Source organism: Alosa sapidissima, chromosome 18 (assembly GCF_018492685.1).
Source record: "Alosa sapidissima isolate fAloSap1 chromosome 18, fAloSap1.pri, whole genome shotgun sequence".
Taxonomy (NCBI): Eukaryota; Metazoa; Chordata; class Actinopteri; order Clupeiformes; family Clupeidae; genus Alosa; species Alosa sapidissima.
This window is the reverse complement of record NC_055974.1, coordinates 19053372-19184849: the sequence shown is the minus strand read 5'-3', so window position 1 is coordinate 19184849 and position 131478 is coordinate 19053372. Positions and strand designations below refer to the sequence as shown.

The following is a 131478-nucleotide window of genomic DNA, read 5'->3' as shown; positions in this document are numbered from 1 at the left end:
GATTGATAAGATAGATAGATAGATAGATACTTTATTGATCCCCAGGGGAAATGCAAGGTCTCAGCAGCATACAGACAACACAAACACATTCTTTAACAGCAGAAAGAGTAATTAAAGTATATAATATAAAAACACAACTAAGCAGTAAGGACAGTAGAAGATAAAGAATATGCTAAATATACTAAATACAAATTATACTAACTAACACTTAAATACCATATATAAAAATATACTAAAATACAAATGACAAAAATACAAATTATACTAACTGTAGATCATTTGGTTAAATGATTATGCAGTTTGTTTATTAAGAGCCACCGTACTATGTGTTATGAGTAGGCCTGGTCAAACTAGATTCCTTTTAAGGATCCGGGTTATTCTGAGTCACTCACTAAACTGATCCAGGTTGAACGAGTCACTTGAGTCAGTATTGCTAAATCGCAAAGAAATTCAGTCCTACGTTCAAGCAGTGCAGTGGGGTGCTTCATTTCGTTAAGTGCCTTCTCATGTTGGATGTGGATCCTCCATGATTTGAAACCAGGTTTTTGCAGTACTTGCATTTAGCCTTTAGAGTTTTGCTCTCCTGGTCAAAGTGCATCCACACATTGTTCATCTTTTTGGTGCTCATGTTCAGAAACTTTGATCTTATTGACAGAGAGGGTAGCCTATATTATAATAATTATTTGTTGTTGTTTTGTTAACAATAGAAAAGTTTGCCTAGGTCTAATGCTACTCTGCTACAATGTTTATTACCACTACTATATACTAATAGTAGGCTACTAGGAATCTATTCTAATAAGTATTATAGGCTGCTAATACTAGGCAACTAATATTATTATTAATCATAGCTATACTGTTAGGTAGCCTAATATAATATAATATAATATTATATAATATAAAATAGCCTAATATAATAGCATCAAAACCTCCACCCACTCACGGGAAAGAAAGCAGTTTGAGCCAGACTGTTTATTTATTGTCTTAACCTAGCCTAAGCAATTGACTTTCAATGTAGACATAGAAACGTAGAAATGCCCTGCAGTGAATAAATTATTATTGTTATTATTATCATTATTATTATTATTATTATTATTATTATTATTATTATTATTATTACTACTACTATTACTACTACTACTATTCTCATTAGGCCTATTATTATGACACGAGTAGAAACTAGGCTACTCGCTCGTCTACAGATCCACTCATGACAATGTAGCCGGCTGATTCGACTGACTCGCACTCATAACAACATAACGTAACCGGTCCGCCCGGCTGATCCAAATGACCTAGGTAGGCTAGCCTACTCAAGCAACTCCATACAGAGCTTGCAATGTTTCGGACTGTCTTTGCGACCTAATTGCTTTTTATAGTAGGCTATGCGTGCAGAACATATGTTATTTCAGAAGTGAAAGCATGGCTTTTGTTGTGGATTTGCTTTTTACCTTGACGAGGAGTTACTCGCTCCTCTAAAGATCCACTCATGACAACGTAGCTGGCTGATTCGGCTGACTCGCACTCATAACAACATAACGTAACCGGCCCGCCCGGCTGATCCAACTGACTCAGGTAGGCTAGCCTACCAAGCAACTCCATACAGAGCTTGCAATGTTTCGGACTGTCTTTGCGACCTAATTGCTTTTTATAGTAGGCTATGCGTGCAGAACATATGTTATTTCAGAAGTGAAAGCATGGCTTTTGTTGTGGATTTGTTTTTCACCTCGAGAGGAGTTACTCACTGCTCTAAAGATCCACTCATGACAACGTAGCCGGCTGATTCGGCTGACTCGCACTCATAACAACATAACGTAACCGGCCCGCCCGGCTGATCCAACTGACTCAGGTAGGCTAGCCTACTCAAGCAACTCCATACAGAGCTTGCAATGTTTCGAACTGTCTTTGCGACCTAATTGCTTTTTATAGTAGGCTATGCGTGCAGAACATATGTTATTTCAGAAGTGAAAGCATGGCTTTTGTTGTGGATTTGTTTTTCACCTTGACGAGGAGTTATTCGCTGCTCTAAAGATCCACTTATGACAACGTAGCCGGCTGATTCGGCTGACTCGCACTCATAACAACGTAACCGGCCCGCCCAGCTGATTCGACTGACCCGGGTAGATACTCAAGCAGCTCCATGAGCGTGCAGTTCGGACTGTCTGCACGACCTAATTGCATTTTAATATGCTACATCTATACACCAAATCTAATTATGTCTAGGCTACATGCAGAACATTGAATGTTATTTCAGAAGAGAAAGAATTGCTTTTGTTGTGGAATTGCTTTTCACCTCGAGGAGGAGCTACTCGCTCTCGCAGATCCACTCATGACAACGTAGCCGGCTGATTCAACTGACTCGTACTCAACGTAGCCTAACCGGCCGGCTGATCCGACTAACCCGGATTGCTACTCAGCCGCTCCAATCTGAGTCCCATGGTCTGCGAGTCTGCAATGTTTCGGGCTCTGCGGGAAGTCTCGGACTGCCTGCTCACTCAGTCGCTTGAGTTGATTTGTGGAGTTGTGGTTGCCTACGAAATTGTTACATTTTTGGCAGCTACGATGGCTAGGGCTAGGAGGCTAGCTAATGTTGCAAGAGTTTTGTGTGTGGCGCTGTTTATCGTTTTAGATTGAATTGTAGTAGGACTCAACTGATCCGAGTTAATGATACTAGAGACTCGCGACTCATGGGTTAATTTAAAGACACGGGTGAAAGATCCGAGTGAGTCACGACTCAAACACCTTTAGTTATGAGCCAATCAGAATGCCCGGTGACCTGGTTAACTCTACCTCTGTATGTAGGGATGGGTTAGTTATCTTTCACGTGAATTAAATGCAGTCTCTTACACACGGTGTGATCATTGACTGATAGGCCACAATACAAACATTCTACATGGTGTCAGAAGCGAGTACGGACTTCTCACCAGTGAGTGTTATTTTCTATCGTCGTTGAACAACCTTTGCTTTGAACCGTGCCAGCATAGCCATCGCCAGTTTAGGCCGCAACGGTGCTTTCTTTTACCCGACGTGATGGCGGATGGATTTCGCAGACCCGACCCTCTCGTTTTTGATGGAAATATCGCCGAGAATTGGCGTATTTTTGAGCGGGAGTATGACATTTTTATTGCTGCTGCACATTCGAACAAGCCAGCAAGGACCCAAGCTTATATCCTTCTCAACATTGCTGGCCCAGACGCCATCGAACGAGAGCGTTCTTTTGTCTACGCTGCTGAAGTGCGCGTGCCAGGAGAAGGTGGAATCATTACCCCAGCTGAATCTCGAGAAGACCCCGCATTATTTGAAGAAAAAGTTTAGTGAAATCTGCGATCCTCAAAACAACAGGACTATGGAAAGACACAAGTTTCATACCAGAGGTCAGAAACAAGGTGAGAACATCGAATCATTCATAAGTGACTTAAGGATTAAGGCTAAATGCTGCCACTTTAGAGCTCTGACAGACGAGCTAATCTGTGACCGCATCGTGTGTGGAGTTACCAGTGACACTCTGAGAAAAGCTCTGTTAAGAAATAGCGAGCTAACTCTTACCAAAGCCATTTCAACCTGTCGGATACACGAGATGACCGAGGAAAGTAGCAAGACGTTAGCATCACAAAGTACTGCTGCCAGTGTGAATGCGATTAAGTTAGATTCAAATAGAAAGCAGTGGCCAAAGCCCCAGCCCCCCTCACAAACTATCACGAGGTGCAATAATTGTGGAGGCAGCCATGCAGCTAAGCGGGAAAAGTGTCCAGCATTCGGACAACAGTGTCACGGTTGCCAAAAGTTTAACCACTACAAAAGTTGCTGCAAGTCTAAACCGGGCAGCCAAAATAGGCAACATCCTAGACAGAAATCTGGCAGGCAGACTGTTAATGAGATCGAAATAGAGGAACAGACATGTGAAGATGGAACGTTTTACGTGGATGGTGTCGAAGTTGACCGTCATGTTGACTGGTTGAATCTAAAAGCCATTGAAAAGGATGAAGGATTTGTCACAATGCACATAAACGGGAAACCCACTGAGATGAAAGTGGACACAGGAGCAAAATGCAATGTGATGTCACTGGACACTTTCAGAGGACTTAATAGTGGCGAACAACTTGTAAAGCAGAAGAAAGCAGCTAGCCTTGTTGCTTATGGAGGCACCAGAATTGAGACCAGTGGCATCGTCACACTGCCGTGCTGCTTAAAGGAGCAGAACCACCCATTGCCGTTTTTCATTGTAGACAGAGCAGTGCAACCACTGCAGTGTTTCCCCTACAATGTATTTAACAGCGGCGCAGCGCCGCCGCTGGATTTTCAGCGCCGCTGCAACATAATATCACGAGATTCACTTAACACACTGTAAAAGCACAATGGCCAACGTCATCTCGAAATTGTTTTCTGAAAGTCTTGAGTAAGTTAAGTGCATCAAATCCGCACTTAGCCTCTCATTATTCAGGACATATATGCGGCATGATGTGTCAGGTGATTACAAGCCCAAAGACAAGTCTGCAGCCCATATGGCTAGCCTACGTTCTGAACACGGTTACATTGTTTAGCTATCCGACTGATGGGGTGTTGCTCCGCCACAGTGTAGCCTATGGTGTCATCGTTCACTTGTAGGTTACACAATAAATAGCCTACTTATAGGCCTGGTGACAATAAAAAATGATATTAGTTATATTTCATCACGAAGCTGTTTGTATGCCGTGAATTCGCTTGAATTCGCTTGCCATATGTTAAGCTTGAGCAATTCCTCTGATCCAAAGCCTGCTTTGACACATTGACACTAATGTGAAACATGCATCCTCCTCTCCTAGCCTACATCAAATAAAAGAAACCAATTCATGATTACCGAAATGAATTTAACATGGGGTGAAAAAAGTTTGTTGCGATTTAGCCTACTGTTGTGATGCGGTTCTTTCTGCTGATTGGATTTACCCCCCGTGTCGTCAACTCTGAGAACTCTTGCTCCGGCTGACAATTTTATCCAGAGAGCTGATTTCCCAAAAATGAGCCTCCATCAACATTCAACGACAAATTATTAAAACGTAAGTAATGCAATAGAGTAAACCAATGTGCTACAAGGTGTATGGTCTTAACGTTAATTGTAGCCTAGACTTGTAACGTTAGCGTAGGGCTATATGTAATGTTTGCATGGGAAAGCTAGGCGAACACAGTCTAGGCCTGTTTAAACTGTCTGATAGTTAAAGGAAATATGAGCATATGTTGGCATATACGTATAGCCTAAATTCTGTCCACTTAGCTATAATAGGCTATCACAAACAGACCTTTTCTACGTTTACGGCATTAGACATATAGGAGCCTATATTCTCTTATCAGAAAGACATGTTCTCATAACTTCAGCGTTCTCTTGACGGTGAGACGAACGGTCGCACTTCAATCAAGTAGCCTAGGTCTTTTTCGAGTTAATTGTGAGTGAGTTGTATGGTAACTGTGGGAGTGATGTAGAAGAAAAGTGAGTATTTACTTTTTTATACGTGGGTTTGTTGTTTTGGGACTGAGAATTAGACTACAAGGAGAGCATCTGGCTACGTGCATGCGTGTCAGCATTAATGGCCCCCCCACAATTCAATTCAATTCAAAGCCCAGAAAAATTAAGTGCTCGCAGATTGGGTGTGGCCTTTGCCATTAAGACAAATTTAAATAAATTGTAAATAATCTTTTAATTATTAATGGTCATTAAATGGTTGTGCCATTTAATTTTTCTTCTATCATTTTTAACCAATAATGTAAAAGAAAGCTGAAAATGTCCACAAAAGAAACACGAAGGTATGATATAAAAAAAAAAAAAAAAATGCGCAACAACCCCCCCCCCCCCACCCCCACCAAGTAATAGCACCGCTGCTGGAAAAATTTCTAGGGGAAACACTGCACTGTTAGGATTTCGTGCATGTATGGACATGGGGGTTGTGAAAATGAGTCCAGACGTCCACCAGATCAGCGTGGAGAGAAACACAGACTTTAGCTCACAGACATTTATACAGTACAAAGACCTGCTCAGCGACTAGTTAGGAGAACTTCCAGTTACATATTCCATGACTTTGGATCCCAGCATACAGCCTGTGGTCCGCCCGGCCCACCGTATCCCTGTTGCAATGCAAGAAAGAGTTAAAGTTGAACTTGAACGCATGCAAAGCATAGGTGTCATAACTCCAGTCACAGAACCAACCGACTGGGTGTCGTCTATGGTAGCAGCACACAAGAAGGATAAGCGAGAAATCAGACTATGCATCAATCCCAAAGACCTCAACACCGCACTGAAAAGACCCCATCACCCAATGCGCAGTGTCGAAGAGGTGGCAGCGCAAATGTCTGGAGCAACGGTGTTCTCTGTCCTGGACGCAAAGAATTCCTTTTGGCAGATACGTCTCGACAAGAAATCGTCATTGCTGACCACATTCAGCACTCAGTTTGGACGCTACAGATTTCTAAGGATGCCTTTCGGCATAAATTCCGCAAGTGAAGTATTTCAGCGCTCCATGGAACAACTGTTTGCGGGTTATCTCTGCTCAGTCATTGTCGACAACATCATCATAGGAGGCCGCGGAGTGGCTGAACATGACGCCAACCTGAGAAAGGTGCTCGAAAGGGCACGGGAAGTCAACCTCACGTTAAACCCAAGCAAGTGTAAATTTCGCCTGGACCAGGTGACATACGTAGGCCACATCTTCACAAGCGAAGGTCTAAAAGCAGACCCGTCCAAAACTGCAGCAATCAATGACATGCCAGTCCCCACAGATGTGACCGCACTACAATGCTTCCTAGGCATGGTCAATTACCTTAGCAAGTACATCCCAAATCTCAGCGACATCGCAGCGCCCCTGAGGAAACTCACCTGCAAAGAGACCGCATGGTGCTGGTTTCAACAGCATCAGGAGGCTTTCGAGCGCCTCAAATCATGCCTGTCAAGCCCGCCAGTACTGGCATACTACAATGTCAAAGACCCAGTTACCCTGACTTGTGACGCGTCATGTTATGGACTAGGAGGAGCATGTTTACAGAACGGCAGACCAGTAGCCTTTGCGTCGCGTGCTCTCACGGATACTGAGACACGATACGCTCAAATAGAAAAGGAGCTTCTGGCGTTTGTGTTTGCCTGCACAAAATTCAAAGACTATGTCTACGGAAAGCCCACAAGAAACTGTAGAAACTGACCACCAACCTTTAGTGACCATCATAAAAAAGCCCATCCATGCCGCTCCAGCCCGCCTTCAGAGAATGTTGCTTCGCCTGCAGAGCTACGACATCAGCCTAGTCTACAAAAAGGGCAAATACATGTACCTGGCAGACACCCTCTCAAGAGCTCCCAGCTCACAAGCACCACAGAACCCTGTTGAAAACGGTGACTATGAAGTCATGAGCGTGAGCTACATCTCCTCAGCACGCCTGGAGGAACTCTGTAGACACACAGCAGAGGATGAGTCGTTACAAAGTCTTACCACAATCATTCGACGCGGATGGCCCGCCAGAGAAAGCCAGCTGCAGCCTGCCATTAGCCATTTTTTTCCATACAGAGACGAGCTGACAGTGGAGGATGGTATCATCATGAATTGCCATAAAGCAGTTATCCCCCAATCCCTGCACAAGGAGTACATCAACATTGTACACAAAGGCCACCCAGGTATTGAGGCAACCAAGCGTAGAGCCAGAGGTGTAATCTTCTGGCCTGCAATGTCAGAGAACATCACGGAAGAGGTGCTCTCATGTGCAGTTTGTAATAGCACAAAGTCGCATCAGCGGAAAGAGCCCCTCCAGCTCCACCCTGTTCCAGATCTGCCATGGTCCACAGTGGCCGCAGACATTCTTGATTGGCATGGCAAGCATTATCAAGTTCTTGTGGATTCGTATTCCGGCTGGTTCGAAGTCGACCTCCTCCGAGACTTGACCTCACCAGCCGTCATATCCAAATTAAAAAGGCACTTTTCGGTACATGGCACACCGCACACACTCATCACTGATAATGCTAGACAATACACTAGTCAGCACTTCAAGGATTTTGCAAAGCAATGGGATTTTATTCATACCACGAGCAGCCCAGAGTTTCCCCAGTCAAACGGACTCGCTGAAAGAGCAGTCCGCAGTGCCAAGCAACTCATGGAGAAATCGCACAGGGATGGGTCTGATGTATTCCTCAATATGCTGAACCTCAGAAACATTCCCCGTGACCCAACGTTAGGCTCTCCTGCTGAGCGCCTTATGTCTCGCCAAACCCGTGCTGCCATTCCAGTGAGCACTAAACTGCTGGAGGCTACCACGAGGAACGCCAAGCAAGTCACCGCCCAGCTCCTCAACAAAAGGCTAACCCTGAAGCGTTACTATGACAAGTCGAGTCACCCACTACAGCCGCTGGCAGAGGGACAAGTGGTTCGCATGCAGACAGCAAAAGGCTACGACAAACTTGTGTAGCCCAGTGCATAAAGGGTTAACTTCTAAAAGCCAGCTGGCCAATGAGAGCGCGGCCCCTGCGTCTCCACAGAAAAAAAAGACACGAACCAACACGAACTAACACCAACGAGAATAATCTATCAATAAGAACTCAATAAGAAGAGAAAAGGTAATTATTTGATCCAATAATAAGTTAGAACATGGTGTAATATGATAAACATGATGAGTAATGAAATTAATATGATATAGAAACCTGAACGAGAACATAAACCTGACCGGAGGGAAAACGATTGACAGGACTAACGTTAAATCGAATGGATTGAAGGTACATATTTAACTGAAATATCTACAAGATTAGAACAAGACTAAATACATAAATAGTAATGTAGACATAATTATGATCATAGACATCCAGAAGACAAAACTTCAAACAGAACTGCAACTTTCTGAACTGCCTGTACTGCATCGAATGCTGGCTTCGGTGAGTTCGTTTTTTCCGTTAAAAGTTTATGCTAAGCTAGGTTTGCTACTAGAGCTACTGCTGGTGCAGCACCATAAAAGCCTAACGCTAGCTTGAACTCCGGTAATGTTTAATAAACCTTTTAACATAGACCAGTTTCATATAATTTATTTATTGATTTAATTTATTTGATGTGACTATTTATTGGATGTTTTGTACTCTGAGACCTGGATACATGATTGTTTCTGGCCTGTATATTTACAGGTCAGGTTTTTTTATAGTGGATAAAAGATCTGAATTGATGGCGAGCCTCCCAGAATCCCGAATCTGAACTTCCCTTCACCTTTCATTTCCCTTCACACCACTGTGGTAGGACTGTAAGACTGACCCAGACTGACCTTTTGACTATTCCCTGACTTAACCTCCTGATAACTTCTGAATGAACTGAATTAATTGATTGTGACACATTGATCGTTGATATTGATAATACATTTTGTTGAATTGATACACATACATACTATAATACACTGAATATTTATTGTATATATTTTTATTTTCTTGTACCATTGAAAGATCACATTGAATATTTTAGAACTTAGGTAAGATAAGGGTGCACCCGAATATATAACCGTATATAGAACATCTGATATTGTTATTTATTGCACTGCACTTTGTATTCTATTTATTTCAATCTATTCATTGTACTTATTGTTATTTATACCATTTTATTCATTCACTCCTTTTACTTATTAAATGTCATCATTATTCTAACATAAACTTTAGCTTGTTGCATCCTTCTACCTCCAGTAGTCTTATCTAGAAACTTCTGATTCTGGTCCAAGTAACTAGACATAACCTAGAATATAGTAAATTGAGCCGAGTGCTACACTTGGAATGGTGAAGGAGATGAGTAAGGAACCACGGTCCTACATAGTTCAAGCAGATGGGAAGACTTACAGGAGAAATCGCCGTCACATACTACCTGTGGCTGAGCCGCCATCACCACAGCTCCTTGATGACCCGGACCCTCAGAACACCAGCCACCCTATAGTGGACAGTCCTCCTTCACTTCCAAGTTTTCTTCTGTGTGTAATTTCATCCCAGTTATCCAGCGTGTTCAGTGTTGTGACATTTGATGGACTTAAACACCCATGGTAATTAGTAGGCCATGAAGAGGCCTAAATGTTAAATTGAAATTTTAGGCATTCCGTTATTTACCGTACTTGTTCACCTTATTTGTTTGATTTAAATTGCAAAGATATGTTTACCAATGTTATTTTGTTTAATGGTGCTAAAGACTAAAAGGAAGGGATGTAGATCATTTGGTTAAATGATTATGCAGTTTGTTTATTAAGAGCCACTGTACTATGTGTTATGAGCCAATCAGAATGCCCGGTGACCTGGTTAACTCTACCTCTGTATGTAGGGATGGGTTAGTTATCTTTCACGTGAATTAAATGCAGTCTCTTACACACGGTGTGATCATTGACTGATAGGCCACCATACAAACATTCTACACTAACTAACACTTAATCAAAATTCTAAAAACAGTATCCACATAGTGGTGATTAATCAATCAGAGGCGCTTGCAATGACTGAGGAAGGGACTGAGCCTATGATTCTCTGTGCAGAGTAAGGTAAGGTGCTCTGTGTGAGTGAATGTCATGGTGATGGTGCAAATGAGTAAGTCCAACAGTGTAACAGTGGTGGTCTAAGACCAGAACCAGAAGTACCAGAAAGAGAAAGATGAGAGATATAATATGGATGCTTTGGATAAAAGCGTCTGCTAAATGTAAATGTATGATGACTGGGCAAATTGTCCCTCGGGGACAAAGTTATCCATTTATTCCAAGATGACAAAGTTCAGCAGAGCACCATTACAAGCAGCACAATGTTTACAGAATCAATCACACACAAAATACTAGCAACAAATAAGCACACATAAGCCCTATTCGGATGGGATTAGTTTTACGTGGGAACGTGGGGTGATGTAATCGACCCCCTGTAAAAAAAGTATGTAAATATTCCGTCATAGGCCATGTTGCATGTTTGAATGCAATATCAGTAGCAGACGTCCCAAGTCTCCCGGAAGCTGAGGGAGTCTCCCGCATATTGATAGCGGCTCCCTGACGCCCGCAAATTAGATAAAATCTCCCGGAATCTAGAGTGAGCGATCAGGAGCGCGCATGCGAGACCGCGTGTGCATCTGATGTAGCGCGCACACGACAAGAGAGAGAGAGAGAGAGCTGGTGGTGCGTGTGTGCCTGAGCGCATCCAATACAGAGATCATCCTGATTGGGGGGGGGGGGGGGGGGGGGGTGGTCGGTCCAGTGGTGGGCCGGTCCAGGACAAAATTGCCAGGGCCGAATTTTGTTCCCAGTCCGACCCTGCCCCTGTGCAAGACTGGTCATTACAATATTGCTAAAATAACACATTTAGTGGTGGTCTAAGACCAGAACCAGAAGTACCAGAAAGAGAAAGATGAGAGATATAATATGGATGCTTTGGATAAAAGCGTCTGCTAAATGTAAATGTATGATGACTGGGCAAATTGTCCCTCGGGGACAAAGTTATCCATTTATTCCAAGATGACAAAGTTCAGCAGAGCACCATTACAAGCAGCACAATGTTTACAGAATCAATCACACACAAAATACTAGCAACAAATAAGCACACATAAGCCCTATTCGGATGGGATTAGTTTTACGTGGGAACGTGGGGTGATGTAATCGACCCCCTGTAAAAAAAGTATGTAGATATTCCGTCATAGGCCATGTTGCATGTTTGAATGCAATATCAGTAGCAGACGTCCAAGTCTCCCGGAAGCTGAGGGAGTCTCCCGCATATTGATAGCGGCTCCCTGACGCCCGCAAATTAGATAAAATCTCCCGGAATCTAGAGTGAGCGATCAGGAGCGCGCATGCGAGACCGCGTGTGCATCTGATGTAGCGTGCACACGACAAGAGAGAGAGAGAGAGAGAGCTGGTGGTGCGTGTGTGCCTGAGCGCATCCAAGACAGAGATCATCCTGATTGGCCTGTTTTGCTAAATCAACCAATCAGTTTTCAGTGTAGGCGGGCTTTTATCTCTTTTCTCCCGAACTTAATTAATCAGTTCCCATTTCAAAGTGGAGGCTACCCTTGTCTCATAAGAGTAAAAAATAATGATAGGCCTAGTCTTGCACGCTGCACTGTTTGTAACAGTGACTTTAGCATTGCCCATGGCGGGTTAAATAGCCTATTCCCAATAATAAACCCTGGGTCACTAAAGAACTTAAAGCTATCCTGAACAAAAAGAAACGACTGTTCTACACTGGATCTATGTTGGAGAAAAAACAAGTCAACAGAGAGGTGAAGCAGGCCATCAAAAAAGCTAAAGCAGCGTATAAAAGCAAGATCGAAGAGAAATGGGGTGGATGATGCCAAAATCTGCATATTGAATGCCATCCATGAACATGTAGAAAGCCCAAATTCTTTTGCCTGGCTCCTATTTGCAGATTTCTCATCTGCCTTTAACACCATTCAACCTCACATGCTGGCTAAAAAATTTATGGACTATTTCAACCTGGATCATCAGCTAATTCTGTGGATTACAGACTTTCTGACCCAAAGAACACAGACGGTGCTGGTCAACAAGAGGTTCTCTGACATCAGATACACGTCCACTGGCTCACCCCAAGGTTGTGTCCTCTCACCACTACTTTTCATCTTGTACACAGATGACTGTAGAAGCCGCCATGCTGATCGTCACCTAGTGAAGTTTGCTGACGATACTGTTCTCCCTTCCCTGCTACATGGTTCTGTCCAAGATCACGGGCCTGTCCTCAGTGAGTTTGTGGAATGGTGTGATAGCTCATTTTTGGAGCTAAATGTTACAAAGACCAAGGAGATGTTCATTGACTTCATTAAGCATGGAGGAAGCAGGACTGCAACTACAATCCATGGGGAACCAGTGGAAGTTGTACATGAATATAAATACCTGGGCACTATCATTGATGACAAACTGCGTTTTGACTCTAATACAGAGGTGATTATGAAAAAATGTCAACAGAGGCAGTATTTATTGAGGAAGCTTTACTCCTTTGGAGTGAACAGGAAGATTCTTAGCATTTTTACACCTCCTTTATTGAAAGTATACTGACCTTTTCATCCATGTGCTGGTTTCACTCCCTCTCAGTCAAAAATAAGAAACACCTCCAGAGCATTGTGAACACATGTTCTAAAATCATTGGCCACCCTCTTCAGTCTCTGACATCACTGCACGACAAGGCAACATTAAGGAAAGCCAACTGCATCCTAGAAGACACTACCCATGTCCTACACAGGGTTTTTGAATGGCTGCCCTCTGGCAGGCGTCTGCGCTGTCCTCTGGCTAGGACTAATAGGAGGATGGCCACCTTTACTTTTGAGGCTATTCGCCTTTTAAACTTGAATCCAAGCCCCCTCCTCCTCCATCTCCTGGGACTAACCCCCCCTTACACTCCTGTCTGTCCTATTCTTTTTTTGTCTAAGAATTTTGTCTAAGTTTTTTTAATTGAATTGATTTGAATTGAAATGATTGCAAAAGACATGTTGAGGTGACAAGTGTCAATTCATGTGCATATTATTCAGGCCTATAGCCTACTAGATGGCTAGTTGCCAAGGCTACATAAAAAGACCAAACTACCAAAATCTACATATTTTATTTTCACAATTTCTATCTAGGCCTTCCTTATTTGGTGTACTGACTAGACATTATTGAACATATTAATCTGTATTAAAGTAGGCTAAAGTGTTTTTTTTTTTTTTGGGGGGGGGGACTTTTTGCAGGTTGGGATGTCTGAGTAAGCAACGTAGGACACACATGGTGACAGGGAGGTGACGGCAGTGTGTATATCGAGTTACCCGTCCTACTTCTGGTAGAATACAGAGGTTTTTTAGAGTGTAACTCCAGCGAAAATTGACCCCAGGGTCTGCATTAAAACACATCAAATAAGCAGTGTAGACAGTATTTTTCATTGATCAACCACTACAGAGCTTGTCCTGGTATACACTATAGCCCCAAATCGCAAACAGTGGATTAGCGAAGGGTGGTATGCTAACAACCAAAAGACAACAGATTAATCAAAGGCGGTAGAAAATAATAAAAGTTTTTCATTTCTTTTTAAAACCAGCAACTGTTGGAGCAGATCTTATCTCCAAAGGGAGTTGGTTCCAGCAGTGGAATAAGTGTATAATAGACATAAACAGGGTGATAACACACAAAAAGCTACAACCAATTCAATGTTATCACCTATTTTCTAACTCTAGGGTGGTATACCTTGCTAAAAATCCCTATGAGACCCTCAGATGGTACTGACAGACCCCCCTCAAGGACTATATGTAACCTTTTCACTGAAATGTGAATTCTACTGCAACAAATTCTGAAATAATAATAGATAATAAAATATTAAAAAGTCAAGCCAATGCCACAGGCCCTCACTCACCCAATCTATGTGCAGTTGGTAAATGATGATGAGGCACTCAGAAGAAGCTATTTCTTGTGATGTAATATCCTTAAGTGAAGTGAGAGGTCTGAGAAGTCTGATCATGATGTTTCATTTATATAAGGTGACAAGGAAACATGGTGGTTTTTGAGTTGCCCATGTGAGCAACCTCAGATTATCATTCACAAACATGTTTCTCACATTCCTTGGACCTTACATATTATGTTTAGTTATAAGAAATTGCTGGGTTATGGATATAATCAGGCAGCATCATGCACAAAGTAAAGGCCTCTGAGAATTTTGGTATGAAAGCAAGCCACTATGCTAGATGCCTCAAGGTGACCCTGATAGTTCATGATGGTGGCACTATGGGAAATGGTGCGGTCATATAGTTTTGACATATTTACAGAATCAGAGGAAAAAAAGAATGGTAACATTGCGAGGAATTGGTAACATGGGCGAGGAAAAACTCTTATTAACGTAGTAACTATTCATTCATTCACTTCCTTTTTTCTAGCTCGTGTAGCAGAATGAAGTGGTGCAGTGCCCACTTTTCATTCAAGCACAGGTGGCGGCATCGTGAGTGGCTCTCGGTAGCCAGATATGGGCCAATCAGTACAACAGTGCCTCTATTTCAATTCAAGGACCCTCATTGTGTTATGCCAGACGTCAAAGGCCCGCCCCTTTTTACCGCCCTGACAATTACCATCACCGCAGGTATGATCACGCTTCCTGTGCTATTTTACTGGTAAAGTCTTTTTATATTGTTACTCACACTTAGTGCTTTGTCGTAGAGTCTCCCCCTCCCTGTGCGGCATTGGCCTCCCGCTGGCTGGATGTGCGTCCAGTGCAGTCCCCGGGTATGTTATATCCATTTGTACGAAGTGAAGTACTCAAGTAGTTCCCGTTTTAAGTGAGTATTTTGTGTGTTCCAGGGATCACTATGTAGCAGGGGAGCGGCTGTCAATTGGCTACATTGATAAGAACTCTGCTGCTTTGCCTACGTAATTTTTAGCCTACGACTTCTTCATGTGCCCATCTAATCAGCACCACTGGTCCCGCGGTTAACGTGGCCTGCAGCTAGCTTGTCGTAGCCTACGCTAGTGGGACTACGCATAGAGGCCTTGGACTAGAAAGCCACTGGAACTCATTCGGGTGCTGTAGCGCTCGTTAGGAAGGAATGGGTGCTTGACGAACGGACCCCATTTTATTGATTGTTTTTCTCTGTTCTGCGTTGCATCCTGTTATTGTCTGTGTTGTTTGTAGCCTACGTTTGTCTGTCTGTTTCTTTGTTTCTTATACACTTGACTGGAGGCCGTTTCCCCTAGTGCTGTGTATCGCCAAAGTGTTGACCTTTGTTTTGTGATTTGTCTTTCTGTTTGCACTAATCTTTGTTAATTTGTTTTGTCCTCACTAAGGGGAGGCTGTGAAGCTGCGGATCCTTAGTGTGACTGTGTTTGTTTTATTGGTTGTTGTTTGATTTACTTTGTTACACTTTATGTGAGCTGTCTGTAATCCTTGTCCGTCCCCTCTGTTTAGGTGCTGAGAGCCGAAAGTGGAAGCAGTTTCTGGTGGTGATGGGTTCCCATCTTTGTGTGCTGTGACATTTGTCTCTCACTGAGTGTATCATTGCCGCGTGTGTGCGTGTGTGTGTGTGTGTGACCAAGCACGTGTGATTGGGTGCCTCCTTAGGATACTCATTATTATCCACTGCCCTCCCACCGGTAAGCCTCAGCCCTCTTCCTGTTTTATGTGTATGTGAATTTACAGTGTAAAAATAAATAATTGTTTTTATGGAACCATGTCTCTGTCAGTTCTACGAACCTGAGTGCCTTACTGGGTTAAGGATATTAATCTCTGAATTATATCTTTGGGTGAAAGTCCCATCGTGGCGTAGTCAGCTATTGTGTAAAATCTCTACCACTTGCCACACTCGCAAAATCGCGGTTGTTCTGTTTACACATTAAAACCATATTACACTTCGAATTTCGCCTCCAAATTGTAGTAACTACATCTACGAAGTCTAAGGAAGATAACCATGTAGTCTGTTCAAAGATAAGATACATTTTGACAGAACTACAGACCTCGTAAAAGTAGTACCTAAAATGACTCCATTCACTTCATTGCAAAATCGCGGTTGGTCTGTTTACACATTAAAACCATACTAACAATTTACATTTCGACTCCACATCGCTGTAACACCATACCAAGGGTCTTAAGAAGTGAGTCAATTTGGCTGATCACGTTAACGCATTTCCAGGGCTTGTCAGCTCAAAAAAAGCAGTGGCTATTGCTAACGCATTCATTTTCAATGCCTAGCATGTTAGCTAACATTAATAGGTTGCATATGACAACAGCAAATAGCTAAAGTTTACGTTAGCCTAACTTACTTATTGTTGACGTTGACCCGACACGTTCATAAGTTAGACCATAGACTGATAAGGACGTCCATCAAACTGAAAGGGTTCGTTCTTCGATGTCTTCAAATTCGTTCGAATTCCGTGTGTATCCTGTGTATCTTTCGTGCTGCTATCCTGTTGCCTCTTCCCTGCTGTTCCGGCAACAAGGTTTCACGCGAGATTTACGCCACATCCCAGAGAGTTGTGTTTTCCCAAGATGGCGCCCGTCTGTATATGTGAACGAGACGTGAACGGTACTGTTTTTCTTTTCAATAAACTGCCTGTAGACTTACACAGTTCTCAATGCTTCGGTTTACATGTAGATACCCTCATTATGCTACGGTGTAAGTGTGTTGCTATCTGGAGCCTTATTTTTAAATCTGGATTTATTTTTACTCTAATCACAGCACAGCACCCAGAATGCATTGCAACACACCATCATGAAGGGACTCATCGTTAGGTCGGCTTTAAATAGCATACAGAACCTATAGTAGTTTAACGTTGTCTGTAAGCTCCACAGATCGTGGCAAGACAATTGAATTGATTGTGGACTTCTTGTCGGGCAATGATGAGTAACTTAACTTGAATGGTACTGGTGCGTTGATGTGCTTAATGAATGTGTGTTTCTCAATGTTATAATCTATACAACTGTACACATGACTAGGTTTGAATGGAGCTAGCTGGGCATAGAACTGGCCTGAATGGATTGGTAAAATACTTTATTTATTTATTTTTTTAATGACCTATATAAACATGGTTTGGCTTTAAAAAAAAAAGCCAAATGCTGTTTAGCGCTGTCTCATCTTTTTTTACATGACCTTTACAACTGGTGCTGGCATATATATATATTTTATATATATATATTTTTTTTTAATGACCTGTATCAACATGGATTGGCTTTAAAAAAAGATTCGCGCTCTGCCATCTTTTTTTACATTACCTTTAGAACTGGTGATGGCAAGGCATTGAACTGGGCTTCATTCGAGGATTCCAACGGTACCTCATATTTGAAAATCGGACATACGGGTCAAAAGTTACATGCACACACCTTCATATACACAGACAGCCCAGCCCAGCCCATTAGAGCTCTGCCAGATGGCTCAGAACTCTGCCAGGTGCAAGCTTAAACAATTAGAGCTGTGATGTCACAATCGGAATTAGAATCCTTGAACATTCCGTCATTCATTTCAATGGGGCCCAAAAACGACGAAAAACGGGAATACCGCGAAAACGACAAGGGCCAGCGACACGAAAGTGACAAGCAAGTTACACCGGTTCGGGCCTGAATTTTTGGAGTTCGAACTGCGTCGATAGCTCAAACGGTCTAGGAGCAGTAGTTCGTCCAAAAAGTGGGTGAACAGGAATAATAAATAAAGAAAACTTAAAGGTCCAGTATGTAGGAAATAATGGAAAATAAACTGTAACCATTCCAAAAATGATCACCATATGTTGTCAGAGAGTAAGGAAACACGATGAATTGAAGTAATGGCTTATTTGACAACATTACTCTAACCCGTAAAACCCCGTAAAACCCATGAAAAAAAATGAGTTACGGGGCGGAATGTCTTGGAATTTTCGTTTATGTTTTGAACGATTCATTCTAGAATAGCGTATTAATAATGGGCTAGCGCGTCCTCCTATTTGGGTTGCCAAATTAGCAAAGGCCAACTGTCAACAGCTGTCAGTTGTAGTCATGAACGCCTACGAGAGGCAGGCAAATTTCCAAAATTTAAACAAGAAACAAATTAAGTGGACATCGGAGGAGCTTCCTGAGATGGTCAAACGAAGAATATCAAGTCTGACGCAGAGCTGGCCATATTTCTCCACAACAGGTAGCCTAGGCTAAACTTCATCTGCATCGCTAACTTCAGCTAAATATGTTACGTTGGTTAGAGAGGTATTTTTTTGTTTTCACTGTTTCCGTAATGCAGGGGTCTCAAACACCCGGCCCGCGACGTATGTCAAATAATGTAATCCGGCCCTTGAGACTATTTTTAATTGTGACAAACAATGATACTGATTAAAATAGACGATAGTTCCAAGTACGGTGACAAATCTCATTTGTACTCTGCTCCACTATGTGCTAGACATCCAGAGCTTTATTCAAACCCAAAATCGCTGCGCAAAGTTTTCAGGAAATACTTGTATTACACGCGAGAAACACAAAGACGTGCATTTGTAATGACGCGGAAGCGATGCAGGTCATAGTGTTGCATAAATTGAAGCAGAAATTAAGCAGAAATAGGCCTACAGTACATCAAATGTTGAAAAACGTTTACTTGTGATGATGTCTTAGGTAGGCTATGCTATTCACCTATTCTAAATCTGAAGGAGAATATCCTTTTGGAGATTATGATCGATCGATCGTCTATTGAATGGAGGTGCTGGGTGCTGTCTGCGTGTATACGACGGTGTCCACTAAGCATACCATGCTTATTTCGACCCTCTGCCCAACATAGCTTGGTTGCAGTCAGGGTCGGACTGGGAACAAAATTCGGCCCTGGCAATTTTCTCCTGGACCGGCCCACTACTGGACCCCCCCCCCCCCCCCCCCGCCACACACACACACACAAGCCCACCGATACCAAAATCCCCCCCTGATTCCCCCCCATAAATAACAAACACACAGTATCATGCTGAAGCAACACTTAATAAACTGAACCCAAACATTTAGATTTGGACCTATAGGTTATTATATAATCAGTATCATAATTTCTGTCAACTATGACAATCTCCATGCATGTTCAGTAGCCTATATTTTTCATTTAGTCAAGCAGTGACATGTGGTTTAATCAGTGTTGGGCAAGTTACTTCAAAATCGTAATATATTATGTATTACTTATTACTGCCATTTCAAAGTAATTCATTACATTATAATATTACTGTATCTGAATTGTAAGGCATTACACTACTATTGTATTACTTCTAAGTTACTTTTACCAACATATCTGGAAATATGGATTTGGAATTCTAAATGCAGTTTATTATGCTCAATGCAGCTCATTGCACTTCTAATGGAGGGTGATGTGGTACAACATAAGGACTGAGCTAGGCTTAAGGCTACAGTAGAATGCAATAGGTGCAGGTATGGCTCATGATGCAATACAAGGAAAAATCATAGCCAGAATTGTGTTTAAAGAAGACAAAAGGTCAAAGTCTGGTCAATTGTGATAGAAATGCTGTAACTTTAGGCTTAGGCCTACTCATTAAAATCAACAGAGAGCCCACTACCTGTATATTGTAACCCAAAACTTAAAGACATGTCAAGATAGGCTACACAGTGCAGCTACTGGCCATTTTGGTGCCCTAACTGGTGAAATAAAGTATTAACCTAAGTATGTCATCATATGGCCAACTATAAAGATGTAATCTGCCTGTTCCCAGGGATGGGTAGTATTTCTGAAACATGTAATATGTGTTTCAAATGCAAAATAGTATTTTGTCATTCGTATTTTATTGGGTTGAAGGAAATGGCTCTGTATTTTGTATCAAAATACTTTATTGGTGTGTATTTTTGTATTTTAAAAATACTGCAAAATACTAAATGTGAAAAACACAAAAAAAGTAGATACTACACACAGGTGTAATGAATAATTGGTTATTAGGCAACAATGGTTTATGTTTATCGCAATCAGCTAATGTGAGAACAGCTGTGTTCAACAACACTTACAGCTTTTCAGTGACGGCTATTGCTGAAGCATCAGGCCTGGTCTGAAGCACTGGTGTGAAGTGGTACGCAAGTAAAGATGAGCAAGTTGACCTGTGCAAGTTCACATAAGGACACTGATAAAGGCAACCATGTCCCACTGTCTCCATGCCAATCTTTAACAGAAAAATGTCAGATATCTCAACCACAATGACATCAATAGATGGTAAGGTGTTGAGTGTGTTTGAATTCCCTTCCTTAGCATTCTTTTCTGCATTCCACAGTGGGGAGAAGTTCACCTTGTTTAATTAAATAACAATTCTATTTCCTTATTAGCTGCATCCTTGAGGTTGGAGATATTAAGGCACGTCAAGTCTCTCACATACTGGAACTTCAAGATACATAGCCGTATGATTTTCTTATTCAGTTCTGCACTGGACTTGAATTACGAATTTTGGCACAGATACACAATTATGATTTTGGCCTATTGATTATAGTTAATTGAAAGCTCTGTCAGTCATTTGGATAAGCATCAGCTAGATGACTAAATGTAAATGTAAATTCTTGAATTATTCTTAATTTTGATCACACTACATGAACTTGCATATGGTATACGACAGGGGCCAAATTGTATTGTTTTTTACTATTTTTTATACTATTTTTTACTAAACCGCACTACAGTAGCCTACATGGTGCAGTAAATGGAAGCTCTTCGTAGCGCGTGCAACTTACGTCTATAAAAACGATATATTTATGGAATAAAATTAGACACCTCTGATTGCTGTCTACGGTTAAACTGCGATGATGTGAACACCAGCCAGCGGAGGGCACTTATATAGCCTAGGCTACCACGCATGGACTCGTAGGCTATATTTCCCCACAAACCAAGCAGCTGCTTGGACAAATCCACTTCAGGGGTGGGGCAGGGGGGCGCGATCGTAACACACACTGAACCTGTCATGAAGAGGCAAAAATTATTGACCTGTCACCCCCCAATCCAAATGGATGCAACTGCATTCATAGGCTAAGCCTAGGTCTACATGACGGGCTGCAAATAGGCTAAATAACTTAAAAACAAACAAACAAAAAAAAACCCGGAGGTCACCGGCCCACATGTGGACCGGCCCACCGGGCATTTGCCCGGTTGTACAGATTACCAGTCCGAGCCTGGTTGCAGTGGTAATCGTGATGATAGTGTCCGTAATGGACGTGGTACAGACAGCAGGGCTAGTAGAAATAGGGCTCTAAACTACAAAGTCACCCGCAATATGATGCAAACTTCTGATTACCCGCGATAGGAACAGATTTGACCGGAATACTTTATTGTAGGCCTTGTGGTTTAGAAACCATATACATCTTAGGTGTTGGTATACATCTTAGGTGTTTTCCTGTTAATTTGTTATGTGGGTAATATGAAAAAAGGAAAGTAAACCTGCTCAAATATGTTCATCCAGTATTTAGAAAGGTGCATAATTTGAGGTGCTTGCCATCCAGTGGCAAATTAGATGGGTAAATTTACCCCCTTCATAAACTTTTGTTTTACTCAAAGATTTTTACATTTACAGTAGGACTTTATCTCTGACCACTTTCAAGCCATGGCCTTTTGAAATTTTGATATAAAAATCCAATAGTGTTGCTTTCTTAACCCTGACGCCTATAGTTTGCCAGGTTTAAAAAAGTTATGAGAGGAAAATATTTTTATTTGGTGTGAAACACACACATAACTGTTTTTATGCTTTTCATTGGTTTTATAATTTGTATTAATATTTATTTTATCATTATTTTATTTATAAGCTAAGGTTGCTAGCACAGGTGTCTAAAACTAGATAAAAACACTTGCACTTTCTGTTTGCAGTTGTGTGTGGTATTTGAAAAAAAGAACATTGCATTTTCAGAAATAGCCGGCCCTCCAATCATTTGAGTTTGAGACCCCTGCCGTATTGTGTAGCTGGGTCATGGTTGGAGAAACGTTAAAGCAGCTGCAGGTCAACTAACGTTAGCTAAGTCTTCATTACATCTGGCAACCCAGAAGAGGCTCGCGTCTGGTAGTCTTGAGAACGTTCACCAGTGTTTTGATTTTGGCCTGCAGAAAGTTCGGTAACAATCCTACAAATCGCACCTTTAAGAAGAACAATAGTGGGCTTGCTGGATCAAACCCACTAATAATAATAATAAGAAAACTTAAGAAGAACAATAGTGGGCTTGCTGGATCAAACCCACTAATAATAATAAGAAGAAGAAGAAAACTTAAGAAGAACAATAGTGGGCTTGCTGGATCAAACCCACTAATAAGAAAACTTAAGAAGAACAATAGTGGGCTTGCTGGATCAAACCCACTAATAATAATAAGAAAACTTAAGAAGAACAATAGTGGGCTTGCTCCGCAAGCCCTTGCTGGATCAAACCCACTAATAATAAGAAAATTTTAGAAGAACAATAGTGGGCTTGCTGGATCAAACCCACTAATAATAATAATAAGAAGAAAACTTAAGAAGAACAATAGTGGGCTTGCTGGATCAAACCCACTAATAAGTAAATTTAAGATGAACAATAGTGGGCTTGCTGGATCAAACCCACTAATAAATAAGAAAACTTAAGAAGAACAATAGTGGGCTTGCTGGATCAAACCCACTAATAAGAAAACTTAAGAAGAACAATAGTGGGCTTGCTGGATCAAACCCACTAATAATAAGAAAACTTAAGAAGAACAATAGTGGGCTTGCTTTTCTGTGAACACCCAGCCCTGTGCACCCTGAACACCCTGTGAACACCCGGCCCTTTCAGCAATGACCTTATATGGCTTATCCTCCTTGTAGAGGGAGTCAATAATTGTCTTTAGGACAACTATCAATGTTAATTTTGGCTAGTCTTTGCAGGAGAATGTGTAGCTTCATGGAATTAAAAGCTGTGCTAAAATCTACAAATAGGACTCTAGCACACCTCTTAGATATTGCAAACTGCAGTGGATCTAACAAGCTGGTCACTTGAGAGGTCAGAATATCCACCAGAGCTCTCTCCATTGTTTTACACAATATGGAGGTGATGGCTATAGGTCGGAAATCTTCAGGCTGAGTCGCACCTGGCTTTTTTGGTATGGGCCTTATTAGAGAAAATTTCCAGGACGTGGGTACACCTGACAACTAGGAGGGCGTTAAATAGCCTTGAGAAAACACCTTTTAATTGTGGGGCACAGTCTTTCAGTAAGCAAGCTTTCAGGCCATCTGGGCCAGTGGCTTTATTCGGTTTCAGTTATGTCAGCAGTCTTTCCCATGATTGTGGTTGTGTTTACTGACTATGACATTGAAGGCTCAGGAAACATTTTTATTCTAATATTTTGAGAAACTGATTTTTGATTTTCATGAGCTGTAAGCCGTAATCATTGACAGTAAAACAAAAAATGGCTTGAAATACAGCGGGAGTAATAAGTATTGAACATGTCAACATTTTGTTCAGTAAGTATACTTCCAATGAGGCTATTTGCATGAAACTTTCACCAGACATTAGTATTAACTCGGATAATCCACCCATATAAAAAATCCAAACATTAAAGTCCATAGGTAGAGTTATGTGTAATGAAGTGGAATGACACAGGAAAAAAGTATTGAACACGCCTGCTGAAATTTCTTAAATACTTTGTGGAAAAGCCTTTATTCGTAATGACAGCATCAAGGCATTTCCTGTATGACGAAACTAATCAGTCACAGTATTCTGGTGTGATTTTGGCCCATTCTTTTAAACAGATAGTCCTTTAATATTGAAGATTCCAGGGGTCCATCTTGTGAATCCTGATCTTTAGTTAACTTCTAAAACTATTCAGTTGGATTGAAGTCAGAACCTTGATTTGCTTTCTCTGAAACCAATTTTCATTTTCGTTTGCTGAATGGTTTGGATCATTGTCCTGCTGGAAGGTCTAGCCATGTCTTCATCATCCTGATGGATGTAAAGATTCTCCCAGAACAAAATGACTCCATTCATCATTCCTTCAACTGTATGAAGTCTGCCAGTACCATGAGATAAAAAACAGCCCACACCATGATGCCACCACCTCCAAACCTCACTGTTGGTAGGGTATTTTTAGGGTGATGCACAGTCCATATAATGGCTCCAATACTGCTTGCTGGATGATTCTGAAGTTTTGAAGTGCATCTGTAACCAGTTCCATTGATATGTTTGGCAACAATAAGGTTGCAAAGGTCTTGGGAGAGCTCTTTGCTTTTACCCATCCTGAAATGTTTCTTTTGTGACACCTTGGTAACAAAAAACCTTTTTATAGCCCACCCGTATGTACTAACCCAGCTTATCAATTTGCACAGATAGGAGGGATAATTTCTCTATCTACTTAAAGATTCCAGTTTGTTCCTTGCCATTCCTTGCCTTTGTGTACTGCTTTTTCTTAGCATGTTCAATACATTTTTCCCTGTGCCATTCCACTTTTTTACTCATAACTCTACTTTTAGACATTAATGTTTGGATTTTTATATATGTGTGGATTACCTAAGTTAATACTAATGTCCGGTGAAAATGCTAGGCCCACATATATTGTTTTCTGACTGCCAATGCTGTTTATTGTCCATTTGTAAAGTTTAGGCAAAATAGGAAGTAACGTTATGGGCCCTATTTTGACAATCAGAAACGCAGCGCATAGGGTATTCTTATCACAACGCAAAGTTTATTCCTATCTTACACTCAAATTTTTCACCATGCACTTCTCTTTTATTAAACAATGCGCTCAGGTGTGTGGCAATTAACGACCTAAGGTGTGGTCTGGCACATTATCTAAAAATCGCTATCTTACACCATCTAAAAAGTATGAAAACCTGGTCTAATAGCTAAGGCGCATATGAAGCACAGCTGAAGACGCACTGTCACGAGATGTAAGCAGCAACTCCTCTGCAGGATAAATGTCCTTAGGTTTTTTATTCAATCATTCAAACATTATTGGGGTAAGTGTTGCTTTTTTCAGACTATGTTTTCAATGGTAACCCATTGTCAGTCAATAGTGAAAGTAATTAACTGTTTTGTCATTGACTATATAAGTATAGTATAAGTATATATACTCTTTTGATCCCGTGAGGGAAATTTGGTCTCTGCACTTATCCCAATCCGTGAATTTGTGAAACACACACAGCACACAGTGAAGTGATGCACACACTAACCCGGAGCAGTGAGCTGCCTGCTACAGGGGCGCTCGGGAAGCAGTGAGGGGCACTTCAGCCGTGGATGTGGGCATAGGAGATCAGTGCTCAACCACTTTCCCCACTCACATTTTTCCTACTGGTCGGGGATCGAAATAAAAATGTGCAAATTAAGCACACATAAAAAGAAAGAAAGAAAGAAATGAATGCACACATTTCAGTCATTTTAACAATTATGCAGTACTCCTTTGAAGCAACTTAAATCTGATTTTGGTGGTACGTAACATGTATATAGTGACTGTACAAGAGTACACAAAGTCTCCTTCCTCTTGTTCTTCTTCTTTTTCTTCTTCTTCTTCTTGTGAGCGTTTATTGGCAGATCAGGATCCCTTCGGTACATTACCACCACCTACAGGATCACATCAATGTACAGTAGGGTGCAAGTGTGAATATAGTGGGAGGAGTTGGATTTAGATCCAGCACCGCCCCATGAGTCTTGTGTTCTGCATCAAGACTCATCTCACCAGCAGTCTCCTCATCCATGATTTGAGAAACGCAATTCTTCGTCCCAGCAAAGATTTTTCAGGCCTAGTGCAACTCCAAAAAGGAGGACAAATTAGCATCCGGCTTGAGGCTGGGCCGAACAGGGCATTTAAAGTCCAGGCCTAAATCCGGATGTTTTGCCACCCTACATGAAACATAACAAATATTCCGTTTTTTTTTTTTTTCTGCGAGGGCTCGTATCGCCCATATCAGGATACGCCACCATAGTTATTTCTGAATCCTTTGCACTGCACTCTTAAAATTAATTCCAGCCTTTATGTTACTCCTGTCACAAGGAGTAGCTTGTAGCCTACAAGTCTACAAATAGCCTACATGTTATACAACTGTAGTAGTAGCAGTTGTAGGTTGTAGTTGTTGTAGTAGTAGTAGCAGGGGCGTCGCTAGCTATTTAAAACATTCGGGGCTATTGCCCAGATTTTGAAAATTGGGCTGATGAACATGCAATTTTAACTTACTTTGAGAATGAAAAGGAAGGCCAATTGTAATGACTCACGTCACGGCATTCTGAATATTTTGATGTTTAAAGACTGTGTAAGGAGAACGTCTCTTCTGCCAAAGTGCACCACATACAACACCCAAAATATGACATTAAAATAGCCTGTAGAATAAACATCGTCATGCACCTCTGTCAAGTGCACAGGTGTGAGCGTTCGTCTCGGGATAAACATTTGGATGTCATCCCCTTCAATTAATGGGCTATGGGTGCCTTGAAAGCAATGCATTTGGGTTATAGGCCATCACAAACTTTTGCCCAAAGAAAAAGTTCCATTCTGTCAAAATCAAGCCCAACATGCATTGCTTGGAAGCCCCCTCAAACGAGGTCAGGTTTACCATATTTACTGCGCATGTGATTCAATATTAAATCACGATATACTGAAACTGAGCTAATCGAAATGTCCTCCTGGGTTGCGGGAGATGATGACACACTGTGAGTTTCCACTTCTTGTTCCTGCTCTGCCCTTTTTTTTCTCTAAAGAAACTTCTAATATCCATTTGTCCTTCTGTACACTTATTTCGCTATGGCTAGTTAGTAGAAGCACGAAATTGAAATTGCAACATTTTGCAACAAATGATTCTAAACCTGCCCAGATCACGTCAGATTTTCTTGCGCTGCTGTTAATGCACACAATGGACACAAACACAAAAGTCTCTTCTACGGGGCTATTTATTTCATTCACGATTAGAGTTTTTGTTGTTGTTGTTGTTGACGGCCCATAGATCCGGGGCTATTCCCAGAGGATCCGGGGCTATAGCCCCGAATGCCCAGGTCTAACAACGCCACTGAGTAGTAGTAGTTGAAGTTTGATAGTTTATCTATCTAGTTCAGGGGTGTCAAACTAATATTAGATAGTGGGCCAGATTTGTTGGAATTAGACCTCGTGAGGGCCGTCATTGTCATGGTCATTATCATTTTTCTGAATGGGTATGAGTGTTGTTTGATATACTCCTTTACCATATCCACTTATAAGCGAACAAGTACAAATCATGTGCTACTGTCATATATAATATGCCATTTCTTTCTTGAAATAACCTACTTCCATGTCACTTCTTTCAACCTTTCAGAGGATGTTTTGTAGTGCTAGGTTTAATCAATGTATCATAGAGATATTGCTTATAACACATTGTTGAAGAATATCTTTTTTTCTATTTTCCCCTTCCTACCCAGAACATCTATGAAACCTGCTGGTGGGCCTGATCTGGCCACGGGAATTATGTTTGACATCCCTGATCTAGTTTATCTATGGATAAACATGCCCACAGGGGTTATAATAACAAACTAGATGTAACGCAGAGCGGTACAAAATATGACCGCCGCCCAGTCCAGCACATTTTTTCCACAAAAGTCAAGCTGAAGGGCATATATGATTCTAACTGTCTCACTGAATTGCATTATGCGCACTCAATTCTCACTGGTATCTGCTAGACAACAAGTACCAAAACACGATTAGATTTCACATATAAAATACATTTTATACAACCCCACCCCCATCTTGCCTGTTCATAATTCTGAGAAATTCTTGAATTGTGTGCATGTGTGCGTGTACATGTTTATGTTTATGTGTGTGTGTGTGTGTGTGCGTGCATGTGCTTGTGTGTGTGCCTGCGTATGTGCCTGTGTGTGTGCATGTGCATGCATGTGTACATATGTCTACTGTGTGAGTATGTGTCATACGTATGATTACTGTGAATGTATGTGTGTGCGTGTGTGAAAAACGGACTCTGGAGGAACTACGAAGAGTAGTTTGGAGGAATTACGAAGAGCTACGAGGATTACAGTAAGCGAATCGCGTCACTTCCTGTTTGTAGTGTCAGAGTGGCTGCTCTCACGCTAGCTTGCTCCTGTTTTTCTCTCCTTGTAATCCACTTAATTAGACTACACCTAGGTTTTATTTACGTAAAAACTCCACTCTTAACCACTCGTGTAGCCAATTCACTTGTCTAATGTATCTTAAGGACGATGGCGGAGTCCTCTGCCGCCCCTGCCTCTCCTTCCGATTCTCTCTGTTGCCCGGCGTGTCACATGCTAGCTAACTCTTCAGCCTCCTTTAGTGGACATGCTACTTGTAATAAATGCAGACTAATAGCTAGCTTGGAGGCGAGGATAGGTGAACTAGAGAATCGCATCCACACACTGTATCAGATTAGCAAACAGCTAGTGGCAGAACCCCTGGTAAATTGTGTGGATGCACCAGCCGTCAGCACAGTTAGCACAATCATGACAGCCCCCTCGCAGCAAGGGGATAGCTCTTGGGTGACTGTTAGGGGAGCTAGACCCAAGCGAAAGCAGCCCGTTGGGCCTGTTTCGCCTGGATCTAAATCCAAACGAAGGAAGCCCACTGCTAACCACCAACCTATTCATGGTTCTAATAGATTCTCCCCCTTAGCTAGCCCCGAGAAGCCTGCTACTCTGGTCATTGGCGCTTCTACTATACGAAACGTGATGCTAGCGACTCCATCGGCCATAGTAAAATCGATATCTGGGGCCAGAGCTAACGACATCGAATCAAATTTGAAAGTGCTGGCTAAAGCTAATCGTAAATACTCAAAAATAGTCATCCACACCGGTACTAATGATGTCCGATTGCGTCAATCGGAGATCACCATACAAAACTTTATCTCCGTGTGCAGGTTCGCGCAACAGATGTCTGACTCTGTAACTTTCTCTGGACCCATACCCATTAAAAGAGGTGATGAAATGCTCAGCAGAATTTCGGACCTCAACCGATGGCTGTCAAAGTGGTGTGCCAATAACAATGTGGGCTTCATAGATAACTTTAGCTCCTTCTGGGGGAAACCTGGACTGTTGAAAAAAGACGGTATCCATCCCACATGGGAGGGTACTGCCCTCCTTTCAAGGAACATAGACCGTCACTTAACCGAGGCTAGTTCCTGACGAACCAGAGATCCAGGAAGCAGAGATAATGTTACACAGATTACACAGATCTCTGCCGTCCTAACAGTCACCCAGGTATACAGGGCATTCAAGGCCAAATAGAGAGGGTGTCTGTACCAAGACTGTCAACTCTTACTCGACCCACTAGGGGAATTATTCGTAGCAATCTTATTACGATAAAAACGTCTTCGGTTAAGCAAATTCCTCCAAAAAGGCAACTTACACCCTGCTTTACTTAATATTCTATCACTTTCAAATAAAACTGCCTTGGTTAATGAAATTATTACTGACAATCATATAGATGTTATGTGCCTTACTGAAACCTGGCTTAAACCAGATGAATACCTTCCATTAAAGGAGTAGCTACAATCTATCAATCTAGTCTTCTCACATCTCCCAAGCTCACACACAAGTTTAAATCTTTCTAAAAAGTTCTAGTCCTCAATTCTTTTACCGCCAGACAGGAAAACTAATCAGCCTGTAACTGTGGTCACATTGTACAGACCCCCTGGCCCTTACATTGAATTCTTAGAGGAATTTTCTGATTTCCTTTCCACTTTAACTATCCAAACAGAACAAATACTTAAATTGGGTGATTTTAATATTCATATGGATAATGTGAACGATTGTCTCACAATTGCATTTCAATCCCTAATTGACCATGTCGGGTTCTGCCAAAATGTTAATTCACCCACGCACCGAGATAACCATACTATTGATCTAGTCTTGTCATACGGCATAAGCATAGAGCAGTTAACAATCTTGCCACAACACCCGACCTTAACTGACCACCATCTAATTACTTTTACAATGACATTACAACATGCAGTACCTAATTTAGCTGAATACCACAGCCGTGGCTTATCTGAAAAAACTAACACAGACTTTCTAGAAAGAATTTCGCTTACGCTTGCCCCCTTCCGGACTCATGTGGTAGGTCTATCAGAAGGCCCTTTCCTTAATCCAGCCGAGGTCGACTTGTTAACTGATAATGTGATGAACTCATTACGCTCAACTCTTGACTCAGTAGCACCACTCAAAAAGAGAATAAGAAAACAAGTAAGGCGTGCTCCATGGTATACCACACAGACAAAAACACTCAAACAAACAGCGCGTAAACTTGAACAAAAATGGCGTACCACTAAATTGGAAGTTTTTCGGCAAGCATGGAAAGATAGCCTTATCACCTACAAAAAAACACTCAACGAAGCTAAGTCAACCTACTATTCCTCGCTGATCAAAGAAAACAAAAACAATACAAAATTTCTCTTTACCACAATCTCCCGCCTGACGAAGAGCCACACCGAAGTAACCGAATCTATCCCTATTTGCCTAAACAGTAATGACTTAATGAACTTTTTCAATGACAAATTGAAACAATTAGAGAAGATTAATAACCAATCAGTCTCACCAAATATTCATACTCCATTGCTGAACGGTAGCGAAAATATAATTGAATCACATATGAGACGAACAACGCTGAATTCAGTTACACCTAACTTCCACAATCTCTTCATCAAAATCTACAACTAGTCTACTAGATCCTATTCCTACCCATCTTCTGAAGACTGCTCTCCCTTTCTTGAATAATGCTTTTCTCCAGATTATAAATAACTCACTGCTATCAGGCCATGTACCACAGTCGTCTAAGTTATCTGTTATTAAGCCATCCCTCAAAAAGCCTACCCTTGACCCTAACAACCTGGCCAACTATAGGCCTATATTTAATCTCCCTTTTTTGTCAAAAATACTAGAAAAAATAGTGTCGAAACAAATTGGTACCTTCTTGCATATTAATAAAATCCAAGAATTATATCAGTCTGGTTTCAGAGCTCACCACAGTACTGAATCAGCCTTAGTTAAAGGTTTTAATGACCTCCTCATTGCTGCCGATAATGGACATATATCAATATTGGTCCTCCTGGACCTCAGTGCTGCCTTTGACACCATAGACCACAACATACTACTCCACAGGCTTGAACATTCGATAGGCATTAAAGACTCAGCACTCGCTTGGTTTAGATCATACCTTTCTAACCGCAGACAATTTGTACAGGTTCACAATAAACCGTCTACCCAGACTATGGTAAAATATGGGGTGCCTCAAGGCTCAGTACTAGGGGCCCTGTTATTTTCTCTCTATATGCTTCCTCTAGGCTCAGAAATTAGGAAACATGGCATTAAATTTCATTCTTATGCAGACGATACACAACTATACCTTTCCATAAAACCTGACGAATTAACTCCGTTAGCCAAACTTGACACATGTATAAGAGACATAAAGACATGGATGACAAATAATTTCCTGCTTTTGAACTCCGATAAAACAGAAGTCATGGTTTTAGGTCCTAAAAAGATGAGGGATATCCTATCCTCATCACAGGCTACATTTACTGATCTTCAACTATCCTCATCCACAAGTGTTAAAAATCTAGGAGTTACAATTGACCAAGACCTATCACTAAGTAATCACATAAAACAGATTACCAAAACTTCATTTTATCATTTAAGGAACATTTCAAAGATAAGGAAGTCTTTATCCTTACCAGACGCTGAGAAATTAATCCATGCTTTTGTCACCTCAAGGATTGATTATTGCAATGCTCTATACGCTGGCTGCAATAACACCTGTCTAAAGAGCTTACAGCTTATACAAAATGCAGCTGCTCGCACACTCACTAGAACTAAAAAATATGAACATATTTCCCCTATCCTGGCATCTCTACACTGGCTGCCTGTTAAAAGTCGCATTGACTTCAAAATATTACTTCTAACATACAAAGCCATTAATGGCCAGGCACCAGAATATATTAAAGATCTCCTAGTCCCATATAACCCACCCAGACCGCTACGATCACAGAATACTGGCCTTCTTGTAATTCCAAGAATCTCAAAAACTACAGTAGGAGGCAGAGCTTTCAGCTATCGCGCACCCCTCCTCTGGAATAATCTCCCTTCCTCAATTCGACTAGCAGACACCCTCCCTATTTTTAAGTCTAGACTTAAAACATACCTCTTTACTGCCTCCCATAGTTAGGTATGGTGCGGTGTGGAACTTCACCCACCTCAGGGATTTTAGGAATGGACAACCCTGCTGAGTCCTCGTGTGACTAGCACCCCAGTCGCGCGTGCAATGGTGGTCACTGACCATACCTGCGCTGGTGTCGACTACCCCTCACCATGCCTTAGTTTTGCTGCTATCATGCTGTCATGGACTTTTCATGTGTCACGCCGTACAACCCCCCCCCCCCTCCTCTCTCCCCTTCTCTCTCTCTCTCAACTCTCCCTCTCTTGCCTATTCTCACTATGGTATAATGTAACCAGAGGTGGAAAGTAACGAAATACATTTACTCACGTTACTGTATTGAGTAATTTTTCTGTGTATTTTGTATTTTTAAGTAGTTTATAAAATCGGTATTTTAAATTTTACTTGATTACATTTTGAGTGAAGTATTGTAAAACTAACGAAAACAGAAAGGGAGAGAAAAAAAAATTGTGCCCTAAACCACTAGCCTAGTGATAATGATCAGCATGTAGCCTACAACAGGACTGAATGACGCTGGCGCCATGCAGTCTTTCTGAAAGTGATGGAGATGGAGCTTGATCACGAGATGCATCATTCGGATTACATGTGTAGCCTAACCTATGAAAGTGTATTTTCCGCTATTTCAGTGGGTTGTCTCAGTTCGTTTTAGCACTAATGATTGCGGAGATATTCAAGCAAACACCATGGGATTTCGTGTTTTGATGTTTGTGCTCACCTTTCTTTGGAAAGAAGTTTATTAGCAGTTGTTTCCCTTCATTTTGATGTCTCTCTTTTTCCTGTATTGGCCTTTTTTTTTTGGAGGAGGTGGAAAAAGTACTAAAATATTGTACTCAAGTAAAAGTACCAATACTTTGATGAAATATTACTCAAATACAAGTTATATTACCCATCTGAAAATGTACTCAAGTAAAAGTAAAAAGTAGTTCATTTAAAATGTACTTTAAGTAAAAGTTACTTAGTTACTTTTTTGGGGGGGGAGGAGGGGGGGGTACGAAAAATCCCCCAACACAATCGGTTTTACCTAGCTCAAGTTGCTGCAGCCAGGTAAAATAAATATATGGTGGAAATAAGTATTGAACGCTTTTTTTTTTTTTTTAGTAATTAGCCTAAACTTCCAGTGAGTCTATTCGAATTTTCATCACACATTATATTAACACATATATAAAAAATCTGAACATAAGAGTTATGTGTAATAAAGTGGAATGACACAGGAAAAAAGTATTGAACATGCCTACTGAAATTTCTTCAGTAGTTTGTGAAAAAGCCTTTGTTTGTAATGACAGCTTCAAGACATTTTCTGGATGACAAAACGTATTAGTCACGGTATCAGGTGTGATTTTGGCCCATTGTTCTAAACAGATTCCAGGGGTCCCTCTTGTGAATCCTGATCTTTAGTTACTTCCAGAACTGTTTAATTGAATTTAATTGAATTGGCTGCCTTCAAGTCTTTCTGGAGCTTTCTCCGAGTGGTATTTGGCTCTTGGAATTGACTATCCTTCTGACTCCCTGATCAGAAATATTGCGAGGAGATCCTGTACATGGCCGGTTGATGATGCAGTGATGTTCCTTCCACTTGCAGATAATGGCTCCCATGCTGCTTACTGGAAGATTCTGAAGTTTTGAAATGCATCTGTAACCAGTTTCATTGATATGTTTTGCAACAATAAGGTTGCAAAGGTCTTGGGAGAGCTTTTTGCTTTTATCCATCATGAAATGTTTCTTGTGTGACACCTTGGTAATGAAAAACCTTTTTATAGCCCATCAATATGTTGGCTACTAACCAGGCTTGCAGAGATTGAAAGGATAACTACTCTCTAACTACTTACGGATTCCAGCTCGTTCCTTTCCTTTCCTTGCCTTAGTGCTTTTTCTTAGCGTGTTCAATACTTTTTCCCTGTGTTATTCCACTTCATTACACATTACTCTACGATTTTTTATGTGTGGATTACCTGAGTTATTACTAATGCCTGGTGAAAATGTCAGTCTGACGCACTTTAATCTGCTGAACCTGCTCGTTTCCAAATATAAAAAAAACTCTCTGCAACTCAACATTTGCCTGCCTGCCTCAGCTGCCTGTGAGGAGCTTTTCAGTTGTGCTGGATTACTGTTCACTGCAAAGCGACCAAGGATGAGTGCAACTAACTTTGAAAATCAACTACTGCTCAAACTTAAAGGAGAACTCCGGTGATTTTTCACATATCTCAACGTCACCGAGTACTGTCAGTATGAACAAAACTGAAACAATCGGTTTTACCTAGCTCGAGTTGCTGCAGCTAGAGCGCTACACACTGGGAGCATGAACATGGCTGCCTTAGCAGCTAACAATATATAGTACCACTTGACATTAACCATTTTGATTTTCAGTAATACTAACCCACTCTACATCTCTCTTTCTTTCCCCTTACTGTACCTCACTTGTGAGTTATATCATCACCAGTCATCAACCATCCATTGTTGGCCCTCCTCTCACCCATCTCACCTGAAGTCCCATCCTCGACTGCCCTATTACTGTCCCCCTATCTGGATTCCTGGCCCGTACAGCCTAGCGACCCATCACCTGCCTATGACAACTCTGCCAGGATTCCTGGCACGTCTGCCGACCCACCACATGCCCCTTGACAACTCCCTTCCCCTGGACAAATCCAACGCTGGACTATTTGAACTTTCTGTCACTAAATCAGGATTAATGAATTATCAAACCGGATACGTAATCACCCCACCTCTTGTAACTTTCAGCTCAAGTGCTTTTAACACCATGTCTTATTCTCTACACCTGACTATCATATGCATTTGTCATGTATACAGACCTTACTGTCCTGTATTGACCCTAGGCAGATGGGTCAGGCCCTTGAGTCATGGATCTGCTCGAGGTTTCTTCCTATATGTATCTCCAATTCTAGGGAGTTTTTTCTCGCCCCTGTTACCCATGGGCCTCACTATTGCATTCTACTGCCCCTGTCGCCCCTGTTACCCATGGGCCTCTCTCTTTCTTTTCTTTTCTTCCTTTCTTTCCTTTTTCTCTGATTGCCTACATTCTGTAAAGCGCCATGATACATGTGTAATGTTGGCGCTCTATAAGCACAATAAAATTGATGTTGTGCAATTGTTTATGCACATGTGTGCATATGGAATGGGTTAACATGACCCCTGGAGGCAAACATACTTAAAAAATTGGTCATCCTAGGCCCTATGGTTTTCAAGATATTCACAGAAAACTCTGTTGGTGTACGGTCACTAAATGTACACATCAATTATTTTATTGTATGGCCCCCCATGAACGAAAGTTCACGAAACTTGACATGCATTCAGAGGGTGTCATAATGATCCTACACTTTCAATTTCGTGCAGTTTTGACCATGTCATGTTTGGGGCAGCCGTGGCCCACTGGTTAGCACTCTGGACTTGTAACCAGAGGGTTGCTGGTTCGAGCCCCGACCAGTGGGCTGCGGCTGAAGTGCCCTTGAGCAAGGCACCTAACCCCTCACTGCTCCCCGAGCGCCGCCATTGTAGCAGGCAGCTCACTGCGCCGGGATTAATGTGTGCTTCACCTCACTGTGTGTACACTGTGTGCTGTTTGTGTTTCACTAATTCACCGATTGGGTTAAATGCAGAGACCAAATTTCCCTCACGGGATCAAAAAAGTATATATACTTATACTTATAGTTATACTTATGTCAGCCAGAGATATTGTGATTAAAACACCTATCTGTTTATGCACATGTGTGCATATGGAATGGGTTAACATGACCCCTGGAGGCAAACATACTTAAAAAATTGGTCATCCTAGGCCCTACGGTTCTCAAGATATTCACAGAAAACTAAATGTACACATAAATTATTTTATTGTATGGCCCCCCATGAACGAAAGTTCACGAAACTTGACATGCATTCGGAGGGTGTCATAATGATCATACACTTCCAATTTCGTGCAGTTTTGACTATGTTAGGTCACAGATACCTGCAATTACAACACCTAATTTTTACTTTTTTGCTTTTAACTAGGTGGCGCTATACATGAAATGAGTGGTTATGGAATGGGTTGACATGGCCCTTAAGATTAACATACAAAAAAGGTGGTTTTCCTAAACCCTACGGTTCTCGAGATATTCACAGAAAACTGTGTCTGCCCTACCCACCTTTCAGGGGGTCCAGTCCAGCGGGGAGGCTACAAATCAAAACGAAAAACGATGGTTCCATGGAATCCTTGAGGATTACATGAGGATGCTAAAGTTGGTATGGGCAGGAAATAGTTATTTTTGAGAAGATACAAACAATTTTACCCATGCCGCAAGTCATTACAAGTCAAAGGGACAAAGTCCAAGTCAAGCCTCGAGTCAATAGCATTAAAGTCCAAGTTGAACTGAAAGTAATTTCTAATTTTGTCAAAATGAGTCTGAAGTCATCAAAATCGTGACTTGAGTCTGACTCGAGTTCAAGTCATGTGACTCCAGTCCACATCTCTGGTATGTCCTGTATATGTAGAAAATAAGATATTCCACATGTCAAAACTGATAAATTCAGTTTGTTGACACTAATGGCCCAGTTAGAATTAATTTAGATTTACTCCTGTTAACATTTGTTCATAGCAAGAAGCATAAAATAACATCTATATACTTTCACAGGTACATAATAATTGTAATTTGACTGTGACACAGCACATCTGTGATGGAGAAAATAAGTGCCCTTGAGTTTCCATTGGTGCTGAGAATTTATCAGACCGGTTTCCTGGTTGTCATCTCTGAGTTATATTCGGTGCAAAGGGGACCGTGTGGGGGCTACTCGTGAACTGTGCTGTGAAGTGTATCCATTGAGCCCTGAGCACACTGTAGCTTTCTGTTCCTGTTTATGTAAAGGTTTTACATAGGCTACACTGCATGTTAGGCTACTAAAGCACACATTTTGTAAATAAGCGGTCGGATCGCGGGTCAGGTATTATTTTGTCATAATTAATATTCGCGTTTTGGGGGTCGGGGGGCTCAAAAACCTCCATAGCCCAGGGGCCTAGGGTGGTATTAAGACACCCCTGTCTGTAGGCATACAAAACACCATCATAATCATTATCATTATTGACACACATTCATTCATTAGCATCTCTGATGAAGTTGATTAGAAAGGGCTTAAAACATGTCTTTTGTCAGTTTATCTTGATGTCTTGATGCTTTGGACACTGTAAATGTGATGAAATGATTCCACTTTGGTGATAACACTAGCCTATGTAGCCTATGTTCCCATCATCACCGTATAACTCTCTTACAAAATTAATGAGATGTGACCGTGGTTGATGACAGCAGTCGCCGGCTAGAAACCACATTCTGATTTCCTTGCCCTGTAGGTTTAACAGGTTTGTCACAAAGAAACAAAGATGTCACATTTTGAGTTTAATATCTGATGAAACGCAAAATGGAAAATACACATCACATTTTCACAAGTCACAAGGCAGTGATTAATGGTCTGAAAATGCAATAATGGACAGTGATTATTACAAGAGTGTTGACAAGGGCCTAGCACAAGTCCTGAAATACACTGACCCCATACATAAAGATAGTTTATCCCACTTGTTTTCTTCTTACATAAAGAGATGGCATTCATGGTTTCTTTTTCCCCTTTTGGCACAGTTCTGCACTGTGATCAGCTTGGCATAGGTGTGTAACAAGTTTGTACTTCCTTCTGACTGGGAAAGTTCCCTCTACAGACAAACATACCACAGATATGTGAATTTTGCTTCAAATTTATTTTTTTGAATTGATCAGTTTGAACATCTTCTTTTCTGTACATATTTCGCACATTACAAATATAAACATATATTAACTGAATTATAAACTTCAGTTCATGCTTCCTTAGATCAGCTTGTAAGAACAGTACAAAGTCCATACATCTCTCTAATCCTAATTTAAATAACATGGCACGCAACATGAAAAGATCTTTGATCTTTGATTAGTGAATAGATGTTACCAATATATTACATTAGCTTTAGTTTTAGACATTAGACTTGACACTTTGTCTGTCAATCAGACATTTGCCTCAGTATGAACTGAGTAGGACCAGTCCAATCTTCTATATTTACATATCTTTAACATCTCTTGTTGTACAAAATCACTCAGAAGTTGAGTCAAACACACAACACAGCCAAATGTGATACTATGTGAAAGCTATTGCTGCTTCTTGGCTCTAACTTAACATTCCAATCAGTATTGCTAACTGGTTGTGCTTTAGGCAAAACTGACTGGTTTATGTACCACTGCCTCAGTGTTTAGTGTGTGTATGTGTGTGTGTGTGTGTGTGTGTGTGTGTGTGTGCTGTTGTGTGACTTCATTTATAATGGCGACAGTACAACCAGATATCACACAAGAGCTTGAAAGCATGTAACATGTTTAATGTTTTTCTAACATTGTCAACTATTCATGGAAAGGTGTATTCATTGTTGATCATATCATGCAAATTAAGTGTGTTTTCTTCTGCATATTAACACAATTTGGCTGCTCTGGGAAAATGTTCTATATCCATGTGTTTTATGGTTCACACCTGCATTATTAAGAGAGCTCAGGCCAATAAATGGCCCTTGATATGTACAGTGTTATTATTATTTTTTCCCATGAACATTAACATTATTTTAATGATGTTTTGAATGGGTAAATGAAAAATGATTGCCACCATAAGGTGCCCCTTTTTTATTTGCCATCAAAGGATACAAGCAAAAAGGGTACAACTATGCACCTTGGTTAAGGGGCACATTTTTGTACTGTTGAGGGTACTGCTCCAGTGACAAGCCTTTGTACCCCTACAGGTACAATTATGTACCTTTATGTACCTTTATTTCTGAAAGCCATCTCAGTCAAGGATGAGATTGCAGACAAACACACATTATTACAGTTTTTTTACAATTGCTAAAACAGATTTTGTTTTTAAAACCTTATTTTGGTTTAACACTACTGAGCAGTCATTACACAATACACACTACATCAAAAAGTAGAAAAGTGTTCAGGGCAGGGCATATATCTCCTGGGGGTAAAATGCAATAATGCACAATGATTATTGCAAGAGTGATGACAAGGGCCTGGCACACGTCCTGAAATACGCTGACCCCACACATAAAGATAGTTTGCCCCAGCATGTTTCATCTTTTTTTGTCTGCCATCATCAGAGTACGTATTACAAATTGAAATGTGACTTGAGGAAGTAGCAAACATTACATAAAGAGATGGCATTCGTGGTTTCTTTTCCCCTTTTGGATTCTACCGCACTGTGATCAGCTTGGCACTTGGCATTCACTAGTTCTCATTCCTGAATTCGCCTAAAGACATAAAAGCATAATACATAAAAGCATAATAGAAAAGCCTGTTTGGCGAGGTCTCTGGCCATGGTCCTGAAGGGCTTCGCGGAATCGTGCCAGAGTCGACTGCGCAGGCAGGAGTCGGGCAGGATTCTGCCATACACCCCAAAAATTGCGTTTGAAGATGAATTACCCTATGACCAGAACCACGCTGAGCAAATTCAATGGGAGTGTGCATTATGTGAATATAAGGATAGTTACTGAAAGGTGAAAAATGGGTGTTATAGGTTTCTACTTTGCTGTATTAAATTTGTAGAGAACACTGAATAACTCCAATGCTGCAACTTCGGCAGGTAGACTGCGAATAAATAACCTGACTGATTGAAGAAGGAGGCGTGGCAAACTCTGTCACGCTCCTCCCGAACTTCCGTTTGTAAAACGCCATTAGCTGTGTAACAAGGACTGTTTGTACTTCTGACTGGGAAAGTTCCCTCTACAGACAAACATACATACCCCAGATATGTGAATTTTGCTTTGAATTTATTTTTTGAAGTGATCAGTTTTATGTGGAAAATCTTCTTTTCTGTACATATTTTGACCATTGCAAATATAAAAATATATATGAACTGAATTATAAACTTCAGTTTATGCTTCCTTAGATCAGCTTGTAAGGTCAGTACAAAGTCTCTACACATCTCTATACATCTCTCAAGTCCTAATTTAACAACGCAACAAGAAAAGATCTTTGATCCTTTTTTAGTGAATAGATGTTACCAATATATTACATTAGCTTTAGTTTTAGACATTAGACTTTACACTTTGTCCGACATGTACACCTTCTACATGTACATCTTTAACATCTCTTTTTGTACAAAATCACAAGGATGAGCTTGCAGACAAACAACATTATTACAGTTTTTTCCCAATTGCTAAAACAGATTTTGTTTTTAAAACCTTCCTTTAAAACACTACTGAGCAGTCATTACACAATACACACTACATCAAAAAATGGAAAAGTGTTTAGGGCATATATTTCCTAAAGAAATACTTATTGTTTACAATAAAAATGCATTTTGCATACAAAAAAGAAAAGAAAGTATGTATCATAAACCATAGATTTATGTTGAGGAGTTGCTTGTTGCAGCTTATTGGGCATTATGTTGGTTATCCTAGGGAATAGTAAATGTGGCATTTGACACCTTTGGGTACTCAAATGAGATGGGCTTGATCAGAGGTTCCAGACTGATGAACACAATGACTCGTTTTGCAGATGGAGTTGGAAGAGGACTTGCTGAGGATTCTGGTATAGTGACAGTCTCTGGGTTTTGATCTGTAGCATGACTGGAGTCACCCACCGTGGTAGGACTGATAGAAGGTCTGTCCACAACAGCAGTTGATTCGAACATGGGAGATGTAGTGAATTGTGAGGAGGAATTAGCTGTAGCTGTGAGCTCAGTGTCCACTGTAATGTTGCCCTGCAATTCTGTAACATTCCCTTGCAGTGGATTTTGAGTCCATGACTGAGAAGAGTGGGTTGAACTGGTGATATTGGATGCTGGTTTGCTACTCTCAGTTGCCGCTGTGCTGATAGGTTGCACTAGCGGTGTTGTTGTTAAGGCAGGTGCACTGTTTTTTATTGGTGCACTAGTTGTGATTGTTGGTGACAGACTTAATGCTCCTGTGCTGGATAGTGATGAGCTGTTAGATGTGGGTGTGACAACAAATGGCTGAGCTGATGTTGAAACAACTGAAGCAGGTATACCTGTTGTGGAGTTTTGAGCTAAGGTGACAGTAGCATGTTCTGTGACTACAGTGTTCTGTGATTGACTTATGTTCCCAGTTGAAGATGTGACTGAATCCTGGGGTGGTGAGGATGTCTCTGTTGAGGAGAATACTTCAGTGGGGTTTGTGATTGTGTTTGTTTGATTTTCGACATCAGGACCACCAGTGATTGTTGTTTGCATGGAGTTTTGGGATGTTGTACTGAGTTCTGATTGGCTGGTATGTTGTCCTTGTTGTGTTGATGGCGATGTGACTGTCTCAGCTAAGGTGTGAGTTGTGTTGTATGTTACTGCTGTTGAGATAGAACTATTAGGTCTTGCTGTTGACAGAGATATATTACTTGATTTTGGTGTTGTGCTGTTGACTGAAACTGAATTTGTGGATGGGAATGTTGCTGCTGAGTCTGTGCCTGCTGTTGATGGGACCTCATTAGGATGGGATGTGTATGCTAACATGCTACTGGTCGTCAGGGATTCTGTGGGCTTTGTTGTAAACACATGTGACCCTTCAGTGGGAGATGTTGAATGTGAAAACAAAGGGCTGGCGGTTGCTGTGGCTGTTGGTGGTGAAGAAGTGGTTGTAGTTGCTGACTGTGAAGAAGAGTTCCCTGTTAGTGGAAGTGCACTGGTGACAGAACTGCCACCTGAAGGTGAAGCGGCAGACTCTGGCTGTTCTGGGTGCTGTGTGGTGCTACTGAAAGCTCCTGCTATGGACACTGATGTAGTTCCTGGCCCAACAGAAGTGGCCACCATCGAGGCAGGTGATGCATTTGTAGCTCCTGGCTGGGTTTGAGAAGTTGAACCCCCATCAGTAACTACTGCTGCAGACACGGTTGGTCCTGCAGGAAGCGTAGTGGTGTTTACATTGATGGATTTAGCTGTGGTCACGCTATGGTCTGTCGAGTCTAGCATTGTTGTTGCTGTTATTGGCGATTTAGCTGATGAAACTATGGGTGTGGTCACTGTTGAGAGGTCTGAGGGTGCAATACTAAGTAATGATGTGGCTGATGTTGGTTCTTTAGAAAGAGCAGTGGTTATATTTACTGACAAAGATGTAGGTTGAGGTCTAACACTAGTGTTTAACTGTTCAGTGAGAGGATTTGGTAAGGAAGGGGAGGTCTTGGTAGCTGAAGTGTTTTTTGAAATTGCAGTTGAAGCTTGTTTTGTTTCAGGTGTTGATTGTGTGGGGCTTGCTGAGCTGTTGTTTAACTGAGTAGCGGAAGATACAAACTGTGGTGATGTGCTGTCTAAAGTATTTCCTGATGGTGTAGTTGCTGTTGTGAATTGTGTTGGAGTGATTATGGTGGTGAATCTAGGAATGGTTGGACCATCTGCAGATACATGTAGCGTTGATGCACTGTTGTCTAAAGTATTAGTGTAAGTACTAGTTGCTGACGGTGTAGTTGCAGTCGTAAATTCTGTAGAAGTGGCCGTGGTGGTGAAAATTGTTTGTGTTGTGGTCGACTCTGATGACTTTTGGTCAGATGTTGTTATTACACTTGAAGCAGAGTCTGGTATGGTTGAACTAGTTGTGGATACATGTTGTGTAGATGCACTGCTGTCGAAAATATTAGTATAAGATACTTGTGTAGATGTTTGAGCTGTACCTGATGATTGTGCTTTAGTTAGATCTGATGTCTGCAAAGATGTAGTGTACATAGGTGATGATGGTGAAACTGATGAACTGCTATTCTCTGTTTTGGGCTGAAATAATGTAGGTGTTGGTGATAATTCTGTAAATGAGTTGTGGTTTGGATTGATTGTAGAAGGCTGAACGTTAGTGGATGTCGTTGAAGATGTAGTTGACTGTTTGGCTAAAACTGAAGTAATGTTTTGAGTTGAATTTTGCAGTGATGACCAGTCACTGTTTGTAACATCTGTGGAGGAGGCAGTGGTTTTGGGAGTTGTAGACAGCTTTGCTGACTGTTGTGCATTGGCCGAGCTGTCTGGCAAAATTGTTGATAGTGTGGTTTCAGTTTGTCTAGTTATGTTCTCTTCAGTGGTGATCTGTAATGTTGTGGGGAGTGATTGAACTGTTTGGCTCACAGCTGACACGGCCGCCACAGAGGTAGATGACGTAGATGTGGCCGATACAGCAGATGTTGGTGTTGTTGGTGTTGTAGAGGACACTGTTAGATTTGTGTTTGTGCTTTCAGAAGAACCTGTTACATGAGCAGTGCCTAATGGTGTTGTTAGTTGTGATTGAGTTTGAGATGTTTTTGTTTGGGTGGTAGATACTTGTGTGGTTGAGTCCATTGGAGAATCATTTGTGTGTGCAGACACAGTTGTTGTAGACTGGGATTTTGAAAATGTGTCAGTCGATGTCAGTTGAGTCATAGATTGATTTGGCACAGATGTCATTGCAGATGATGCTGCGCCTGTGGATGATGTAATGGTATTTCCAGTGGAGGAATCCTGGGGGGCTGCCTGGGTTGCTATTGAAGTAGGTTGTCCTTGTGTAAGAGAGGTAACCTGGGGTACGGTTGACACAGTTGTAGATGCTGAAACTGGCGTGACATGTGATACAGCAGATGGTGATGTTACTGTTGTTGGTTGCTTTGTGGATGTAGGCACAGATGTACTTGGTGAATTAACTAATGAGCCAGGTGTTGTTTGAGAGATTATTGAAGAGGATACTGGTAGGTTTGTGATTGTGACTTCAGAAGAGCCAGTCATTAGAGTAGCATCTAGTGATGTTGTTTGTTGTGATGGGGTTTTGGTAGTTTTTGTTTGGGTGGTAGATATGTGTGTGTTTGACTCCACTGGAGAATCATTTGTGTGTGTTCTTGTAGACTGGGATATTGGAAATGTGACTGTCGATGTCAGCTGAGTCATGGATTGATATGGCACAGTTCTCATTGCAGATGATGCTGCGCCTGTGGATAATGTAATGGTATTGCCAGTGGAGGAATCCTGGGGGACTGCCTTGGTCAGTGTTGTAGGTTGTAGAGAAACCGTATCGGCTGAAGTCGGCATATATTGGGAGGATTCATGAGCTAGGGATGATGTGAGTTGAAGATGAGCTGTGTGGGCTGCAGAGGAATTTGATGACGTGACAGATGTTCCTAAGGAAGATGTAGTCATTACAGGTGTTTCTGAAGAGGTCACAGAAATTGCTTTAATTGTTTCTTCTGAAGATAGAGCTATGCTTGTAGTAACTGAGGCTGTGGTTGGCTGTGTTAAAGTAGTTGTTGTGTCAGGTGATGACAAAGATTTTGGCGTGGTAGGTTCTGCTGATGCCCCTGGGGTGTTATCTGCTGCAGCGGCAATTGAGTTAGAAGTTGATATTGCAGATGCTGAAAGAGAGTTTTTAGTTGTAGGTTGTTCTTGTGTAAGAGTGGTAAGCTGGGGTGCGGTTGACACAGTTGTAGATGCTGATTCTGGAGTGGTATGGGATACAGCAGGTGTTGGTGTTAATGTAGTTGTTTGCTTTGTGGATGTGGGCACAGATGTACTTGGTGAATCCATTATAACATCAACTGCAGTAGATGCTGTTAATGGGAGTGATGTTGTAGAGGATACTGGTATATTTGTGTTTGTGCTTTCAGAAGAACCTGTTACATGAGCAGTGCCTAATGGTGTGGTTAGTTGTGATGGGGTTTGAGATGTTTTTGTTTGGGTGGTAGATACTTGTGTGGTTGAGTCCATTGGAGAATCATTTGTGTGTGCGGACACAGTTGTTGTAGACTGGGATTTTGAAAATGTGTCGGTCGATGTCAGTTGAGTCATAGATTGATTTGGCACAGTTGTCATTGCAGATGATGCTGCGCCTGTGGATGATGTAATGGTATTGCCAGTGGAGGAATCCTGGGGGGCTGCCTGGGTTAGTATTGAAGTAGGTTGTTCTTGTGTAAGAGAGGTAACCTGGGGTGCGGTTGACACAGTTGTAGATGCTGAAGCTGGAGTGACATGTGATACAGCAGATGGTGATGTTACTGTTGTTGGTTGCTTTGTGGATGTAGGTACCTTAGCATCTAGTGATGTTGTTAGTGGTGATGGGGTTTTGGTAGTTTTTGTTTGCGTGGTAGATATTTGTGTGGTTGAGTCCATTGGAGAATCATTTGTGTGTGCAGAAACAGTTGTAGATTGGGAATTTGAAAATGTGACTGTCGATGTCAGCTGAGTCATGGATTGATATGGCACAGTTGTCACTGCAGATGATACTGCACCTGTGGATGATGTAATGGTATTGCCAGTGGAGGAATCCTGGGGGGCTGCCTGGGTCAGTGTTGTAGGTTGTAGAGAAACCGTATCGGCTGAAGTCGGCATATATTGGGATGATTCATGAGCTAAGGATGATGTGGTTTGAAGATGAGCTGTGTAGGATGAAGAGGAATTTGATGATGTGACAGATGTTCCTAAGGAAGATGTAGATATTACAGGTGTTTCTGACGAGGTCACAGAAATTGCTTTACTTGTTTCTTCTACAGCTGTGCTTGTAGTAACTGAGGCTGTGGTTGGTTGTGTTGAAGTAGTTGTTGTGTCAGGTGATGACAAAGCTTTTGGCGTGGTAGGTTCTGCTGATGCCCCTGGGGTATTATCTGCCACAAGGGCATTTGAATTAGAGGATGATATTGCAGATGTTGAAAGAGATTTTTTAGTTGTAGGTTGTTCTTGTGTAAGAGTGGTAAGCTGGGGTGCGGTTGACACAGTTGTAGATGCTGATTCTGGAGTGGTATGGGATACAGCAGGTGTTGGTGTTAATGTAGTTGTTTGCTTTGTGGATGTGGGCACAGATGTACTTGGTGAATCTATTATAACATCAACTGCAGTAGATGCTGTTAATGGGAGTGGTGTTGTAGAGGATACTGGTAGATTTGTGTTTGTGCTTTCAGAAGAACCTGTTACATGAGCAGTGCCTAGTGGTGTTGTTAGTTGTGATGGGATTTGAGACGTTTTTGTTTGGGTGGTAGATAGTTGTGTGGTTGAGTCCATTGGAGAATCATTTGTGTGTGCAGACACAGTTGTTGTAGACTGTGATTTTGAAATGGGGACTGTCGATGTCAGTTGAGTCATAGATTGATATGGCACAGTTCTCATTGCAGATGATGCTGCACCTGTGGATGATGTAATGGTATTGCTAGTGGAGGAATCCTGGGGGGCTGCCTGGGTCAGTGTTGTAGGTTGTAGAGAAACCGTACCGGCTGAAGTCGGCATATATTGGGATGATTCATGAGCTAGGGATGATGTGGGTTGAAGATGAGCTGTGTATGCTGCAGAGGAATTTGATGACGTGACGGATGTTCCTAAGGAAGATGTAGTCATTACAGGTGTTTCTGAAGAGGTCACAGAAATTGCTTTACTTGTTTCTCCTGAAGATACAGCTATGCTTGTAGTAACTGAGGCTGTTGTTGGCTGTGTTGAAGTCGTTGTTGTGTCAGGTGCTGAGAAAGCTTTTGGTGTGGTAGGTTCTGCTGATGCCCCTGGGGTATTATCTGCTGAAGCGGCAATTGAGTTAGAAGTTGATATTGCAGATGCTGAAAGAGAGTTTTTAGTTGTAGGTTGTTCTTGTGTAAGAGTGGTAAGCTGGGGTGTGGTTGACACAGTTGTAGATGCTGAAACTGGACTGGTATGGGATACAGCAGGTGTTGGTGATAATGTAGTTGTTTGCTTTGTGGATGTGGGCACAGATGTACTTGGTGAATCCATTATAACATCAACTGCAGTAGATGCTGTTAATGGGAGTGGTGTTGTAGAGGATGCTGGTAGATTTGTGTTTGTGCTTTCAGAAGAACCTGTTACATGAGCAGTGCCTAGTGGTGTTGTTAATTGTGACGGGATTTGAGATGTTTTTGTTTGGGTGGTAGATAGTTGTGTGGTTGAGTCCATTGGAGAATCATTTGTGTGTGCAGACACAGTTGTTGTAGACTGGGATTTTGAAATGGTGACTGTTGATGTCAGTTGAGTCATGGATTTATATGGCACAGTTGTCATTGCAGATGATGCTGCACCTGTGGATGATGTAATGGTATTGCCAGTGGAGGAATCCTGGGGGGCTGCCTGGGTTAGTATTGAAGTAGGTTGTTCTTGTGTAAGAGAGGTAACCTGGGGTACGGTTGACACAGTTGTAGATGCTGAAGCTGGAGTGACATGTGATACAGCAGATGGTGATGTTACTGTTGTTGGTTGCTTTGTGGATGTAGGTACCTGAGCATCTAGTGATGTTGTTAGTTGTGATGGGGTTTTGGTAGTTTTTGTTTGCGTGGTAGATATTTGTGTGGTTGATTCCATTGTAGAATCATTTGTGTGTGCAGAAACAGTTGTAGATTGGGAATTTGAAAATGTGACTGTCGATGTCAGCTGAGTCATGGATTGATATGGCACAGTTGTCACTGCAGATGATGCTGCACCTGTGGATAATGTAATGGTATTGCCAGTGGAGGAATCCTGGGGGACTGCCTTGGTCAGTGTTGTAGGTTGTAAAGAAACGGTATCGGCTGAAGTCGGCATATATTGGGATGATTCATGAGCTAGGGATGTTGTGGGTTGAAGATGAGCTGTGTGGGCTGCAGAGGAATTTGATGACGTGACAGGTGTTCCTAAGGAAGATGTAGTCATTACAGGTGTTTCTGAAGAGGTCACAGAAATTGCTTTACTTGTTTCTTCTGAAGATACAGCTATGCTTGTAGTAACTGAGGCTGTGGTTGGCTGTGTTGAAGTAGTGGTTGTGTCAGGTGATGAGAAAGCTTTTGGTGTGGTAGGTTCTGCAGATGCCCCTGGGGTATTATCTGCTACAGAGGCATTTGAGTTAGAAGTTGATATTGCAGATGCTGAAACAGAGTTTTTAGTTGTAGGTTGTTCTTGTGTAAGAGTGGTAAGCTGGGGTGCGGTTGACACAGTTGTAGATGCTGAAGTTGGTGTGACAGATGGTGGTGTTACAGTTGTTGGTTGTGTTGTGAATGTAGGCACAGATGTACTTGTAGAGTCAGTTACAATGTCTACCATAGTAGATGCTGTTAGTTGAGACAATGTTGGAGAGGATACTGGTATATTTGTGATTGTGCCTTCAGAAGAGCCTGACATGTGAGCAGCATCTGGGGATGTTGTTAGTTGTGATGGGATATTGGTAGTTTTTGTTTGGGTGGTAGATATGTGTGTGTTGGACTCTGAAAATGTCATGCTTGATGTCAGCTGTGACATGGATTGATATGGCATGGTTGTCATTGCAGATGATGCTGCACCTGTGGAGGGTGCAATGCTGTCGTCGGTTGCTGGATCCTGGGGAACTGTTTGGGTAAGTATAGATGTTGTGAGCGGAGAAACTGTTTTGGTTGTAGACAATTGTGTTGTAGTTTGGGTTATGCTTGATAGAGTAGTTGAATGGTCGGTAACGGCTGCTGCTGTGGATACCTGTGGAACAAATGTATATACCAATGTTAAATTGGTTGACATTGGTGGAGATGTTACCTTAGATATAGACTTTGTGATATGCATTGTTGGTGATGCTGTTGATGACAATTCAGAGGAGGAAGGCATTTCCTCTGCAGTGTGTGAGATTGTGGTAAGCTGTGAATCTGCATTGTCTTTGGTGGAAGACTTTAAGACACTTGATGTTAAACCTTGTTGCAGTGTTGATGTGGTGTTATATACAACTGCAGATGTTGAGTTTGATCTTAGTGAAGAGGATCCACTTGTGGAGGGCAATTGTGAATTGTGAGTGTCACTTCCAAGTGTTGTTGATGACGATGCCAATGGTACCGGTGTGGAAATTAAAGATGAGAGAGATGACAGATTGATCGCATGCTCCCCATTGTCTGATGGTGTTTCAAGGCTTTGGCCTGATGAAACACTTTCTTGAGATGTGCTGAATTGAACGTCAGTTATATATTCAGTAAATAACAATGAGGTCAGGTGTTTGTAAGTTGTGATGGGACTGGTGGTAGATGTTGTGTCAGGTTTTATGCCTGTGAGTTGTGAATCTCCAGAGGCTGATGTCAGGGTTTGCCTGGGTGATGTTTCCTTGTAACTAGTGGTAAGTGTTGTGTCAGATAATGGAGAATAATTAGATGTCGATGTTACTTGTGTCTCATTGATTAAGTCTTGTAATGAAGTTGATGCATGTGTGTCTGCAGAAGATGTTGTTGTAGATGACAGCTGTGTACTAGGTAGTATGGCAGGTGCACTTGTCATTGACAGTGAAGTCAATGTATCTTGGGATGTTTCATGTGCTAGTGATGATGTGGATTGAAGAGTAGATACATATGTCAAACCTGAAGTGTTTAATATTGATGGTGATGTCACTGACTTTGTGGTAGGTATTGTTGTTGCTGCTGTTGTTGATAATGGTAGGGAAGAGTTTGAGACTGTGGTTAGATGTGATGAAGTTGTAATACTGGGCTCTGGTGAGGTGGATTGACTTGCTTCATAGCTTAAAGGCATTACTGATACAGGTGTTGTAAATAACAATGAGGTCAGGTGTGTGGAAGTTGTCATGGGACTGGTGGTAGATGTTGTGTCAGGTTTTATGCCTGTGGGTTGTGAATCTCCAGAGGCTGATGTCAGGGTTTGCCTGGGTGATGTTTCCTTGTAACTAGAGGTAAGTGTTGTGTCAGATAATGGAGAATAATTAGATGTCGATGTTACTTGTGTCTCATTGATTAAGTCTTGTAATGAAGTTGATGCATGTGTGTCTGCAGAAGATGTTGTTGTAGATGACAGCTGTGTACTAGGTAGTATGGCAGGTGCACTTGTCATTGACAGTGAAGTCAATGTATCTTGGGATGTTTCATGTGCTAGTGATGATGTGGATTGAAGAGTAGATACATATGTCAAACCTGAAGTGTTTAATATTGATGGTGATGTCACTGACTTTGTGGTAGGTATTGTTGTTGCTGCTGTTGCTGATAATGAAAGGGAAGAGTTTGAGATTGTGGTTAGATGTGATGAAGTTGTTATACTGGGCTCTGGTGAGGTGGATTGACTTGCTTCATAGCTTAAAGGCATTGCTGATACAGGTGTTGTAATTGTATGATCAGTGGTGTGCTCTGTTCCAGGGACAATTAGTGTCTTGTTTTCGGTCAACACAGTGGCTATGGATTTTGTGGTTGTGTGCAAGCTGCTAGTTGGTGTTGACTGTGGTGTGGAGGAAGATGATGGAGTTGGAGTCGCTGATGCTGATGCACTGGATGGAGGTGTGTTGCTAGCAGAAGTAGATGTTGAATGATGTACCTTAGTGGTTGTGGTCAGCATCTCCACGCTTACAGATCCTGTGAGAGCAGAAGCCGTAACAACATGAACAAAACAGGATTAGGTAAAGAAGAGTCATATGTCATATTCTTGAATTTCCCCTTGAGGATCAATAAAGTATCTATCTATCTATCTATCTATGTTGAGTATACAGTATAAAGTTAAAGGCAGAGGCTGCGAGTCGATTTCACACAAAGGTTGTTGAGGTTTTGAGGTTAACAGCCACTCAAACTAAACCCCTCCCTTCCATGCTCCTGAAGTAAAGTGTTCATTGGATGGAATTATTCATGGCTCTGACTGAGACACTCTTCAGGAAGTACTCAGAGTCCCTCACATTCACATTTTGTTTTGTTGCAGCTTTATATAAAAACAATTGTTTAAATTCATATTTCCCCTCATCAATCTACACTCAGTGTATTGTAATGACGAAAACAGCAATGTCTGCAAATTTAAAAGAATCTTTGAAAGATCACATTTACATAAATTATTCAGATTCAGACCCATAAGGGCAGACGTGAAAAGAAAATCACACATTGTCTGCCCAGCTTTAGTCAGTAGCCTACTTAGTGAATTCAAGATGACCCTTCCCCTTATATCTTTAGCATGTACATTAGCCATGAAATGGACTGAAGTGGATAACTATTGCAACTCAGCTGGAACTCAAAAGTGTTATGACCATTACAGCACTTTAACCATATGAATGAACACTATATGTAATATGCCACTATCTTCAAATTCAGTTTTTATGGTGTATGGGGCGGTGTTAGCGTAGTGGCTAATGTGCTGGGTTAGCATGCAGTAGCCTGAAAAGTTGTGGGTTCAATACCCGGCTTCCACCGTTGTGCCCTTGAGCAAGGCACCTAACCCTGAGTTGCTCGGGGAACCCTTGTAATATAATTACAGTGCATGAAAATGCACTGTTCTGTTATCCGAAGTCTTCTTCTTCTTCTTCTTCTTCTTATTCTTCCCACCAAATTTCTGCGTCTAATTCAGCTTTACCCGTTTAACGTAGAAACTTCGTTCAAACTTTGTAACGTAGGTCTTGAAAAGGACACGTGGGGAATGTATTTTTCACTTTTGTAAACTTTATACTTTTTGAGATATTAATAAAAAAACAAGCTTATTTTTCCCCATAGACTTAATATGGGCTGATGACATCACAATGGGCTAATTAACTTGATTTGCACCTTTATCAACTTCCAGCTGCTCACTACTAGGACCCATCAAAGGGCCAGTTAAACTGATTGCACCTGTATCAACTGCTTTATGCTTAACTAGGCCAACTCTCTCTGTGTCTCTCCATTCTAGGATATCCATATCAAGAATATAAGGCACATTCCATCCAACTTTCTATCCATTCATCCTCTTCAAACCATTCACTCATCCACCCATTAAACTATACATCAACATCCATTAAACAATCTGCCTATCAACATCCATTACACTATCTACATTCAACTTTTAAAATATACTCTGTCTCAGGCTTAAAGCATACAATCTGGCTCTCTTAAGACTACTATTTCCTCTGCCCACAACTGTTTCAAAATACATGTCCTCACTACAATAATTCACTATTAAATAATTTAACTATTTAAACTACTCAGCTATTTAACTGTTCAGCCATTTCAACTGTCAGTTGTTATCAACTATGACTCCTCCCAACTGTTTCCAAATAAAAGTTTGTTTGGCATTTTATGTTAATATACAGTATGTTTATATTTTCATGCACTGGTAATTTCCTCGAAATTACATTTTCTAGTTACAGTGCATGAAAATGCATTGTACTGTTCTTCCTAGGCAACTTCTTATTATTATTATTCCGCTTACCACTTTTTACAGTGCATGAAAATGCACTGTACTGTTATTCCAAGGCTTTTTACAGTGCATGAAAATGCACTGTACTGTTCTTCCTAGGCTTCTTATTACAGTGCATGAAAATGCACTGTACTGTTCTTCCTAGGCTTCTTCTTATTCTTCTTCTTCTTCTAACGCATTTAATACAGCTTCAACCGTTTAACGTAGAAACTTCATTCAAACTATGTTACGTAGGTCTTACTTAGGACATGGGTGCTATGTATTTTTCAACTTTGTAACTTTTATACTTTTTAAACTATTAATTAAAAACTAATCAAAATTTCCCCATTGACTTAACATTATGATTATGACATCACAATACGGCCGTTAAGCAATTAGAATCCTATGGCAGGTGTTCGGGCCACCTGGACCAACTGCCAGTCTCAGGCTTTAAGCATACAAACTGGCCCTATTAAGACTACACATCCTGTTCAACTGCTTCCTCTGCCAAAAACTGTTTCAAAATAAAAGTCCTCACTACAATATTTCACTGTTAAACAATTCAACCCTTTAAACTACTGAACTTTTTAACTGTTCAGCCATTGTAACTGTTACTTGTCATCAACTATGAAGCCTACCCACTGTAGCTAGTTAGCTAAGTTAGCTAAGTAACATGGTTAGCATAGTTAGCATGCTAGCATGTTAGCATGCTAGTTAGCATTTTTAGCAAAACTGCTTAAAATGATTAGCTAAGTCACATGGTTAGCATAGTTAGCATGTTAGCATGCTAGTTAGCATTTTTAGCAAAACTGCTTAAAATGATTAGCTAAGTTAGCTAAGTCACATGGTTAGCATAGTTAGCATGCTAGCATGTTAGCATGCTAGTTAGCATTTTTAGCAAAACTGCTTAAAATGATTAGCTAAGTTAGCTAAGTCACATGGTTAGCATAGTTAGCATGCTAGCATGTTAGCATGCTAGTTAGCATTTTTAGCAAAACTGCTAAAAATGATTAGCTAAGTCAGCTAAGTAATGTGGTTAGCATAGTTAGCATGCTAGTTAGCATTTTTAGCAAAACCGCTAAAAACGATTAGCTAAGTCAGCTAAGTAACGTGGTTAACATACTTAGCATTTTAACATTGTTAGCATGCTAGTTAGCATAGTAACTTGGTTAACATTATTATCTTTGTTAACATAGGTAGCATAACTGCTAGCAAACATTAGAGCCATTCCAAGTGTCAGTTATCGTCAACTATCTACCTAAATAATTTAACCATTTAAAGTATCCACTTATTTAACCGTTCAATCATTCCAACTATATTAAACCTTATCTACCAAGTAAATCATTTACCTATATAAACTATCCACCTATTTAACTGTTCAGTCATTCCAACTATATTAAACCTCATCTACCTAGTTCAGTCATTCCAACTATATTAAACCTCATCTACCTAGTTCAGTCATTTGAACTATATTAAACCTCATCATGTTGGTTGCCAATTAGCACATCATCTGTTTTAACAATATATTTCACACCATATGTTTTGCATTTTCATGCACTGGTAATTCCCTGGAATTGCGTTTTCTAGTTCTTATTACAGTGCATGAAAATGCACTGTACTGTTCTTCCAAGGCTTTTTCTTCTTCTTATTCTTCTTCTTCTAACGCAGTTAATGCAGCTTAAACCGTTTAACGTAGAAACTTCATTCAAACTATGTTACGTAGGTCTTACTTAGGACATGTGGGCTTTGTATTTTTCAACTTTGTAACTTTTATACTTTTTAAACTATTAATTAAAAACTAGTCAAAATTTCCCCATAGACTTAACATGGGCTGATGACATCACAATAGAGCCGTTAAGCAATTAGAATCCTATGGCAGGTGTTCGGGCCACCTGGACCAACTGCCAGTCTGAGGCTTTAAGCATACAAACTGGCCCTATTAAGACTACACATCCTGTTCAACTGCTTCCTCTGCCAAAAACTGTTTCAAAATAAAAGTCCTCACTATAATATTTTACTGTTAAACAATTTAACCCTTTAAACTACTGAACTTTTTAACTGTTCAGCCATTGTAACTGTTACTTGTCATCAACTATGACTCCTACCCACTGTAGCTAGTTAGCTATGTTAGCTAAGTAATGTGGTTAGCATAGTTAGCATGCTAGCATTTTAGCATGCTAGTTAGCATTTTTAACAAAACTGCTAAAAATGATTAGCTAAGTTAGCTAAGTAACATGGTTAGCATTGTTAGCATGCTAGCATGCTAGTTAGCATTTTTAGCAAAACTGCTAAAAATGATTAGCTAAGTTAGCTAAGTAATATGGTTAGCATAGTTAGCATGCTAGCATTTTAGCATGCTAGTTAGCATTTTTAGCAAAACTGCTAAAAATGATTAGCTAAGTTAGCTAAGTAACATGGTTAGCATGCTAGTTAGCATAGTAACTTTGTTAACATTATTATCTTTGTTAACATAGTTAGCATAACTGCTAGCAAACATTAGAGCCATTCCAACTGTCAGTTATCGTCAACTATCTACCTAAATAATTTAACCATTTAAACTATCCACCTATTTAACTGTTCAGTCATTCCAACTATATTAAACCTCATCTACTTAGCAACCAATATAGTTTGTTTTTACTCTGTATGATATTTTACATCATATTTTTGCATTTTCATGCACTGTATTTCCTTCAGGAAATGCTTTTCTAGTTCTTATTCTTCTTCTAACGCATTTAATGCAGCTTCAACCGTTTAACGTAGAAACTTCATTCAAACTATGTTACGTAGGTCTTACTTGGGACATGGGTGCTATGTATTTTTCAGCTTTGTAACTTTTATACTTTTTAAACTATTAATTAAAAACTAGTCAAAATTTCCCCATAGACTTAACATGGGCTGATGACATCACAATAGAGCCGTTAAGCAATTAGAATCCTATGGCAGGTGTTCGGGCCACCTGGACCAACTGCCAGTCTCAGGCTTTAAGCATACAAACTGGCCCTATTAAGACTACACATCCTGTTCAACTGCTTCCTCTGCCAAAAACTGTTTCAAAATAAAAGTCCTCACTATAATATTTTACTGTTAAACAATTTAACCCTTTAAACTACTGAACTTTTTAACTGTTCAGCCATTGTAACTGTTACTTGTCATCAACTATGACTCCTACCCACTGTAGCTAGTTAGCTAAGTTAGCTAAGTAACATGGTTAGCATAGTTAGCATGTTAGCATGCTAGTTAGCATTTTTAGCAAAACTGCTAAAAATGATTAGCTAAGTTAGCTAAGTCACATGGTTAGCATAGTTAGCATGCTAGCATGTTAGCATGCTAGTTAGCATTTTTAGCAAAACTGCTTAAAATGATTAGCTAAGTTAGCTAAGTCACATGGTTAGCATAGTTAGCATGCTAACATGTTAGCATGCTAGTTAGCATTTTTAGCAAAACTGCTAAAAATGGTTAGCTAAGTAATGTGGTTAGCATAGTTAGCATGCTAGCATGTTAGCATGCTAATTAGCATTTTTAACAAAACTGCTAAAAACGTTTAGCTAAGTTAACTAAGTAACGTGGTTAGCATAGTTAGCATGCTAGCGCTAGCATGTTAGCATGCTAGTTAGCATTTTTATCAAAACTGCTAAAAACGATTAACTAAGTTAGCTAAGTAACATGGTTAGCATAGTTAGCATGTTAGCATGCTAGTTAGCATAGTAACTTTGTTAACATTATTATCTTTGTTAACATAGTTAGCATAACTGCTAGCAAACATTAGAGCCATTCCAATTGTCAGTTATCCTCAACTATCTACCTAAATAATTTAACCATTTAAACTATCCACCTATTTAACTGTTCAGTCATTCCAACTATATTAAACCTCATCTACTTAGCAACCAATATAGTTTGTTTTTACTCTGTATGATATTTTACATCATATTTTTGCATTTTCATGCACTGTATTTCCTTCAGGAAATGCTTTTCTAGTTACAGTGCATGAAAATGCACTGTACTGTTCTTCCTAGGCTTCTTCTTATTCTTATTCTTCTTCTTCTTCTAACGCACTTAATGCAGCTTCAACCGTTTAACGTAGAAACTTCATTCAAACTATGTTACGTAGGTCTTACTTAGGACATGGGTGCTATGTATTTTTCAGCTTTGTAACTTTTATACTTTTTAAACTATTAATTAAAAACTACTCAAAATTTCCCCATTGACTTAACATTGGGCCTTTATGACATCACAGCAATTAGAATCCTATGGCAGGTGTTCGGGCCACCTGGACCAACTGCCAGTCTCAGGCTTTAAGCATACAAACTGGCCCTATTAAGACTACACATCCTGTTCAACTGCTTCCTCTGCCAAAAACTGTTTCAAAATAAAAGTCCTCACTACAATATTTCACTGTTAAACAATTTAACCCTTTAAACTACTGAACTTTTTAACTGTTCAGCCATTGTAACTGTTACTTGTCATCAACTATGACTACCTACCTACCCACTGTAGCTAGTTAGCTAAGTTAGCTAAGTCACATGGTTAGCATAGTTAGCATGTTAGCATGCTAGTTAGCATTTTTTAGCAAAACTGTTAAAAATGATTAGCTAAGTTAGCTAAGTCACATGGTTAGCATAGTTAGCATGTTAGCATGCTAGTTAGCATTTTTAGCAAAACTGTTAAAAATGATTAGCTAAGTTAGCTAAGTAATACTGTTTTATACTAAAATACTTTTTAACTGTTCAGCCATTGTAACTGTTACTTGTCATCAACTATGACTCCTACCTACTGTAGCTAGTTAGCTAAGTTAGCTAAGTAGCATGGTTAGCATGTTAGCATGCTAGTTAGCATTTTTAGCAAAACTACTAAAAATGATTAGCTAAGTTAGCTAAGTCACATGGTTAGCATAGTTAGCCATGTTAGCATGCTAGTTAGCATTTTTAGCAAAACTGCTAAAAATTATTAGCTAAGTTAGCTAAGTAACATGGTTAGCATAGTTAGCATGCTAGCATGTTAGCATGCTAGTTAGCATTTTTAGCAAAACTGCTTAAAATGATTAGCTAAGTCAGCTAAGTAACATGGTTAGCATAGTTAGCATGCTAGTTAGCATAGTTAGCATAACTGCTAAAAATAATTAGATAAGTTAGCTAAGTCACATGGTTAGCATACTTAGCATTTTAACATTGTTAGCATGCTAGTTAGCATAGTAACTTGGTTAGCATTATTATCTTTGTTAATATAGTTAGCATAACTGCTAGCAAACATTAGAGCCATTCCAAGTGTCAGTTATCGTCAACTATCTACCTAAATAATTTAACCATTTAAACTATCCACTTATTTAACCGTTCAATCATTCCAACTATATTAAACCTTATCTACCAAGTAAATCATTTACCTATATAAACTATCCACCTATTTAACTGTTCAGTCATTCCAACTATATTAAACCTCATCTACCTAGCAACCAATATAGTTTGTTTTTACTCTGTATGATATTTGACATCATATTTTTTGCATTTTCATGCACTGTATTTCCTTCAGGAAATGCTTTTCTAGTTCTTCTTCTTCTTCTTCTTCTTCTTCTAACGCAGTTAATGCAGCTTAAACCGTTTAACGTAGAAACTTCATTCAAACTATGTTACGTAGGTCTTACTTAGGACATGTGGGCTTTGTATTTTTCAACTTTGTAACTTTTATACTTTTTAAACTATTAATTAAAAACTAGTCAAAATTTCCCCATAGACTTAACATGGGCTGATGACATCACAATAGAGCCGTTAAGCAATTAGAATCCTATGGCAGGTGTTCGGGCCACCTGGACCAACTGCCAGTCTCAGGCTTTAAGCATACAAACTGGCCCTATTAAGACTACACATCCTGTTCAACTGCTTCCTCTGCCAAAATCTGTTTCAAAATAAAAGTCCTCACTACAATATTTTACTGTTAAACAATTTAACCCTTTAAACTACTGAACTTTTTAACTGTTCAGCCATTGTAACTGTTACTTGTCATCAACTATGACTCCTACCCACTGTAGCTAGTTAGCTAAGTTAGCTAAGTCACATGGTTAGCATGCTAGCATGCTAGTTAGCATTTTTAGCAAAACTGCTAAAAATGATTAGCTAAGTTAGCTAAGTCACATGGTTAGCATAGTTAGCATGCTAGCATGTTAGCATGCTAGTTAGCATTTTTAGCAAAACTGCTTAAAATGATTAGCTAAGTTAGCTAAGTCATATGGTTAGCATAGTTAGCATGTTAGCATGCTAGTTAGCATTTTTAGCAAAACTGTTAAAAATGATTAGCTAAGTTAGCTAAGTCATATGGTTAGCATAGTTAGCATGTTAGCATGCTAGTTAGCATTTTTAGCAAAACTGTTAAAAATGATTTGCTAAGTTAGCTAAGTAACATGGTTAACATAGTTAGCATGCTAGCATGTTAGCATGCTAGTTAGCATTTTTAGCAAAACTGCTAAAAATGATTAGCTAAGTAACATGGTTAACATAGTTAGCATGCTAGCATGTTAGCATGCTAGTTAGCATTTTTAGCAAAACTGCTAAAAATGATTAGCTAAGTTAGTTAAGTAACGTGGTTAGTATAGTTAGCATGCTAGTGTGTTAGCATGCTAGTTAGCATAGTAACTTGGTTAACATTATTATCTTTGTTAACATAGTTAGCATAACTGCTAGCAAACATTAGAGCCATTCCAACTGTCAGTTATCGTCAACTATCTACCCAAATAATTTAACCATTTAAACTATCCACCTATTTAACTGTTCAGTCATTCCAACTATATTAAACCTCATCTACTTAGCAACCAATATAGTTTGTTTTTACTCTGTATGATTTTTTTACGTTATATTTTTGCATTTTCATGCACTGTATTTCCTTCAGGAAATGCTTTTCTAGTTCCGTACGCAATTTCTCTTGAACAGTTTAACTTAGAAACTTCATTCAAACTTTGTAACGTAGGTCTTCAAACAGATCGGGTTGCTATGTCTTTTCAACTTTGAAACTTTTATACTTTTTAAACTATTAAAGAAAAACTTATTAAAAATCCCCATAGACTTTGGGGATTGCCGATTGTGACATCATAATACGGCCGTTAAGCAATTAGAATCCTATGGCAGGTGTTCAGGCCACCTGGATCAACTGCCAGTCTCAGGCTTTAAGCATACAAACTGGCCTTATTAAGACTACACATCCTACACATCCAACTGCTTCCCCTGCCAAGAACTGTTTCAAAATAAAAGTCCTCACTACAATATTTTACTATTAAACAATTTAACCCTTTAAACTACTGAACTTTTAAACTGTTCAGCCATTGTAACTGTTACTTGTCATCAACTATGACTCCTACCCACTGTAGCTAGTTAGCATGTTAGCATTCTGAACTAACCTGCCATAGGATTCTAATTGCTTAACGGCCGTATTGTGATGTCATAATCATAATGTTAAGTCAATGGGGAAATTTTGATTAGTTTTTAATTAATAGTTTAAAAAGTATAAAAGTTACAAAGCTGAAAAATACATAGCACCCATCTCCCAAGTAAGACCTACGTAACATAGTTTGAATGAAGTTTCTACGTTAAACGGTTGAAGCTGCATTAAATGCGTTAGAAGAAGAATAAGAACTAGAAAACGCAATTCCAGGGAATTACCAGTGCATGAAAATGCAAAAAATATGGTGTGAAATATATTGTTAAAACAGATGATGTGCTAATTGGCAACCAACATGATGAGGTTTAATATAGTTGGAATGACTGAACAGTTAAATAGGTGGATAGTTTATATAGGTAAATGATTTACTTGGTAGATAAGGTTTAATATAGTTGGAATGATTGAACGGTTAAATAAGTGGATACTTTAAATGGTTAAATTATTTAGGTAGATAGTTGACGATAACTGACACTTGGAATGGCTCTAATGTTTGCTAGCAGTTATGCTACCTATGTTAACAAAGATAACTAGAAAAGCATTTCCTGAAGGAAATACAGTGCATGAAAATGCAAAAATATGATGAGTTCATATGGTTAAATTATTTGCTTGGTAGATAAGGTTTAATATAGTTGGAATGACTGAACAGTTAAATAGGTTGATAATTGAAATGGTTAAATTATTTAGGCAGATAGTTGACGATAACTAACAGTTGGAATGGCTCCTATGTTTGCCAGCAGTTATGCTAACTATGTTAACAAAGATAATAATGCTAACCAAGTTACTATGCTAACTAACATGCTAACAATGTTAAAATGTTAACTATGCCAACCATATGACTTAGCTAACCTAGCTAATCATTTTGATTAGTTATGCTAACTAGCATGCTACCATGCTAATTATGCTAACCACGTGACTTAGCTAACTTCGCTAATCATTTTAACAGTTATACTAACTATGCTAACTAGCATGCTAACATGTTAGCATGCTAACTATGTTAATCATGTGACTTAGCTAATCATTTTTAGCAGTTATGCTAACTAGCATGCTAACTATGCTAACCATGTTACTTAGCTAATCATTTTTAGCAGTTTTGTTAAAAATGCTAACAATGTTAGCAATGCTAACATGCTAACCATGTTTGCTAGCAGTTATGCTAACTAAGTTATCAAAGATAATAATGTTAACCAAGTTACTTAACTTAGTTAACTTAGCTAATGTTTTCATTTTTAGTAGTTATGCTAACTAGCACTATGTTAACCATGTGACTTAGCTAACCTAGCTAATCATTTTTAGTAGGTATGCTAACTAGCATGCTAACATGTTAAGTATGCTTACCATGTGACTTAGCTAACTTAGCTAATCATTTTTAGTAGGTATGCTAACTATTTTAACTAGCATGTTAACATGCTAACTTAGTTTTTAAACTTAAAAAGGAGCATAAAACTAAAGTAGCTTGTATGGCCCCCGAGTGTAATGGTAGGCGACTTTGTTTTAGTAGTAAACGAAATTGCTTTCAGATTTGGCATTCTGCAGAAGGGGATGCGTTTCGTGATGAGCCATAGGTCTTCTGTGTTCAACCTTCCGGTTCCCACCCCCACCAACCCTCCCACCCTTCTCTGTGTGTAAGTGAGAGTGTATGAGTTTGTGTGTATGTGTGAGTTTGTGTGTGTACGCGTTTTCTCCACAGGCTTGTTCTACTATGTGATCTACTTTCAAATGTTTAGACTACATTTATTGTTGAGTGATATTGAAGTTGATTGTATCTCTAGCTTTTCATTAACTTATATTATTTTATATATGTACATAGTTTTCATATTACACTGAATCATATAAGAAAGTTTTATCTGTTGAATCACATGTGTTTTATGTCTCTATTCCAAAATGGTCTTAAATAAATATATTACTTCCTGTACTACTGGTAATGTTACGTGTTTTTTTTTTCATTCTTATTGACTGTATCATTTGCTTCTATACAAATAAATGGTTTATTCTTATAGACCAAATAAATCTAAACCATTGTGTCTGACTTCATTATTAGTTTTTATGCATACTTATATGTTGTTGGTGAGAAAGAGAATGTGAATTCTGTCAACATTCTAAATCCCGTTTTCTGCATTTTTTACACTGATCACTACATTTATCATAACTTTTGAAAGGTTAAGGATATTCCATTTCAGTTTTTTTTGTTAAATAGCACACAACTTGCTGAACAAATCATACACTCTATATTTTCCTCTATCTTGTAGAGAAATATGATAAAAAATCCATTTTTAAGTGAACTATGTGAGAGACTTGACGTGTCTTAATATCTCCAACATCAAGTATGCAGCTAATAAGGAAATAGAATTGTTATTTAATTAAACAAGGTGAACTTCTCCCCACTGTGGAATGCAGAAAAGGATGCTACAAGGAAGGGAATTCAAACACACTCAACACCTTACCATCTATTGATGTCATTGTGGTTGAGATATCTGACATTTTTCTGTTAAAGATTGGCATGGAGACAATGGGACATGGTTGCCTTTGTCAGTGTCCTTATGTGAACTTGCACAGGTCAACTTGCTCATCTTTACTTGCGTACCACTTCACACCAGTGCTTCAGACCAGAGCTGATGCTTCAGCAATAGCCGTCACTGAAAAGCTGTAAGTGTTGTTGAACACAGCTGATTGCGATAAACATAAACCATTGTTGCCTAATTACCAATTATTCATTACACCTGTCTGTAGTATCTACTTTTTTTGTGTTTTTCACATATAGTATTTTGCAGTATTTTTAAAATTACAAAATTACTATTTTGCATTTGAAACACATATTACATGTTTCAGAATTACTACCCATCCCTGGGAACAGGCAGATTACATCTTTATAGTTGGCCATATAATGACATACTTAGGTTAATACTGTATTTCACCAGTTAGGGCACAAAAATGGCCAGTAGCTGCACTGTGTAGCCTATCTTGACATGTCTTTAAGTTTTGGGTTAGAATATACAGGTAGTGGGCTCTCTGAGTAGCCTAAAGTTACAGCATTTCTATCACAATTGACCAGACTTTGACCTTTTGTCTTCTTTTAACAAAATTCTGGCTATGATTGTTCCTTGTATTGCATCATGAGCCATCACTGCACCTATTGCATTCTACTGTAGCCTTAAGCCTAGCTCAGTCATTATGTTGTACCACATCACCCTCCATTAGAAGTGCAATGAGCTGCATTGAGCATAATAAACTGCATTTAGAATTCCAAATCCATATTTCCAGATATTTTGGTAAAGTAACTTAAAGGTTCCATGTGTAATGTCCGCCAAAAAATCAATTCATACTCCACATTCCATAAAAGATGGGGCAGTATACCTCCAGAAAGTGAGTTGGTCTACCCTAGATTAACAACCGAGACACGTGTATTGCAGTTTGGCTGGCGGTTATGTTGCCCGCATACCGCCTCCCATGGCCGAAACTGGTATTATGACACCTGTCGGGCTGTGGCTAGTAATTTAGCATGCTAATTTAGGTTGATCTCTCTGCAGCACTATACCTTGTCATTTTTTTAATGACATCATCGCCCTTATTTCTTCTCATTCTTTTGATGCGTGTAGCTCATTTTTTGGATATTTTTACCTCAATTCTTACACATGGCACCTTTAAAAGTAATACAATAGTAGTGTAATGCCTTACAATTCAGAGACAGTAATATTATGTAATGAATTACTTTGAATAAGTAATACATAATATATTACGATTTTGAAGTAACTTGCCCAACACTGATTAAACCACATGTCACTGCTTGACTAAATAAAAAATATAGGCTACTGAACATGCATGGAGATCGTCATAGTTGACAGAAATTACGATACTGATTATATAATAACCTATAGGTCCAAATCTAAATGTTTGGGTTCAGTTTATGAAGTGTTGCTACAGCATGATACTGTGTGTTTGTTATTTATGGGGGGGAATCAGGGGGGAATTTTGGTATCGGTGGGCTTGTGTGTGTGTGTGTGTGTGTGGGGGGGGGGGGGGGTCGTCGGTCCAGTAGTGGGCCAGTCCAGGAGAAAATTGCCAGGGCCGAATTTTGTTCCCAGTCCGACCCTGCTCAAGCATGAATGAGTTTGTAAGTTAGGCTACGATGTACATAGACGGAATATGATTATTCTAAAGTTTCACTTGTAAGTAGCCTTCAGTTTAACATATTTATCTAACACTGTATATCTTTCTTCTATTTCTGTTAGGTGCCGCTTCACTCAACTGGATGGTCAGGCTGACTGCAACCGTAGGCCTACTGAATAGATGGCAGGGAAGCACAGCACACGGGAATTTATAAATGAAGAAGAGTGAATAAATGCACTTGCTTTTCAAACTGATAACAAGTTGTCAATGGTTATTTATGCAAGCTTGTGTAGCCTAAACCAGACATACCTAGGCCTAGCCAAATGTATCCTGGCTGTAGATAAAGCAGGGTATGAATTTCCCAATATTTTGCCAGATTTATAGTGGTTTACTGCGGTTTAATATGAATTGAAATACCATTGAAATCGCATTGATCTTTAGTTTGGTTGTAATTTCAACATTGTTTCAATATTTATTTTAATTGAAATACAATTGAAATTCCGCTGGTCTATAGTTAATAAATCAACATTGTTTCAATATTAACTGAGGGTGCAAACTGATGTTAAATCAACATCGAAATCCGACATTGATTCAATGATTTATGGTTGACAATGTAATGTTGATTCTACATAGTTTCAATGCCCGTCTGCTATCTGGGATAGTTGATGACAAGTAACAGTTACAATGGCTGAACAGTTCAAAAGTTCAGTAGTTTAAAGGGTTAAATTGTTTAACAGTGAAATATTGTAGTGAGGACTTTTATTTTGAAACAGTTTTTGGCAGAGGAAGCAGTTGAATAGCGTGTGTAGTCTTAATAGGGCCAGTTTGTATGCTTAAAGCCTGAGAATGGCAGTTGGGACAGGTGGCCCAAACACCTGCCATAGGATTCTAATTGCTTAACGGCCGTATTGTGATGTCATAATCATAATGTTAAGTCAATGGGGAAATTTTGATTAGTTTTTAATTAATAGTTTAAAAAGTATAAAAGTTACAAAGCTGAAAAATACATATCAGAAGAATAAGAAGCCTAGGAAGAACAGTACAGTGCATTTTCATGCACTGTAACTAGAAAAGCATTTCCTGAAGGAAATACAGTGCATGAAAATGCAAAAATATGATGTAAAATATCATATTCAATGACTGAACAGTTAAATAAGTGGATAGTTTAAATGGTTAAATTATTTAGGTAGATAGTTGACGATAACTGACACTTGGAATGGCTCTAATGTTTGCTAGCAGTTATGCTAACTATATTAACAAAGATAATAATGCTAACCAAGTTACTATGCTAACTAGCATGCTAACAATGTTAAAATGCTAAGTATGCTAACCATGTGACTTAGCTAACTTAGTTAATCATTTTTAGCAGTTATGCTAACTATGCTAACTAACATGCTAACAATGTTAACCATGTTACTTAGCTGACTTAGCTCATCATTTTAAGCAGTTTTGCTAAAAATGCTAACTAGCATGCTAACATGTTAAATTGTTTAACAGTAAAATATTATAGTGAGGACTTTTATTTTGAAACAGTTTTTGGCAGAGGAAGCAGTTGAACAGGATGTGTAGTCTTAATAGGGCCAGTTTGTATGCTTAAAGCCTGAGACTGGCAGTTGGTCCAGGTGGCCTGAACACCTGCCATAGGATTCTAATTGCTTAACGGCTCTATTGTGATGTCATCAGCCCATGTTAAGTCTATGGGGAAATTTTGAACAGTTTTTAATTAATAGTTTAAAAAGTATAAAAGTTACAAAGCTGAAAAATACATAGCACCCATGTCCTAAGTAAGACCTACGTAACATAGTTTGAATGAAGTTTCTACGTTAAACGGTTGAAGCTGCATTAAACGCGTTAGAAGAAGAAGAATAAGAAGAAGCCTAGGAAGAACAGTACAGTGCATTTTCATGCACTGTAATAAGAAGAAGCCTAGGAAGAACAGTACAGTGCATTTTCATGCACTGTAATAATGTTAACCAAGTTACTATGCTAACTAGCATGCTAACAATGTTAAAATGTTAACTATGCTAACCATGTGACTTAGCTAACTTATCTAATTATTTTTAGCAGTTATGCTAACTATGCTAACTAGCATGCTAACTATGCTAACCATGTTACTTAGCTGACTTAGCTAATCATTTTAAGCAGTTTTGTTAAAAATGCTAACTAGCATGTTAACATGCTAACTATGCTAACCATTTGACTTAGCTAACTTAGCTAATCATTTTAAGCAGTTTTGCTAAAAATACTAACTAGCATGCTAACATGCTAGCATGCTAACTATGCTAACCATGTTACTTAGCTAACTTAGCTAATCATTTTTAGCAGTTTTGCTAAAAATGCTAACTAGCATGCTAACTATGCTAACCATGTGACTTAGCTAACCATTTTAAGCAGTTTTGCTAAAAATGCTAACTAACATGCTAACATGCTAGCATGCTAACTATGCTAACCATGTGACTTATCTAACTTAGCTAATCATTTTTAGTAGTTTTGCTAAAAATGCTAACTAACATGCTAACCATGCTACTTAGCTAACTTAGCTAACTAGCTACAGTGGGTAGGAGTAATAGTTGATGACAAGTAACAGTTACAATGGCTAAACAGTTAAAAAGTTCAGTAGTTTAAAGGGTTAAATTGTTTAACAGTAAAATATTATAGTGAGGACTTTTATTTTGAAACAGTTTTTGGCAGAGGAAGCAGTTGAACAGGATGTGTAGTCTTAATAGGGCCAGTTTGTATGCTTAAAGCCTGAGACTGGCAGTTGATCCAGGTGGCCTGAACACCTGCCATAGGATTCTAATTGCTGTAATGTCATAAAGGCCCAATGTTAAGTCAATAGGGAAATGTTGAGTAGTTTTTAATTAATAGTTTAAAAAGTATAAAAGTTACAAAGATGAAAAATACAAAGCCCCCATGTCCTAAGTAAGACCTACGTAACATAGTTTGAATGAAGTTTCTACGTTAAACGGTTGAAGCTGCATTAAATGCGTTAGAAGAAGAAGAAGAATCAGAAGAAGAAGAAAAAGCCTTGGAATAACAGTACAATGCATTTTTATGCACTGTAATAAGAAGAAGCCTAGGAAGAACAGTACAGTGCATTTTCATGCACTGTAAGAAGAAGAAGAAGACTTCGGATATCAGAACAGTGCATTTTCATGCACTGTAATAAGCAATGACCGTACAATCTCAGGTTGGCATGTCTAGTCTGACTGATTGTGCAGAAATAAGTGTTGAAGGATTGCTGACATGAACTAAGAGAGCTGGTGGTTATCTCCACCCCAGGCATCCCAATGCTTACATCCTAAGGCTACATACATCCACACTATTCCATTTACATTTGAAACCAAACATTTCACATTACATTTGAAACCACTTTTATTAAATTTGCACCTCTCATCTACACTACACTACCCCAGCATTTTAGAGCTCCTGAAACGGGCCAGTTTGAAAACCCAGGCCCTGTTTTCATTTAAAAACTCTGGCTTTGCATTTTAATGTAGATAGTGAACTTCGCAAACATCTGAAAATGATGACGTATAAACCTATGTTCCCTTCCTGATTGGACCTTGTCAGTACGATGTTTCTTGACTCTCCATGACTCACTTTTATTTTACTTACCACTACTAGTGAACGAAGTACAACCTATACTGGCCTTGCTGTTTTTGGTAGCATCTGTAGTGCGGTTATATTCAGCATTTTACAATGTTACAGTTACAATTGCGTGTGTGGTCATGTAATTTGTGTGAATGGTCATGTGATTCACATTTTAGGGGTCCAGAGCAGCCAGAGACTTTCTAATGTGGAGACACAGCACTCAAAAAATACTCCATAGAAATACATGGGGCTAGTTTGTCACGCCAATATGGCCGTTGTCTACACATATCCCACCCCTTCCTCGGCAAAGCGTCGACATGTAAATACATTGAGCCAATCATGTGGTGTGATGTGAATACATTGAGCCAATCATATGCTGTGTTGTGAAGACATCGTGCCAATCATGTGTTGTGATCTCGCCGCTGGAGCAAGATTGGTGTCGTGAAGCCTTGCGCACGCGCAGTTCGACCCAAAGACTGTGCCCGATGAGTGCCCAACGTTGGTATATGACCGCCGAGTGGAGGGACTTGCCTAAAAGGACTTTGGAGCAGCCAAGGTAATTGCAAACGTGCAATCTGGATGGAGATTGTAGTTGCTTTAAAACGCCATTCTAAAACGAAAACAGAATAGTGTGTGGATGTAGCCTAAAGCTGCAGCTGGCAAGATTTTTTTTTATCATATTCACTGAAACCGACACTATGCTCCGACAGAACATAAATCAGCTGGTTTTAGAAAAAAACCCGCATTTCTACCTCCACCTTGAGCCTGTTATTTGTTTTGCAAAAATCCACAGCTCCCAGTTCTTCTGGTCCAATCAGAGCAGGGCTGTGTGAGATCTGACGACTGTCAATCACAGTCTGGTGCACACTGACGAGCACGAACTCGATGAGATGGTGCTCGGTGATAGTGGGGGAGGGGCATGAGAGTTGTAATCAATCAAAATGTTGGCTAAGTCCCCTCAATCTGTCAGACTTGCCAACTGCAACTTTAAGAAGCAACATGAAAACCACTCTTCTAGAGTGTGAGGTAGAAGAAATTGATTCCCACAGTGAAGCTACCTTATTGAATACATGGTCAGGGATCACCTGCATTGCCTTCATGAACCATCTGTTGGCCGTGAGCCACTAGTTGAAGCTGTCGTTTTATCAAACAGGGCATATTACTCCACTGTTCTCTGGCTACCCACTGCAGCACACATTTTATCCAATTTATAGGCTCACCTATCACGTGACTACTGGGTCAGATACCATCTACTGTTTTGTAGACAAGTAGTTTTATGTTGAAACCTTTGTAGTGAAATATGAATTTTCATCATCTATAGTTGAGGGCTTAAGCAGGTTATGTGGAATGACATAGAGGTACATTTCTGTCTGCCTTGAAAACAAATGTTGAAAGATTGTGATAATTTCTTGTGACATACTGCAAAAGCCTTTCCAAGATATTCTCAGGATTTCCAACCTGAAGCACAAAACTATGCATCGATGAGGATTTCCAACCTGATGGACAAAACTATGTATGTATTGAAAGGCCTGTGTTTTGCGAGTGGCAGGTTTGTTTGTCCTTCACATGACCATATTATGTCATTGAAATGAATTAACAGAGGAGACTAAAAATAGTTAGCTATAGCCACTGATACCACAGTGTATGTCCTGGCTTTGGCCAGATGCTACAGACGCTTCAGACTTCAGATTAGTTTTTCTTTCTTTTCTCCCTTTATTGTCTTGAGCTACTTTCTGTAAACAATTTCCCCCAACATTTTTTTGTGGCAATAAAGTATATCTAGCTATATTTCTATCACGGCTGCTTTGTGCATGCATACGAAGATGACGTAATCTCAAAGTTCTGGTGCTGAAACAATGGATGCTATCAGTACATCTCTATGTTATTTCCACAAAACCATGTGCATCAGATACTGCAACAGGTCTGACATTGTTGTGACTGTTAAGTGTTGTAGAATCGTGGCTTGAGTCAACACCTGTTTAAAAACGTATTGTTCTGTTGATGTCATTGTCATTCTTCTTTGTTGTGAAAGCCAAAGCGATGACAGTGTTTTGCCATCACAAAAGCAGATAGCATTTGGAGATATGAAGACGCTTTTGTGACTGTGTGAGAATTTATACAGCCTGTAGTTGTAAATAGCTTCTCAATAGAGGATTGTGCCTTAAAGGAGAATTCCGGTGTGATATTGACCTAAAGTGCTGCTACTGGAAGAAACTGGAATCCATGCATTTCCACTGAATTATTTTTGGAATCTGATCCCTTATCATACCTGTTCATTCTTACTCGTTGCTCGACTTATCATAGCTATCTTAGCTCGACTAAATTCAAGATGGCTGCAAACGCTAAACTTCGTGAAGATACTGTCTGTATAAATCGTCTTGTAAGTAAACTACCAGTGCTTTTTCAAAGTTCTCAATGTCTCGTTTTAAATGTCAGGGCCCTCGGAAGTCTACCAATGAAGTGTGGAGATACATTGAGCCTCGTAAATGGGTGTAAAACAGTGATTTATTTGCATGGCTAGCCCGATGCCGAAGCACCACTATTGAAAAAGCTGTTGGTAGCATCGGCTAACTAGCGCCAGATTTTGGAGTGCAGGGGACAAGCCGAGATGGGCTATGAGACATACGTTCACACTCGGTATCATGTTTCAATACACTTTAGGTCAATATCACACCGGAATTCTCCTTTAAGGCCAGAGTTTTGATGGGTTTGTATAAACATGTTTTTGAATCAGTCTTTGAATCAATGCATGCAATCTGTTGGTGATCAGTGGGGTATACTACGAAGCATGTTAGACATATCGAGGCTTGACCAAGCCTTGACTCAGGGGTATACGTTAAGTGATACTACGATTGCAGTTATGTGATATATTTGTCAAACTAGGCTTTCAGCTCAGATCTGTGCGCGTTCTCGGTGTTGGGATGACTTTGGCCAATCGTGTAACGTGGAGACGCACAAGACCGCCTCTATTTAAAAACAATTACTTCCGCATTTATGAGCAATAGCTTAATCTACACTGCGGTCATTTTTTGTGTCTAACCTATAACATCAAATAAATCAATTGTCATCAGTAGTTGTATGGTATGCACGTCCATAGTGGGATATTTGCACGCACAGCACTATTAAAGCACATTCGAGATCCAAAATGTCAGTAGAGGTGGAGCTCCACCTGTAAGATATATGACAGAATCCTACACGTGAGAGAACTTCGTTTTTAAGACAATTGATTGGTCAGTGTGCAGTAGATTACACGATTTCAGCTATAACTTTGCACATAACCTCCTACCGACCAGGTTTGGTTGACAGCATAAGATACTATGGTGTTATAGCGACACTAAAACAGATCCACTTTCATGTCACAGCATACCCTGGCTTTGAGCGCAACATACCTCGCTAACCCACTAATCGAGATTCGTAGTACACCCCACTGGTGATTTCACTAATTAGTGATCAAGTGATTTCACTAATTGGCAGATCTATCTGGCTTAGATGTGCTACCTAATCAGCTGATTAAGTGAATTAGCGTGTTTCCATCCAACTTCCAAATGCGCATTTAATCTATGCGAATAAGAAATCCCGGTTGGAAACACGTGAAATGCGCATTAAAAATCCTAATGCGCATCTATATTTGATTCGCTAGAGGGGGGTGGATTAACTCTCGATGCGCATAAGGTATAATGCGAATAAAGTCGATGGAAACGGTTTATTCGCATCGTGTGACGTAACCTTCAGAGACTCTCAGCAATCTCTGGCGCTTCTCTATAACATTAGGCAACTTGATGTGTTCTCTTGCTTGTTTCCGTAGAATAAAACAAACTGAATATACACATTTGTCACTTTAGCGTCAGTTGTTTTGCTGACGCTAAAGTTTTTGCCAACAACTCGATCGGCACACATCGCAAGTTTATACAACTAGTGCAGTGCCCGTTCAAACATGCCATTCCTGTAGAAAACCTGTAGCCCGATTACATGCCCGCAGGTATGCCTGCTTTAACAATAGGATGATGGGGGAAAAACATCATTTCAGCTAAGCATTCAATAATGTATTGGCCTACTGAATAGGCTATTAGCCTATAATTAATGTGCAGTAAGCAGAATTTAGTATAATAAATAATAATAAAGCTTTATTTGTATAGCACCTTTCATACACAGAATGCAGCTCAAAGTGCTTTACATTTGAAGCATGTAACACAATAGTAGTCAGTCAGTCATTATCAATCACTTTTCTTTGCTGTTTATGATATGCTCAGCAACATATCAAAAATATAGAAAATGACGTCATAAGACTGGCAGCCTTAACCCTCTTACCCCCCACAAGCACGCCATATGGCAACTGTGGCAAGGAAAAACTCCCATATTCCAGGAAGAAACCTTGAGCAGAACCTGACTTAATAGGGGGAGCCCATCTGCTTCTGGCTGGCTGCGCCCTCCAATAGTAGCAGATGTAGAATAATCTGAAAATGTAGTCTACAGGATAAGATGAGTTAACTAAAAGCTTTCCTGTACAGGTATGTTTTCAGATCTTTTTTAAAAATATTTACTGAACTCGCCTGCTTGATGTACAGAGGCAGGGTGTTCCATAGTTTGGGGGCATAATGGATAAACGCAGCTTCTCCACTTTGTTTGTGGAGCACTTTGGGTACGATTAAAAGATTAGGATTGGATGATCTAAGTTTCCTTTGTGGTTGATAAGATATTAAAAGCTCAGAGATATATGAAGGTGCTATGCCATTCAGAGCTTTGTAAGTAATTAACATAACCTTAAAATCAATTCTATAGGAAATAGGGAGCCAGTGCAGTTCAGCCAACACAGGGGTGATGTGTTCTCTCTTCTTAGTCTTAGTTAAAAGTCTAGCCGCAGAGTTCTGTATGAGTGCCAATTTCTTTAGATGTTTTTTGGGAAGACCAGTGAAAAGTGCATTGCAGTAGTCTAACCTGCTAGTGATAAAGGCGTGAATTAGACACATGCAGTCATGCCTAAATGAATTTAGGCATGACTGCATGTGATTTCTACAGGCATGACTGCATGTGATTTCTACAGATCAGAATGGCATAACAAATGTTTTGAGTTAAGGCTATAGGCCTAGCTTATTGCATAACTTTCCTGATAGTGAAGACAAGCCATTTGCATAGGTGACGTTTCTCTGTCTGCCACTTGTTGTCTAGCTGTGTGGCACGTCTTCTGAAATCGGGACCATTAGCCTATTACTTGTTACAGTGCATGAAAATGCACTGTTCTGTTATCCGAAGTTTTCTTATTATTACAGTGCATGAAAATGCACTGTTCTGTTATCCGAAGTCTTCTTATTACAGTGCATGAAAATGCACTGTACTGTTCTTCCAAGGCAACAACAACTTCTTATTATTATTCCGCTTACCACTTTTTCCGTACGCAATTTCTCTTGAACAGTTTAACTTAGAAACTTCGTTCAAACTTTGTAACGTAGGTCTTCAAACGGACCAAGCTGCTATGTCTTTTCAACTTTGAAACTTTTATACTTTTTAAACTATTAAAGAAAAACTTTTTAAAAATCCCTATGGACTTAACATTGCCGATTGTGACATCATAATACGGCCGTTAAGCAATTAGAATCCTATGGCAGGTGTTCAGGCCACCTGCAGCCTCAGGCTTTAAGCATACAATCTGGGTCAATTAAGACTACACATCCTATTCAACTGTTTCCTCTGCCCAAAACTGTTTCAAAATAAAAGTCCTCACTACAATAATCCACTGTTAAACAATGTAACCCATTAAACTACTGAACTTTTTACATTCAACTTTTAAACGGTCTACTTGTAAACTATCTATCTATTAAACTAGCTGTCTATCAACAACTTTTAAACTATCTACATTCAACTTTTAAACTTTTAAACTATATACATTCACTAGCTGTCTATCAACAACTTTTAACTTGTTTTAAACGTCAACACTTTTCATCAACTATGAAGAAGAAGGAGAAAGCCAACGTGTGCTTCTTTTACCGATATATAGCCTATAACGATATATTTAGCTTTTCTTATCCAAACAATGTCAAACTATGCACTGCACTTACTCATGCCAGTAGCAAGACACCTGCCAAGTTTGAAATCGAACGGACCAACGACACGCAGACAGACAGACAGACGTTCCTGCAATTCATGGATAGATAGATGTGATGGCTTGTTTGTTGAGATAGGCATCCGACAACGAGTACTCGGGGCAACAGCCAGGGCCCAGTTCCCCGAAAGCATCTTAAGCCTAAGAGCGTCGTAAAGTCCCTCTTACGAATGTCTTAAGATTTGCCGACTGTTTCCCGAAACCTTCGTAGCTTAAGAGCGTCATGAAAACACTCGTAGATCTACGAGTGCTCCAGAGTACTCGTTACCGGCGGCTAAGAGCGTCTTAACAATACTTCTCACTGAGGTCACCAACAGGACATACAGAGGAATTACAACTTAGAATACACAATCCAACTTACGTTCCCATTCTTTATTGTGTTTACCTGTGATGAATCAGATTTTAGCGTGCAAAATAGCCTACATTTAATGGTCATAATAATGTGATGAAAAGCGGACAAAAATGCAATCAAGTTATGAAACAAGGATACAAGGATACAAGGATACAAGGAAGTTTATTGTCACATGCATATAGTTACTGGAAGTAAGAAATGCAGTGAAATTATGTCTGGTGTCAGCCTATTTGTGCATTAATGGGGGGGGTAAAAAGTGCAGTAGAAGAGGGGTTTAGTAGATTAAGTGGCAAGGGCTGCATAAAAAAGGTGGGGGAGGATTGGGATTGGGTGGGGGGCACCAACAAGGAGCACCCAAGAGCAACAGGGGCAAGGAAAAACTCCCTTACCAAGGAAGAAACCTTGGGCAGATTCACGGCTCAAGGGGCTAACCCAACTGCCAGGGGTCTTGGTGTGTGTGTTGGGGGGATGACAGGGGAGATGGGATAGTGTGCTGTGTATGTGGGGAGAGGGCAGTGTGCAATATGTGTGTTGGAGAAGCTTCCTCATGAGACAATGTGCTGTGTATTGAGGGGGGGGGGGCAGTGTGCTGTAAGTATGTTGGGGATGTGTGTTGGAGAAGATCCTGAAGACAATGTGCTGTGTATGTGGGGGGGGGGGGGGGGGGCAGTGTGCAGCAAGTATGTAGAGGAGGCTTACTGTAGCAAGCAGTGTGCTGTATGTATGTGAAGTGATGACAGTGATGATGTAAGTGTGTGTGTTGGGGGGGGGGGGGGGGGGGGTCAGGGACTTACTATTGCAAGCAGAGTACTGTATGTAATGTATGTGAGTGATGACAGTGAAGATGTGTGTGTGGGCGGGAGTGGAGCAGTGACTGTGTGTGTGTGTGTAGTGTGTGTGTAGTGTGCTGTAAGTATGTAGAGGATGTGTGTTGGAGAAGATCCTGAAGACAATGTGCTGTGTATGTGGGGGGGGGGGGGCAGTGTGCAGCAAGTATGTAGAGGAGTGCTGTATGTATGTGAAGTGATGACAGTGATGATGTAAGTGTGTGTGTTGGGGATGGGGGTGGGGTGGGGTGGGGGGTGGGGGGGAAGAAAGGCTAGGCAATCAAGGACATGGGTAGATGGAGGAGAAATCAAAAATAATTTGCAGTAGGCTACAGACTACACCACATGTTGTCAAACGAGACGTTGCCAGAATAGTTTGACATTATCTTAGCTAAGTGAATATTTTATTAGGCCTATGAGGTAAAAAGCAGAGAAAGCAACATGTGGTGTAGTCTGTAGCCTACTGCATCAAAATCTAAGCCTACACATTTCCTCTCTTTGTTACTCGACTTCTTTCTTATCTTCAAACGTGTTCTTAAGTGACACCGCGAAAAATGATTGCATGGTGCAACAATCTAATCTTAAAATAATTACAATTATTTATGTCTCTGTGTGGTATATAACCTACTTGAGATGCTTACATGCAGATGTCAAAGTGTTTCTATTTTCGAATTGATGTGAATTAATGTGTAGATCCGAAGTTTAAATGGTAGGCCTATAGCTGTGACGTGCAGTCACCTGAAATCACCGTCAAATCAGAGGATATTTCAGAACTATTAAGAGCATCTTAAGAGCAGTGCACGCGCGTTCACGCTACGAGCATGTTCGGGAAACAGTTGGAAAAACCAAACAAACGATCGTAAGATGAATCGTAGAAAACCCTCGTAAGAGCGTGTCTCCGTCGTTATCGGGAAACTGGGCCCAGGTCTATCATTCGTCATGATTCTTCAAACCCTGACTTGTGAATCTAAAGGTCTCCACCCACTGTTGGTCAGTGAAGTAGAGCTATAATCAGGCCTTAAAATTTAGGCCCGACAAGACCCGAGCCCCACAGAAATCAGCCCGAGCTCTGACCGAGCCCGAGACTGGCAGCTTTTTAAAAGCCCGAACCCGTTTACAGCCCGACATTATTCAAATGTCCGCACGCACGCAGCTCTTTTGCCTTTTGTCAAGAATGAGTAACATTTGACATCATTTATTCATGACTAACGTAGCCTAGGCCACTTGGAAGTTGGAACAAAGAAATAAAATAGCCCAAGTCATAGCTGCCAACTCTCACGCATTGGCCGTGAGACACACGCATTTGATTAAACACACACTCGCACGCCACACCCCCGATTTCTCACGCTGAAGTGTCAACCCGGTTGGTCATATGCCTGAAAAATGAGTTTAGCCTATGTGGGTTAAAGACAAATAGGGTGTTCCAAGCACAAAAAAATAAAATATATTAAATTGTGTATTTTTTTTATTCAATAATGTGCACAAATGTGTTACCTAGGTAAATATATATTTTTTTCCTGAGCATTTTGATTATTTTGTGTTTTTAGCATTGTCGACAAACAACAATGGCGCAAAAATGTCATTCAGTGCAACGACTAATTTATGAAAAAATACATACAGAAGGAACAATCTTAGCCATTTAAAAATTATGAGTTCAGTATATCTCTTACAATAGATTTTTTAAAACACAAGAAAGTGCTGTTACTCTGTTTTAAATTGTCTGCACCTTGTTTGCATTCTAATGTGTCTTGTGATTTTGTTAGTTTGTATAAAATAAGTTTTTGCTACGCCTTCTATTCTATTTAAAAATCAATCAAACTCCATTTTCTATAAAACAGGCATGGTTTCTCTTACATTCACATGAAAAAATATATAATAATATGAATTGTAATAGTTATTTTAAGCAAAAGTTTCTGTTGTACTGTATGACGATTTTCTGTTGTACTGAATGACATCCTCCAAAGTGTCCCGTTATGCTTCTTGGTAATATTTGGATGTTTTAACTTTAACGTCTTACACATACAGTAGCTCCTTTAAAGTAGCAGTAGTAGAATGTAAATATGCCACACCAATGGCAAGTATGAGTTATGGTATTACTACATAATGAAAAAAAGTAAGGCAAACAGAGGTATACTTGTTCAGAAAAAGCATCATCTTTATTCTGAAGTAAAACAAGAGACTTGTTGCTGTTAAAACAGCATTTCAATATGAAAACATTGTTACTGAACTTGTAACAACTCTTAAGGCACCAGAACACATTTAAGGAAACAGATTTCTTAAAAAAGAATCAATTGAAGTATGAAATAATTGAAGTCTCATAACATGTGAAAAAATGTGGTCTAATGTGGAATCATTTCAAGTATGTTTCAAGATGTTAATATGTCATGTAAAATAACTTTCAGCATTTCAAATATTTGAAAAAATGTAGTATAATGTCATTTCAATCATTTCAAGTATGTTTAAAAAATGTAGTGTAATGTCACAATGTCATTCAATCATTTCAAGTATGTTTCAACATGTTAGTATAAAATGTGCAATAACTTTCAGTATTTCAAACATTTAAAAATATGTTAGTGTTTAACTAGTTAAAAACAGCTTTTTAATATCAAAACAGCCTTGGGCTTTAACTCTTAATTCATCAGAACAGAAATTCAGTACTGTGTAGAGATAGCATTTCTAATGGGTGTCTAAGGTTTATAACATTTCAGTTCATGAACTGAACAAATGTTTCCCAGTCCTTTTCTGCTAACCTTGAGGCTCTATTTGAAGATGGCTCAGGTTCTGCGATAACAAATTTGACGTCTGTCTTGAAGTAGTAAATTTCATCTGGTGGACTTGGCCACACAAAGTTATTTCTGTTTCCCTTTTGTAGCATGCAGCTAATTTGTACCTCATCTCCTACAGACAGCAGTACCTGCCCAACGAATGGCAGGTCCTCGTACTGCACAATAACAAATTTGCCATTTAAATTTTCAGCAGTTGCCGGGGCAGGGGCAGAGACTGCTTCAGCTTGTGGGCTGACCTCTACTTCTCTGTTAAAATTAATCTCTGTTGGTGAATCACACACACATGTGGTGTTGGTGCGGGAGCAGAAACATGATACTTCTCGGTGCCAAAATTTCCCAGGTACCTTTGTGGTGATCTGATGAACTTTCAGTGTGCCTTTAACAGGAGGCAACTTCTCAGGGACCGCTTCATCATACTTGGCCACATCACTGTCAGCAATCCAGAAGAATTTGATTGTAGACTCCTTGTCTCGCAACACTTTGTATAGATCTTCTGGGCACTGTATGTCTCCACCCATTCTTACAACGTTGTCAGCACACCTTTTGACCGCACCACCCACACCATCGGGTGCACCTTTTCCATGATTTTTTTCAGAAAAATTCCAGGTAACTTCCTGAAACCCAAGGAGAAAGGGAACTGTGCTGATCAAATAGAAATTCTTCTTATTTCTGTATTGGGTTAAAGGCCCGTCACTCATGAAGTGTACCACAGACACCAATGGATTTCTCTTCTTCAAATCTTCCAAAACAGGTTGCAGATGGGCCCAGACTGCCCGCTCATCATGCCGCAGACTCTTTGAAATTGTGGCGTAGGACTGGGTCTCCTCTTTGGTATAAACCACACTTGTGTGGATGGTGGCTTGTTGTCTGCTTCCTCCAAAATGGAACGATTGCACTTCAGTGCTGAGTTTGCAGCCATAATTTTCAGAAAAATCCATATGGACTACAGCCTCATTTTCAAAAAGTGTCTCCTTTAAAGTCCTGCACTGCGCTACTTGGTGTAACCAGATGTACTGGTGTTTTGCGAGAGCATCAAGTTTTCTGTTCAGAAGTAGCAGGAGTTCAGTCCATGTTCCAGTGTGTGTTTTCTTTATGAAGTGTGTGAATGTGCGGTCGTCTTCTACAGTCTTTTCTCTTTCCCACTGCTGCCACTGAATTTCTCTTCGATCTTCAGGTAGGGTCATTTCGATTTCATTATAACAGCATTTGGAGCAAAGACGGTACATGCATTGTTTTTTGTGTGTGTCACACACAATTGCAGATAGCATCTCGGATGTGCTTTTTGTTTTCAAAAGGCCATTTTGATAGAATTTATCCAGAAGAAGTGCCACATTTTCGTGGTCGATACAGGCACAAGTGTTTCGATCACTAGTCTTAGGCTCAGTGACGTAGAATGGCCGCAGACGTAAAAATTGTCTGTAAGACACACAGAGTTTTGTGTCCACCTCCGAGATGTAAAGCGCATGGAGCTCTTTCATTGTTTTAGTAAGGACACGCCTCTGTGTTCTTACCTTGTTTTTGGTTATTGTGTCTTTTTTTCCAGGCAGAAGGCGACTGTTCTCATCTCTACAGAGGAATGAGATCACGCTCTCTTTCCTTTGTTTAGCCTTCAACACCATCTCACTCCTAGCTACTTTTTCTTTTGCTTTTCTAGTCTTTTTTGACCTTTTCAAAAGCTTATTTAATGTGTTGCACCTTTGTTTTGTTTGTGACAGTTGTTTTTGAAGAGCAGCAAGTTGTTTATTCAGATCTCTCTTCTGCTTTTTGAGTTTTTTAAAGCGCATTGGTAGTCTTTCTGGAGTGGAAGAAGCCAGAGGAGCATTCACCACATGTGTAGGGGACAGAGGCCTTTGTTCCACCTCTTGTAGTGGTATTGGTTCAGGCTCCGGTATATTAACAATGTTTTCAGGTGGTGCTTCAAATGAATCTGGGGTGAGGTCAAGCACCGCTTTTGCTTGCTTTTGTTTCTTTCTGAACTTCTTCTGAGTTTCTCTCCAATGTTCTCTTCTTTTTTCAGCATCAGCTGCAGAAACATCTTTAATTGAAGGGTGATCTGGATTTCTGCCATTGAGAGCTTGTTTTCTTCTATGATAGCTAAAATGTTAGGAGGACATAGGCCTAATTAGAATCATGCAATACAAGACAAAATAATTTGCATAGAACATGTAAATGATCAAATAAATCATCAATCCTTTCAAACACATTATACACATAAAACCGTTAAAATACATATGACATTTGCAAAAAAGCATCATGTTTGTCTTACACCTGTTCTCTTAATTTACTCCTGTTTAGAGACTCTTCCTTTAGCTGTCCTACATTAAAATGTACTTAACACACTTTATTCATCTTATTTCAGGACATTACAATCACCTTTCTTTTCTCTTTGCTAGTTTTTCCTCCCTGAGAACAGGATTTCCCTTCAATTTCTGTCTGTACCTAGCTGATCTCTCTTTAACAGATAAGGGCATCTATAAAGAAAAACATAAAAATATTAATATTTATTGTTCAAATTGCTCTTATTAAGAAAGCCTAAAATGTAATAATGTGGTATTATTATTTTAAAATGTAAAAAAGTTAGTCATTGTCAATTTAGGGCAACAGTGAAATTCTGTTGCACTGAATGACTGTTGTGGTACTGAATGACAGACATTTTACTTCAGCACATTTTACAGTTAGCCCAGTGATTAGCCAAAGCTAACACTGACCTTAGCTTAATGACATTTCTACAGTTATTCATATTTAAATGTTAATATCCTTGTTTGTTTACAGAAATGACTGCAATATTACGTTCTCTGTGTTGTACTGTATGACACTCCGTTTTGTACTTTGATGTGCCATGACAGTAAAAGGAGATTTTTATCAAATAATTTTGAAATATACTGACCTTGCATGTGTGATGAAGGGTCCACAGGGGTCTTCTTGTGATGTCATAATTGGTCACATGACTGCAGCAACTTGATTTGATTTCAAAATAAGGGTCTTTATCAAAGTTGTACTGAATGACAAATGAAGATTGCGGAAATGGGGACTGAAAGTGTCTTAAATATTATTAATATTAAAGAACACATCTGATGGAATAAAAATTAATATATTACACATGACTTTTGTACAAATATGCCAAAGCAGAAAATATTAAGTTTTACTGTAGATTAATTTGTTTTTTCTTTATGTTTTAATCCTTGAAGAGGTAGGAGGACAGTTGCGCTGAATGACATTTTGGGGGTTTCAGGGGCTATTTTTTAAATAATTATGCATTTTCTGAAAAAAGTATGTTAAGTTTCAGTAAACATGTACAATGTGTGTAGATTGAAGGTATGTCCACTCATATAAATATATATATTTTAATATTTATTAAGTGGGGACACCAAAATGTTGTGTCTCGTCTTTGACCCATATATAGATCTACCTGTTGAGCCACGGTTATGCTTTCAGAGACGGTGAGAGGGTTCAGGAGCACCCCCTGTCTGTGGCATTTTCTACATTTTCTCTCATTTGCGATGCTACTTCAGACGCCATCCCAGGCGCATTCCCCCCGCATTCGCCGGCTTCAGTTATGCTTTGAGTATTATTGAGTATTTTTCACGCTGAAGTGTCAACCTGGTAGGTCAAATACCTGGCAGATGAGGTTCAACTAAACTAAACCTATACATATATCACATCACACATCAGGTGAACGTGTGGAATCTAAGCTTTCCAATGATATTAGCACCAAGTTGCTGTGATAAATGGTTCGCGAGAAAATTAAAGGGACACCAGGCAACGTTTTCGTGTTAATTAATCATCTTCGTAAGTCGGTATATGGTTAAATGACTCATTACGGGGCGAATGAAGGCTCTCTCGCCCGCCCCTACTGCCTGTAGGAAGAATATCCCACTTGCAAGTTCGGTGTATCCTACCCGCCGACCGAAGCAGTATCAGTTTACAGCACAGAGGCAGGCTAACAAAACGCTAGAGATTGTTGCAAATGTGTGTATAATGGCAGAGCCGGCGAAGAAGCAGCGAAAACCCTTGACGGAAGACGCAAAGAAAAGGAAAAGAGCTTCAGACCTAGCGAGGGGGAGTTTCGTAGAGAAAAAGCATGTCCCTTTAACATTGAACCGATGTGCAATTTAGGCTAATCATATTTGCATTTTGCACACAGTGCACACCCATTACTCTCGGTTTAATGTTTCACTAACCCTTCACACAACACGTGGCAAACCCAATATCACAATAAACAGCAAACCATACCAAATACGAGGATATAAAGCATGCCTCTGTGTAATAAGTGGTTCCTGAGTAATCCGGTTTTGAAATTGCAACACATTTCTACATAGCCTCATTGGGGCGAAATTATAATGTATTCTATGTAAACTATTTGTCAGTAGGCCTACATACATTTTTGTAAATTGCTCAGCCATAGATTATCCCACTATCATGGTTCTTATATTATCAGGTTCCAGCCAATCCCATTACAGATAAATGAATATATTTATATTGGCATGCTTCCTAGTGACATTAATGCAAAAATATGAAGAAAATCAAATAACGAGACACAAATATTGATATAAAGCCTGACATAAGCCTTATGCAAACATTCACATCATGCAGATATGGGTACATCCTGAAAAAGGAATAGCATGTAGGCTATAGGCTATGGCCATTACAATGACCAATATATTATCTTAAATAAACTAGCTGAATAACACAGGTGACCACTTCTGCATAATTTCATGGAGTGCTGAAATGTACACACAGTTTTGAACATTTCTGAACTGTGAAATGTAGCATATGTTTTTGTGGTTGTGAACTTACTGCAATATCACCATAACTATTCCAACTGTGTGTGCATGGTTATAATTCTGAAGTGCAAAATAGCTTAGGCTACAGCACAAGTATTTCCATAAAAATAAGCAAGTCTGACCTCTGAATTTATTTTGAAAGTGCACCTGATTGATGCATTTAAAAGTTAAAATATACAAACATTTCTTAAATTCTTACAAAACACCCACCCACTTTTTAAAATTGTTAGTTTGGACCCCCCCACTTTTGCCGTGCGAAATACCAGTGCTGTTTTCAGCATCTGTTTAGTGCTTCGTTGTCATTTTCATTGGATTCTCCCATTTGCGCGCAAATTGCTCATAAATATTTTTTTTTTGTTACACGCATTCTCCCGTTCCTCTTCTGTCACACACACAGTGACAAGCGCCAAATCCCCTGCAGTGTTGAAGAGATCAGTCATCCCCCTCACTTTTGATAAGGTAAAAAGCCTTATAGGTATGCCAAATAAATAATAACCTATAGGTTTACGCTAGGCTATGTAAAACTCTCCATTAACAGCATCACGTCACTAACCACAGCGACTGCACAATCTCGTATTCACTCTGTTGGATATCTGAAGCCAGTTTGTCCACTTAGATACTGTAAGTGTAAATCCTCAAATTATGGCCGGGGTCTTAAGACAAAGTACAGGCCTTTAGGGGCAGGATTGTATTCGAGACAGCCCTTTATTTCTTATGCGAGTTTTATTTTGAGACATGCATTTCTTGGAGCGGCATACTTTCCATGCGTTCATTGAAGGTCCGCGGTGCTATAATGGAAACCTTGCGTAGCCAAGTAGCCTATATATTGAGTTATTTTTAAATTATGCATGATTTACTTTTTATTAATTTCGTAGGCTGGCTTTATTTTGTTATATAGAAGTATCTAAATAACCTGTTAAAATGTACCAGAATTCAGGAAATTGCATCTAGTCCAAAATGTATTTTCTGGGGGAGGACCCCCATACCCCCTGCTAAAATGTCCCACCCACTTTCACAATGCCTCCGACGCCCATGGTCCTAGTAGTAGGCTAGATTCCTTAGATAGCAATGTTAATTTAACTCTGGGACCCTGGTCCCAGGGATGGATTACTGCACGGGCCTTCCGGGCCCAGACCCAGGGGCCCAAGGTGTCAGGGGGCCCTGAAGCCCAAGCCTTTGCATGGAATCATTGCCTCAATATCAACACATCAGGATGTAGGCTATGAATCTGATTGAATTTAGTATTGGCCATCTCCAAAATGCACCAGAATACAGGAAATCACATCAAACAAATTAAAAAATTTCTGGGGGAGGACCCCCAACCCCCCCTTCTATGCGACAATTAGTGGGGAGCCCTTAATACATGTGGGCCCAGGGGCCCGAAAGTTCATAATCCGTCCATGCCTGGTCCCTACACCTGAGAACCACTGATGTATGTTTTTTTTTTACTGTACGGTATAATGCTGAATGAGCCAAACAAAAATTTCCGCAGCAAAATTTGGGTTGGCCCCACGAAATCTCACTCCAAAGTTTTTTGAAAAGTTGGCAGCCCTGCAAGTCCTCTCAGCATTCTGAAGTTTGCGGGAACCCTCCCATACGCAGCCGTGGCGTCGTTAGACCTGGGCATTCGGGGCTATAGCCCCGGATCCTCTGGGGATAGCCCCGGATCTATGAGCCGTCAACAACAACAAAAACTCTAATCGTGAATGAAATAAATAGCCCCGTAGAAGAGACTTTTGTGTTTTGTGTCCATTGTGTGCATTAACAGCAGCGCAAGAAAATCTGACGTGATCTGGGCAGGTTTAGAATCATTTGTTGCAAAATGTTGCAATTTCAATTCTCCTCTACACTATTACGCATTGCTGTTTCGTGCTTCTACTAACTAGCCTTAGCGAAATAAGTGTACAGAAGGACAAACGGATATTAGAAGTTTCTTTAGAGAAAAAAAGGGCAGAGCAGGAACAAGAAGTGGAAACTCACAGTGTGTCATCATCTCCCGCAACCCAGGAGGACATTTCGATCAGCTCAGTTTCAATATATCGTGATTTACTATTGAATCACATGCGCAGTAAATATGGTAAACCTGACCTCGTTTGAGGGGGCTGCCAAGCAATGCACGTTGGGCTTGATTTTGACAGAATGGAACTTTTTCTTTGGGCAAAAGTTTTTGATATACAACCCAAATGCATTGCTTTCAAGGCACCCATAGCCCATTAACTGAAGGGGATGACGTCCAAATGTTTATCCCGAGACGAACGCTCACACCTGTGCACTTGACAGAGGTGCATGACTGTTTATGCTACAGGCTATTTTAATGTCATATTTTGGGTGTTGTATGTGGTGCACTTTGGCAGAAGAGACGTTCTCCTTACACGGTCTTTAAACATCAAATTATTCAGAATGCTGTGACGTGAGTCATTAGTGGGAAGCCATGCTGTGGGCTTGCAGAATTTTTTGCCAAAATTCTGTAAGTCATACTGCAGCCTAAACCGTAACTCCAAAACTCTTGAAATTTTCAGGTATGGTTCCAAGTACCCCCCTCTACCCATAACCCAAAATTTGAGGTACTGCACCCAAAGGTGGCGCTATTGGACAAAAAAGTTAATTATGCTTATTTCTCCTTACCAGATTGACCTAGACTCAAAATTCTTTCATAATATTAATGTCTAAACTCAGATGCATCTTTTTGGCCCTGGTCTTATGGTCTACAAATGTTTACTTTTGACACAATTTCATGGAAAAGCCAAACATTATAAAAAGTTTCACACTCTTCAAAAATAATCAAATCTTCACCAGAATTCTCACAGACAATGTTTAGACCAAGCCTCACAAAAGTTATCGCTTAGAATTTTGATATTTTGTTCCATTTCAGAGATATAGGCCAATAAAGTTAGACCACTTCGGCCTTTTTTCCTAGATCACCTATATTCCTATAAACCGTAAGTCCTAGAAACTTGACATTTTCAAGTATTGTTACCAGTACCCACCACTACCCATAACCAAAATTTGGGGTACTGCACCCAAAGGTGGCGCTCTTGTCAAAAACGCTTATTTCTCCTTACCAGATTGACCTAGACTCAAAATTATTTCATCATATCAATCTCTACATTCAGATGCATGTTTTTTACCCTGGTCCTATGCTCTAAAAATGTTTACTTTTGCCACAATTTCAGAGAAAAGCCAAACATCATAAAAAGTTTCACAGGCTTCAAAAATTATCAAATCTTCACCAAATTCACACAGGCAATGTTTAGACAAAGCCTCACAAAAGTTATCAAAATAATTTGGATATGTTGTTCCATTTCAGAGATATAGGCCAATAAAGTTTGACCACTCAGCCCATTTCTCCTATGTCACCTATATTCCTATATGAGTAATTTTTTTTCTTGGATAACAACCATACAACCATCATTAGGTGGATATTATTAACAGTGCACATTTTCAGATCTGTATTTTTTTTTTATGTAACGCCCTTAATTCTATTGTCAAATGCATGCTAGGAATTTTCTTGATGTTGTGTGTTTGCCAACACACATTTTCACCATGTGAATGTGACTACCCAATATGTAGGATTGTCAGTGGCTCAGTGGGATAATGCCTAGTGCTGGTGTTTGTTAGGTTGAGAGTTCAAATCCTGGTAGAGCTTTAGGCTCAACCTGCATATGCTATTGGTTATTGAAGATTCAAACCATTGAACAGCACCTGAATGACATCAGGCAATCAACATACACAATCATTAGTTGCCAAGAATCAGAATGCTGAGACACTCTGACATTTAGGGGAACTTCTTTGTTTGCTATTTTTCCTTCATCATTAAGTCTATCATATTTATATTTCATCCATTAGTGTTCTTCTCTACAAATGTCTAATTGCCCCAGAATTTCAACAAGTTTTCAGGTGTACTCTTTCAGGAAAGCCCTTCATTTTATTGTCAAATGTATGCTTGGAGTTTTTCTTGTGTGTTTACTAACCTATATACAGTTGTTTGATTGCACGCATGTTTGCATTTTGCAAGGTCTATTTTCTTACGTCTGTCTGTCCCGCCTTCAACACTATATTATTCGACATCTAGAGTCCAAGCATCCTACACTGAAAGACAAACCCCTTGAGTTCTTTGAGTGTAAGAAACTCAGAAAGAGAGAAAAACTAGTGCTTAAAGCAACCACATCGGTGAACGTGGCTGCGCTAAAAGCCTCATCCTTAGTGGCTAGTCGGATTGCTAAAGCTAAGAAGCCGTTTACTATTGGGGAAGAGTTAATTCTGCCTGCTGCTAAAGACATGTACAATGAACTCCTTGGGGAGGCTGCAGCTAAAAAAAATAGCTCAGGTACCGCTTTCTGCAAGCACTGTCCATAGACGAATTGATGATATATCAGAGGATATTGAGGCACAGTTGTTAGAGAGGGTGAATGGGTCACCGTGGTATGCTATCCAAGTTGATGAGTCAACTGATGTTGAAAATAAGGCAATGCTGCTGGTGTTTGTCCGGTACATATTTGAGGAGGATGTTCAGGAGGATTTGTTGTGTGTGCTGTCACTTCAAACGAACACCACAGCTGCAGAACTGTTCCGGGCTTTGGATGGTTATGTGTCTGTAAAATTAGACTGGTCTTTTTGTATTGGCGTATGCACTGATGGGGCTGCAGCCATGACCGGACGGCTGTCCGGTTTCACTGCAAGGGTTAGAGAGGTTGCCCCTGACTGTGAGCCCACACACTGTATCATTCATAGGGAAATGCTGGCTAGCCGAAAACTGTCGCCCGAGTTGAATGGGGTATTAACTGATGTAGTTAAAACGATCAACAACATTAAAGCACACGCACTCAACTATCGCTTATTTGAGCAGCTCTGTGAAGAAATGGATGCAGAGCACAAATGCCTTCTCTTGCACACAGAGGTCAGATGGCTGTCAAGGGGCAGGTCACTGGCCAGAGTGTTTGAGTTGCGAGAGCCGCTACAGAGATTTCTTACAGAAAAAAAGTCACCGTTAGCTGCACATTTTAGTGATGAGGACTGGGTGTCAAAACTCGCTTACCTGTGTGACATATTCGGGTTGCCTAATGACCTCAACCTGTCACTCCAGGGGAGAATGACGACTGTCTTTAAACTGGCAGATAAAGTCGCCTCATTTAAAGCCAAGCTTGATTTGTGGGGACGACGAGTGGACCAGGGTGTATTTGATATGTTCCAAACAGTAGTGGGGGTTTTGGGAGAGACTGAGGCAGGACCCTTTCTCTCGCAGCTGATGCGCGATCACCTTGTTGCGCTTTCAAATGAGTTTGAGCGTTACTTCCCATCCTCCAAAGATCCACGGCAAACCAATGAGTGGGTCCGCAACCCATTTGTCAATATCCCGAATAGTCCTAACATGTCAGCGCAGGAGGAAGAGCAGTTGATCGAAATTGCAAATGACGGTGGTCTTAAAAGTGTGTTTGAGCAAACCTCTCTGGCGGGTTTTTGGATTAAAACCAAAGCAGAATATCCAGAGATAGCCGTAAAAGCGCTGAAAACGTTGCTACCATTTCCCACCACGTAGCCTACCTATGCGAGGCCGGGTTTTCGGCAATGACTGCAACTAAGACCAAATTGCGCAATCGACTGGACATTTCGAACACACTGAGGGTGTCACTGTCTTCCATCACCCCCAGATGCACCTTCTTGTTGCAGGGAAACAAGCACAGGGCTCCCACTAATTATTCGTAATGCACGTTTAGTTCCCATGTTTTGTTCCCATATTTTGTTAAGCATATGTTCACACTTGATAGATGTAGCTTCAAGTTGTTCAATTTTCATAGTTCATATTGTTCAATTTTCACTTCAAGTTCACGTTTTTCACATTGTTAAGAGTTTGTTACCTTCACTGTTCATACATAACTGGAGCTCGTTCTTTTCAAGTAATGCATGCACAACATATGGAACATGGAACCCCCAAACTCGAACAATCAGATCCCTGCGCGTATAGTGCGCGTCATAGGAATTTAACGAGGCTTCGAGGCAGGGTTTTTGCCTCGAGTAATTTTTGTAATCGAGTTATTCGAGTAACTCGATGAATCGTTTCAGCCCTACTTCTAACTAACTGGCACCTAACTCTGAGAGAATGAGTCTGCAGATTTGTGGAATGCGGAAGTTTCTATCAGCAGACTGTGAGAAATACAAGGATACAAGGATACAAGGAAGTTTATTGTCACATGCATATAGTTACTGGAAGTAAGAAATGCAGTGAAATTATGTCTGGTGTCAGCCTATTTGTGCATTAATGGGGGGGGTAAAAAGTGCAGTAGAAGAGGGGTTTAGTAGATTAAGTGGCAAGGGCTGCATAAAAAAGGTGGGGGAGGATTGGGATTGGGTGGGGGGCACCAACAAGGAGCACCCAAGAGCAACAGGGGCAAGGAAAAACTCCTGGGCGTGTGAGCCTATCTATGACACAATCTGGTTCAGCAGGTTGTGCTACAAAAAAATGAAATCAAAATAATAGATATAATATAAATATATGATTATATATAGATATATAATAAAATAATCTGCAATCAAGGTTAATTAAGATATGTCTTGTTGTTATGTTGTTATTGCCATTTGTTGTTGTATTGAAATGTTCCTGTGGCGTAATTGTACTTATTTTTAAGTATAATTTCCAAGGAAACAAGAGTATTTCACTTGCCAAAATTGTAAATGAAAGAGGACAACAACAAAAGGGAAAAAGGACAAAAAATAAAAAAGAGAAAATGCAGCATATCAAGAAGAAATATCAAAAACATACATTGTATTGCCTTGGTGTAAGATTCTTTCATCTTATTTAGATTTCAATTTTTGCAGGTTGTAGCTATAAGGTGGTGATGGTGTGCTGTTATAATGTCCTTACCTGAGGTAAGGTGTGATGACAGGCTTGATTCAGGCACTAATTTGTCGGTAAGGAGTGTAGGAGAGTTTGTAGATTCATTTTCTGTGGTCAGAGTTTCTCTGTTGGGTGTCTGGTGTGTTGTAATGCTGCTCTGTGAGGAACTTGAGCTAATGTCTGTCGGAGAAGTGGACGTAGTAGATTGAGGCCAGGGTGTGTTTGTGTGCTCAGTTTCAGGAGGTTGAGTTGAAGCTGGGCCATTAGCTGTGACAGTAGTTGGGAAGTAACCTGGAATCCCTGAGCTTTGGATCACAGTTTCTGTCTCTGTTGTCACTGTAAATTCTTTGTTATCTGTCCCTGCAGAAGGGAGGAATGTGTCCGTTACAGGCATGTGCACTTCTGTCACAGTTGCGGTGGCTGTCGACATACGCAGGGTGGAACCTGCTGGCACCGCAGATGATGATGATGACGATGTCTCAGGGGTTGTCACATCAGTTGTGATATTTGAGCTATTTCCGTCAGGCAATGACAAGGCTGTGCTGGGCTCTTGAGTCTGGCGGTCAACTGTGCTTGGCATCAGGGTTGTCAGGTTGGGAGCAGTGGATAAGGTGGAAGGTGCAGGACTGTTGGTAGATGCCAATTGGGAGGTTGCAGCCTCTGAACCACTATTACTGTCAACCACCTGGATCACAGTTGTAAGAATTGGGTTGACTGCATGTGTGGTGTACAGGATAGCTACAAGAAAAAGTTAAATGGTTTATTGTTAGTTGTTTCTGTTACTCACAAATTAAATGTTGTCAAGGAGTACCATTAACATGGGGTCATTTTGTGTCTAGCTAAGCTTGTTGCTGCACCATCTCAGATTTTGTTCAGAAACCCATGGCCAAACCAAGGCCTATAAAATATGTCTGTACAAATCATATGTCATCAGATTCTGTGTAGTCCTTGCCTTTTAGCCAAAAAACACATTATTGAGGAAATCATGTTTGGGCATTAATATCTTGAAACGTCTTATTCACAGCCAGCCCAAACTGTGTACAATGGAAGACAAACATTAGTTCAGTAAGACTGCACCACTAAAAGTTTGTACATCATGCTAAATGATTTTCTGTAAGGCCCTAGATTTGGGGGTAAAGGTCCTTTCAGTGTTGCATAAAGTACTAGAAAGCAATACTTGAGTAAAAGTACAAGTATCGTACTAGAAAAAGACTTTGGTAGAAGTGAAAGTTGCCTTTTAGAATATTACTTAAGTAAAAGTCTTAAAGTATCTGATATATACTGTACTTAAGTATCAAAAGTAATTTTCTGATATTTAATGTACTTAAGTATTTAAAGTAAAAAGTAAAAAGCAAGAACTTTTATTGTAAACTTTATTTTGGCTTTCTTATAGTTAAGCAATATAGCACGAGTGAGAGTGGGATTGGTCATGGATATTCCCACGGCTGTTGTTGCCTGCGCCACTCGGCCTCCGGCCTCGTGGCTACGGCCGAACAACACCCGTGGGAATATCCATGACCAATCCCACGATCACGAGTGCTATATTGCTTTTATACAACAATTCTACCACAAACTAAATAATCTGAAAACACCCCATTATTGTTTAAAATTTTTAATTTCGACATCGTTCTTACGCATCAAAAAATAGTTCCCTTTTCAATAGACAGCGTCTTGGTTGCTAGGTAACCAACATTCCAGACCCCTCGTTACGGGTCTTTGTGGTTTACGTGTCTTGAAAGAAATGTTGAAATCACATTCATATCTAGGTTTGCTGCATGCATGTTACAAGGACACTGGGCCATGTCATGTAAGGGACATGGTACTGCAAAAAAACGGAAACATAGTCTACATTGCAGAACCACTCAACTTTATTAATGTATAGTGAATAAATGTTACACTACTGTGCACAGCCTGACGTGACGATGCTAGCATGTTAGCAGCGGTTAGCTAATTATGCTAACGTTAGTTATCTACAAGTCTCCTCCAAGTGACAATCATATTATACACAATGCTGGCAATGCTGAGAACAATTAGCATCCTCGTTTATCTTACTTACATTGAGTTGACTGTGTGGCTTAATCCACAGATGTGGTGAAGCACTGTTTCGTTATGGTTTGCTAGGGAGTAACCCATTGCTTGAAATAGTGGAGAGCTGGGTGTCAAATCTTCGCATTGTATCGCGGAGTGATTTATTATTAGCTGTGCTGAGTCTGAGTTGAAATGTCCAGGGATATTCCAACTCATGGAATGTCTCTCGGCCAATCAGAAACAAATAAATAGTTCCATAGAACCCAATTGTTGTATAATAAAGCATAAAGCATATTCAGGGTTCCCATATCCTCTTAATCTCACTCATCAAATCAAATCACATTCTTTTCTAGGACTTTTTAGGCACAATTCTCTGAAATGAAAAATAAATAATTTCTTTCACAAAAAAAAAAAAATTATCTGCTTGTAGAGAGAACATTTTGGTCATGTGGCATGACTAAGCATTTCTAGGGCTTACTCCCCAGGTCACCGTCACTCACACACACATACACAGGCCATGTCCAGCAGCTACTAATATGCCAGTCATTAGTTGAAACTGAAAAGATGTCTGTTCATCTTGAAAAGAAGCTGGTTTTCAAAGTTGCCAGAATTCAGTTCCCGGGAGTTTCAGGCCCAAGACCGACCATAGTGGTGGAAATTGGATAAATTAAGCAACATTTCAGCTCTTACTATCCTGTAATTTTTATTAGTACCATGGTTCAACAAATGTGTAAAGGTTATATAATAATTCACTTTAACTGTGAAGTTAACAAAAATATTCCACTATTCCACAAGTTACCAAAACAGAAAGAAAGAAAGAAAGCCTTTGAAATGTAGCCTATCTTATGCTTCCAGAAAGAGGCATATTGAACTAATGTTTAGGCTACATGTTTTTTGCATGGGTAGGCTATATTGTTGTTTGGTGATTTAGCCTACTCCTTTACTACACCCTCTTCTGAGCAAACAAGGCATATAGGTTTATCATGTAGGGTAATTGCTCTTTCTTACATTAAATAACTTTAATTTATCCTCTCTACTTGTCCCTGTAGTCATGGCTTCCTCATCACTAATTTCGGGCTCATCATTTTCAGTGGTCGACTGGTTGATCTGCTGCTCAGTCTCTCCTGGCCTCTTCTCCATCCTTCCTGACGCTTGTGTCTACTGTAGGGCCGGCTTGGCTATCCGTATCTGAGAAAACTTTTTGGAAAAGATGGGCTATATGGACGCAACCAACTCTTTTTGGGAGGGGAGAACTCCCTCACGTAGGCTACAACCCATGCAGAGGCATTGCATTGGTGTCATGCACAGAATGCGGAACGTGTCCTACTTTAAGAAAAGATAGACTAACGTGACAAATGTCAATATTTGTTTCCTCGACCGGCCCAAAAGTGAAGCGGCCCACCAGGAATTCTCCCGATTACCCACCCCGGGCCTGATTCACTCTTCTTGGACTGAAGACAACTCCTGCGATGCTATGGATAAATAGCCTTTCACAGGCCGCTAGGGCAGGTAGCCGATGTACAGAAACATTTCTTGCAAATACGGCCACGGGTGTATGACGTTATATTCACCACTACCCTGTTCACCGAGTTCACCACTATCGTCGGGGTGGTCGTCCAGTAGGTGCTCGCGCTTCCATGGCGGTTTCAGTTGTGCGTCCTCCTGCTAGCAACAAACAAGAGCTGAAATAGAGCGCGGAGCGTGCGTACTGTAATATAATCTAGGAGCAGCGATTCGCCAAACCTCCCTTATTGCAGTCACACATTTTTTCTAATTGTATGTTTTAGTAACGAGTAACGAAGATGCTTAGTGGAAATATAACGGAGTAAAAGTATACATTTTATCTAGGAAATGTAGTGGAGTAAAAGTGGAAGTTGACATAAATTTAAATAGCGAAGTAAAGTAGTATTTGTACTCCGTTACATTACAACACTGGTAAAGGTGCAAAACATTGGCATTGAGCATATTACAAACTTGCCTTTTTTGTACCCATTTGGTATCAATCATTAATTTCCCTTTATATACAATTTGTGCTGTGCCAATATTTGAGGTCATGGGATGTGGTGAACATGAGAATGAATGTGGAAGTAGCTTATTGTATGATCATTTAGTGTTCAAAGTGCTAATGTTGTATCATAGATAGATATTAGGCTATATATTGGAATAATATTATATTGCTATGTATATATTTATGAATGTACAACATAGCCACTTTGTACACTAAATTATCATACATTCTATTCCCACATATATTTTCAGGTCCCTACTAGCTACCCCACATGCCATTTTATGAAAATGACCATAAAATGCAATCACACCTTGTTTTATCTTTAATATCTTCATGTTTAGACCTTAAATATTACCACAACATTAATAAAGTAGTGTATTAGCAGGCAAATACTGATTGATGCCATGTAGGTACAACAACAATTGTTATCATGTCCTCATTATTACCCATTTAGCACTTTTATATTCCAAGCTGAAATTTGCTCTCACATATGAAATATTACCTTGGTAAAGGAATTGGTTTCATTGCAGAAGTCTGCCTCTGCTGGCGTGTCATTTACTGACAGATATTTTGAGAACAACATAGTAACGAAACAACATAGCAACCATAAAGAAATCTATTGACTCCTCCGTCAGTACAAGACAGGGGAGAGGTTACTGTCAGTGAAGTCAAGTGTTGATTGAGGGACAATTCAGGTAAACACTGACAACAGTGGCATCGTGACGTTGCTGACAACTTACCCAAAAGCCCCTGAAGTAAAAAGAGAAGTTGCATGGCTGCTGTGTGTCTTACAGTGATGATCTGATGGCAAGAAAAAGATGTTAACTTTTATCTTTTCTTTTGATACTATCATGATACAGAACATGAAAGAGAAGAGGAGTGCATGGGCTGTGCAAGAAGAAGACTATACAGAAAATGGTTCTTAACTGGTTCTTCAAAGGGCTCTATGGTTCCAAGTATCACCTTCTAAAGAACCATTGTGTGTAGTGGTTCTACATGTTTGTCATGGTTTGTAAGGTATATCATAGTTCTTGATAGAATGCTAACCCATATCTAGGCCTATATCTCCGTATTATTATTACCCATAATTGCCAAACTTTGTTTATTTTTGTTTATTTAAGACTAGTAATTTATAAAAATAGTGGAAATAGGGCAGTCGTGGCCTACTGGTTAGCGCTTCGGACTTGTAACCGGAGGGTTGCCAGTTCGAACCCCGACCAGTAGGCACGGCTGAAGTGCCCTTGAGCAAGGCACCTAACCCCTCACTGCTCCCCGATTATTTGTATAACAACAATATTAGAAACAAGATGTTTCAGTGCAAGATTAATGACTAGATCAATACAATACTATACCATTAAATCATCTTTCTTTCAACTTCCTTGCTATTCATCAGAGCAATCATCTTGGAACTTCTTTTCTTCTTTTTACTTTATTAATTAAATCTTACTTTCAATGATCATAATAAGGTCTAATTATTTTAAATGTCTTTGGCGCATACGCCTTGCTATCACACTTATTATAATGGCAGGTAGAGTCAGAAACAATGTTGTCAAACATTGGAATGTTGTCAACAGTGATCTATCTTTAGATAACATCAGCTCCACGCCTCCACATTCAGGTCCGCCTGACCACATTCAAACTCACAAACTGCATGACAGAAACAATGAACACTGCCTCCTGGCTGCACAATCAACCCAAAGGCTTTTTCACTGTGGCCACTGTGCACAATATTCAAACTCATCGGACATTAAGCTTTTTACATGTATACACCCACAAAAAATATCCCATATTTTATTAATTGTAACAATACGTATGTTGTTTATATGTTGAAATGTCCTTGTGGTTTGGTCTATATCAAACTAAAAGAATTGAATCTCTGAAACTGAATCTCTGAACATACAGTAAGACTGTAATATGTACGCATTGAACTATGCTATGGCTCGACATCATGCACAGCTCGAGCTCTCCTGGATATAGCGTGTGACGTCATCCACTCCAAAATCGCAAGGCTTCAAACTCAACACACTGACGCCTTTTTTGTGATCTCTGGCGACTTCACATAACACTGGATTCCACACTCACAAATTTTTACCAGTAGGTTGACTGCCCTACAAGGAAAAACAAGACAATAGACCTCATGTATGCAAACGTGAGGGATGCATACAGTGCAAACCCCCTCCCCCCACTGGGAAAGTCAGACCACAACCTCATTCATCTCCAGCCAATGTACAAGCCCAAAGTACAGAGGCTACCAGTTGCCACACGCACCTTCAGGAAGTGGAAACCCGCTTCGATTCTGCTCTGCGAGACTGCTTCGAGTGTACTAACTGGAGTGTGTTACAGAATGGAGAGGACTTAGAGGAGGTCACACAGTGCACAACTGACTACCTGAACGCTGCTTTCCCAACAACAAGCCTTGGATAACCAGCAATGTCAAGACCCTGCTTAATAGGAAAAAGATGGCGTTCAGAGAGGGGGACATGGCAGAGCTGAGGCGCGTGCAAGGGGAACTCAAATTCAAGCTTAAGGAAGCTAAGGAGGATTACAGAAAGAAGGTGGAACAGAAACGGCAGGAAAACAACTTGAAGGAGACATGGGACTGCATGAAGGTTATCACTGGCCTGAAGAAGAACAGCAGCTCTGTGGTGGGGGACCTGGACAGCTGCTGAACTGGGGGAGCCACTGAAGCACATCTTCAATTTGAGCCTACGCCTTGGACAAGTTCAAACACTGTGGAAGACATCATGTCTTACCCCTGTCCCTAAGAAGCCACACCCTAGTGAGCTTAATGACTACAGACCTGTCGCTCTTACATCACATGTGATGAAGACAATGGAGCGATTGGTCTTACTGTAGGTATGCTCAGACCCCAGGTACGCCATGCACTAGACCCGTTACAGTTTGCATACCAGGAGAAAGTGGGCGTGGACGATGCCATCACTTATCTTCTACACAGGACACATTCCCACCTAGACAAGGGGAAAAGTGCTGTGAGAATCATGTTCTTTGATTTCTCAAGTGCTTTTAACACCATCAAGCCCCTCAGACTGGGAGACAAGCTCTTGCAGATGGGTGTGGACGCTCACCTGGTAACCTGGATTACAGATTACCTGACCAAGCGACCACAGTTCATCAGACTGAAGAACTGTCTCTCTGACACTGTGATCTGCAGCACCGGAGCGCCACAGGGAACTGTGCTATCTCCAGTCCTGTTCACCCTGTACACATCTGACTTCTGCTACAACACCGAGTCATGCCACATGCAGAAGTTTTCTGATGATACTGCAATTGTGGGGTGTATCAGGAACGGGCAGGAGGAGGAGTACAGGAGCCTGGTGGAGGACTTTGTGCAATGGTACAAACTCAATCATCTTCAACTTAACACTTCAAAGACCAAGGAGATGGTGGTGGATTTCCGCAGGTCTAAGCCCACTCTGCTACCAGTCCACATTGATGGGGTCAATGTGGAGGTGGTTAGCACCTACAAGTATCTGGGTCTCCACCTGGACCATAAACTGGACTGGTCAGCCAACACTGATGCACTCTACAAGAAAGGGCAGAGCAGACTGTACTTCCTGAGGAGGCTGCGGTCCTTCAATGTGTGCAGTAAGCTCCTCAGGATGTTCTACCAGTCTGTTGTTGCCAGCGTCCTCTTCTATGCAGTAGTATGTTGGGGAGGAAGCACAAGGAAGAAGGATACGGGGCGACTTGACAGGCTGGTAAGGAAAGCTGGCTCTGTAGTGGGAGCTGAACTGGAGTGCATCACTTCACTATCTGACAAAAGGACCCTGAACAAACTGATCAACATCTTGGACAATGAGTGTCACCCACTCCACAGCACTATTGTTAAGCAGAAGAGCCTGATCAGCTGGAGACTTCGCTCACTGCCTTGCACGACTGACAGACTGAGAAAGTCATTTGTCCCCAGGGCCATTGAATTGTTCAATGCCTCACTTAAGGGAAGAGGAGAGATAGACTTCTCTGCATAGTCTGTCTGCCTCTTCACCCCCTCCATGTTTGGTACTGTCTGTCCACTAGCCACTTTTACCACTGTCTATATGCCTCACTGTTTGCGTGCTATATTAGCACATTAGCACATATGCATAACCCCCCCCCCCCCCCCTCCATGCCACAGCCGAACTGTGGCCACACTTATACATTTTCTTAAATAGGTAAATATATACAGTAGATATATAGACTTTACTTTACTTTATTTCTGCATTGTTGCACTGTTGGACTTACTCACTTGCACTATCACCATGACCACTATCACCATTGCACTACCACCATGACACTCATTCACACAGAGCACCTTAGAGCACCTTACCATACCTTACTATGCACAGAGAATCACAGGCTCAGTCCCTGCCTCAGTCATTGCAAGCGCCTCTGATTGATTAATCACCACTATGTGGATACTGTTTTTAGAATTGATTTAGATTAAGTGTTAGTGGATTCCATCCACTATAATTATACTAACTATCTTGAAATCTCCTGGCTTCTTCTTCTTATAACCTTTTCTTTTTACCTTTTCAAGAATGAATGCGACTCTAACCGTTTGACATACAGACATGTTGAAATAACCATTCTGAAGGTCTGGAGTGGGGCAAGAGAGTTATTATTTCAGATTTTTAAAAAAGTTTATACTTTTTGAGAAATAAGGGATTAAAAATGTTAAAAACCTCATTTTCCCCCCATAAACTTCAAAGGCTGTGATGTCATAATGGCCTAAAGGCAGCTGCGCTTGTTAAGCTCCCAGAGTAGTTCCCGGGCTAATTAGAACACTGGCACAGGTGTCACCTGTGAATTCAACTGTCTCAGCTTCTAATGCATACAATCTGGTGCTCCCTAAATCTACACATCCTGTTTAAGTGTTTACCGTGTGTCAAAATAAAAGTCACAGCCATATCTCATTCTTTGAGCATTATATCTCCAGAACGGTTTGACGCATATGCTTCAAATTTGGTACAAGTGTTTGTATGGACTCAAAGATGAAGTGAGTTGATGTTGGAGGTCAAAGGTCAACTCAATGAACACTCTGAGTGTGATATCTCAAGAATGCCTTGACATACATGCCTGAAATTTGGTATGAGTGTTTGTATGGACTCAAAGATGAAGTGAATTGATGTTGGAGGTCAAAGGTCAAATGTCAAAGTCAAAAACACCTTGAGTGTTATATCTCAAGAACGCCTTGACACACAAGGTATTTTGGTATGAGGGTTTGTATGAACTCAAAGATTAAGTGATTTAATGTTTTTTTTTTTTTTTCAAGGAATTTCCCCACCAACATTAAGCCAGCAGATTTCCATCCACTATTGTAATTCCTCTGGCATTACATTCTAGTTTGTATTTTTGTAATTTGTATTTTAGTATATTTTTATATATTGTATTTAAGTTTGGTTAGTATAATTTGTATTTTAGTATATTTAGCATATTCTTTATCTTCTACTGTCCTTTTTGCTTAGTTGTGTTTTTATATTATATACTTTAATTACTCTTTCTGCTGTTAAAGATTGTGTTTGTGTTGTCTGTATGCTGCTGAGACCCTGAATTTCCCCTGGGGATCAATAAAGTATCTATCTATCTACAGGTTAATCATGGCTGAGCAGCATCACTTGTGTTTTGGGGCATAGCAAATGTCTCCCTCTCTCTAATGACTAATGAGCTACCGGTAATTATCTAATGATGATGTCTAACCTGACAAAAATCACATGAATAGTGTGGCTCTTCTCTTTGTCCATTTTGATTCTGATGATGACACATTGGTGTTGAAACATTAGTCATTTTTGTTGGCACTAGTAAAGACTGCAAGTTTAATCCTGTCTGTTTTCTTTGTTATAGTGGAAGCATATTATTGATAAAATGTTTGTCTCCTTTGCCTATGCACAGCAAAATATATTTTGATCAAGCTATATTGATACAATGCCTACACAGGATTTGCATATGCGAGTGGCGAGGTAAGTGGTATAACAGACACTTTTATCTAAAGTGACAGGGACTCACAATGTTTTGGAAGTATGAAAATGATACAGAGAAGTAACTTTCTAGATTACACCACCCACCTCACCGCAAGGCGACCACAATTGTGAGTGATGCAAGTCACCCCGCTCACAATTTGTTTGATCTACTGCCCTCTGGGAAGAGGTACAGAAGTCTGCGCTCCCGCACCACCAGACTCACCAACAGCTTCATACACCAGGCTGTTAGGATGCTGAACTCTCTCCCCCCTCTCCCCCCTCAGCTACATAACATCCTGGACTTTGGACCCACAATGGCTGCCTTGCACTACTCCACATGTACACTTGCACACTTTGCAACTTGTTGTTGTTGTCCTGGTGTCCTGAAAACACAACACACTTCTGCTGCTCTTACATAACTTGCACCACTATGCCACTTACTTACTTAAGTCAAACAGAACTACCTCAGCCATTTATTGGCCTGACTTTGCACTATTATATATTGACTGTCTATGCACAATTGCACAATTTCAACCCAATTTTGCTGCTCTTATTTCTTCATTGTATGTGCCTTCTTATTTACTTTTTATTGTTTACTTGAATGTTATGTTTGTCTGTGGACTTAAATTGGTAGAATATGTCTTGCCTCCACCGTGGGATGGTGAGAAACGTAATTTCGATGTCTTTGTATGTCTTGGCATGTGAAGCAATTGACAATAAAGCAGACTTTGACTTTGATTATTTGTATGATTCAGTATTTGTATGTAATATTCATTTATTGAGTTATTTTATTTGTTTCTTTCTTTTTCTTTGGAGGGATGTCCGAGACAGAAGTTTTTTATTCTATGAAAAGTAGACTATTGGTGAACTCTCTGTGTCAGATCAGCATTGAATAACATCAGCCAGGGGCGGAGCTTGAGGGGGTGCGGGGGTGCGGATTACGTTCCTCAAATGGAGAACACATCAATCCCATGGTATTTTTTGCCCTAAAATGCATGAAACATGCAAGTTCAAAATCCCGCCGGTAGCCACGTTACATCTCCGTTTCATATTTGCCTAGGCTAGCCTACAATAAATTGAACGAACTCAACTAACAACATATCTACTGATTCATTGAGACTACAGAATACAGACTACAGAATACAGTACAACAAACTTTCTGTCTTTCTGAAGTTTATGTGTAGGCTACAGTAGCCTAATTGCATAATGTCTTGACAATAGTTTTTCTTACCGGCTTGCTGTTTAAACTGACTGCGCCGCTCTGAACTTTCCTGCCAGGTTTATGACGTAAGATGGTTTATGACCGCAGGTTTATGACCACAGGTTTATGACCGCATCTCGGCTCTGGCGTTTCCTAAACTCATCGTGTGGGAAATCAGATTATCTGTCAATATTAGGCTTTGAAAGTAAGGGATATTTTCTCAGTAATAGTAGGCTACATTTTGTAAAATTTATAGAGAAACCGAGGGGAAGTTAAATTAGAAATTAGAATCGTTGGAAATTGAAAACACATAGGCTACAAAAAAATATTCGGGGCTTTTGAAAAGAGATTCGGGGCTTGAGCCCCCGAAACCACCCCCTCGCTCCACCAATGCAACCACCCAGCAGTAACATCTGCATTCAGTGAGATTTGCACCGCCCTAATTTTATTTTTGACTCTTCCCGTCACCGTTGCAACCTCTGAGCGCTGATTCTCCAAGTTAAAGATCATTAAAAACCATCATAGAGAGTGAGAGAGCAAAGAAAATGGACATACACAGAGCATCGTGGACGAGTTCGCGGAGCGCAAGGCTCGTCGTATGCCCTTCAAATAGTGCTGCATATTATTGTTGTTTTATTATTAGGGGTTATGTAGCCTAATGTTTTTGTTGTTGTTCTCTTGGTTACACTTCATGTACGTTGGATGGACTTCAAAATTACATAGTTGCTCTCCGTGGCGCTGACGCTTGTAAGACCCGCTTTTACAGGCATGTGTAGCCTATGTTGTAAAATTATGTTATGAGTTTAATAAAGGGCGCGGTCATGTGCCCCGCCCCCGGCCCGGCTCTGACTTATTCCGCCACTGACATCAGCTATAGTTTTCTGCTTCAACAATAAGACACACTCAAATTAAGATTATTTGACTTTACATTCACATCTTTTCAATCATACTTATGTTCATACACAGTATAGCATAATACTTTCAAGACAATGTTATTTTGCCAATCAGTAACATAAACACATTTTAAGCCTATTAAGTCTTTAAAGTTATTACACCCAAATGTACTGTATGCTGTTTGTCATTCTATCTGTTGACAAACAATTGTGACGAGTTTGTGAGAGTGGAGATCAGATACTGTTGAAAAACTATCTGTAGGTGGTGCAGGTCGGTCACACATTCTTCCTCTTTACGTACCTTCAGGAATGATCCATGGCAACAGCAGATATGGCCAATATGATCAAAATGTCTCAAACGACCCTTCACTTCTTCACATATCAAACATTCCCAATTCCACTGATGTCCATAGATTACAAGACTATTTCCTGCTTTGTCATGAACTAAAGGTTGCGACTACACTGTGAATGTGGTTTGACAACCGATGGAGCGATAAACCTGCTTGGCAACCTTAGTTCCTCATCGTTTGCTTAGCATACAGCCGATTATGTTGTTGAATGTGCTCTCGAAGTATTAAATTAAGGCTCATACTTCAAAACTTTGTGTATTTGTGACGTGTTAGATTCTGTTTCTGTCAGGAAAGGCACAGATGCACAACACATAGCATATAGATTATTTGTTTTCTCTGCATCCCAAAGATATTTGGTGTCTAGAATCTGCTCTCATAACATGAACAGTGAGTGTGTGTTTGCATGAGAGAGAAAGAAAGAGATGGAAAGAAGGGATGTTTTCTGTTTGGTCAATATTTATGCTCCAAATGATAATGATCCAACTTTTTTTGATACTGTTTATAATATGATTAGAAATTATGATATTCCTGTCATTCAAGCTGGAGACTATAATATTGCCCTCCAACCTTCTAAAGACAGGGCTGGAGAGGGCAGGGACTGTTATGGACAGAAAAGACATGCTCTTACATCTATGATGTCTGCAATGGATCTTTTTGATGTTTGGAGATTAAAAAATCCAGATTTAATTAGATATACTTGGCGGCTGAATGCTTTTATTAGAATAGACCTTTTCTTGATTTCTTTCTCTCTTATAGCAAAAGCTTTTCAAGTAATAATTGTGGAAAGATTTAGATCTGATCATCATCTTATTATATTAAAATTTAAGTTTGCTGACACTGACAGGGGTAAAGGCTATTGGAAATTTAATCAATCATTGTTAGAAGATGGAAATTTCATTGTTTAAACAAAGCAATTTATCTCAGATTTTTTTCTTTTTAACACTGACTCAGCAAATCCACATATTGTATGGGATACATTCAAATGTGCTTTTCGAGGCCATGCTATAAAGTTCTCCTCATGGAAGTACAAACAAACCTGTAACAGAGAAAGAATTTTATTAAATGAGGTGCAAAACATTAAAAATCGCTTGGATGCAAATAGATCTGATTGCATTGAACAAGATCTCCAAATATTAGACGATAAAGAAAAAGAATTAGAGAGATTCTATCAGAATAAAATCAAAGGAATTATATATAGAAGTAAAGCTAAATGGATGGAACAGGGTGAAAAATGTAATAAGTATTTTCTGCAACTTCAAAATAGAAATTATCCCAGAAAGAATATATCAAAAATTTGGAAAGATGATGGAACAAATGTTATTTCAACTAATGCCATTCTGAAAACATTGATGGAGCATTATAATGGGTTTTTCAACGAAGAGGCACATCATTCATCTCATCTTTCACTGGCTGAGCATATGGAAATGTATCCCCACCCAGAACTTACCAATGCTCAACAAAAATTATGTGAAGGTCTTATTACTGAGGGAGAGTTATATGATGCCATTTGTTCCTTTCAAAATGGAAAAGCACCAGGTCTAGATGGAATACCAGTGGAGGTATACAAAATATTCTTTATTGAAATTAAAGTCCCTTTGCTGGCATGCTATAACTATTCTTTTGAGATTGGTTGTCAATCAAATACTCAGAAAGAAGGTTTAATTTCATTACTTTTGAAACATGATGACGAGGGCCAGGAAAAAGAAATTAAAAAAACTGGAGACCTCTAACACTCTTATGTTGTGTTGCACGTATTTTGGCCAAATGTTTAGCACTTAGACTAAAAAAAGTCATTCAGGACTTAATACATCCTGATCAAACTGTTTTTTTAAAAGGACACTTTATAGGCGATAACATCAGACGCCTGCTTGAAATAATGGATTATTATGATAAAGAAAATTTGCCCAGCCTGATATTCATAGCTGACTTTGAGAAGGCATTTGATACAATAAATTGGAATTTTAGATATCAATTTCTAAATGTGTATAACTTTGGTGAGAGCTTTATTAAATGGACTCGTGTTGTATCAAAATCCTTGTAGTAAAATAATAAATAATGGGCACATTTCTGATACAATTACCCTATCCAAAGGAGTGAGACAAGGCTGCCCCCTTTCAGCATATCTATTTATTCTTTCAATTGAAATGCTGGCCATTAGAATAAGAAATAATACAACTATTAAAGGATTAGAAATAAATGGCTTAGAATCAAAGTCTTCCTTTTATGCTGATGATGCTTCATTTTATATTAAACCAGATGTTCTGTCATTAAACTCTCTTATCGCAGAACTGGATTCCTTTGCTTTACTTTCGGGATTAAAACCAAATTACGACAAATGCTCTATTCTTAGAATTGGATCGCTGAAAAATTCAAATCATATTTCCTGTAAGGTACCTATAAAATGTTCAGATGGCCCTGTTAATCTTTTAGGGATATATATACTAGAAGATAAAAAGCTCCTTGTAAAGATCAATTTTGAGCTAAAATTTCAGAAAATTAATAAGATACTTCAGGCCTAGAGAGGTAAATATCTCTCAATATTTGGAAAGGTAACAGTAATTAATTCATTAATACTGTCACAATTTACATACTTATTGCAAGCCTTACCTTCACCTGATACAATGTTCATAAAAACATACGAAAAAGTATTTTTTAATTTCATCTGGAATGGTAAAACTAATAAAATAAAACGCAAATATGTGTACAATACACGTGACAATGGAGGTTTAGGACTAAAGAACCTTGCGACACTGGATACTGTATGGCCTTAAAAGGTGCTTGGATTCAACGATTATATAATAATCAACACTGGTTTTCATCTAAATTATTCATAGCTCAATTTGGCACATCAGTAGGTAAGTTATATCCATTTTTCCAGCTAGGCCAGGAATCAAAAGTAACCCTGAACCAAATTTTCCCTAATCTTTCCCTTTTTTTCAGAAACTCTTTGTCTATGTGATTTTGCTTTCAGTTCTCTACGCCAAATAACACATTAGAGATTAAACAACAGATATTGTGGCTTAATTCCAATATCTGCATAGATAAAAAACCTGTATATTAGATAGATAGATAGATACTTTATTGATCCTCAAGGGGAAATTCAAGGGTCTCAGTAGCATACAGACATAACACACAACATGCACTTACAACAGAAATGGTAAACATTAGTATAGTATAAACATATAACTAAACTCCACTGTACAATAAAGACAGTAGAAGATAACATAAGAAACTAACAAAACTAAATACTAAATACACTATATAAGTTAAATTAAGAAAGTCCAATGTGCTTGAGGGTGATCAAGCATAAGACGCTTGTAGTGACAGGGCCAGGACTGGTGAGGTGCTAAAGGGAGTGAGTGTCATGATGAAGGTGCAAACAGTAGTCCAACCATAGTCCTTAGTTGTGTGTGCCTGGCAAGGTGCTCAAGAGAGTGGGTGTCATGGTGAAGGTGCAAAAAGTAGTCCAACATTAGTCCAACAGTGCAACAGTAAGGTCTAGAGACAAATAATATAGACAAATAGGAGAGTAATGTGTAATGTAGACAAGGTAAAATAAAAAACTATTTCAGTGCAAGAACAGGTTGAGGTAACAGTGTAGCAGTAAAACAGTAGTGAAAACATTAGGCTGTGTACAATAGTAAAACAGTAGTAAAACAGTAGTAAGCAGTAGTGGGCAGTCAGTACTCAAAAAACATGGACATGGAGAGGGTGGAGAGGCAGACAGACTAAGCAGAGAAGTCTATCTCTCCTCTTCCCTTTAGTGAGGCATTGAACAGTTCAATGGCCCTAGGAACAAATGAATTCCTCAGCCTTTCAGTTGTGCATGGCAGTGAGCGAAGTCTCCAGCTGATCAAGCTCTTTTGGTTTTTGATAATGCTGTAGAGCGGATGACATTCATTGTCCAAGATGTTGATCAGTTTGTTTAGGGTCCTCTTGTCAGATATTGAAGTGATGCACTCCAGTTCAGCTCCCACTACAGAGCCAGCCTTCCTTACCAGCCTGTCAAGTCGCCCAGCATCCTTCTTCTTTGTGCTTCCTCCCCAGCATACCACTGCATAGAAGAGGGCGCTGGCCACAACAGACTGATAGAACATCCTGAGGAGCTTGCTGCACACATTGAAAGACCGCAGCCTCCTCAGGAAGTACAGCCTGCTCTGTCCTTTCTTGTAGAGTGCATCAGTGTTGGCTGACCAGTCCAGTTTATTGTCCAGGTGGAGACCCAGATACTTGTAGGTGCTTACCACCTCCACATTGACCCCATCAATGGAGACTGGTAGCAGAGCGGGCTTAGACCTTCGGAAATCCACCACCATCTCCTTGGTCTTTGAAGTGTTAAGTTGAAGGTGATTGAGTTTGCACCAATGCACAAAGTCCTCCACCAGGCTCCTGTACTCCTCCTCTTGCTCGTCCCTGATACACCCCACAATTGCAGTATCATCAGAAAACTTCTGCATGTGGCATGACTCGGTGTTGTAGCGGAAGTCAGATGTGTACAGGGTGAACAGGACTGGAGAGAGCACAGTTCCCTGTGGCGCTCCGGTGCTGCTGATCACAGTGTCAGAGAGGCAGTTCTTCAGTCTGACGAACTGTGGTCGCTCGGTCAGGTAATCTCTAATCCAGGTTACCAAGTGAGTGTCCACACCCATCTGCAAGAGCTTGTCTCCCAGTCTGAGGGGTTGGATGGTGTTAAAAGCACTTGAGAAATCAAAGAATGTGATTCTCACAGCACTTTTCCCCTTGTCTAGGTGAGAATGTGTCCTGTGTAGAAGATAAGTGATGGCATCGTCCACGCCCACTTTCTCCTGGTATGCAAACTGTAAAGGGTCTAGTGCATGGCGTACCTGGGGTCTGAGCATACCTAAGACCATCTGCTCCATTGTTTTCATCACATGTGATGTTAGAGCGACAGGCCTGAAGTCATTAAGCTCGCTGGGGTGTGGTTTCTTGGGAACGGGGGTGAGACATGATGTCTTCCACAGTGTTGGAACTTGTCCGAGACGTAGACTCCAGTTGAAGATGTGCTTCAGTGGCTCCCCCAGTTCAGCAGCACAGGCCTTGAGCAGCCTTGGACACAGTCTGTCAGGCCCTGCCTTACAAGGATGGAGTTTCCTTAAGAGATAACTTACTTGGTCCGCTGAAATGATGGGGGGGATGAGGGGAGTGGAGGATGAGGAGGAGGAGAGGTGCTTCTGTGAGGGTTGTCGTGTGGCTAGAGACTGATGGCCATTGGCTGAAGCCATTGTTGTCGCACTGCTCGTGGTCACCATGTGGGGGAGAGGTGCGATAGCCTGATCAGCAGTGATGATGGAGGGGGGGAAGAGAGGGGAGGGGGGCAGCATCTGAGGTCTGTGTGTCTGATGGCTGTTGACTGAGGTCGTTGTCACCTCTTTGTTCGTGGTAGCCATGTGGGGGAGGGGTGCAATATCCAGTGATGGTGGTTATATTGGTGGATATTGGCAGTCATTTTTAGATAATAATGTACTTTTTGTAAATGACATATTGAATAGTAAAGGACAATTTCTTAGTTATGAATCCTTTGCGTCAATATATGGAGACTTTTGTCCAAAACTACGGTATCTACAGTTGTTATCAGCAATCCCTTCATCTTGGAAAATAACACTACTTGATTCAAATGCAAACCTAGGTGTCTGCCGTCAGGCTATTAAAAATTATAAATGGTTGGGGCATAAAAAAGTAAATTGTGACATGTACAGCTTCTTTTTATTTTTAAAAAATACTGCAATTTCTCCATATTATTTTCAAGACTATTGGGAAAGTATTTTTGATACTCCACTTCCTTGGTTAGATGTCTTTAAGAATAGGTACGAATCATCCTGTTCAACATATGTATGGGCCTTTCCAGTTAAAATTTTCTACAAGATTCTACCAACAAAGAAAATGCTAAAGATTTGACCTAATATGCTGAGGAAATAAATTCAAAAGTGCTTCGGGAAGAAGTTTTTTTCATATACAAGCCATTTCAGGCCACAGATATAACCTAGGGCTCACAATGAAAATAAATGAACACTCCCCTGAATGTCAACATTATTTCTTTGCTTTGATGTGCGACATTAGAGTTGATGAACTCCGGTGATATGCAAATTCCTTGCTGCAGACATTGCAGAGGACTTTATTTTAATCAACACCATCAGGCCGTTTTTTTAAAAGTAAATGTTCCAATCAATGATCTACTCTCTCCTTCTTTTTACTGTCTAATGGTTACTGACTACAACGGCTCAGGGTCAAAGGTCATACGGAATCGATTAATCTGCGTAATTTTTTTTAATCAGTTATTTTTTCTCAGATTAATTAATGAATTAAATTAATCAGTTATTTTGACAGCCCTAATAATAACCACTAAATAACCAGTGACAGCACAGGGGGTCTGTGACGTTGTACTTCACCTTCAGGCTTATTTCTAAAAATAGTATTGCCCCACTTCGTTGCTATTAAAAGCACTGTAAATGTCATTTCCTCCATTCCCCAGCTCATTCCTCCCATAAACCAGGTGCGCAAATAAATTTGCATACGCCTACACAGCGCTGACGTAAAAGGCAAGTCAGACTTGCCAACACTTCAGGTGTGGCAATTTGTTTGTCTTTCTGTTTCAGAGAAGAGATAGATAGATAGATAGATAGATAGATAGATAGATAGATACTTTATTGATCCCCAGGGGAAATTCAAGGTCTCAGCAGCATACATACAAGACAAACACATTCTTTAACAGCAGAAGAGTAATTAAAGTATATAATATAAAAACACAACTAAGCAGTAAGGACAGTAGAAGATAAAGAATATGCTAAATATACTAAAATACAAATTAGACTAACACTTAATACAATATATAAAAATATACTAAAATACAAATAACAAAATTACAAATTATACTAACACTTAATCTAAATCAATTCTAAAAACAGTATCCACATAGTGGTGATTAATAAATCAGAGGCGCTTGTAATGACTGAGGCAGGGACTGAGCCTGTGATTCTCTGTGCATAGTAAGGTATGGTAAGGTGCTCTAAGGTGCTTAGAGGAATAAAAAGCAACTTGTGGCTAAGTGAAGCTAAAAATATCAAAGAGAAACAACCATAGCTTTTATAATCAAAATGTATTCTGTGTGAAAGATTGAGAACAGCATCGAGCAAGAACCCAAGCTGACCTGCACACTTGGCATTGGTGTCATTGTGCTGTGTCGTAACTGGCTACAGCACCTCTACCACACAGGGACCCAGGTTCGAATCTGACCCGGGTCCCACCCCATCTCTCTCCCAATCACCTCCTGTCAGACTCTTCACTGTCCTGTCATAATAAAGGCAAAAATAAAATATACTTTAACAAATATATTTTAACAAGTGTAGTTATTAATGATATAAGAAGTTGATTCTATGGTTCATCTCATGTGTTTTTATGACCCTACGGTCCTCAGATCTTCTTTTAACTGCATATCATCAATTCCCTGGCCTACAGATATTGTGGATGAAGCAACAGACCATAGTCTAACCCTAATGGTGGATTGGATTGGATTTGATTGGATAATCTTTTAATGTCCCCAATGGACAATTTGGTTCACAACAAGTAGTCAGCACAGAGCACTGTGTGTGAATACAGTTACATAAAACATGAAATAATAACAACTTTGGAGTATTGTTCATATAAGAATTTTTATGCTGTACGTTGACTAAGAACTAACATCTGATGGGACAGATGACTTCAGGTGTCTTTGCATTTAACTTTGCATGAAAAGTACACCTTCTCTCTGATGGCAGGAAGGCCTGGCTAATAAAATACACCTCCACCCTGATGGATACTGTAGATATCTGACAAAATGACCATAGCCCTCTGTGTAGCTCTTTAACTAACTTTATAAAAATAGACAATGGTATTTACGGTAATGCATTCTAACAGAGCTGAACAATTGCACCTGTACTTGTTCAGCTCTTGGTACTCATTCAACTATGGTATGCAGATTTATTTTAATCAACACCATCAGGCCGTTTTTTAAAAGTAAATGTTCCAATCAATGATCTACTCTCTCCTTCTTTTTACTGTCTAATGGTTACTGACTACAACGGCTCAGGGTCAAAGGTCATACGGAATCGATTAATCTGCGTAATTTTTTTTAATCAGTTATTTTTTCTCAGATTAATTAATGAATTAAATTAATCAGTTATTTTGACAGCCCTAATAATAACCACTAAATAACCAGTGACAGCACAGGGGGTCTGTGACGTTGTACTTCACCTTCAGGCTTATTTCTAAAAACAGTATTGCCCCACTTCGTTGCTATTAAAAGCACTGTCAATGTCATTTCCTCCATTCCCCAGCTCATTCCTCCCATAAACCAGGTGCGCAAATAAATTTGCATACGCCTACACAGCGCTGACGTAAAAGGCAAGTCAGACTTGCCAACACTTCAGGTGTGGCAATTTGTTTGTCTTTCTGTTTAAAATCCATTCTCCCCCCCACCCTGGACCCCTTCCAGTTTGCATACCGAGCCAAGCGGTCTACAGAGGATGCAATCTGCTCTGCCCTCCACCCAGCCCTCACCCACCTGGAAAAAAGAGACTCATATGTGAGATTGCTGTTTATAGACTTCAGTTCTGCATTCAACACCATAATACCACAACAACTCATCTGCAAACTTGACAAACTGGGACTCAGTACCTACCTCTGCAACTGGCTACTGGACTTCCTCTGTCAGAGGCCCCAAGTAGTACGTGTTGGCAACAATACCTCAAGCAGCATCACACTGAGCACAGGGGCCCCCCAAGGCTGCGTGCTCAGTCCGCTGCTCTTCACCCTGCTGACGCATGACTGCACTGCAACCTACAGCAACAATCACATAGTGAAATTTGCTGACGACACAACTCTGGTGGGTCTCATCACCAAGGGCGACGAGACTCAATACAGGTTGGAGGTCGACCATCTGACCACGTGGTGCAGGGACAACAACCTCCTGCTGAACGTCAGCAAGACCAAAGAGATTGTTGTTGACTTCCGGAGAGGTCACACCCAACACCTGCCACTGACCATCGACGGTGCTGTGGTGGAGAGAGCGAGCAGCACCAAATTCCTGGGGGTGCACATCAGTGAAGACCTTTCCTGGACCACCAACACTGCATCACTGGCGAAGAGAGCTCTGCGCCGTCTGTACTTCCTGCGGAAACTCAGGCGAGCAAGTGCTCCACCAGCCATCATGACCACATTCTACCGAGGCACCATTGAGAGCATCCTCTCCAGCTGTATCGCTGTGTGGGGCGGAAGCTGCACTGAATACAACAGGAAAGCCCTGCAGCGCATAGTGAACACAGCTGGAAGGATTATTGGTGCTTCACTCCCCTCCCTGAAGGACATTTACACCACCCACCTCACCCGCAAGGCGACCAAAATTGTGAGTGATGCAAGTCACCCCGCTCACAATCTGTTTGATCTACTGCCCTCTGGGAAGAGGTACAGAAGCCTGCGCTCCCGCACTACCAGACTCACCAACAGCTTCATACACCAAGCTGTAAGGATGCTGAACTCTCTCCCTCCTCTCCCCCCTCCACCCTCAGCTACATAACATCCTGGACATTGGACCCACAATGGCCGCCTGCACTACTCCACTTGCACACTTGCACACTTGTACACTTTACAACTTGTTGTTGTTGTCCTGAAAACACAACACTTCTGCTGCTCTTACATAACATACTCTTACATTACATAACTTGCACCACTATGCCACTTTCTTCTTACTTAGGTCAAACAGAACTACCCAGGCCTTTTATTGGCCTGACTTTGCACTAGTATTTTATTGACTGTCTATGCACAATTTCAACCAAATTTTGCTGCTCTTATTTTTTTCATTATTATATGTGCCCTCTTATTTACTTATTTACTTACTTCTTTGTTTACTTGAATGTTATGTTTGTCTGTGGACTTAAATTGGTAAAATATGTCTTGTCTTCACCGTGGGATAGTGAGAAACGTAATTTCGATCTCTTTGTATGTCTGGAACATGTGAAGAAATTGACAATAAAGCTGACTTTGACTTTGACTTTGACTAACCCTAACTTGTTATGACAAAAAACGAATGACACTTAATGACAGAAGCGTCATGTCATAAACGTTTATGACTTGTTTATGACACAATCATGACAGTGTCATGTCACTCTTATGTCAATACTGTCAAGTAAAGTGTAACCAAACTTTCCCACATCATGTGCACATTCTACCGAGGCACCATTGAGAGCATCCTGACGAGCTGCATCCCTGTGTGGGGCAAGAGCTGCACTGACTACAATAGGAAAGCCCTGCAGTGCATAGTGAACACAGCTAGAAGGATCATTGGTGCCTCACTCCTCTCCCTGTAGGACATATACAACGTTTGCTTACGGCACCTTATCCTAAACCTAAACCTAACCCTTATCCTAACCTTAACCCATGCCTAACCATAGCGCCTTCCAGGCAGTGCTGCCTTGAAGACAACATTGGGGACATAAAACACCAAGAAGCCAAACGAACAGGATTGTGGGTGACTCCAGCCACCCCTCACACAGCCTCTTCAGCCTCCTTGCAGATGCTGTATGAGTAATGCAGAAAGGAGGCACGCCAGACTGAGCTAAAAAAAAAACAGGGCTTAATATGCTCAGGCACTGTGCCAGAATTCAGCAGTGGGCCTTAAGATAATTATAAAGATGAAAAGATAATCGGAGATAAACATTTCAACATTCTGATATTTTGCGATACACCCTGTAAAACAATAGATGCTATGTAAGGTTACCATTTGTTTCAGTTGTCACTCCCTTGTCATGAAGGTCACACAACCTGTTCTTTTGGCATTTTACTTCTACTTATCATGATATCAGTCTACCCAAAGCTGATTGTAAACCTAACTGAATCAAGTGAACAATGTCCCCATTATGTACCGGTATATAAGAATGCTTAAGAATTTGTCGGAAAATATTCAGACATTTTCCTACTAGGCCTATTCTGCCAGCAAGATTACCTTGAAAATAATGCTGCTAGTTCATCCTTGGCTTGGTAGTAGGCCACAAGCTTGTTTGAATGTTTTATTAAATGCCATAGGGACAGAAAATAGTTGTTAAGGAGTTACAGTTGTAGGCTACTGTCTACAATTATTTTAACAGAAACAACTGGTTATAATACTTTGAAAAGGTTAGAATACTCTTTTATACTTTTATTATTTATATTTCTGTATAATCTCTGTACTTTGTTACTTTTACTTGAGTAAAGAAGTTATACATATTCTAGAGTCTTTTTTACAGATGTATCTGTACTCCTACTTGAGAATTGAAAGTGTGCACTTTTACCATCTCTGGCAGGTTGTAAGATTTTAGATTAGCGACTGCAACGTGCTTGTAGTAGGCCCGGAATTCCTGCTAAAATAAGAATCAGGCCAAGTTAGATCATACCCCCATCAACCAACACGGACAACTGAAGTTTGTTATCACATGGCACAGGTAGAACTAGTGGCACGAAAACGTGTATGAACTCTTATCTGGTTGTCTGGATGAAACATGGTGAACTATTCTTCCTTTAAGTCACCAGTCACAGTTGCCAAATGAATCAACTAGCAACCCACAAACAATTATAATACTTGATGTCATTAACCCTTGTAAGGTGTTCAGATCTGTAGGACCCATTTTTAATGTTTGCTAATATTATGCTATTTATTATATATTAAAACTCAGACTCATTGGCCTTGGCTCATTTTCTGTGAAGAACATGAAAAATAATTTATTTTCAATAACTCGGTACGCCACCCTACACATAACTATTACATATGGTGTTCGGGTCTATTGGACCCGAGTGTAATAATTGTAGGTGCTATGTACCTTAACTGTGTCCTCATCCTAACTGGGCCTACTGTGTGTGTGTGTGTGTGTGTGTGTGTGTGTGTGTGTCAAAGTCAAAGTCAAAGTCAAAGTCAAAGTCTGTCAATGTCAAGACATACAAAGAGATCGAAATTGCGTTTCCTACTATCCCACGGTGGAGACAAGACATATTTTACCAATTAGGTCCACAGACAAACATAACATTCAAGTAAACAATATAAAAAGTAAAAATAAGAAGGCACATACAATAAAGAAATAAGAGCAGCAAAATTTGGTAGAAATTGTGCAATTGTGCATACAGTAGACAGTCAATATAATAGTGCAAAAGTCAGGCCAATAAATGGCTGAGGTAGTTTTGTTTTACCTAAGTATGCAAGTGGCATAGTGGTGCAAGTTATGTAAGAGCAGCAGAAGTGTGTTCAGAAGTGTTCAGGACAACAGGACAACAACAACAAGTTGCAAGTGTGCAAGTGTACAAGTGGAGTAGTGCAAGTGGAGTAGTGCAAGGCAGCCATTGTGGGTCTAAAAGTCCAGGATGTTATGTAGCTGAGGGTGGAGGGGGGAGAGGGGGGAGAGAGTTCAGGATCCTAACAGCCTGGTGTATGAAGCTGTTGGTGAGTCTGGTGGTGCGGGAGCGCAGGCTTCACACCCAACACCCAGGAAGTCAACAACAATCTCCTTGGTCTTGCTGACGTTCAGCAGGAGGTTGTTGTCCCTGCACCACGTGGTCAGAAGGTCGACCTCCAACCTGTATTGAGTCTCGTCGCCCTTGGTGATGAGACCCACCAGAGTTGTGTCGTCAGCAAATTTCACTATGTGGTTGTTGCTGTAGGTTGCAGTGCAGTCATGCATCAGCAGGGTGAAGAGCAGCGGACTGAGCACGCAGCCTTGGGGGGCCCCCGTGCTCAGTGTGATGCTGCTTGAGATATTGTTGCCAACACGTACTACTTGAGGCCTCTGACAGAGGAAGTCCAGTAGCCAGTTGCAGAGGTAGGTACTGAGTCCCAGTTTGTCAAGTTTGCAGATGAGTTGTTGTGGTATTATGGTGTTGAATGCAGAACTGAAGTCTATAAACAGCAATCTCACATATGAGTCTCTTTTTTCCAGGTGGGTGAGGGCTGGGTGGAGGGCAGAGCAGATTGCATCCTCTGTGGACCGTTTGGCTCGGTATGCAAACTGGAAGGGGTCCAGGGTGGGGGGGAGAATGGATTTGATGTGTGACATGACAAGCCGCTCAAAGCACTTCATGATGATGGGTGCCAGTGCCACGGGGCGGTAGTCATTGAAGCAGGATGGAGCAGTTTTCTTCGGCACAGGTATGATGGTGGCAGCTTTGAAACATGATGGGACGATGGCTTGCTTCAGGGAAGTGTTAAAGATGTCTGTGAAGACATCCTTAAGCTCCTCAGCGCAGTCCTTCAGCGCCCGACCTGGGATGTTGTCTGGGCCTGCTGCCTTACGGGTGTTGATAGCAGCAAGTGTCCTCTTCACGCTGTCGGCAGAGAGGCACAGGGGCTGCTCGTGTGGAGGGGGAGGGGTCTTCTGTGGGCAAGTGCTGTTTTGTGCTTCAAAGCGAGCAAAGAAACGGTTCAGATTGTTGAGCAGAGTGATGTTGCTCTCACAGCTCTGTGGCGCGGGCTTGTAGTCCGTGATGGCCTGAATGCCCTGCCATAGGCTTTGTGCGTTCCTGCTGTCTTTGAAGTGGGTGGTTATCTTGCGAGTGTATTCCTTTTTTGCTTCCTTGATGCCACGGGACAGGTTGGCTCTCGCTTTTCTCATGCCAGCTTCATACCCAGCTCTGTAGGCTTTGTCTCTGGCCCTCAGCAGCCTGAGGACATCCCCTGTCAGCCATGGCTTCCAGTTAGCCCGAGTGATGATGTCTTTTGTGTGGGTCCCCATATGGAAATGATCTATACAAAATTTACACTAATTTCATATGCTGCATTAGATCCTCATATGTAGTATATAGGTAAGTGAATCTGCATGTAAAATGCATATTAAATGCATACAACATGTAACTTGCAAGGTTTTGCAACATATAAGCATTGTAGATGACACCAAGCCCTAAAACAATATCCTTACAAAATGTTTGTATAGTACAACATACAAGACTTGGGCACGCACCAAAATCTTGTATGAGATAGGCAGACAAGGAAGCAACATATAAAAAACCTTAAAATATGAACACATGAGAAAAGAGATGTAGAACCAGGTATAGTGCTGCTTTTTCACGATAACAGGGCATCTGCGATAACATCAAAAACATTTTGTGATATGTTTTTAAAGCCAAGTTTTTTGTTTATCTGTAAATCAGAATGTCTTCATTATCTTTCAGAAGTAAACATCATTAAAATAATTTTTCATCAAATAATTTAAATGCTTTTCAATTATATACAAATATTTCACATCACACATTACTTGGAGCTCAGACACATTAATTCTGATCAGAATGAATACACATGAAACAAATTAGAATGTGATTTTTATGTGTATATTTATGTGTAAGAAATACAAAAGCCAATTAGAGTAATTAAAAACAACAACTGCATAAAAATAGCATTATATCACACCACAATTTTCAAACACTATATTGACAGTAACAATATCATCAGGTGCTGTGTACAGTACATCACAGACAATGCACATACTGTACTTTATGAGGACTGCATTTTATAAACACACAGGACGTCCCATTGGTAATACTACACTGAAGTGCTTGTGTTGCACTCAAATATCACATATTTCATATACTGTAGGCTATCTTCATTCATTACTAACATCATGGTTTATCAATGCGAAGCGGTTCTTGCATGAAAACCCAATAAGCTTCAAACAGATAAGTGACACGTGTCCTGTTAGGCTGATAAATAGTGATTGCAATTATTTACAATAATATGTCCTCAGTAGCTTGCACACAATTGAGCTGGATGGAGGGCACTGAATGTATATGCATGGTCTAACTATCTGAATGGCATGTATGGCTTTATGAAAACCACTTGGAAAGTGGACAGTTTGGATAAGTGACACTTTACACACGTGAGTGTTTCATCATGTGCCTGTGGCATGCCAAGATAACTGGTGCAAACACTGCAATAATGATGACACTCAATTTGATCTATAATGCCAGTCAGGGGTTTGTCTAAAAAGTACTTGCTTGAGGGAATTGCACTTTTTCCAGCAGAAACCAATTTCAAAAGCTTGAGTAGATCAGCCATTAAAACACCGGTTGTGTTGTGTTTGAGGGCAAAGGACACAATGGAGATGAAACTCTGCTCTTCTGTCAATCCCTGGGAGAGGATATCCTAGAATAACAGGAAAATTAAATGTTAACTTATGACACACTGATATATTTTATATCTTCTTATTAACAGTTATAGAGTGATTACTTGCACTATTTGTCTTACCTGTGTTAGTGTGAAAGGCTCTCCACTCTGCTCCCTTGTCTTTCACAGGCATCTTCACTGTTTCCCTAGGGAGGACATACCAAGAAAAACTTCAGGACAATAAAACAAACAGCTAGATACTACACAGAGGCTAAATGAACGTATTTCAAAAATCAGTACCTTATCAAAAATCCTTTAAACCACTTGTGTCATCTTTATTGATGTGCGATCTCAACCACTCACATTGAAACCAAACCGTGACAGTGAGGAGAGTTCTCCACTACATCACATCTATTCAAATCCTGTCGGGCAATCCTAATTTTCTTGATAATTTTCTTCTCTGTTGAAATCCCTCTCATCAGGAGCGAGTCCAGATGAATGTATGGAGCTCGATGGAACATGTGGAGCTTGGTGGAACTACTTTCAGGTTAAGCCTTCATTGGGTCAGCAGAACATTGGCATGTGGAAAATATTAACCACAAGACACAAATGAAGTGTGCCTGTGCTTTTAATAAAAAAATATTTGGTTTGAACAATATAAAAACAAAAAAATGGGGTGTGGCCATTAAATAATCATCAAGCTGAAATTTCTAGGCCTATTTGTTATTGCAATAATCAGCATGTTACTGTATCCGCCTAATTCTTCTGCCTATCCTGCCCCCTTTGAAACCCTTTTGCCTCTCTTAACTCAAGCTATAGGCTATTTTTCTTTATTCGGGGCAGATAGGTCAATGACTTCCCTGCTGAAAAAAAACAGCCTGACCAGCTTATGATGGTTTGCTGGTTTAAGCTGTGTTTTCGCAAGAGTTTTGCTGGTTTAGCTGGTTGACCCAGTTTAGGATGGTCATGTAGTTGGAGGTTGACTGGCCAATCCAGCAATGTCCAGCTTTATGGCTGGTCAAACCATCATGACCATCTTAAACCATCAATGTAAGCTTGATATGCTGGTCACCATCATGACCAACATAAACCAGCACACTCACATATGAGCTTGTCAGACCAACATGACCAGCTTCCTAAGATGGTCACACCAGCAAGTCCAAGTGGTGGCCCAACCAGTAGACCAGCAAAGACCAGCACAAACTGATGAAAAACCAGCTAAGACCAGCCAAAACCAGCCACCGACTTAGGCTGGTGTGTAGCTGTTGTTTTTCAGCAGGGTTAAGCCTAATTATCTAGGCCTAGGCCACATGTTTGATGTCATTAAAAAATACACTAATATCCATTCCTAATGTTTAGATTAAATGTGGCATAATTTATGTAGCCTAAACTTTTAGTTTCATTTTTTAAAACTCAGACCTCAATCATTTTGGATTGACTTTCATTGGAGGAGACTATGCAAAAATGTCATGCAATCTCATCAGGCTCATCAGCCTAACAAAATTCGGCAGGCTCTATGCCTGTTTTGATAGATTTATCCTTCCTCATTTGTGAACTGTTGCGAAGCATAGTTGCATTAAGAGATGGTAGCCTAATGTATGGCTACATAAATTACTCCAATATATTCTTAAATTAATGAATGAATAAATAAATTTGTCACTTTGACCATTAGTTACCAGTCTACCCCAAACTGTGATAACAGTCCAGGGATTCTGAAAATTGTTGCCTGTAAAGATCAAAGTCAAAGTCAAAGTCAAAGTCAAAGTCAAAGTCAAAGTCAGCTTTATTGTCAATTTCTTCACATGTTCCAGACATACAAAGAGATCGAAATTACGTTTCTCACTATCCCACGGTGAAGACAAGACATATTTTACCAATTTAAGTCCACAGACAAACATAACATTCAAGTAAACAAAAAAGTAAGTAAATAAGAGGGCACATATAATAATGAAAAAAATAAGAGCAGCAAAATTTGGTTGAAATTGTGCATAGACAGTCAATAAAATACTAGTGCAAAGTCAGGCCAATAAAAGGCTTGTGTAGTTCTGTTTGACCTAAGTAAGAAAGAAAGTGACATAGTGGTGCAAGTTATGTAAGAGCAGCAGATGTGTTGTGTTTTCAGGACAACAACAAGTTGTAAAGTGTACAAGTGTGCAAGTGTGCAAGTGGAGTAGTGCACGCGGCCATTGTGGGTCCAATGTCCAGGATGTTATGTAGCTGAGGGTGGAGGGGGGAGAGGAGGGAGAGAGTTCAGCATCCTTACAGCTTGGTGTATGAAGCTGTTGGTGAGTCTGGTAGTGCGGGAGCGCAGGCTTCTGTACCTCTTCCCAGAGGGCAGTAGATCGAACAGATTGTGAGCGGGGTGACTTGCATCACTCACAATTTTGGTCGCCTTGCGGGTGAGGTGGGTGGTGTAAATGTCCTTCAGGGAGGGGAGTGAAGCACCAATAATCCTTCCAGCTGTGTTCACTATGCGCTGCAGGGCTTTCCTGTTGTATTCAGTGCAGCTTCCGCCCCACACAGCGATACAGCTGGAGAGGATGCTCTCAATGGTGCCTCGGTAGAATGTGGTCATGATGGCTGGTGGAGCACTTGCTCGCCTGAGTTTCCGCAGGAAGTACAGGCGGCGCTGAGCTCTCTTCGCCAGTGATGCAGTGTTGGTGGTCCAGGAGAGGTCTTCGCTGATGTGCACCCCCAGGAATTTGGTGCTGCTCGCTCTCTCCACCACAGCACCGTCGATGGTCAGTGGCAGGTGTTGGGTGTGACCTCTCCGGAAGTCAACAACAATCTCTTTGGTCTTGCTGACGTTCAGCAGGAGGTTGTTGTCCCTGCACCACGTGGTCAGATGGTCGACCTCCAACCTGTATTGGGTCTCGTCACCCTTGGTGATGAGACCCACCAGAGTTGTGTCGTCAGCAAATTTCACTATGTGATTGTTGCTGTAGGTTGCAGTGCAGTCATGCGTCAGCAGGGTGAAGAGCAGCGGACTGAGCACGCAGCCTTGGGGGGCCCCTGTGCTCAGTGTGATGCTGCTTGAGGTATTGTTGCCAACACGTACTACTTGAGGCCTCTGACAGAGGAAGTCCAGTAGCCAGTTGCAGAGGTAGGTGCTGAGTCCCAGTTTGTCAAGTTTGCTGATGAGTTGTTGTGGTATTATGGTGTTGAATGCAGAGCTGAAGTCTATAAACAGCAATCTCACATATGAGTCTCTTTTTTCCAGGTGGGTGAGGGCTGGGTGGAGGGCAGAGCAGATTGCATCCTCTGTAGACCGCTTGGCTCGGTATGCAAACTGGAAGGGGTCCAGGGTGGGGGGGAGAATGGATTTGATATGTGACATGACAAGCCGCTCAAAGCACTTCATGATGATGGGTGTCAGTGCCACAGGGCGGTAGTCATTGAAGCAGGATGGAGCAGTTTTCTTCGGCACAGGTATGATGGTGGCAGCTTTGAAACATGATGGGACGATGGCTTGCTTCAGGGAAGTGTTAAAGATGTCTGTGAAGACATCCTTAAGCTCCCCTGCGCAGTCCTTCAGCGCACGACCTGGAATGTTGTCTGGACCTGTTGCCTTACGGGTGTTGATAGCAGCAAGTGTCCTCTTCACGCTGTCGGCTAGATAAACCCAAAGTAGGCTAAGTAGGCATACAAACCTTTTTTTCCATCGTGATAAGGTGCGACGAGGAATATTTTCTTTCAGCCATTTTTTTCGCAGTGTTTTCTTTTTAACATAATTAAAAACACAGTGAATAATGCGATTCAGGATACTAGCGACGCTGCGCGCTCAATCCTGCTCCCTGCCTCTCGCGAAACACCGTGAGATCTCCATCTTCCAATGAGACAGCTGCGACGTTCGAATCGAAACAGAAGTTGTGGAGTCAGGAGAGGCCGGAGAGGGAGCAAGGAGTGAGCGAGAACATACATCACTTTTATAATGGAAGAAACAATAGGTTTGGGATTGGAATTTTAGATATCAATTTCTAAATGTGTATAACTTTGGTGAGAGCTTTATTAAATGGACTCGTGTTGTATCAAAATCCTTGTAGTAAAATAATAAATAATGGGCACATTTCTGATACAATTACCCTATCCAAAGGAGTGAGACAAGGCTGCCCCCTTTCAGCATATCTATTTATTCTTTCAATTGAAATGCTGGCCATTAGAATAAGAAATAATACAACTATTAAAGGATTAGAAATAAATGGCTTAGAATCAAAGTCTTCCTTTTATGCTGATGATGCTTCATTTTATATTAAACCAGATGTTCTGTCATTAAACTCTCTTATCGCAGAACTGGATTCCTTTGCTTTACTTTCGGGATTAAAACCAAATTACGACAAATGCTCTATTCTTAGAATTGGATCGCTGAAAAATTCAAATCATATTTCCTGTAAGGTACCTATAAAATGTTCAGATGGCCCTGTTAATCTTTTAGGGATATATATACTAGAAGATAAAAAGCTCCTTGTAAAGATCAATTTTGAGCTAAAATTTCAGAAAATTAATAAGATACTTCAGGCCTAGAGAGGTAAATATCTCTCAATATTTGGAAAGGTAACAGTAATTAATTCATTAATACTGTCACAATTTACATACTTATTGCAAGCCTTACCTTCACCTGATACAATGTTCATAAAAACATACGAAAAAGTATTTTTTAATTTCATCTGGAATGGTAAAACTAATAAAATAAAACGCAAATATGTGTACAATACACGTGACAATGGAGGTTTAGGACTAAAGAACCTTGCGACACTGGATACTGTATGGCCTTAAAAGGTGCTTGGATTCAACGATTATATAATAATCAACACTGGTTTTCATCTAAATTATTCATAGCTCAATTTGGCACATCAGTAGGTAAGTTATATCCATTTTTCCAGCTAGGCCAGGAATCAAAAGTAACCCTGAACCAAATTTTCCCTAATCTTTCCCTTTTTTTCAGAAACTCTTTGTCTATGTGATTTTGCTTTCAGTTCTCTACGCCAAATAACACATTAGAGATTAAACAACAGATATTGTGGCTTAATTCCAATATCTGCATAGATAAAAAACCTGTATATTAGATAGATAGATAGATACTTTATTGATCCTCAAGGGGAAATTCAAGGGTCTCAGTAGCATACAGACATAACACACAACATGCACTTACAACAGAAATGGTAAACATTAGTATAGTATAAACATATAACTAAACTCCACTGTACAATAAAGACAGTAGAAGATAACATAAGAAACTAACAAAACTAAATACTAAATACACTATATAAGTTAAATTAAGAAAGTCCAATGTGCTTGAGGGTGATCAAGCATAAGACGCTTGTAGTGACAGGGCCAGGACTGGTGAGGTGCTAAAGGGAGTGAGTGTCATGATGAAGGTGCAAACAGTAGTCCAACCATAGTCCTTAGTTGTGTGTGCCTGGCAAGGTGCTCAAGAGAGTGGGTGTCATGGTGAAGGTGCAAAAAGTAGTCCAACATTAGTCCAACAGTGCAACAGTAAGGTCTAGAGACAAATAATATAGACAAATAGGAGAGTAATGTGTAATGTAGACAAGGTAAAATAAAAAACTATTTCAGTGCAAGAACAGGTTGAGGTAACAGTGTAGCAGTAAAACAGTAGTGAAAACATTAGGCTGTGTACAATAGTAAAACAGTAGTAAAACAGTAGTAAGCAGTAGTGGGCAGTCAGTACTCAAAAAACATGGACATGGAGAGGGTGGAGAGGCAGACAGACTAAGCAGAGAAGTCTATCTCTCCTCTTCCCTTTAGTGAGGCATTGAACAGTTCAATGGCCCTAGGAACAAATGAATTCCTCAGCCTTTCAGTTGTGCATGGCAGTGAGCGAAGTCTCCAGCTGATCAAGCTCTTTTGGTTTTTGATAATGCTGTAGAGCGGATGACATTCATTGTCCAAGATGTTGATCAGTTTGTTTAGGGTCCTCTTGTCAGATATTGAAGTGATGCACTCCAGTTCAGCTCCCACTACAGAGCCAGCCTTCCTTACCAGCCTGTCAAGTCGCCCAGCATCCTTCTTCTTTGTGCTTCCTCCCCAGCATACCACTGCATAGAAGAGGGCGCTGGCCACAACAGACTGATAGAACATCCTGAGGAGCTTGCTGCACACATTGAAAGACCGCAGCCTCCTCAGGAAGTACAGCCTGCTCTGTCCTTTCTTGTAGAGTGCATCAGTGTTGGCTGACCAGTCCAGTTTATTGTCCAGGTGGAGACCCAGATACTTGTAGGTGCTTACCACCTCCACATTGACCCCATCAATGGAGACTGGTAGCAGAGCGGGCTTAGACCTTCGGAAATCCACCACCATCTCCTTGGTCTTTGAAGTGTTAAGTTGAAGGTGATTGAGTTTGCACCAATGCACAAAGTCCTCCACCAGGCTCCTGTACTCCTCCTCTTGCTCGTCCCTGATACACCCCACAATTGCAGTATCATCAGAAAACTTCTGCATGTGGCATGACTCGGTGTTGTAGCGGAAGTCAGATGTGTACAGGGTGAACAGGACTGGAGAGAGCACAGTTCCCTGTGGCGCTCCGGTGCTGCTGATCACAGTGTCAGAGAGGCAGTTCTTCAGTCTGACGAACTGTGGTCGCTCGGTCAGGTAATCTCTAATCCAGGTTACCAAGTGAGTGTCCACACCCATCTGCAAGAGCTTGTCTCCCAGTCTGAGGGGTTGGATGGTGTTAAAAGCACTTGAGAAATCAAAGAATGTGATTCTCACAGCACTTTTCCCCTTGTCTAGGTGAGAATGTGTCCTGTGTAGAAGATAAGTGATGGCATCGTCCACGCCCACTTTCTCCTGGTATGCAAACTGTAAAGGGTCTAGTGCATGGCGTACCTGGGGTCTGAGCATACCTAAGACCATCTGCTCCATTGTTTTCATCACATGTGATGTTAGAGCGACAGGCCTGAAGTCATTAAGCTCGCTGGGGTGTGGTTTCTTGGGAACGGGGGTGAGACATGATGTCTTCCACAGTGTTGGAACTTGTCCGAGACGTAGACTCCAGTTGAAGATGTGCTTCAGTGGCTCCCCCAGTTCAGCAGCACAGGCCTTGAGCAGCCTTGGACACAGTCTGTCAGGCCCTGCCTTACAAGGATGGAGTTTCCTTAAGAGATAACTTACTTGGTCCGCTGAAATGATGGGGGGGATGAGGGGAGTGGAGGATGAGGAGGAGGAGAGGTGCTTCTGTGAGGGTTGTCGTGTGGCTAGAGACTGATGGCCATTGGCTGAAGCCATTGTTGTCGCACTGCTCGTGGTCACCATGTGGGGGAGAGGTGCGATAGCCTGATCAGCAGTGATGATGGAGGGGGGGAAGAGAGGGGAGGGGGGCAGCATCTGAGGTCTGTGTGTCTGATGGCTGTTGACTGAGGTCGTTGTCACCTCTTTGTTCGTGGTAGCCATGTGGGGGAGGGGTGCAATATCCAGTGATGGTGGTTATATTGGTGGATATTGGCAGTCATTTTTAGATAATAATGTACTTTTTGTAAATGACATATTGAATAGTAAAGGACAATTTCTTAGTTATGAATCCTTTGCGTCAATATATGGAGACTTTTGTCCAAAACTACGGTATCTACAGTTGTTATCAGCAATCCCTTCATCTTGGAAAATAACACTACTTGATTCAAATGCAAACCTAGGTGTCTGCCGTCAGGCTATTAAAAATTATAAATGGTTGGGGCATAAAAAAGTAAATTGTGACATGTACAGCTTCTTTTTATTTTTAAAAAATACTGCAATTTCTCCATATTATTTTCAAGACTATTGGGAAAGTATTTTTGATACTCCACTTCCTTGGTTAGATGTCTTTAAGAATAGGTACGAATCATCCTGTTCAACATATGTATGGGCCTTTCCAGTTAAAATTTTCTACAAGATTCTACCAACAAAGAAAATGCTAAAGATTTGACCTAATATGCTGAGGAAATAAATTCAAAAGTGCTTCGGGAAGAAGTTTTTTTCATATACAAGCCATTTCAGGCCACAGATATAACCTAGGGCTCACAATGAAAATAAATGAACACTCCCCTGAATGTCAACATTATTTCTTTGCTTTGATGTGCGACATTAGAGTTGATGAACTCCGGTGATATGCAAATTCCTTGCTGCAGACATTGCAGAGGACTTTATTTTAATCAACACCATCAGGCCGTTTTTTTAAAAGTAAATGTTCCAATCAATGATCTAGGCAGCACATTTTCTTCTCTCTCCTTCTTTTTACTGTCTAATGGTTACTGACTACAACGGCTCAGGGTCAAAGGTCATACGGAATCGATTAATCTGCGTAATTTTTTTTAATCAGTTATTTTTTCTCAGATTAATTAATGAATTAAATTAATCAGTTATTTTGACAGCCCTAATAATAACCACTAAATAACCAGTGACAGCACAGGGGGTCTGTGACGTTGTACTTCACCTTCAGGCTTATTTCTAAAAACAGTATTGCCCCACTTCGTTGCTATTAAAAGCACTGTCAATGTCATTTCCTCCATTCCCCAGCTCATTCCTCCCATAAACCAGGTGCGCAAATAAATTTGCATACGCCTACACAGCGCTGACGTAAAAGGCAAGTCAGACTTGCCAACACTTCAGGTGTGGCAATTTGTTTGTCTTTCTGTTTAAAATCCATTCTCCCCCCCACCCTGGACCCCTTCCAGTTTGCATACCGAGCCAAGCGGTCTACAGAGGATGCAATCTGCTCTGCCCTCCACCCAGCCCTCACCCACCTGGAAAAAAGAGACTCATATGTGAGATTGCTGTTTATAGACTTCAGTTCTGCATTCAACACCATAATACCACAACAACTCATCTGCAAACTTGACAAACTGGGACTCAGTACCTACCTCTGCAACTGGCTACTGGACTTCCTCTGTCAGAGGCCCCAAGTAGTACGTGTTGGCAACAATACCTCAAGCAGCATCACACTGAGCACAGGGGCCCCCCAAGGCTGCGTGCTCAGTCCGCTGCTCTTCACCCTGCTGACGCATGACTGCACTGCAACCTACAGCAACAATCACATAGTGAAATTTGCTGACGACACAACTCTGGTGGGTCTCATCACCAAGGGCGACGAGACTCAATACAGGTTGGAGGTCGACCATCTGACCACGTGGTGCAGGGACAACAACCTCCTGCTGAACGTCAGCAAGACCAAAGAGATTGTTGTTGACTTCCGGAGAGGTCACACCCAACACCTGCCACTGACCATCGACGGTGCTGTGGTGGAGAGAGCGAGCAGCACCAAATTCCTGGGGGTGCACATCAGTGAAGACCTTTCCTGGACCACCAACACTGCATCACTGGCGAAGAGAGCTCTGCGCCGTCTGTACTTCCTGCGGAAACTCAGGCGAGCAAGTGCTCCACCAGCCATCATGACCACATTCTACCGAGGCACCATTGAGAGCATCCTCTCCAGCTGTATCGCTGTGTGGGGCGGAAGCTGCACTGAATACAACAGGAAAGCCCTGCAGCGCATAGTGAACACAGCTGGAAGGATTATTGGTGCTTCACTCCCCTCCCTGAAGGACATTTACACCACCCACCTCACCCGCAAGGCGACCAAAATTGTGAGTGATGCAAGTCACCCCGCTCACAATCTGTTTGATCTACTGCCCTCTGGGAAGAGGTACAGAAGCCTGCGCTCCCGCACTACCAGACTCACCAACAGCTTCATACACCAAGCTGTAAGGATGCTGAACTCTCTCCCTCCTCTCCCCCCTCCACCCTCAGCTACATAACATCCTGGACATTGGACCCACAATGGCCGCCTGCACTACTCCACTTGCACACTTGCACACTTGTACACTTTACAACTTGTTGTTGTTGTCCTGAAAACACAACACTTCTGCTGCTCTTACATAACATACTCTTACATTACATAACTTGCACCACTATGCCACTTTCTTCTTACTTAGGTCAAACAGAACTACCCAGGCCTTTTATTGGCCTGACTTTGCACTAGTATTTTATTGACTGTCTATGCACAATTTCAACCAAATTTTGCTGCTCTTATTTTTTTCATTATTATATGTGCCCTCTTATTTACTTATTTACTTACTTCTTTGTTTACTTGAATGTTATGTTTGTCTGTGGACTTAAATTGGTAAAATATGTCTTGTCTTCACCGTGGGATAGTGAGAAACGTAATTTCGATCTCTTTGTATGTCTGGAACATGTGAAGAAATTGACAATAAAGCTGACTTTGACTTTGACTTTGACTAACCCTAACTTGTTATGACAAAAAACGAATGACACTTAATGACAGAAGCGTCATGTCATAAACGTTTATGACTTGTTTATGACACAATCATGACAGTGTCATGTCACTCTTATGTCAATACTGTCAAGTAAAGTGTAACCAAACTTTCCCACATCATGTGCACATTCTACCGAGGCACCATTGAGAGCATCCTGACGAGCTGCATCCCTGTGTGGGGCAAGAGCTGCACTGACTACAATAGGAAAGCCCTGCAGTGCATAGTGAACACAGCTAGAAGGATCATTGGTGCCTCACTCCTCTCCCTGTAGGACATATACAACGTTTGCTTACGGCACCTTATCCTAAACCTAAACCTAACCCTTATCCTAACCTTAACCCATGCCTAACCATAGCGCCTTCCAGGCAGTGCTGCCTTGAAGACAACATTGGGGACATAAAACACCAAGAAGCCAAACGAACAGGATTGTGGGTGACTCCAGCCACCCCTCACACAGCCTCTTCAGCCTCCTTGCAGATGCTGTATGAGTAATGCAGAAAGGAGGCACGCCAGACTGAGCTAAAAAAAAAACAGGGCTTAATATGCTCAGGCACTGTGCCAGAATTCAGCAGTGGGCCTTAAGATAATTATAAAGATGAAAAGATAATCGGAGATAAACATTTCAACATTCTGATATTTTGCGATACACCCTGTAAAACAATAGATGCTATGTAAGGTTACCATTTGTTTCAGTTGTCACTCCCTTGTCATGAAGGTCACACAACCTGTTCTTTTGGCATTTTACTTCTACTTATCATGATATCAGTCTACCCAAAGCTGATTGTAAACCTAACTGAATCAAGTGAACAATGTCCCCATTATGTACCGGTATATAAGAATGCTTAAGAATTTGTCGGAAAATATTCAGACATTTTCCTACTAGGCCTATTCTGCCAGCAAGATTACCTTGAAAATAATGCTGCTAGTTCATCCTTGGCTTGGTAGTAGGCCACAAGCTTGTTTGAATGTTTTATTAAATGCCATAGGGACAGAAAATAGTTGTTAAGGAGTTACAGTTGTAGGCTACTGTCTACAATTATTTTAACAGAAACAACTGGTTATAATACTTTGAAAAGGTTAGAATACTCTTTTATACTTTTATTATTTATATTTCTGTATAATCTCTGTACTTTGTTACTTTTACTTGAGTAAAGAAGTTATACATATTCTAGAGTCTTTTTTACAGATGTATCTGTACTCCTACTTGAGAATTGAAAGTGTGCACTTTTACCATCTCTGGCAGGTTGTAAGATTTTAGATTAGCGACTGCAACGTGCTTGTAGTAGGCCCGGAATTCCTGCTAAAATAAGAATCAGGCCAAGTTAGATCATACCCCCATCAACCAACACGGACAACTGAAGTTTGTTATCACATGGCACAGGTAGAACTAGTGGCACGAAAACGTGTATGAACTCTTATCTGGTTGTCTGGATGAAACATGGTGAACTATTCTTCCTTTAAGTCACCAGTCACAGTTGCCAAATGAATCAACTAGCAACCCACAAACAATTATAATACTTGATGTCATTAACCCTTGTAAGGTGTTCAGATCTGTAGGACCCATTTTTAATGTTTGCTAATATTATGCTATTTATTATATATTAAAACTCAGACTCATTGGCCTTGGCTCATTTTCTGTGAAGAACATGAAAAATAATTTATTTTCAATAACTCGGTACGCCACCCTACACATAACTATTACATATGGTGTTCGGGTCTATTGGACCCGAGTGTAATAATTGTAGGTGCTATGTACCTTAACTGTGTCCTCATCCTAACTGGGCCTACTGTGTGTGTGTGTGTGTGTGTGTGTGTGTGTGTGTGTGTCAAAGTCAAAGTCAAAGTCAAAGTCAAAGTCTGTCAATGTCAAGACATACAAAGAGATCGAAATTGCGTTTCCTACTATCCCACGGTGGAGACAAGACATATTTTACCAATTAGGTCCACAGACAAACATAACATTCAAGTAAACAATATAAAAAGTAAAAATAAGAAGGCACATACAATAAAGAAATAAGAGCAGCAAAATTTGGTAGAAATTGTGCAATTGTGCATACAGTAGACAGTCAATATAATAGTGCAAAAGTCAGGCCAATAAATGGCTGAGGTAGTTTTGTTTTACCTAAGTATGCAAGTGGCATAGTGGTGCAAGTTATGTAAGAGCAGCAGAAGTGTGTTCAGAAGTGTTCAGGACAACAGGACAACAACAACAAGTTGCAAGTGTGCAAGTGTACAAGTGGAGTAGTGCAAGTGGAGTAGTGCAAGGCAGCCATTGTGGGTCTAAAAGTCCAGGATGTTATGTAGCTGAGGGTGGAGGGGGGAGAGGGGGGAGAGAGTTCAGGATCCTAACAGCCTGGTGTATGAAGCTGTTGGTGAGTCTGGTGGTGCGGGAGCGCAGGCTTCACACCCAACACCCAGGAAGTCAACAACAATCTCCTTGGTCTTGCTGACGTTCAGCAGGAGGTTGTTGTCCCTGCACCACGTGGTCAGAAGGTCGACCTCCAACCTGTATTGAGTCTCGTCGCCCTTGGTGATGAGACCCACCAGAGTTGTGTCGTCAGCAAATTTCACTATGTGGTTGTTGCTGTAGGTTGCAGTGCAGTCATGCATCAGCAGGGTGAAGAGCAGCGGACTGAGCACGCAGCCTTGGGGGGCCCCCGTGCTCAGTGTGATGCTGCTTGAGATATTGTTGCCAACACGTACTACTTGAGGCCTCTGACAGAGGAAGTCCAGTAGCCAGTTGCAGAGGTAGGTACTGAGTCCCAGTTTGTCAAGTTTGCAGATGAGTTGTTGTGGTATTATGGTGTTGAATGCAGAACTGAAGTCTATAAACAGCAATCTCACATATGAGTCTCTTTTTTCCAGGTGGGTGAGGGCTGGGTGGAGGGCAGAGCAGATTGCATCCTCTGTGGACCGTTTGGCTCGGTATGCAAACTGGAAGGGGTCCAGGGTGGGGGGGAGAATGGATTTGATGTGTGACATGACAAGCCGCTCAAAGCACTTCATGATGATGGGTGCCAGTGCCACGGGGCGGTAGTCATTGAAGCAGGATGGAGCAGTTTTCTTCGGCACAGGTATGATGGTGGCAGCTTTGAAACATGATGGGACGATGGCTTGCTTCAGGGAAGTGTTAAAGATGTCTGTGAAGACATCCTTAAGCTCCTCAGCGCAGTCCTTCAGCGCCCGACCTGGGATGTTGTCTGGGCCTGCTGCCTTACGGGTGTTGATAGCAGCAAGTGTCCTCTTCACGCTGTCGGCAGAGAGGCACAGGGGCTGCTCGTGTGGAGGGGGAGGGGTCTTCTGTGGGCAAGTGCTGTTTTGTGCTTCAAAGCGAGCAAAGAAACGGTTCAGATTGTTGAGCAGAGTGATGTTGCTCTCACAGCTCTGTGGCGCGGGCTTGTAGTCCGTGATGGCCTGAATGCCCTGCCATAGGCTTTGTGCGTTCCTGCTGTCTTTGAAGTGGGTGGTTATCTTGCGAGTGTATTCCTTTTTTGCTTCCTTGATGCCACGGGACAGGTTGGCTCTCGCTTTTCTCATGCCAGCTTCATACCCAGCTCTGTAGGCTTTGTCTCTGGCCCTCAGCAGCCTGAGGACATCCCCTGTCAGCCATGGCTTCCAGTTAGCCCGAGTGATGATGTCTTTTGTGTGGGTCCCCATATGGAAATGATCTATACAAAATTTACACTAATTTCATATGCTGCATTAGATCCTCATATGTAGTATATAGGTAAGTGAATCTGCATGTAAAATGCATATTAAATGCATACAACATGTAACTTGCAAGGTTTTGCAACATATAAGCATTGTAGATGACACCAAGCCCTAAAACAATATCCTTACAAAATGTTTGTATAGTACAACATACAAGACTTGGGCACGCACCAAAATCTTGTATGAGATAGGCAGACAAGGAAGCAACATATAAAAAACCTTAAAATATGAACACATGAGAAAAGAGATGTAGAACCAGGTATAGTGCTGCTTTTTCACGATAACAGGGCATCTGCGATAACATCAAAAACATTTTGTGATATGTTTTTAAAGCCAAGTTTTTTGTTTATCTGTAAATCAGAATGTCTTCATTATCTTTCAGAAGTAAACATCATTAAAATAATTTTTCATCAAATAATTTAAATGCTTTTCAATTATATACAAATATTTCACATCACACATTACTTGGAGCTCAGACACATTAATTCTGATCAGAATGAATACACATGAAACAAATTAGAATGTGATTTTTATGTGTATATTTATGTGTAAGAAATACAAAAGCCAATTAGAGTAATTAAAAACAACAACTGCATAAAAATAGCATTATATCACACCACAATTTTCAAACACTATATTGA

General features: G+C 40.5%; 2 protein-coding genes and 3 long non-coding RNA genes across 6 annotated transcripts; 2 read left to right on the top strand and 3 right to left on the bottom strand.

The window, feature by feature from the left end:
- Positions 1 to 8507: 8507 nt before the first annotated feature.
- On the top strand, positions 8508 to 9731 carry LOC121689949. The gene is made up of 4 exons (XR_006024935.1): positions 8508 to 8554; positions 8635 to 8710; positions 8793 to 8866; positions 9110 to 9731. It is a non-coding gene; the product is annotated as an uncharacterized LOC121689949 (long non-coding RNA).
- A 30640-nt stretch (positions 9732 to 40371) lies between these two features.
- Positions 40372 to 99562, bottom strand: LOC121689945 (mucin-3A-like). Its single transcript, XM_042070202.1, has 8 exons — positions 99535 to 99562; positions 94095 to 94155; positions 89346 to 90056; positions 49754 to 50749; positions 48720 to 48893; positions 47827 to 48271; positions 46359 to 47427; positions 40372 to 43679 (listed from the first exon to the last, which is right to left on the bottom strand). Exons 1-8 carry the CDS (start codon positions 99544 to 99546, stop codon positions 40932 to 40934), a joined length of 6216 nt encoding a protein of 2071 aa, XP_041926136.1. The 5' UTR covers positions 99547 to 99562; the 3' UTR covers positions 40372 to 40931.
- Positions 56077 to 71387, top strand: LOC121689955. The gene is made up of 4 exons (XR_006024941.1): positions 56077 to 56089; positions 64308 to 64309; positions 65652 to 65658; positions 71156 to 71387. It is a non-coding gene; the product is annotated as an uncharacterized LOC121689955 (long non-coding RNA).
- Positions 77454 to 80557, bottom strand: LOC121689946. Of its 2 annotated transcripts, none has more exons than XM_042070203.1 (3): positions 80493 to 80557; positions 80076 to 80173; positions 77454 to 79796 (listed from the first exon to the last, which is right to left on the bottom strand). In XM_042070203.1, the coding sequence occupies exons 1-3, from the start codon at positions 80541 to 80543 to the stop codon at positions 77621 to 77623; spliced, it is 2325 nt and encodes a 774-aa protein (XP_041926137.1). In that variant the 5' UTR covers positions 80544 to 80557; the 3' UTR covers positions 77454 to 77620. The 2 variants fall into 2 exon arrangements, with proteins under 2 accessions (XP_041926137.1, XP_041926138.1); XM_042070204.1 differs by having other exon boundaries at positions 80411 to 80535.
- Positions 99563 to 100120: 558 nt separating the features above from the next.
- On the bottom strand, positions 100121 to 100583 carry LOC121689954. Its single transcript, XR_006024940.1, has 2 exons — positions 100543 to 100583; positions 100121 to 100297 (listed from the first exon to the last, which is right to left on the bottom strand). It is a non-coding gene; the product is annotated as an uncharacterized LOC121689954 (long non-coding RNA).
- Positions 100584 to 131478: the final 30895 nt, after the last annotated feature.

Excerpts from the sequence above, each read along its gene's own strand:
- LOC121689946 (XM_042070203.1), bottom strand. The coding sequence starts at position 80,543 with ATGGCACATCAAAGTACAAAACGGAGTGTCATACAGTACAACACAGAG. Across the intron at positions 80,174-80,492 it reads TACAGTACAACACAGAGAAC|ATGCCCTTATCTGTTAAAGA; the intron begins GTAATATTGCAG and ends TTTTCTTTATAG. Across the intron at positions 79,797-80,075 it reads CTAGCAAAGAGAAAAGAAAG|CTATCATAGAAGAAAACAAG; the intron begins GTGATTGTAATG and ends CTAACATTTTAG.
- LOC121689945 (XM_042070202.1), bottom strand. Across the intron at positions 90,057-94,094 it reads TTTACTTCAGGGGCTTTTGG|CTATCCTGTACACCACACAT; the intron begins GTAAGTTGTCAG and ends TTTTTCTTGTAG. Across the intron at positions 43,680-46,358 it reads CTGAAAGCACAAACACAAAT|CTAACAGTGTCCTCTACAAC; the intron begins CTACCAGTATCC and ends ACAAACACAAAT.